The 144179-nt window shown below is 42.6% G+C and overlaps 1 protein-coding gene across 4 annotated transcripts; it reads right to left on the bottom strand.

Annotated features, from left to right (window-relative positions):
• Window positions 1-23828: 23828 nt before the first annotated feature.
• Window positions 23829-85687, bottom strand: LOC147622961 (protein REVEILLE 6-like). 4 transcript variants are annotated; one of them, XM_086822573.1, is made up of 9 exons: window positions 85343-85687; window positions 69302-69359; window positions 69042-69165; window positions 68755-68916; window positions 68476-68616; window positions 30681-30790; window positions 30543-30602; window positions 24832-24945; window positions 23829-24637 (listed from the first exon to the last, which is right to left on the bottom strand). In XM_086822573.1, exons 1-9 carry the CDS (start codon window positions 85510-85512, stop codon window positions 24233-24235), a joined length of 1344 nt encoding a protein of 447 aa, XP_086678699.1. In that variant the 5' UTR covers window positions 85513-85687; the 3' UTR covers window positions 23829-24232. The 4 variants fall into 4 exon arrangements, with proteins under 4 accessions (XP_086678699.1, XP_086678701.1, XP_086678700.1 ...); XM_086822575.1 differs by having other exon boundaries at window positions 23829-24609; XM_086822574.1 differs by having other exon boundaries at window positions 68476-68601.
• Between the last annotated feature and the right edge of the window lie 58492 nt (window positions 85688-144179).

Here is a 144179-nt window from a genome sequence, read left to right as displayed (position 1 = left end):
GATGATTTTTGAATTCTTGTTGAAAGAAGATAAGTTGAATAAAGCCAACCTTACTACATGTCTAAGAAAACATTCAGGATGGTGAAAGCTCTAGAGGCTAGCACACAACTTCAAAGAGTAGATCAGTAAGCTCAGAAGGCATGATACCAAAACCAAGATTGGGCCGTAACTATAGGCCCTATTCAAAGAAACCTCTAGGAAAGAAACATTCACCCATCATCAACTAATGGGCCCCACTGTGCTGGATCCACCATGCCCAAACCAGCCCCAATAGTGCCAGGCCCATCTAGTTTTTTGGAAACCATAGAATTGGACTGGATGTAGGGAGTATTATATTACTTGAATAAATGCATGATAAATGTCCCCAAATAAATGTCCAAACTACAAACAATCATAAGGAAAAAAGATGCGGCATGTTCTTAGAGCACAAAGTCACAGAAGAATTGAGGAGCTAGTAAGAACCACTATAGGAAAAACTGCACAATCTTGAGGAGAGCATAAGCCAATCAAGTGGAAAACCTACAAAGGCAGCTAATAGAGATCCAAGAGGCCAAGAAAGGGCTAGGACAAGAGGCCTCCTCCCCCTCACCATCGCCTCATCTCCATCCTCCACCTATAGTAGCCGAGGGATACTACCAAGGGAAGAGTCAAATATGGGTACCAAGGAAGGGGGGTGACATTCATTTTTAAAGGTATCCTTATAAGCTTAAATAGGGGCCTGTTAGTGAATCCCTCGGGATCTCATCAGATCAGTCTTGAGTGAAATTGTCCAAGAGTAGGATTGTCAAGCTGAGTGGAATCACTGAGTTGAGTGGGATTGTCATGATTTGAGTTCACAGAGTGCTACGATCCTAGAAAATAGAATCTTTATGGAGCTTAGATTTACAATCATTTTATATCCATACATGAACATTGGGATTACATTGGGATTAGTTGTATTGTTGTGAGAATAAGAAAAAAACATAGAGTTTGAAGAATATACACATGCTTGCAAGCTTAGTATCTGAATTGAATTTGACAACTATACACATGATGCCTTAAAACACATATAAAAGACTGCACATCTCCCCCCATTGCCCCCGTTGCTCCGACAGAGCCTGGAGTGGCTGGAGGGATAATTAACTGGATGGACAGAAGGCTTGCAACCCAGCCCACCGTAGCTGCCATTGTCCAGGGGATCTCTATGACCTGGCCAAGGTTCCAACTATCACTGGGAGAAACAAGTGATACTCCTTTAGAAGGCCCAGAAAGCAGACAGTCATTGGAAAGACGACACATAGGCAAGCGAATCAGAGTCGGGCATGAAGCTATGGTGCCATTTGGTGAAGTTTCCATGTGCATTGTGTACTGTGATAAAAACTCAACTGCAAAACTCTGTCCGCAAGGGCGGCTGAGTCAAACTCGATCTGAATGTATCCATTGTCAAGGAATCAGATGTCGCAAAATCAGTCCTTAATTGTCGATTAGTATGGCTTGCAAGAGATACCGGACCTGTCCTTATGCGGGTCAACTACCGACAAATGCAGCCTCCAAGGTGGCAAAACTGAGGATGATAGGAGGATTCTAAAAATAGACAAAAGAGGGCAACCTTGGTCAGAGGAGGAGTGGCTGCCATGGTACTCCGGAGGTGGGGAAACAAAGGGCTACTCTCATAAGCCAAACGAAGATTGACACAAGTAGAAAAGAACCCGAGAAGCAAAGGAGGTGCAAGGAGATGGGTAGAAATAGAGGGTCAGTAGATTGTGGGGTGAAGTTGTTCAAGCGCAGCCACCCCAGGCTCCCGGCAGAGCCTGGGGGGTGGCTGGAGCAACGGGAGCAAGGGAGGCATCATGACCGGTTAAACCGGTCTCCTCCCCCACCTCCACCTCCACCTCCACCTCGCCCTCTCCCTCACCATCGCCGCTGCCACCAACATAGCCGCCACCTCCAACATAGTCGTAATCTTCTCCACCGCCTCCAGCGCCACCACCTCTATCGCGACTGCCTCTGCCTCAGCACCGCCGCGGTCTCTCAATTAGCCTGGACAATGACTCCCTTGCCCCCGTTGCTCCAGCCACCCCAGGCTCCCGGCAGAGCCTGGGGTGGCTGGAGCAACGGGGGCAAGGGAGGCATCATGATCGGTTAAACCGGTCTCCTCCTCCACCTCCACCTCCGCCTCCACCTCAGCCTCTCCCTCACCATCGCCACCGCCACCAACATAGCCGCCACCTCCAACATAGCCGCAATCTTCTCCACCGCCACCTCCAACATAGCCGCCCGTCGGCTCTCAATTCAACAGAAAAAGAACAGCAGAGAGAACAATACCTCTTTTCACAGATGCGTTCGTCCGTTCGCCTCTGCTGAGTTGAGAGTACCCTAAAATATGTGTACCATATATGTGTGTGTGTGGCCTAAAATATATATAGCCTAAAAATAGATACATACATATACACACATATATATGGCTAAAAATGTATTAAGCTATAGACACACACACACACACACACACACACACACACACACACATACACACACACATTTTTTAATGGTTCAATATGTGTGGCCTACTTTTTGAAACTTTTCTATTATTTATGTTATTGAAATTGTGTGTGTGTGTGTGTGTGTGTGTGTGAGAGAGAGAGAGAGAGAGAGAGAGAGAGAGAGAGAGAATATGTGATGCACAACAAAGAGAAAACTCATGCTCTTTTAAAACTTTTTTAAACATTTAGGCTCAAAAGAGAGAGAGAATATAGTTTAGTCTAGGTATTTATATATTGATGTATATACATATATATATATATTAGTCTAGGTATTTATTAGGTTACACACACACACACACACATTAAGCTATATTATGCATTTTAATAAATGTGTGTGTGTGTGTGTTTGTAGCCTAATAGATATATAGTCTAATATATCTATATATCCTAAAATAGATAAAAGGCTAGTCTCTTTGTAAATACACACACACACACACACTAAAATATATATATCCTAATAGATTCTTAGCCTAAAATATATACAATATAATATATAAATATAGACATGTGTGTGTGTGTATTTACAAAGAGACTAGCCTTTTATAAAAATAATACTTACCAATAAATGTATATATTTGTATATTTTTTTATATATTTGTAGATACATATATATTTGTATATTTTTTATGAAAAAAATTATCGTGACCATTCTCAATCGTGATTGCTCCACCTTGTTTTATCATTTCAACCGCCTTCATTCTCAATCGTGATTGCTCCACCTAGATACTTGATCTTTTATTTTTGTTTCATAAAGTCCCACCTGTTCCTTCGTTTTTATATTTTCATTTCACATTTTGTCTCTCCTGTCCTTTCTGCATCTTCGTATTGCCTTCCCTATGGAGCACACTGTCACCTTTGAGCTCCTGATGGCTGCATAGCAAAAATCTCAAACTTTAATACTTCTCCACTAGACCACGCTTGTCAGTCATGGATATCTACAAGGGTTTTTGCCTTCATCACACACCCTTTCTGGAGTGAAAGCTACTAGGACCAATGGAAGCCTACAGGAAATCATCACTCATTATGATATGGAGGGCAATAAAAACTACCTCATAGATATTACTCGAAGTAAAACATATATGCTACAATGTAGTCCTCTCTGTACAGCTGATAGTCTTGATTCTAGTGCTAATTACATTGCCCAAGATGTCCGACATTTGGAGACTTTAGTGGATAAAGAATTAGGGACACAAAACACCCATGTTCATATCTCGAGCTCCTCCTCTGAGAGTGACTTGAATGGCTCAGCAAACAACTGTTTTGCAACCAGGTGAAGGCACGAGCAATCCAAAAGGTTCAAAGCACAATATCTCGGAAGATGAATGTATTGCTTCAGAGAGTATACTTTCAATTCTTCGTAAGAAGGAGGAACCTTCTCTTCTACGTTCATTGTTGGAAAAAGTTACTCGAGTCATCCAAGTCCAGGAGGTGCCAAGACATTATGATGGTGATTCCATCCTAGAGTTTCCACCAACATATGGCAAAATAGGAAATATGGATGGAATGGAGCAAAAATATGATGGTCACCTATGGACACGTCTAGGAACATCAAACATGTCTGTAAGTTGGTATAACAACACCTTCTTTCATGGACATCTGACAAAAAAGATTGTAGTTGGACTTCTGACAAAAAAGATTGTAGTTGGACTTCTGACAGAGGATGAGAAAACTAAAATAGTTTGTCACTTTTGTCGCAAAACTGCACACTGTGTGCAAGTGTGTAGATGTGTTGTGTATTACGTAATGCCTCATGACACAACTATTACCAGAATGATGCTCCACACCGGGCTGCATGAACATCCAGTTCAGCCCCAGGAACTTCAAGGTCAATGTTGGAGCGCGTGAAAATGTTTGTTTCTCAAGTGTTGAAAGCCCAGAGAAGTGCAGGTCCTTGAAAAATACAGATGGATATTGTGAAGGATATGCTATTTTCCTCCATGATGAATCAAAATGATGAGCTACCTACAAGTATTGGGGATCATGAGCTCTGCAATTTTTTGGAGGAGTTGAGTCCTCTTGTGGAAAACCAGAGGTGAGTATTCATTCTGTAACTTTATTATATTTGGATGCATTTTTCTACATTCGGTCCTCTCTTTATTGTGAAATTACGTTTTTTAGGTTTAGACGAATTGTATCCCAAGAGAAAAGAAAATTAATGCCGACAGGAGAGGGCTTTGATAGCATCCTTCTTATACAGAGAAGATCTCGCTATTCATTTATACAAGGTAGCCATTTCCCAGGACAAGGTGGCCCTGATGTGATGACAAATGTTATGTCTTTAAGATGTCTTTGCGAGACGAGGACCAGCATCACTTGGTGAATCGCATGCGGTGTGATAGTGGAGGTGACTTGTCAAAGTCCTGGGTTTTGTTTGATCACACTCATCGAGTTTTTGGTTGGTCAACAATGGCTTGTCATCTTTATGACCCAAGGTGAGACTACGTACTTCAATTTTTTCCTTTCTTTCATTTACCTTGAATGATAGCTGATTGAAAAAAATTCTCTCCAAAATCCTATAGTGTTCAAGAGCTGTTGACAATTGCCACATGCGAAATGAAGGAGGAGGATACAAAAAGCTAAGTACTATTTTGGGAAATGCTGAATAGCACAATGGAGCAATGCGGCTATACACCCGCACACTTCTATGGGTTTATAGTGCTGATGAAGCAGGGTCAAATTGGTGTGCAGTTAAGACTGTTTTCAATGGAGGTCTGCACAACATTATGGAGGACAGGGAGCGAACGTGCTTATTCCATTGGAAACAAAGTTTGATGAAGCATGCTAAACAATGCGTGAAGGCAGAAAGTCGACAACACCATATTGACTTGTGTGAAGAATGGAGATTGGCAACCAATAAGGAGTCTGCTTTCTTAAAAAGTAAAGAGATTTGTGAGTGGTGGAGAAATGGACATGTTCATGAGGGAAAACTATCAATAATGGATACGTGGATGAGTTGGTGGGAAGTACGAATAGCACATTGGGGCAAGCTCATGTCAAGGGTGAGAAATTTTATGGAGAAATGATATGTTGTATGGATGTGTTTGCATTGGAGTCAATTTTGTGAATTCATGTATGAAACCTCTTGTGTGCAGGTGGTCTTAAGCTCGATGGATTTAGCACAAACCCCTCAAACAAACTTATCTAAAAGTGTACATGGAGTTGGCTTGCTGGTGAAGGATACAAGGAAAAGGTTAGCTTGTATGATGCGTGCATTTCAGATATGGCAAACGCTTTACTACAAGCGCAAAGAAATATGCATATCAGATGGGGAAGCACAAAGGTGAGGGACCAAGCTTGAGCAAGTTGCTGGACAGGGTGGCAGCAAGGTCAAGACCGACACCACCACAAGTGGCTCGCATGGTCCATGAAACAGTAGCTAATACTCCTATGTATGAGGAATCAAGGCCTCTACATAGAGATAAGGAGACTATTCAACGGAAGAGGGTGAGGACAACGGAAGTAGACCAATGCTCACATTGTCCAGGTTATGTCATGCAAAGCAGACATCGTCAAAACTGGGGAACAGCAAGAAGAGTAAGTTTTGGAGATAGATCTAGAACAAACAGTGCAGCAAGTCACGCTTCCAGGGGAGGACCAAAAAGTCCAATGACTGGAGGAAACAAAGATGTCAGACATGAAGAGCCTAAACAACATTATGGCACAATGAGCGGAGGACAAATTCATGTAAAGGAAGAGGCCGTTGGACACACAATGTGGGCCATTAGACGAACCCCATTTAACTCAAAAGTCAAATGTTTGGGAGGTATTGATGGAAGACTTAAGTGCAACTCATACATACAGGGAAGCTCTATTGGAGTTAATGCCCCTAGCTTCTAATCAGAGCAACGACATCCTACTCTGGGAGGGCCAAAGGCTCAAATGATGTGGTTTTGTCCTTCAGATGTTTCACACACATGGCATGTAGATACAAACATAATATACAAGCCATCATACCTAGATATGTGGAAAGTGGATGTTGGGACCAACATAACCAGCCAAGAGGTAGAGAAATTAGTAAAGGCAGGGTTCAAGTTAGATGTTACTCATGAAGAACCTTTTGTGTCAGGGGTGGGAGAAATGTCCACACAAGCAGTGGGCAACAAAGAAAGTGACAAGAGGCCACATGATGCTACACAGAATACAAAGAGATCAACCAAGTGGCGGCATTGGATTTCCAAAGAAGCAGAAAAGAGGATTGGTAGTGCTGAGGCCATGATAGCGACATTCCTTAATGAGAGTGCAATGCAGCCGTCCCCCTACTCTATTTTTCATTTGGCATGTGAGAGTGGAGAGGACTATTTTATACACATCAAGGTACAACCTTGGTGTACATGTCCTGATTTCATGCAAAGAGTCTCTAGAGGAAAGTCTTACGTTGCATGTAAGCATATCTATTTTGTCTTCTTGCGAGTTTTGGGATTACATAAGAATGAGGATAGGGTAATGCATCAACCGACACTATCACTAGAGGAAGTGGGCAATATACTATCACATCCTCGAAGCAAGGATGTTTGTGCCTATACTTAAGCTTTAATCAAGCCTCTCATGTTCGTGCCTACTTAAGCTTGTAAGGAAATGTGAAGTCAATCTTTTTGTAAGAAAATTTGAACCCAATATTTTTGTCTTGCTTTGGGATGGAGTATACTGTCACGTACTCTAAAGTCTTATCGTAGGTAGCTTGCGACGCTATGGTAAAGGAGTTGTACCAACCATATATCTTCTTGTAAGGAAATGTGAACTCAATCTTTTTGTAAGAAAATATGAGCCGAGTATACTTGTTTTTACTTGTGTTGAAATAAATATTGGAAGAAAGGTACATAGATAGGTATGTTTGTGCCTATATTAAAGTTTCTTTGACATAAAATGTGTGTTTATATATAGGAAGGTAGGTAGGTAGGTATGTAGGTATGTATGTATGCATGCATGTATATGTTTGGGAGTATGCATGCATGTATGTATGTATGTATTGTACAAATGTGTGTATATATGTAGGAAGGTAGGTAGGTAGGTAGGTGTGTTTGAGAATATGCATGTATATATGTATGTAAATGTAATTATTTCTCTTTCATAAATACTTACTATATAAAAGCTCACCAAAATGTATCATTTTTCTTACAAGCTCGCATAAAACTATCTTATCTCCAAAAAGCTCGCCAAATAAAGCTCGCAAAAAAATCAAACCCCTCCGAGACCGGTCCCGGAAGACTCCCCTTGCCCGGAAGGCACGGGCGATTCCGCCATGGGAAAAATCTTCTAACAGGGGAATTACTCTAACGAGTCAAAGTCTTAACTAGTTAAATTGATCTCACCGAACCTGAAGTCACATAGCCAGATCAAGAAGAGACTTGCACTTGGTCCATGTAATCACCGCTTTTTTTTCTCATTTACGAGGCACAGCCACCACTGATCCCCTCTCACAAAACAAGGTCTTCTCAGGATTTAAACTAATTAACGTAACTAATCGTATCTAGATGTTTCTTGGGAATCCTCCGATCCAGCCGGTTAGCCAACCACCCGACCACTGTATTGGTGGGATTCCTTTATAAAGATTTGGTTGTGTTTTTGCCCGGGTACCGAGGAAAAGAGTTTCCATGCCCCCTAGTCGGCAATTCATGCAAAAATTAAGGTAGGCATACCACCTACACACCCAATATGAAATTACCATTTATAATAGATTTGACTGGCTTTAAAACAATCCTTTAATAGAAATTAAGGTAGGCATACCACGTACACACCCAATATGAAATTACCATTTATAATAGATTTGACTGGCTTTAAAACAATCCTTTAATAGAAATCATAATATTTCTGATCATGATTTTCCAAAATTCTGAGTCCATTGTATTACAATAATATCCTCTGGACTCTCCGTTGAAGACCAGCTGGCCAACCAACGAGATCTTGTATCAAAATTTGGTTCCCAAAAATCTTTCCTTTTTGTCCATCCAAAAATCTTCCTCGATGTATGCATGGGTGTCCTAGCAACCGCCGCGAGCCCGTGCATCGCCTGGTGAGAACCCTCTAGAATCCTCCTTAGGTGTCCTAGCACTTCACTTAGGGACCGCTTTGTGGGTCCTCGCCCATCATACCGGAAGCGCATCATTTGAATCCTATCGAGGCTGGTCAAGACCTCGGCAGGCTTTGCCACAAGCGACGTCCCTCAACGACTCTGCATCGGCTGTTCCAACAAACCTCCTCTCAGAAAAACATAAGCCAAATGCTTCCTCCAGCATTCTGGCATAAAACAGTCCTTTGAATAAAAAAAACAGAGGTTCTAATGCAAGTAAAATTTCAATTTGAGATTAGTTCCAAAAATCCTTTTTCCATAATTCCCAGTTTCATAATGAGGATCCTTGATCTCTCATCAGGGTAATTTACCCATCATTTAGTCTGATTGTCCAACTAGATTCTTGGTGAGTTCGGTCAGGAAAAACTAGTTTAGTTCCGGTAAAGTAGTCTATTCTTTGTGATTAGAACTGGAATTGGTCACGAAGTTTTTACTTGATTCAGATCGAGAGATGGACAAGTAGGTTTACTCTCCGTCTCTCTCGTAGTCTAACCAAATTCACTCGGTTTAGTTCTACAAGGATTCCCTTCACATAAACATCTAGTTTTGTGTAAATATACATTTAGTGATTTTACCAATTAAAATATCCAAAGATATTCTTTATGCCACATAATTTCTCGACCTTAATTCATTAGGTAGAATTATGGTGGAAATTCATCTTTTGACACTAAGATTTAATTCAAATCTCTCTTTTCTTAAATATCATAAAATTTCTTCTTTTAACTAAATACCAATACCTATTTTTTTTTGAATAAACTTAAAATCTCTCTTTTTCGCATTTAATGGAGTGCAATTCAATTATCATGGGAATTCCTCTTTTACCATATATTAAATCTATCTAAAATTCTTCTTAAAATTTACATAAAAATATCCATTAATTCCATTAAGCTAAAAATTCCACTTTTCTCATTTAAATATTTGAATTCCAATATGGTGGAAATTCCTCTTTCATGATTTAAACTTATCTATGCAAAAAGATAAATTTAACTAAATTTTCTCTTACTTCATTGGAATACATGGATTTCCATTATCATGGGGATTACTCTTTTAACATAAAAATGGATTACTAGAAATTCCTCTTTTTCCTAATTCACTATTTATGTATAAACATAGAAATCAAATTTTCCATGATTATAATGAGAATCATTTAATTAATATAGAATAATTAATCCTAGAATATGGTAGGAAGTCCACTTTTCATATTGTGAATGAAAATGATTTATGTGTTAATTTTTCAAAAATTTTGCCATAGCTCCGCTGCTATTACTAATAAATCTCAATAATTTGAAAGCATAAAGTTTAGTAATATCCCTATGATTAGAATAACCATTAATTGGATCAATATCCAATTATGGACTTGATTCTTAATTTTTCCATAAATTAAATAGCATAAAAGCATTAAAAAGCCACTTATTTGGCCTCTAATTTGACAAGCATAGAAATTACTTATAGATTAGAGAATTGCTTCATGAGAAGCTTCATTTGAATATAGAATAGGTCATAGGAATGACCATTCTTTGGGAGAGAGAGAGAAATGCTTAAAAAATATTATGATTTTAAGCATAAATGGAAAATTATGTGTTTTATCACTACAATTCATTAAAGAACTTCAATTGTATTCAAAAGCCATTCATTTGAATTCTTCTCAAGCTCGAGAGAGGTTGAGAAGAGAGAAACATTTGAAGATTAAAGAAAAAAAAGACCATAAACCACATTTTACCTCCTAGATTGCTTGATTCTTTGATCAACCAATCAATTAGTTTGGTATGTTGATGAAGTCTCCACCCCAAGGAAGATTGAAGAGAGAGAGAGAAGCTCCAATCTCTTCAATTTGTAGAGGGTTTTTAGAGGATAATAGAAAATAAGCTTATCTTAGAGTAATACCGGCATAGTTTAGTTCACAGATGAGAATACAAAAGAATGAGGTTCTATTTATAGGTGAGGGAGGCCACTAATTGAGTCCAACTGAGTTCTAAAATTTTCCAGCTTCAGTTTGGCTGAATTTGGACAAGTTTTGGACCAGTTTGGCTCCCTTTTTGATTTGGTTTGATCTAGGAGAGAGGAGAGATAAAAATATCCTATGATTTTTGAGTTTAAAACTCATCCACACATGTGAAATAGGCGCCTCCTTGAACGTCCCCCTTCTCCTTACCAATGTGTCAAAAATGAATGATTACTCCAAAATATCTCATTGTTTTTATTAATACTTCATAGTTTTTAACTAATAATAAATCTAGAACTTAGTCAACTCTTCATCTTATGTGGGTATTTTCTCATTTTTGGGTATTTTCTTTTATTCTTTGGATTTATCTTATCCCAACACTTGGATTAATCTTATTGGTCTCCATAGGAACCTTAATCCAAAATTTTCAGCAGAAAATCTTGACCTTTAGGCTAAGGTCTTCTAAATCATTTTTAATTAATTCCAATTGCACCTTGAAAAATCTATTTTGATTTTCTGTTTCAGGGAAACATTTTTTTTGGTATTTGTAGAATTTATTTATCCAAAAATATCCCAATATTAATTTACCACTCTCTAGAAATTTTTATCTCACTAGGCCAAACAAGGAAAAATAATATTTTTTTGTATTCAGAAACATAGAATGATTACAAGGGATTGAAGTAGAGGCTTATTTGTTATGTTATTCAGGCTAGGGAGGAATCTTACATCCTCTCCCACTTGAAAAACGCGAGATGTACTCATCTCGCAAAGTGGGGATAATCCTTCGCCAACACTTTGGTTAGCCTGTCAACTACCACAAAAATGGAGTTGTAACCTGATTGCACTGAAATCCAGTGACAAAGTCTATACTGATGCATTCCCACTTCATCTGTGGAATGTCTAGAGGCTGCAGTTTCCTTGGCATCTTGACTCTCTCAACCTTCACTCTTTGGCACATCAAGCATTTCCGCACATGATCAAGTACATCCTTTTTGAGTCTTGGCCAGTAGAAGCTTCTCTTCACAGACATATAGGTTTTTATAAACCCTGGATGTCTAGCTATCAGGCTATCATGGGCTTCTCTCAGAATTCTTCCCTTTATTCCCTCATCATTGGGGATACATAGCCGATTATTATAATACATGCATCCTTCATCTAGTTTGTATCCAAGAACTCGACTCATTTCCTGAGGAGTCTTGCTTTCCTGCATTTGCTTTCCTGCATTAGAAGGGTAGCAATAGGGGCAAAGAATTTGTCCTGCAAGATTTTCTCCTTTGCTTCATTAATCAATGGATTTGACACCACTGTTATTGTTGTTGCAAGCAAGGAGACTTTTTTGCTGAGCGCATCTGCAACCACATTTTCTTTCCCCGATCGATAATTTATTTCAAAATCAAATTCCTATAGGGTTTGCATCCATCTTCTTTGACGCATGTTGAGATCCCTTTGGGAGAAGATCCACTTCAAACAAATGGCCCATTGATGTGATTTCTAGGCGCCTCCTTAAAGTGTGATTCCTTCTCCTTGTTGCAAGGTGTCAATTTGCTCATTATGTCAATAGTCACACTCTCCCAAGTCTATGCCACCACTTGCCACTTGTTTCATCCAAAATATCTCTCAACTCAAAATCCTTTTTAAGATACTGTTTTAGGGAATGTGATCATAAAGTCTAGGACAATTTCTCCATCAAAAATATTTCCAAGATGTGGTCTTCTCTCTCTAGAATAATTTTCTTTCTCTAGGTTAGAATAGGGTAAACAAGGTCTTTCATTATTGCACAAAAGAGAGATGATGGTGATCACTGGGGATTGTAGGAATCTTACATTGTGGACATTGATGGCCCACTCGGTGATAGCTTCCGCACTTATGTCACTGGCATGGTTAGTGAGATTATGGTCAATATGCCGCCACTGGGATGACACGTTGTGTGATAGTACTAGAGTTATGGCATAGTTATAGCACCAGCTCATATAGTCGGGTTCACACTATAGACCGACTACTTTGTATGTTGTTGTAGGAGAGTACTTTCCCTTTATGTATGTACTATTATCTTTTAGTTATATAGTTGTAGAGAAGAAAAGAAGATAGAAGAAAATTCAACCATTCATCTCTCTTGTGTCTTGCACTCTCTTGTGTGTGTGTGTGTGTGTGTTTGCTTGCAAGGGAACTCAAGCTCTCTCTCTCTCCCCCAAATTCTCTTAAGAGCCAAAGTTGAAGCTTTGACTTAAGGTTGGTTTTTGTTTGGCATAGTTAGTTTCTTGCAATTGGGTTTCAAAGATGGCCGTTTAGGAATCCAGAGTTCTATATAGCCATCATAGAAGCCCTAAGCTATAAGAAGATTCTTGGGCACCCACCATTGATTGTCATGGTAAAGGTAAGAGCTCGGGGTGCTTGCGGTGTGGGTGGTCGAGGATGTAGAGTGTAGGGGGATTGTCGGCGACGAGATGATTGATTATCCTTGTTGGAGGGTGTCGACAATGCCCGATCGACCGTCTTTGGTGAGGCATGGGGTGTGGGAATAGGGGAGATTGTCGGTGATGAGGTGAGGGCATGAGGGGGACGGGCAGTCGGGGGTGAGGGTGTGTGTATGATTTCCTCTTGGGGACATAAGGATAGTGGCCGTTTTGCTGTTGATTTTCATTTCTTTAATCCAAAGATGTGATTATCTCCAATTAATTTCCCTAATTAGGTCTCTAATTAATCCACTCAAAAGAGAGGAAATTAGACAAAAGAGACCAAATTAGTGCTAATTCTTGCTAATTAAGGTCTAATTGGAGTGGACTAAACATAGATTTGAGTCAAGGCAAGTGTTTAGAACACTAATGCCATTCTAATTAGTCTAATTACAAGAAATTAGGCTCAATTTTTTTGGCTTTTCTCTCTCTTTAAATCCACTAATCATACTAACCATTAGATTAGTGAAAATTAAGAGATAGTTTATGATTTTTTTAGGTTTTTTGTTTGATTAGTGTTTTATGTAGTAATGCTAACCTACCTATGCAAAGGGATTAAGCAAAAGAAAAAACATTAAGCTAAAAATTAAGAAAAATAATTTAGGTTTAAGCAAAACCCTCTTGATTAGGCTCTCTAATCACCTAAATCTCAAGTTTTTTTCACTCAAACAAGTGATAATCCTACGTTAAACACAAAGCTATATATGAATCTCAACAAAAACATAAAAAAGACCAAGAAAAACATCAAAATATAATAAAAAATAAAAAAACCGCATGCCAAAGAGCCTGCTTGGCACCGAGCTATGGGGCTCCATCAGATTCGAATCAAAGATGGCGTAGACAAGTAGCGGATGACGCTCCCCAGCAATGGTGCCAAAGATGTTAAGGAAACCTTACCCTAACGTGTCGTGGAAATTGCCTATTCACCGAGCTCGAGCATGGCTCAAGAGCTCCATTGTAGCCACTCATCACTGCCGTCCTCCTGTGCTCATTGTCACACCGAGAGGCGGTTGCTCTAATCTAAACGGGTGATGCAAGCTCTCTCGCGAAAGATCATGTGGGATCTCCATGTGGGAGGATCGCATTGGTAGACCTAATCGAGAGAGAGAGAGAGAGAGAGAGAGAGAGAGAGAGAGAGAGAGAGAGAGAGAGAGAGAGAGAGAGAGAGAGAGAGAGAGAACAAGTAATTAGCACTAATTACTTCCAAACGCCAACTCTAAGCACACCACACATGAGTTGCAAGAGAGAGGGAGAGAGAGAATACTCCACTTCTATTGCACAAATGGGAGAATGAGTTACAAATAAGAGAAATTGACTTTTATAGTTCCAAACCTTTTCCCACTAGGCTGCTTGGGAGTAAGTGACCCGAGGTGCTTAAAACATAGTTACAAGGCTTTTCTCTATGGATTGGCCAACTGACCAAGATTCTCTTGTCTGTCCTTTGAAGCTCAATACTTGGGAGTGTCTTTAGGTTGTTTCTCTCATCAAATAACAGGATTTACAATATATAGTACACACCCATTAGATAAGTGTGTAGACATAGTTATCATAGGAATATGTTAACCAATATGTGGTTAACATGTGTGGAAGTTTAGAATGACTAGTTTCTTGATGGAAAAAGGATTTTGAGACTATGTTGAAGGAAACGGGTATCTAGAATTTCCTGAAGAGAATGCTGCTCTAGCACAAGGTGTTTAAAGACTGGAAACAGGGTGCAAGAAAAGTCAGTCAATGTGACAGACACTATTATAGGGTATATACAAGATGCCAACACTCTAGCAATTGCATGGCAAAACCTACTGAATATGTTCCAAGCAAACACAAAGGCAAAACCTACTGAATATGTTCCAAGCAAACACAAAGGCAAGGAAGCTACAGCTAAAACAAATAGTGGAGAAGAAGAACGTTTATATCAATTTGTATACATTAAAGATCAAGGGTATTGTTGAATCTCTTGAATCTATTAATGTTTCAGTGGAAGACGATGACTTGGTGAGCATCTATTTAAATGGGCTTGGCAAAGAATACAAGCCATTCAAGACCTCTATTACTTTAAGAGAGAATGTTTCCAACTTTTGAGATTTGGTGTCTATGTTAATTATAGAAAAGAAGTCTTTGGGTGAAGACTCTTCCTCCCAAAGAAAGAATACTTCAGAACATGCTCTCTACTCAAATTCAAGTAGATGTAGAGGTCATGGTTGAAAGCTTTCTGTAGATACATGTGAGATTTTGGAGGACCCCGTTATGTAGAGGCCCACAGCGGGGTAGCTTGATTTATATGACCATTACTAGGCTAGCTTGATTTATAAGACCATTACTACGCCAAATTTGAGCTATATTGTTACTGATAATGTGGTTGATTTTGTCAGTAGATATCTTTGCTTGCCAACAACTAGAAATCTACAAACAGATATTTTTTTATGTAACCCGTAACAAAGTAGTGTCTAATGTAACTCCTATAGTAGTGGTACTTTTGCACAATTTGTATGTCACAGCACGTGACCAGAGTACATGTAAATACACCCACAATCAATAATACATGTGAAATCACTATCTAGACACCCAAATGCATTACTGCACTGCAATAACTAGTCTTTGGACAGAAACAATTCCAAACCAGAACTTCCCTCGAAAACACCTTGCAGTAGCAGAATGGAGGCAGAAACATGACTGAAACACAAATCTAGCTGCTAAATTTCACTATGAAGTACTATAGACAAGCACCTCCATGCTTGCAAAGGTAGCTCCTCAATTAGAGATGTGTAGCTCCCGAAGCTACCCAGGGGGTGTCATACCTAAACGAGAAAGGGAAGAGATTATGATGCTCTTACCCATGTATTGCTTCCTTTGCCTTTGTAGCTTCCTTTACTTGCCACTCAGCTTCCTGAGCCATAAACCAAGCTCTAATACCATGAAAAGATTAGGGAAGGAGAGAGAGCTTTAGCTCTTGTAAGCACACACACACACACAACAATGGATAAGACACACACAAAGATGGAAGGCTGAAGTCTTCTTCTTCTTCTTTCTCTCAAAAGAAGGCTAGAAAAGATAGGTGAAAACCCAACATAAGTATTAGCGTACTATGTACATGTGGTCCATAGTGTGAACAAGTTGTGGAAACATAAGTGTGCCATAACTTGGTTGGATTAGGTAGGTGTAGTCTAGCTATAGAATCAATGGTGGCGAATGTCCATCGTGTTAGCTACCAAATACGCCAGTGGTGGTGTAAAGGTGGAAGCTCACCCAAGCATGTCATGAATGTTAGCTCGTGTTGAGCTTAACATCTCAACATGGAGGACTACTATTATTATAGAAAACCAAGGCATATAGCAAAGGACTATTATAAAAAACAAAATGATATAAAAATGAAAAGTTGTAGCAAGGGAACTATGCATCTTTTAGTAAACAAGCTAAAAATGTAAGTGAGAAGTTATTTGTGATGCATCATATGCTTAGTTCCATGACTACTATAGATGCATCATATGCTTAGTTCCATGACTACTATAGATGCATCATCAAATTCAAGAGATGTATAGGGGATGTTGATTTAGGTGCCTCTAACTACATGACTAACCATAATTAAGGGATTCAAAAAAACCATGTTATGTATAATTGTGCATGTTGGAAAAGTCTCATTGTCTATGCAAGATGGAAAATAAATTATCTTGCTAATGTGCTTCATGTACCAAGCATAACAAAGAACCTAGTTTTTATTTAAACAAGGTGGTATGCAAAAGTGAGGTCTAACCCTCATGAATGTTACGTGGACAATTTTAATAACGAGTGCTTCTTGGTTGCAAAGGAAAATAGAGTTGGTAGGATGTTTACATTGGATATAAGCATGTTAAATTGAAGGCAGTAATGTTTAATCATATAAGGAAATTAGAGTTGATAGAATGTTTACATTGGACGTAAGCATGTTTGAATTGAATGCCACAATGTTTACACCCACATGGTACATGATGTGATTGGACACATGGTAAACATGGTATAGGTGATTGTTGGGGCAAACATAGATATTTTGCATAAATGCATTAGAAATAGATATTTGGCATAAATGGATTGGCCATGTTAATATTTAGCACACGAGAAGAATATACAGGTCCAAAGTATTATTACAGGTTTGCCAAAAGTTCAGTGGTGGAATGCACGAAGTATGTAAATCATGTCAATTTAGGAAAGCAAGTTAAGCATAAATTTTCACATGATGATACACATATATGTCAAAGACCTTTAGATGTGGTATATTTTGATGTTTGGGGACCAATAAAGATGGTATCAACCACAGAATGTCATTATCATGTATCTTTCATTAATGAACACACTAGGAAAGTGCTAGTATACTTCATGAAAGATAAAAGTGAAGTGCTTTCTCATATCAGGCTTCAAAGCTATGGTTTATAAAAACAAAGGCATGCACATAAAATTCCTAAGGTCAAATGGTGGGGGAGATTATTTCTCTAATGAATATTTAGTGAATATTTAGTGACTATTTGAGAGAGCATGGGATAAATAGGTAGTTTAGATGCATAGCAAAATGTGGTTACAAAAAGGAAAAATAGGCATATTATAGAAGCTTGCATGTGCATTGATTAATGGGCTAAAGCAATAGCAACACAATAACTACACTTTATACCATGAATAAGATGCTTACTATGTAACAATAGTCCATGGTATAGGTGCATGAATATAAGTTTACATACAGACCACCAGATTTGGCACACTTGAAAGTGTTTTAGGTGTGATTGAGCAAGATATTGTATAGATGTTATAATCCCACTACATGTGAGATGTAAGTGAGCAAGATGTTGTGTTTGATGAGATGAGCAACTGGTACACCAATGAAGGATTCTATAGAGACTTAAGCACGGGTGTGTTAAATATTGAGCAGTAACCACATGCACTTAGTGGACCAAGAGCATCCTCTAGCAATGGGGTGATTGGCAGGTTAAGGTAGAATGTTAAGAATTCTCATGTGTCATGTGGTGTTGATTGGGAGTCCAGATGCCAGTTATCACTTGTAGATATTCATTATGCACAATCTTGCATGTGCATAGCGAGCATACTATTGTAACAAAATGTGTATTAGTATTCTTGTAATCTTGATCTTTTAACCGTTAAACGTTTTTTGGATAAATGTATGTACACTTAGTATTCTTATAATCTTAATCTGTAAATAGTCAGCAAGATGGGTATAACCAAACATACATCTATCCAAAAATGTTTGGATAGATGTATGTAAAGTGGTAAAGAGACAAGACGAAAAGGGAAAGAGAGTTAGTGCAACAATGAGTAGAGCTTAACGCTTAGAGTATTCTGCATAGTAGAGCGGTGGGTTACACTACAATCACCTTCTTATACATGAGCTTAGAGTATTCAACATAGTAGAGCAATGGGCTACACTACAGTCACCTTCTTGTACATGAGCTTAGAGTATTCTACATAATAGTAGAGTAGTGGGCTGCACTATAGTTACCTTCTTGTACATGAGCTTAGAGTATTTTACATAGTAGAGAAGTGGTGCATGTAGAGCAGTGGTTGGTCTACAGTCACCATCTTGTACATGAGCATGTAGTAATAAAAAATATTCATTGAAAACCAGTCTGACTCTCAGCCTTCCATTCTATATTTGTAATTTCTTACTGTTAATCATCTGGGTCCATTATGTTACTCACTCGACCCCCTCTTGTGTCATTGCTCAAGCGCATTGGCATTGTTGGTGGGTATTGAAGCTCGTGCTATGGACCTGTAGCCTCGACTATCTTGTTATCTTTTGTTGTCAATCTTGTTGGGGAGAGAATTGGGGGTGGCAGTGGAGTCAGTAAAAAATACAAGGTGTTTAGGAATTGACAGCATAGTAGTCCATAAACTAAACGATAAGCAAAATGTTGCTACGATATTTCTTGGGCATAGATATGGTGATATTACCTCATGGTATTTTGTTATTATAGAGGGGACAGAGGCTATATGCCTATTTTAGTGCCATTGGAGAAAAACACAAAGCTTTATGTAGGTACAGGTGAGCTTTTGGAGAATCCCACTATATAAAGACACATAGTGGGTAGCTTGATCTACATGACCATTACTAGAGCAGACTTGAGCTTTTGGAGAACCCCACTATATACATGCATGTAGTGGCTTGCTTGATCTACATGACCATTACTAGACCAGACTTGACCTATGTTGTTGGACTTCTAAATCATTTTATGTAGGTCCCCAGGAAGCCACACTTGGATATGGCCAGATAGATTCTCAGGTACATAAAGTCCACAGTTAATAATGGACTTTCTATGAGACTGGTACAGAGATGCAGCTACATGGGTACACAGATGTTGATTGGGTGGATAGTGTCACAGACAAAAGCGGCTTTATGTTTTCTTTTGGGAGTGCTTCTATTAGTTGGAGGAGCAAGACATGGCTGGCAGTTGCCTTGTCGAGTACATGGGCAAAGTACAAGGGTGCTATTATGGTAGCTTGTGAGAGATAGCTTAGTTTCAAAAGCTACTTGTGGTGATATGGGTAAGCCCATGGATAGAATTATTGTCATTTACTGTGAAAACATGAGTAGCATACAGTTGGCCCCAGTAACCAAGTATACCATGCTAGAACGAAGCACATTAAGGTGCATTATCACTTTATGAGGGCGAAGATTCTAGTAGGTAATGTAGATCTAGTATATTGTAGCAGCACGGAGGATCAGGTGGCTGACATCTTTACAAAGACATTGGGTATAGAGAAGTTCCATAGGTTTAGAAGTAAGTTTGAAGTGTAGTGTGTGGAGTTTAGCTCAAGGGATAGTTTTGAGATATTGAGCTTAACTAGTGTTGCGGGCATTGATGACCCGCCTAGATGATAGCTTCCACACTTATGCCACTGGCAGGGTTGGTGAGATTATGGTTGATATGCCGCAAGTGGGATGACGACAAGCTATGTGATAGCCACTTTGGAGTACTAGAGTTATGGCATAGTTATAGTGCCATCTCATATAGTCAGGTTCACAATATTGGCCAACCATTCTATGTTATAGTAGGAGATTACTCTTATCTCTTTAGTTTATGGTTGTAGAGAAGAGAAGAAGATAGAAGAAAATTTAACCATCCATCTCTCTCTTATGTGTTGCTCTCTCTCTCTCTCTCTCTCTCTCTCTCTCTCTCTCTCTCTCTCTCTCTCTCTGTGTTTGTAGTAGCTTGCAAGGACCTCAATCTCTCCCTCTCCCCCACATTCTCTTTAATAGTCTCACAAGATGGGTTGAAGTTTGACCTAAAGAAAATTGAGAAAATCGTATCTTTGTGGACGTGTCTAATGTTGCTATTAGTAGTATACTGATGCAAAAATTAGAAGAAGACTGGTAGTATAGGCTAATGTATAATGCAAGCAGGATGATCTTAAGAGCTAAAAGAAATTACAACACTGCTAAAAGGAACCACTAGGTCTGAACTATCTAGTAGGACCATGTATATTTTCATGTCTTTATGGATGTGTCTAATGTTGCCATTAGTAGTGTACTGATACAAAAATCAGAAAATAGTAGTATGGGCCACTATATATGCAAGTCGGATGCTCTTAAGGGTCGAAAGAAATTACAATACTATTGAAAGGAAACACTAGGTCTAATCTATCATGCATTATATGTTAGAAAACAAGTTGGTGTTTCATGTGGACCATCAAACATTGCCCATTTGTATAATCTTGTCCTATAAGGACAAGCACAGACTCAAACCACAGGCCTTAATCTTTTGAGTGTCCAAAGAGGGAGGATCATATCAATACCTCTTAATGGAGTCACACTTGTAAGCCATGAAAATATATGTTGCTAAGGGAGTGAATGAAGCTAGCACTTCCAAGGGAGGAGATTATCTAAGCTTAATCTACCCAAAATGGCAAGAAGAGTAGAATAAATATGTTGGGAAGGGTGAAGGCAAGGTCACCATATGGGAGTCCACCTTAGTATCTACGGATTCAACAAACCCAAAAGTTGTCCAAATGCCTTTAGGTATAAAACATGTAACCCATCAACTAAAAGACACAATAAATAGGTAGCCATACCCAAAAGAGGGTAAATAACAAAATCCTGTCAAGAAGAAGTGCCATCTCAAGGATGCACAAAACTTAGTTTGAGAATGTCAAAAAATGTTTGAAAGCAAATTGCGAGCAAGAAAGGGACACTATCCACCCTACTTTATAACTAATTGAGTAAGTAGGACCTCCTTAGGAGATTATTCCAAAGATGTTGGTGGAGAATACTAAAGAGGGATTCTCTAAACAACCACGACTATACCTGCCAAAAAAAAAAAATCAAGATCATCTTATACTAGAAGAAATGTTCCAAATTGGATGCAAAATAGGGTCCTCTCACATGAGACGAAGTACAGAACTAGAGGTAATGTTGGACTCACAACATTCTTATAAGTGGAGGTCCGAGTTTTAATTTCTACTCTACTCCAAGATGACAAACTTATGGAGGGATTTCAAGAATTGTATAGAAGGAAGTCTACGTGTAGTGAAAGCAATTGTGAAGACATTGCCAGTAACAAAAACAAATGAAGAAACCCCTCCTAATCGAAAGTTATTTAAGATGCATGTCAATAAGCTATGAAAGTGATGAGAGTAATGCAGTGCTATGAATGGTACATAAGAACCAAGAAGTCATAGCTATTTTATTTTGGGAGCCTTACGGAAAACCACATAGAGAAAACAAATTTGGTTGTGAAGTAAGCAGATGGAACCAGAGTACTCTTAAGAGTCTTACAAGAGCTTAACATCAAAGCTTTTAGAATGAGCTTTCAATGTACCTATGTGTTAATGAATTTCCACATACAACTAGAATCATATGATGTGATCCTACGATGACCCTATATGTAGAAAGCCAAATTCTTATATGATTGGGATATTGATCATAATTACTTTAGAAAGGAGAACCAAACTTTAAATGTTAACTTGGGTACTTCGAAGGTTCACCCAATTCCTAACAGAGTAATCAAACAACACTACTAGAACCACATCCATTAATGTGTCAAACTTATGAAGTTGAGCATTTGGAGTCGGAGTATGCACTGTTACTCAAACTTGAAGATTAAACCCAGAGTAGTTGTATGAGCACTTACTTTTATAGTCATTATAGGATGTTTTTTTATTGTCGTCTAGTAGCTAAGCCTAGAGTAGAGTGCTCTTAAGAGTGATTGAGCTTTGAGTCTATATAAATACCAAGTGACACAGAGAATATCTACTAATACCTTGAAGATCACACCACTATGTACGCTTAGAGTGATTGAGCTTTGACTCTACATAAATACCAAGTGACACGGAGAATATCCATCTAGTACATCCATTCTCAACAAAGGGAGCTTGGAAATGTGAACGTAAAAAACCCACACCACCAAGTGTAATCTTCAAGAAAGTTGATTTCATTGACAACACTACATGGAAGTCAAAGATGCATATAAGACCTTTTGTTCATTTCAAAGACATCTCTATTCATATTAGATACTATAATTACATTAGTGATGAGAAGAATTCAACGATCTTCTCTTTCCTCCGGGACATGCTTGGCCTCTTTTTCCACTTGAGCCACTACTCGATTGGGGCTTCTTTGCTCAGATTTAGACAAACTTCATTCTTGGGTTTGCAATCAGTTAAGAGTCCTCCTCAATCCGTGATGAATCTATCATGAACTGCAACTACTTCAACATATCATGACCATTTCAATTTCTATGTGCTAGCCACCAACAATATCAGAGGATTCTTTGTCAAAAGTGCTCTATCGTTCATTCTATTTTTTGCACAATGAACCCAAAAAAAAAAACATTGACATATACAATATCCAATAAAATTAAACCTAATCTATGCAATGACCCCCATTGACAAGGTTTTCCCTCTGTTCTCAGTAAACAACATAAAACAACCCTTTCTTCTTTCAAAACACCAACACGAGCCAATGCAATAAGCCGTTTCCTCACGATGACGCTAAAGATGCAACCTCCCACTCCAACCTTTGGCTAGGATTGATGCAATTGTCATCGAGAACGAACTTATTACTTATGCAGCCAAGCTCCAAATCATCACTTCCATTTGGTCCCTCCTCTCCTCTGCTACACTCCTCCAAGTGTGTCACTCACCATGATTGCACCACATCTGGAAGGCTCGCAAGCTCACTCAAGCTCTCTCACACAAAAAGCAGGCAAATGCACAATCTGACCCTTTCTCAAGCTCAGTCTCTAATACGAGTTAGCCAGGAGTTTTAATTATTATGCATAAGTAACCATTTAATAGTCAAAACCTGACTTATAACCATACCTTGTATTCACACCATGACAGGCCAAAACTTAAAGACAAGGTTGAAATGGACTAGGCTAGCTCTTATAGACTACATTGCAAAAAATCTATACAAAGTGTAAGGGTGTTAACAAAATGTCAAAGTTGACCAACAATTACAAGGTTTTGTAGGATCTTGCATCGGACCTTACGGTACAAGCAGCATCCCATCAAAGAGAGAGTCACACATTAGCACGGAGGCCAGTCCCTAACAGTATGGTGTTCAATTTGAACTAAAGGCCAACTCTCACATAAGCTATTGCCGCCTGCTACAAACTGTGCTTCTTCGCTAGGCATCACTCAAACAAGTGAGTACAATTGGTCCTACTTTAGCACACTCCTAAGGTGAAGCAGTTCTCAAGCTTTCAGAATTGTAAACTTCTGAAGGGCAGCAGTTTTCAAAAGCTTTTATGCCAATCTTGGTACTTTTGGAATACAATGAGCAACACTAAAAACCTTAGAGACTGCATAAACATGCAATTAACACACACTGGTTGTATCCTTGGAGGTGTTTTGTAAGATGGATAAGAAAGGGCTGAATATGAATAACCTGATTTTGTAAATAACCTATCATTGATGGAATGTGTACAAGAAAACTCCTCTTGCAAATGAAAGATTCTTGATGTGAATGATACATAACTGCTTTGAGCGTATCACCCTGTCATGGAAAAATTTCAACTGTACAATGCGCAGTTTTACAATACATACCATTAAAAAATCTGGCCTGCTTGAGGAACCAGATTAAAACAACTTCCTGGGATGAGCCGCATGCCATAGAACACTCTCCAAGTGGCCAAATATGCCACGAGCATATCCCCAAAAAAAAAAAAAAACAGGGTGTTATACAGACTAGTTAATATAACACTATGTATGATGAACATCTCTCTCCAAGAAGATTGTGGAGAACTCTCCACCTATACATAGCATAGGAACCTCAGCCTCATGACAACCACATGTCCACAACTTCAACTTCACCTTTACTATCATCCGATTCCTCTGCTCCTCCATATGAATCAACTCGTGGCCCAAACCCATCACCTTCGGATCCCAAAGGAAAATTGACCATTGCAGGTGTTCCAAGTACACACTGTTCCAGCAACATGGGTGTATGTTGTAGCTGCAAGCACTGTTTATTACCATCAGAAGGCATTGGCACACCACCTGCACTGCTTCTTAGTTCCCTTCCATCTGGATGGCACTGCAGTGGAAGCTCGGGTGTCTCATCAGGATAGGATTGTAGGAGCAGATTCCCTTCTTCAGCTTCAGATTCACCCATCACCTCCCTGCTGTCACTCACTGGTGGCAACTCACTATGGCCTGAAACAAGTGTGCCATCTCCACTATCCTGTAGTCAGTAAACGACTCTAGCTATTGGTAGAAGTAAAGCATATACTCCACACACTTGAATACAATTTTTGTGGATTAACGTACTAATAACATTGAAACTGAAACCCTCAATAATTCAATTTATATGCAACACATGCTGAGACCTTGCATAACCAGCATATTCATGATATTGAACGACTTGGACATTCATACCAAAGGTTGTTGAGCAGCGGCAACAACTGGGGCATCTAACTGGTTTTTTAAGTCATTATCTGCTCCAGGCAATGTATCTTCAGGATCCATATCATACACCGACAGAAACAGTTTCTGCAAAAAACTTTACACATTAGATATTTATACATCATATGCATGTAAGTATGGATGCGTACAGGTAACCATCTGTGTGTGTGTGTGTGTAAGGCTAGGAACCATATTATGTTTAGAAAGCCTTCTCTCGATGCTTATGCTTTCTTTCGTGCCAATCTTCGCCTACATGACTGTCAATAGCTGGAGGCTATTGATACCCCAAAGTTTGAGGGTTTTTTCCGCTGTTTCTAGCTTTCTTCATTGGATGACCTCTCTCTGAAGTACATCCTCCCCATGTGCATTGCTCCTTGGTAATAGAACACTACTTTTTTACTAAAAAAAAGTGTGCGTGAGAGAGAGAGTTGGTGTGTGTGTGAGTGTGTGTGCGCGCGCGCGCGCGCGCGACTTGCTTGTCTACGACCTGCGACCTGCAACCTGCGACTCTATGTCTCTGCGAGCCTGCGACCTGCTCGTCCACTTGACGTGCGACCTCCTTGCCTGCTACTCTGTTCACAAGCGACCTGCTCATCCGCTTGACGTGATCGCCTGCTCGTCCACAACTTGCGACCTGCACGTCTGCTTTTTGAGACCTGCAAGACTAGCGACCTGCATGTCTACTTCTTGTAACCCGTCAATTTCTGCCTTTCGTTTCTCTTCTCTGTACATCCCCTTGTGTGTGTGTGTGTGTGTGTGTGTGTGTGTGTGTGTGTGTGTGTGTTAGGGTATGTGTACAATGAGCTCTGCAACCATGGCGGCTGTTTATGAAAGAAAAAGGAATCAAGAAACGACGTTTTGAAGTCAACAATTTAGGGGTGCTCCATAACAATGAAGATGCTTAGTTCATTTATGATGTGTTGCATGATGAGTTCAATCATATTCAGAGAACCTGGAGGCTGGGATAAGCATGTACCTACTCTCAAATACAAACTCAAGCTGCCTTGTGTGGTCTCACCATTCAGAAAATATTCACAAAATGCAATCATAGTGTTCTTTCCGGCCCACGGTATGTGATGTTGCACAATGGCTTCAATCTTTACTGGGTGGCAATTATGTGGAGGGAGTGTATTATGCAGATAAAAGATTTTATGAAGTGCTGCTCACCGAAAATCGGTGTAAGTTGCAGATGCTAGATTGCCATTGTACTTTGGAAATCAAATGGTGCATATTGTACCGTGGATGCCCACGAAAGATTATCAAGGATTCATCAAACATAGATGCCCAATATGGATGAAAGTAGTCAACTTTCCCAATTACATGCGAGAGGATTTGCTGGGGCTTGTTGCTTCTCTTAGTGCAGTCATATGCCCACCTCGTCCTTCGGGTAATAGGAACAGGTTGCTTACTATGAGTTGAAATGGGGTGTATCTGCTGGTGCATATTACACGTGTGGTAAATTTGGTCAAAGCAAAGCGCCCCTCTTCTCAAGGAGCTCTTTTTTTTACCTATGCAAGCTCCTCTCTTTTTGTAGATGCTCTTGCTAAGGTTTTTGTTGCCATTGCCCCAACCATCTAAATATATACTGTGCAGCGTGGTTGTAGCTTTCCTAGGCCTCTTCCATAGTCTACTTCTGTTGACATTCATGTTCCATAGTCTACTTCCGTTGACATTGCACTTTGACCGGCTGCACTTGGTTGCACATTGCATGGTCAATTTTCTTTCCTCCAATTATCCATTTTCCTTGCTGACTGCCTTACTGCGATCTACAAGTTTGCAAAACATTCTCTCCAAACTTCGCCCATGCAACCCGGTGCTTGGCTTGGTCACCTTGGGCTGCTTTGCATCCTTCAAATGCAAAGCCCCAAGCAAACTTGGAAGCCTTGTTGGTCACACATGAGTTACAACCGGTTTTAGCACATAACGACCTGAATGGTCGTTGGTTGGTGGTTCAATGTACGATTAATGCTGACATGTATGAGTTTGCAACTCTTTATGGGCCAACTGCTTAAGCCAAGAGAGCAACATTATGGGCGGAGATTTGTGACTACCCTTGGCTACATAATGCTTTCTTATGTGGGGATTTTAACAATGCCCCTTAGCAAGGGGATAACTCCTTTGGACATTCCCATATGCTAGCTTCTGAGAGGTTCCGTTCGAATGCAATGATAAATACTTTATAGAATGTTGATTTGTGGACTCAATTGTGCTAGCTTTACTTTCCACCACACAGCTTTCTCTCAATATCGAGACTACCTGCATAGATGGAATTTATTACATGCGGATCAGTATGATGATTTTATATGCAAAATTTGGGTGGATCACTCACAAGTCTTATCGGATTATGTACCACTATGGAGGGGGCTATCCTTCGGACCGCAATTAGATGATCGTCCTTTATATTGTTGTCGTTTTCTTCTCATCAATAACCATTACCTCTCGCATGACATTTTCCATAATTTGGTCAAAGGGGTCATTAAACCGCTTAAGTTGCAAATGGAGAAAAGCACGGATGTGGCCTGGTATCATTTTGTTTAGAGGATCCAACTCATCATTAGAGACTATGGTCACTGGTATATGCATGAAGAAAAACAGAGAGTCCATAATGCAAAAGCAACTTGTCAAGCTCTGGCGGAGCTCGCTTAAATGAGGAATCTTTCGGTGTCTGAAGAGGAGGATTTATACAATGCGAAACGTGTTCTTGCTGAAAATGACAGACGTAAACTAGAAAAATGGCAAGTCAAAGCCAGGCAACGGCCATTCAAACATAAGGGATGCTCTTGAAAGGATTTCTTCAAAAGCTTTCATTTTGAACTCCAAAATTACACTAGTAAACGCGTCAAGACCTTGACTTAAACTTGGACATGTTCCAAACAACAATTGGCTGATGAGTGTCTGTCCCATTATGCGCATGTCTTTGCTACTACAGGTCCTGCTAATGCGCAAGTGCAGGCCGCCAGGGATCAATTGCTCTCTCATGTTTCATGCATAGTATCCCAGGAAGAGGCACTCTCTATGGAACAATGCTTCCGGTAGGAAGAATTGCAAGAGGCAATAAAATAATTAGGCACTTGGAAATCTCTAGGTTGGGATGGTTTAACTGTGGAATTCTTCTTGCACTTCTGGGATGATCTCAAACATGCGTTGCTTTTCATGATAAATGATGCTTGGTGTACCTGGAAAATGCCCAAATCATGGGAAGAAGGACTTGTAAAACTTCTCCCAAAAAAAAGATTGTGTGAGACCTTTGTTGATTGGCGGCCATTAACTCTAATGCCCGTAGTATACAAATTGGTCGCCAAAATGTTGGTCAACAAGATAAAAGGGATACTTTCTGCACGCTTACACGAGGCACAATATGGTTTTGTCCCGCGCATACATATAACAGATAACATTGCAAATGCCTACATTGGGGTTGAATATGCAAAATGTACAAAACAAGATGTGCTTATTTTGCAAGTGGACATAGAGAAGACCTTTGACACAGTGCAATGGGATTTTATTGCAACGACCATGTGCAAGATGGGCTTTGGAATTAAAATGTCCAAGCTTGTGTATTGGTCGTATTAAGGCAATGAGGCATCATGTTTTGTTGATGGTGAACTCTCTGACTTGTGGTCTTTGGGTAAGTCTTGTGCGTCCAGGATGCCTTTTAAGTGCCTTATTATATGCCATAGCAACTCATCCTCTGATTCTATATATGGATCATCTTACTCGGCAAGGTGCACTTAGTGGTCTTCAATTGCCATCTGGCAAGTATTTTGTGGCACAGGCTTCTGCAGATGATTCCTTCTTCATGCCACAAGATGATCCTCATGATCTACGCGTTGTAATGGATACTTTGGATCTATATGGTGTGGCTGCATATCTCCGAATTAATTTCCAAAAATCCAGCTTTTGTTCTCTCCAATCAGCTGGTTAGACATTTGGGTTACCCACTTGCATGGCACAAGTCGTTCAAACTCCAGGTTGATTGAGTTTTGCAAAGAATAAATGCTAAATTGCAGTACTAGAAGTTTGCCACATGGCCCTTACATGTTAGACTCTGTATAGTGCAGTCCATTCTCATTGCATATATATAGTTGTTCTTGCCTCTGCTTGCTTGGCCAAAGAAGCACTTGGATGAGTACATGTATGCTATACTATAGATACTTTGGAAAACCAAGCACAATACTAAAGGCCTCAGATTGTTGCGAAAGGACAAGCTATGTACGCCAAGAAATCATGGGAGCATCAACATTCTCGGCCTTCATACTCATGTCATTGCCAGGAAAACCAAGCACAATACTAAAGGCCTCAGATTGTTGCGAAAGGACAAGCTATGTACGCCAAGAAATCATGGGAGCATCAACATTCTCGGCCTTCATACTCATGTCATTGCCAAGAAAGCCACTTTGCTCGCTGCTTTTGCAGCTCAAAAACAGCCTTGGGCACAGATGTTAGCAGCCATGTGCACCACTTTAAAGTCCGTCACATTTGGTGCATGGACCCCCGACTACTAGGAGGTGGTTTTCGGGCACTTAACATGGAAAATTCCAAGCTGCCCCTTCAGCTCTAGGTTAATCATGGACTGGAAATGGCTAACAAAGAAACTAGAATGGCGTGGAAGATCACCAGAGGTTGGAAACACCATGCGCCTGGAAAGCATACATTGGAGTAGGCTGTTTCGTACTCCGTTAGGCCTTCTTGAACCACGGAAAGCTTTCTTCCTGTCACAAAACAGTGTACGTTTCGTGGCAGATGTGGTCAATGATGAAGGCTATGTTATCTCCTTCCCAGAAGCAAACTGGAGGTATGGGTTAGGCATCTCATACGCACCCCTCTTACAGCCTCTTCAGCTAGTGCCTCCGCTGAATCATGAGGAGCGTTTGAAGGACTGGCGGGTTGCTCCACCTCAAGCTACAAGGTTACATGAGCTAACAGCTAAACGGGTCTATATCAAAATGCTTGCTCCTCCTTGGATTGCAAATCATGCTAATGCGCTTCCCAGGAGCTCAATTTGGGAAGACATTTTGGCTTCTCGCTCAGATTCCAGAAAGCAATGTATCAAATTCGGGGTATTCTTCGCATGGACTACTTTTTGGGCACTTTGGACAATATGGTAAAATAGAAATCACATGCATTATGGACACATTCCTCTTGATCAATATGCCTACTTCCGACACTTGTTGAGACAGTCTCTACATGACTGCCGAAACTTGCAACAAATAGACGACCAGCAATACATGGTGTTCTTTGACTGCTTCTTGGTAGTCAAATCCCTGGCCCCTATATAGGGGCCTCAGTTGTATTATAATGTTTTGTTTGTGGGTTTTTACCTCGCAATGAGGTTTCCCACGGGTTATATAAGAATTACAATATAAAAAAAGTGTATACATATGCATGTAATAAGTTTGGATGAGTTAGTGCATGTAAACATACCCTGATCTGATTGGCTCAATTACTTCATAAAGTAATTACGAGGGTACATGTAAACATACTCTGATCTGATTGGGTGAATTACATCATAAAGTAATTACGAGTGCTTGCTATGCTGTCTATATGATTAAAACCGAATGTAACCCTTTACCCTAAATAAATTTGTTCCAAAAAGAAGAATTCTAGCTTCCTACTAGTATGCTTTTCCTAAACCTAAAGCACAAATGATGTTCCTTCCGGAACTAGAGCAGGGTAAGTAGCCATACATGTTCCTCAAAATCAGCACTGGAAAGGTTAATGGACAAGTTCCTCATTAGAAGTAAAACCTGCAAAACAAATAAAAGTTTGTTAACGTGTAGCGTGAGAGTAAGAAACAAATCATGTTTCATTTGTGATGCCCTTACAGTTTCGCGATCAATGGGTGCCATCTCTTGCATCCTTTCCAGGTGGCCATTTGTGGTGGGATCAAACACGCTGCCAAGAAAGCTGTAGACATCTGTGAAGTCCGGCATAGCTGGCACAAAGCATTTGGTTTTCTTGAGTACCCACTCCAAGTACTTATTAGATAAGATCATCACTTGCTGATTTTGACATATAAAATTTGATAAAAGAAATCCACACAAATGCTAAAAAGTAGTAAGGCTGGTCTTATGCCGCCCTCCCCTCTCCCCAGAAAACAGCCAACCAGATAAGACTGTGAGATTCGGTTTTCTTGAGTACCCACTCCAAATATTTATTAGATAAGATCATCACTTGTTAATTTTGATAAAAATTTTGATAAAAGAAATACACACAAATGCTAAAAAGTAGTAAAGCTGGCCTTATGCCGCCCTCCCCTCCCCAGAAAACAGCCAGCCAGATAAGAATGTCAGAACTTATTGCATGAAAAGAAGGAGTTGTCGACCATTAATTCATTGCCTATTTGCTTTGCCTTCTTTCTTGCATCTACAACACTACATACTCCTTCCCTACACAACCTGCATGTCCTTTGAATTACTTTGCTTTACGAAAGAGCTGTATCAGCTGAGTTGAGTTATATTTCCTGACCAGGGCTGTCAATGCTGAGTCCCAAAACATTAATAAATCAGCACAGGTGTTGAGCAGGATCGAATTTCAAATCCAACAGCAGCAAGGATTTGCAAAGATCCTTTTCATCATGTGGAGGAGTTTTTAAGTCAACCCTGCTGAAAACTTCCAGCACGAAATCTTCACTCCTTCAAAGTTCCCAGGTACATATATTAGAGTGAAGAAACTGTTGTATTTTGTGTGAAGAATCAAGACTAAATTAGTCACTCTTAAGCTAGGGGTTTACAAAACTATACAAATGAGACATCATTTTTGGATGATTAGACAAAACTAACTTAATGAATAACCTTATTTGAATTATGAATTCCAATTTCGAGCCGAGCAACTGTTGTACAAAGAGTAAACTTTCAACCAATCCATCTTACTTTATGGAAGTCTATCAAATGCATCAGTTACCAGATGCACGTGCCACAACCATTGAGCCTTGCGGACATGACATGTACAGAGCAGCATTAGAGAATCAGGGTTCGGCAGACCTTAGTGAGCCATCACAAAGGGACAGAATTAATTGAGTGATTGTGAGAGTTACCTTAGAATTTGCACACACTCAGTAATGACAGGTTAATTTTTGTTGGGTTTTATGCTGTGTATGCACCCAGAGGAGTGCTAGTGATCATCAGTAGGTTACTGGGGCACTTTTTACTTCAGTTAGTGGAGGTTTTTTCCCCCAGTTTAGTTCATTTTCACTTATATGCAGTTTATAAGTGTTTTGGTCCACCCGGCACATTTATGGCCGGTCATGTGAACACTTATCCTTTAGGGGTCACTATCATGTGGCTTGTACTTCACTTTTTCTATCATTGAATAGTACAGCAGTCGTGTTCACTCCCTCTGCTTGGTTTTCCACGCCTATTTGCTTTCTGTAAACCCTAACCCTAACCCTGTCCTGTCTTCAATTGGTATCAGAGCATTGAAGCTGCTCTGCCCTGCCCGTACATTGCCAGTGTTGTGCGCCGTACTGAGGTCTCAGCATCTGCTGCCCGTACAGCATCCGTACATCTACGCCGCCTTCAGTCACACGTGCGCACTAGCTGCCCGTACATCCAGTCGCACGTCGCCTTCAATCAGGTACTACAACAGGCGTCGCCTACATTTACGTACGTGTACCAGCCCCGTACTGTATGCGTACGTGTAACAGCCCCGTACTGTATGCGTACGTGTTCAATCAGCCCCATACAGTAAGCGCCGCCAGCAAATCGCCGCCTGCTGGTATTCGCCTGCAAGTCGACACCTGCAGCCTGTCAAGCGCAGCCTTCAGCCCGTACACCTGTGCGCCACCTACTGTGCAAGTCGACACCTGCTTCGAAGACTGCGCCTCTGTACAAACCTGCGCAGGACAGTACTGTGGAACTGGTCACCCTGCTCCGTACCTGCACAGTACAGTTGACCAGAACCTGCAACGTCAACATTCAACTGCAGTTTTAGTCTTCTGCTTTCGTACATGCTTCCGTACAGCACCTCGACTGAGTTGCTGAGTACCTGCACAATACAGAAGTGGTAAGCATTACATATTTTGAGTTTTGGGCATTTTTATTTTTCTCTGTGAAAAATATACAGGCACAACAGGCAGTTTTTCTAGCAAGAAAAATATACAGGTTTTTAGCACAGTTTGGGTGCAGCCAATTTGGGCATTTTTGGGGCATTTTGGCATTGTGTACGCCATTTGCTGCTCTACTCAATCATTGGTGCATTGAGCTGCACATTCAGAGGATTGAGAGTGCAGGCAGATTTGGGTGAATTGTATTCAGTGGAGTACAGTTGTTATCAGGGTTTTTTTGCTATTGGTTTTTTTTGGCAAACAGGTACAACTTTGTGCGTAAAGCATAATGGCAAATCAACAGCAAAGTGATGTATTCACATATTTGTCTAAAGAAGACAAATTGGATGGCACGAACTACTCCTTGTGGAGTTTTATGCTGAAAAATGTGCTTGTGGCAAAAGGTCTTTGGGATTTTGTTAGTGGTGATGAACCACGTCCAGGTCCATTGGCTCCAGAGACTCCTCCTCAAGGGGGTGCTCGTGGACGAGGACAACAGGTACAGGCTCCAGGACAGCCATTGCCTGTTCAGAGAACAAATGCTCAAAAGACATGGGATGCCAGGGATGCACAAGCATTGTCACTCATTGCATTGTCAGTTCAGAGGTCCATTATACCTCATATTCGTTCAGCTGGCTCTTCACAGAATGCATGGGTGACTTTGGAGCAAATGTATGCTGCTCGTAATGAGGCTAGGATCTCATTTTTGAAAAGAGAGCTGGAAAATCAGAAAATGAATGAAGGAGATGATATGTCTAGCCACTTAAACAAGCTGCAGGATTTGAGAGAGCAACTCATCAATGTGGATGAGATTATTCGTGAGACACAGCTTGTGTCCACCATCTTGCACTCTTTGCCAAGATCTTACTTGGCTTTCCATACCTCTTTGAACCTCAGCATGAGGAATGCTGTTGAACCCCTCAAGTATCAGGAACTTGTTGCTCTCTTACTACAAGAGGAGCAAATGAGGAAGAATATGAATATGAACACAAATGCTGAACAAGCATTTACTACAGGTCAAAAGGGGAAAGGGAAATCTCAGCCAAAGAGTGCAAATCAAAATTCAGGTGATGGTGGTTCTTCACAAGATACCAAGAAAGGTGATGGACAGCCCAAGAAGAAGGGCAAATGTCATTACTGTAAGAAGCCAGGTCACTACATCACGGAATGTAGGAAGAGGATTGCCAAAGAGAAGGCAAAGGAAGCTGGGATGTCTGTTAATGATGCTCCTAAAGCTCCTCCAGAGACTGCTTCTTTTGTTGAGGACAGGGATTACTGTTTCTATACATGCAGCTATGATGCCTCTTGGTCTTCACAGGCACTCAGTATGACAGAGCATGCATGTACTTGGCATTTTGATAGTGGTGCCTCAAAGCATATCACATCTCGCAGGGATTTGTTTAGTCATGTTGGCCCTGCCCCTGTTGGCAAAACTGTTCAGTGTGCCAACAATGCTTCATATCCAGTGTGTGGCATTGGGGAGATTCAGCTTACAGCCATTGATGGCTCCATTCTCCGCCTTACAGATGCCTTATATGTACCAGGGATAAAGAAGAATTTGTTGTCCATTTCTTCTTTAGCACATTGTGGAATGCAAGTCCATTTTGATGATGATAAATGCATGGTCAGAGACAAAGCAAATGCCTTGACCTTGATGCTTACTGGTACATTATGTCATGGACTTTATGAGTTGGATGCATTTCAGCCAGTGGATCAGTCTGCTTATCATGCATTCACTCTTACTCCAGCTATGGTTGATGCGGAGTTATGGCATGCTCGCATGGGGCATGTAAATTTTGGTAGTCTTATGCTTATGCAGCGACATAATATGTTTACAGATCTACCTCTTATGGAGAAGCCTCCAGATCACATTTGTGAAGGATGTATTTTGGGAAAAATGCACAGGTTTTCCTTCCCACGTGATCAGGCTCTAAGAGCAACTGCAAAGTTGCAACTTATACACAGTGATCTTTGTGGACCCATGCAGACGAAGTCATTAGGTGGTTGCTTTTATTTTGCAACATTTATTGATGACTTCTCTCGTATATGCTGGGTCTATCCTTTGACACAGAAATCACAGGTATATGATGCATTTTTGGCCTTTGTAGCACTTGCTGAAACAGAGTCAGGATGCAAGGTGAAGACTCTCCGTTCTGACCGAGGGGGGGAATATATGTCACATGTGCTGAATTCCTTTCTTGGGAGTAGAGGTATAAAACATCAGTATACTACTCCTTACACTCCACAGCAGAATGGGGTTGCAGAAAGGAAAAATCGGTCACTCATGGAGATGGCCAGATGTATGCTAAAGGCAAAAAGACTACCACATATCTTTTGGGTGGAAGCAGTAATGTGTGCTTGTCATATTTTAAATCGATGTCCCACAAAGGCATTGGTTTCTATTACTCCTTTTGAGGCTTGGCATGGCCGCAAGCCTTCTGTATCGCATTTTCGTATCTTTGGGTGTCTTGCTTATGCACACATACCCAAAGAGTTGAGGAGGAAGCTTGATGATAAAGCCACAAAATGCATTTTTGTTGGGTATAGCCGTGAGAGCAAGGGCTACAGGTTATATGACCCACTATCCAGGAAGATATTCATCAGTCGGGATGTGATTTTTGATGAAAAATCAGAATTATCCATGGCTGGTTATGAGGCAAATCAGGCTGAAAATGATGTGTTTGAAGGTCTTCTACCCATGGAGTTTCATTCCACAGTTGGTGATCCAACTCATGAGGGTACTGGACAGCCAGCAAATGATGTAGGTGGTGCAGAAATTCAGCAGCCAAATGAGCCAGAAGCTGAACCAAATATGGGACAGCAGGCACCACAGGTCAGACATATACCTAGATGGTATTTGAGGACACTACAGGACAGCCATTTAGAGGGTCCTCTTGCTGGTCGTACTCGTAGGGAGACAAGGACCAATGAGCATGCACACATCATGGATTTGAATCTGGTTATGGCAGCCAGTTTACAGGATGATGATGAGCCTGATTCATTTGTGGATGCACGAGATAATGTGCATTGGAACAAAGCCATGCAGAATGAAATTGATTCTATTAAAAAGAATCAAACATGGGATTTGGTTGATCTGCCCAAAGGCAAGAAAGCCATTGGTACTAAATGGGTCTATAAGTTGAAAAGACATGCAGATGGATCCATTGACAGGTACAAAGCCCGTCTAGTTGCAAAGGGCTATGCACAGAAGAAGGGCATTGATTATGAGAAGACATTTGCTCCTACATCCCGTATGTCGACACTTAGGTGTGTCATTGCATTGGCTGCACATCGTGGTTGGGTTGTTCACCAGTTGGACATAAAGACTGCATTCCTACATGGGGACCTCGAGGAGGAAGTTTATGTATTTCAGCCCATGGGATTTGCAGAACATGGTCATGAGGGGAAAGTATGCAGGCTGAAAAAGGCCTTGTATGGTTTGAAACAAGCTCCACGAGCTTGGTATGCAAAAATAGATGCTTTTCTACTCACTCAGGGATTTGTGAACAGTCCATCAGAGACCACTTTGTATGTGAAGAAAGAAGAGACAGATCTGCTGGTCATCAGTCTTTATGTGGATGATCTCTTGCTCATGGGATCAAATGATGACAAAATTGCAGCATTTAAAGAGATACTGCAACAGACATTTGACATGTCTGACTTGGGCCTTGTACATTACTATTTGGGCATACAGTTTGTGCAGGATAACAGAGGCATTGGGTTGTTGCAATCACGTTATGTTGCTAAACTTCTGGAGAAGTTTAAATTTCAGGATTGCAAGCCTATTAGTACTCCTATGGAGCCTGGGATGAAACTGTCACTACAAGATGACAGTGTTTCTTTTGATGCCACTACATATGCTCAGGCTGTTGGGTGCCTCATATACTTGTGTAATACAAGGCCAGATATTCAGTATGCAGTCTCTCAGTTGAGCAGATTCATGCACAGCCCACGGTTGTCACATTGGCAAGCTGTGAAGCGTGTATTCCGTTATTTGCAGGGTACCTTGTCTCTTGGGTTGCTTTATCCTGAGGGGGGTGACATGCAGTTACATGCTTACAGTGATTCAGATTGGGCTGGTGATTTTGATACCAGACATTCCACTAGTGGGAATTGTTTCTTCCTTGGCGCTTCATGCATTTCTTGGCTAAGCAAGAAACAGACCACAGTGGCCACTTCATCTTGTGAGGCAGAGTACAGAGCAGCCTACACTACTACTGTTGAGTGTGTTTGGCTGCGTCGTCTTATGACTGATATGGATATTTCAGTGGAGGAGCCTACACCTATCTATACTGATAGTCAGAGTGCCATTGCTGTGGCCAGGAATCCTGTGTTTCATGCTTGCACGAAACACATTGAGATTCACTATCATTTTGTTCGGGAGAGACTCCAGGCAGGAGATATCAGTCTGATCTACTGTCCTACAGATCAGAATGTGGCAGACATCTTCACCAAGGCATTACCACGTCCGAAATTTGAAGCATTCCGCAATGCTTTGAATTTGTTTCCTTTTGGTGGATGATGTACAGTGATCACATATCACTCCAGGGGGGTTTGTTGGGTTTTATGCTGTGTATGCACCCAGAGGAGTGCTAGTGATCATCAGTAGGTTACTGGGGCACTTTTTACTTCAGTTAGTGGAGGTTTTTTCCCCCAGTTTAGTTCATTTTCACTTATATGCAGTTTATAAGTGTTTTGGTCCACCCGGCACATTTATGGCCGGTCATGTGAACACTTATCCTTTAGGGGTCACTATCATGTGGCTTGTACTTCACTTTTTCTATCATTGAATAGTACAGCAGTCGTGTTCACTCCCTCTGCTTGGTTTTCCACGCCTATTTGCTTTCTGTAAACCCTAACCCTAACCCTGTCCTGTCTTCAAAAACCACCCAGAGGCAATTGGCCTATGAAAATAAGCAAGCTGGGAGCCAGAGAGCAGGAATGAAACCTGTGGAAGGGATGTTGTGATTGCCAAACAATGCATGTATGCAAGGACATGCAAAAGAATGCCTACGAGAGTGCATTTTGGCCAAAGGTGGCTGAACAGCAGTAATAATAAGTTTGGGATAGGTTTAGAGCAGTTTTGGGCACAGGTTTTAAAACAATAATGAAAAATGTGTAAACATGATTTTTTTTAAAGGCCCAACCAGATAATAACCGACTAGCCAAGACTCAAGAGCCCAAAAGGAACGCCCAGCTCTAATCTATGTGAAAACAATCAAACACACTCCTTTTAGCCCTCACTTGAACAAAACTGAGCCCACAAGTGAATTTGTGAGCAGCCAGCACCACGGAAAACAATAGACAGTAGCGCCCCTCCTTAAACAAACGGAACAGGATGAAACATGATGGGCAGAAGGCAACGGAAATTTACAGGGGTTCCAAGTTTGGTACAGCACTTAACACATTAAGATAGACAGCCATCGTGCTTTCGTTCTTATGTCACTTGAGTAGATATTCCATGAGAAACGACCCCCGCCTAGGACTTCGTATCCTAGCAAAAGTTAAACTGTAAGATTGAGGCCTAATCTTTTTTCTTGCAAGTTAATTGCAGACATGCATGATTGAGTTGCATTCCGAGAAGAGTACCACCATAGATAGTAAGGACACTATCCATGACCAAACACCTTTGCATGAAGAGGAACCTACCTCCCCTCGAGTTTGAGGGTGAGGGCTCACCACACACCCCATATCGCCCATACAAATTTCACCTCCAGCCTTCTCCCCGTCCCCTCTTTTGGAGCACAAGACTCGGGCCTTCTGCCCCATCCCTAGTTTGGAAGCACTTCTCCTCAAAATGATGAATTGATTGTTGGAGGATGGCCAGAGTCGGCAGTAAGCCCAATAAGCCCAATACTGGATAGCTCGGGAATCCAAAGACCGTCAACCTTACGAGGATTGGGAAGCCACCCAAGAAGCACAAAACCCCCAAGTAGAACAAGAAGCGAAGTGTCGGCAAGACTAGACAGACCATATAACCGGACGAAGCATGTTACTTCGAATCAATTCTGTAAATAAGATTAAGATCAATGATGACAACACCGCACACGCGCTTAGACAAAAAAAAATATCTGCACACCACACCACACTATGGGTCGAAGATGGGCCGACCCTCTCCCTTTAGGTTATATTAACAAAAAGAGCCTACTCTAAATACACGAACTCCTATTAAGCTTTTAGCTTAATGAAATATTCTTAATTATAATTAAAGAGATTAATACTTAAATACTTGAGTAAACAGAGGCAAAGAGCGCAAAGTTGTGTTGTTGCATTGAGACATAAGACCTTGTTAAATAGGGCTTGAAGAGGTACAAATGAAGAGACACATCCCTAACGAAAGGGTGTTAATCTTGAATGAATAGTTATGTTCTTTGGAAGTAGAGATGTGTCCTTTGATCGATAGATGTGTCTCTTTGAAGAGATGTGTCCTACAAGATGTGACCCTTCATTGGTGTCCTTTCAATGATTGAAGGCTAATCAAGAGTCGTTAGAGAGATAAAGTCACAATCATGACATTCCCTCCCACTTAAAATAAGACTCCCGCTAAATAAGAGACTTCTGGTATTGTTGAAGATCTTCGTCATTAAGCCATTTATGCTTGTAGTGAAGCTCACACTGAGAAATATTGAAAAATTTTCCTCCGTTGTGTTGCTATCGTGCTTTAAATGCTAAATCCCAAGTTGTAGCATCATTCTTTAATGTCTTCTACTTTATCTGCTTCCAAATGTTGGACTTAAAGTTGACTTGACTATGTTGGGGTGTAGAATCTAAAGGCTCAACCATGAATTCTCTCGATGTGATACCTGAATAGTATCTAGTGAAGTGTTCCACTTCATAGTAGTGAAGTACTCATCCAAGTTATTAGAAGAATGCTTGAAATTCTCTACAGTGTTGAAAAAATTATCCTCTTGCTTGATGTCAACTGTGGCATCCCATATGGGTAAGGTTGAAACAAGTGTTATATCCGCTTTGGTAGTCTCTCTGTCTTCAAAGAAGTCCATCATTGGTAACTCATCATGTTGAGATAAATATCATCTTGATGTTCTTCTTAAGTCATGCTGGAAGAATCCTCGATGTTGTCATCATGTGACTCAATAAAGTTTCCCATAGATGTGTCAAAGTTAGGTCTAACATGAAGTGCATGCATGAGCTACTCCATGTTTTCCTTTATCGGAGCACTCTTCTGAAGTTGAAGATTCCACATTACGGTTTTGAGGAGTATTGGGTCGTTTAGGGCATTCAAACCATCTATGGTTGCCGTTACAAATTGTGGACAATCTGTCTTTTGCTATTCATGAGAAGGCAAAGCAATTGCCTTCTCATGAGGAGTGCGAGATTGCCGTTACAAATTGTGGACAATCCTGTCTTTTGCTATTCATGAGAAGGCAAAGCAATTGCAAGACGAGGAGTGCGAGATTGGTCACATCCAAAGCATAGTAACATAAAAATGTGTTTCGTCCTGACGAAATGCCACGAAACGTTTCGAGCTCGAAATATTGTGAAACGCCATGAAACCCCTCGGTCAAATGACCGTCCAAATCTTCAATGTTAAAAAACATTTCACGAAAATTGCAACATAAAAACGAGGTCTATAGTCAACGCGCATAGTGAAAAAAACTTTCCAACCCACAAAAGAAGTATGGCCGAGCATCCATGAAGGCCTCTGGAGTCCCTTCCCTCCTCTTTCGTCCACTGCTTTTTCTCTTTTATGTTCAAGTAAAATTTGATGTGTTTTGAGTCTCTTGTTTACCTTTTTGTTGATAAGGTATAGATTTGACATGTGTATATAGGAAGTGTCATTTCAAAACCGTTGCGTTTCATCCAAAACAGACAAAACGAAACCTTTGAAACCCCGAAACGACAAAAAGTTTCATGTTACTATGGTCCAAAGTCCTATCCATGATCAAATGCACACGGTCAACGGACTGTTGACACTCAAAATGATTAGAAGATGACCTTTACTGTTGGCGAGGTTGCTGCAAATGTTGAAGAGAAATTGGGCCGAGTTGCCTGATGAGGATTATTGATAACCTTCACGAGCCATATGTGAACCATTGTAATAATGACCTTGAGAGGTCGATGTTTGAGAATTCAGAGTCAGATCCACAACACACTCGGTGTAATGAATGACGGTAGCAAGGTCCACAGGGTTGTACTTTTGCACATCGGTACGAAGTGTGGGGTTTAAACCTTCAATGAAGGCATGAAGCTCGTCCGTTGGGGACAAAGATTCAATCTCCAATATCAGATTAGTGAACTATGAGATATAAGAAGCCAGAGAACCAATTTGGTCCAAGTGGTGTAAACGAGTTCGGACTTGAAAATCCACATTGGCACGGATAAAATGCTTACGAATGACTCGCTCAAATTTTTCCCACGACAACATGTTGCCGTCGTTGCCAACAAAGTATGGCACTATCCTTAAGTAAGGACCATCGAGTCAAAATATAGACGAAGTTTGTAAAGCCATTGTTCAAGTGTACGCTTGTTGCGTTGTCCTCCATAGGACTCGGGGGGTTTAATTTCCAATTTCTTTGTTTTACTAGGTTGCAAAAGACGATAAAAAGTCTTAAGATTGTCACCCTCCACCTCAGGAGGAATTTTGTTTTCATTGTTTGTAATGTCGACTGTTGGTACATAACTAGTATGAGAATGACGATTCGTCTGCAACTCAATGTGGCCATGGACTCTTGAAGTTGTTGTTGGAACTCTTGCTGCATTTGTTGCAAAGCCTGCTACCAATCTGCTCAAGATACATTGTCAAGCTCGTGGGTTTGATCCTCCATAGTAGTAGGCTAAGAAGAAGACTTTGCAAATTTCATGCCGGCACAACATTAGTGCATGTTGTTGATGCCTCAGTCCCTGGTTTGCGTATCACGGGTGAGTGGATATATGGGAACATTCAGCAAGCTATTGAGAAGGTTGGCTCACAACGTGTGGTCCAAGTCATCACCAACAATGGATCAAATTGTGCAAAGATGGGGCGTGATTATCCCACCATTGTATGGACTCCTTGTGCTTCCCACTCTTTTGATTTGATGATGGAGGATGTTGCAAAGCTTCCATGGGTGGAGCCAGTGTTAGAGAAAGCCTTGCGCATCATCAAGTTTATCACCCACAAGCCTCACGCTTTGGCACTCTTCAGAGGCATTTGTCACTATGATCTCGTGAAGCCGACACAGACTCGCTTTGGTTATCTTTCTCTTGTGCTTCAAAAGTATGTAGCACATCGTTTGGAACTTCCAAGCATCCTATCTTCTCTCAATGATTTAAACTTTAAAGATGGTTTTCAACCTTCTCCACTAAGTACTCTTGATGCTCAAGGCTCATTTAATGCATTTCGGGATGGTGCAAATCAAAGACTCTCTTCGTCATCTAGTTTGTAGCCAAGAGTGGAGTATGTGGGCCGGAAGCCATAAGCCTCAAACTCAAATGATCACTACTCATATTTTAAGTAATGACTTTTGGGAGGAGGCGGATGGCAACAAGCAAGCTGTTGCACCACTTTATTTCATCTTGCGACTCTTTGACCACGAGGAATGCACCATGAGCTTGATATACCACTACATGCAACGGCTTGGGCAATGCATGACCACATGTTAAGTTCTATCACTTGAGAGGTATGCAATCATGACTCTTAAAAGTTTTAAATCCCATAAGTAATGGCCAATTAGGTCTCGTGACCATGAGTATACTTCGCATGTGCAAGGTTTCCGACCTCTCTCAAATTCAGAACGAAAGATGGATTTGGTTTCATAAACCAATCCACATTATTTCATACATGCTTCATCCTGTATACAAGGATCCAAGCCATTGGCATGATCGCAAGTTGGTTTGTGGCTGGACTTCCTACTTGGATAGAGTATTTGCTCTCGAGAAACCAGCCACTTAATAAACCTTTGCTCTTAGTACTTACTACTTACATTCATGAATGCCAATTTGCTATTAACACGGTCCATGGATCATGGACCACGGTTTTAAGTATGCTATTAACTTATGCATTTAATTTTTACACTCTTCATAGCATTGAGGAAGAGTCCACTCTTTGCTCAAGGTCGTGACCAGTTTGCATGAGAGATTGCCATGAGAGAGGAGCAAAGACGGCAAGCCGTCTCATGGTGGGAAATCAATGGGCAGTTGACTCCCACTTTGCAGACCTTGGCTCTTCGCACACTCTCCCAGGAATGCACTGGTGGTGCAACCGAGCACATTTGGAGCATATGCACAGATATTCACACACAGAAAAGAAATAGGTCTTTTGTTCTATGCTTTAAAGCTGAACTAGTAACTAGTAAGAGTTACGAGCCAAGGGCCAAGACAAAGACTCAAGAGTCACTATAGAGTTCACTTTCTAATCTTGAGTTCACTTTCTGATCTTCCTTCTGTGTACTTGATGTTAAAGGTTGGGTACAAGCCAACTAGATAAGTTGGTCTATGTGAATGCAAATCTTTGGCTACTTGAGAAGCTCAAAGAACGTGATGGGAGCAAAGGTTCTCAAGTGGAAGGTGAAAGAGATTGACAGCATAGTGATCATAAAGCTAGAGCGAGGCATCGAGCGTGGCGAGCAGGTCGACCTAAACTTCATTCAGAAGCGCAACGATGAGGATCTCCCATATGATTTCCTTCGCGAGGACGAGGAACGCTTCAGACGGGTCACATGAGCCTAGGCTCGAGCTCTTCTTACTGCCCTGAGCTAGAGGATGATGATCTTGACTTACCTTCTCCTCCAGATGTGGATACTTCTTGCAGTGCACAGTCAAGACGTGGAGGCGGCACCCGCCACCGTGGCAGAGGTCACTCTCTTGTTATACGAGAGATGATGCCATCAGATGAGGAGGAGCTAGGGACTTCTACTTCCACTAGTAGTACTAGTGTCTCAAACATTCGTGGATCGAGAGAGGGAGATGATAGTGCCATGAGCACTAGCTAGTTCCTAGTTTTTGAGCTTTGACATGTGACCACCTATGACATGTCACACATATGATGTCACATCATGATGATACATTATACTCAAATTTTTTTGGGGGTTTTTTGCTACTATGTATGATGTATGATGTATGATCTATGATCTATCTCATCTCATCCATGATCTTTGATGATTAGTCTTGGGCCTTCTTGGCATTTTGGTCTTGAGTCCTCACTCTTTGAAAATCGGGACTGAGCTCTGGACTATGGAGTTTAAACTTTGAAGGACTCAATGATGAATTCATTTTGATATTTGAATTTTGGAGTCTCAACTCTCAACTTATGATGCTTTGTGACTCGTGAGTCGTGAGTTCATGACTCATTAGTATAGAGTCTAGACTCATCACTCTATATATTAAGGATTCTATGGAAAGATAATGTTTTGTGAAATATTATGCAGTCTGCACAAATTAGAATGCACTTTTTTGTTGTAAAGTATTATGCACTTTGCACAATGCCCTATATGTTTTAAGTTTCAACTTTCAACTTTCAACTTTCAAAGTTTCAACTTTCAACTTTCTAGTGGTTTTTCGAAGACATATATATATATAATATATTATAATTTATAAAATAAATTATTTTCGAAACCTGCTATTTTTTTAGTGATGGATGAAGCCTTTCGAAAAAAAACCTTCAAAACCTATAAACTTTCAAAACCTTGAAATGTTTCTTGTGACTATGTGTCCATGAAATACATCATCATGGGTACTAAAAATAAAAATCAAAGAAAGTAACAAGAACTGAAATGTCAAATCTGATCCCAAAACAAAAAGCGTCCAGCTCTCGTATCACCCTAAAATATCCCGCATAGGACGCTGCAACATGGCACCCAATGTAGTAAAGTTGGGCGGGTGGGAGAAAGTTCGTGAGAGCTCTCCGTACTCGTCCTCTAATGGGTACCGCTAGTCTGCGACTCCCTATGTCTGCGAAGTTCCAGGAGGAAAAGCCCCAATGGTCTCGTTATCTATAATGGGATGTCCCAATGGCCCTCCTCCGATGCCCTCACATCCTTTCGTCACTAAGGAGGTACTAGCATTGTGGACTACCTTATGGGATCTCTGGCCTTGGCACGCCTTCTCCCCGACTTCTCCATCCCGCCACTCCCCTTTGAAGCTGACCATGCCTACCTCTCTTTCAGTCTTACTTGCACACCATCCGTCCCTCGCCCACTTACACCCAGGTCCATTTTGATCAAACAAATCTGGCCAAATGAGTAAACCTAGCCAAATGAGTAAACTTGGCCAAACATTGAATGCCAACTCTAGAATACACAAAGCTATGCGACGGCGGTGACCCTATCAGCAAAAGCAAGCAAGTCGACAGCTGTCAATATAGGTCGATAGCTTATCAGTAGTAGTAAGTTGACAGCTTGTCAGTATTAGTAAGTTGACGGCTTGTTAGTAGCAAGTCGACTCATATGGCTAACTTTGACAGTTAATGTAGATGCTTGATTTCTTCAGCCAATTTAGGAAATTGATTTTATCACCTGATTCAGGCAACTGGCTCTCCGGTAGCTTGTTTAGATAGCTAACCAATTGTTGGCAGATTACAAGTGGTATTAGAGCTCTCGTCGGCACTGGGCTCATCACTATTGTGACCTCGCATGCCATGTTGCTTTCTTGTTTGGGTGTGTCACCCCTCCGTCGCTAGCTCCGCCTGTTTGCGCCACCTGCTTGGTGGACCCCATGATAGGGTGCTGGCTAGGCCGGGCTAAGCGCCATCGCAACCGGACCCGGGGGGGCAAGGACCCCGGCTGAGCTGCCCGCCCGACTAGGCGGCGTTGGGTGCCCAGTTACCTTACCGACTGTTCCCTATTTTTCGTCCTCAGCTCCCAGCTTTATGTTGGGTTTTATGTTGTGTATGCACCCAGGGGAGTGCTAGTGATCATCAGTAGGTTACTGGGGCACTTTTTACTTCAGTTAGTGGAGGTTTTTTCCCCCCGTTTAGCTTAGTTTCACTTATAGTGGTTTATAAGTGGTTTGGTCCACCTGGCACAGTTTATGGCCGGACCATGTGAACACACTTTAGGTCACATCTTTTATATGTGGCTATTGTACTCCTTTTTATCATTATCATCATATGAGCAAACGTGTTCCTCTCTCTCTCTCTCACGCCTCCTGTTGATGTGCCTTCCAAAACCCTAACCCTAACAACCATATCCTACATTTTGGTATCAGAGCATCTTCGCCTGCCCTGTCCGTATAGGCCCTCGCCATCAGCTACTCGTACAGCTCGCCATCATCTGCCCAATCCACAGACAGCCGTACAGTCCGTACAGGCCTGCTGTTTGCCCACACAGGCGCCGGCTGTTCCGTACAGCAGTCTGCTCCGTACACTGGCCGACCAGTTTGCTCCGTACAGCAGACGAGTACCTGCAAGCTGTTCCGTACAGCTACTCCGACCAGTGTTCCGTACACTAGCTGACCAGTTTGCTCCGTACAGCAGACGAGTACCTGCAAGCTGTTCCGTACAGCTACTCCGACCAGTGTACGGACTACAGCAGTCTGCTCCGTACACTGGCCGACCAGTTTGCTCCGTACAACAGACGAGTACCTGCAAGCTGTTCCGTACAGCTACTCTGACCAGTGTTCCGTATAGCAGACAACAGACGAGTACCTGCAAGCTGTTCTGTACAGCTACTCCAACCAGTGTTCCGTACAGCAGACAGCAGACGAGTACCTGCAAGGTGTTCCGTACAGCTACTCCGACCAGTATGTTCCGTACAGCAGACAGCAGACGAGTACCTCCGTACACTGCTCCGGACAGCTGTTCCGTACAGCCTACAGCCGACTAGTACCTGCAAAATCACATGGGTAAAGTTTAAAGCTTTACATGTTTTGAAATTTGGGCGTTTTTCTGTGAAAGCTTTTCTCGCAGATACAGGGAGGTTTTCTTGCAAAGAAACCTCTACAGGCTTTTGCAAGGCTTTGGGTGCAGAAATTTTGGGCATTTTTTGGGCATTTTGGCACTGTGTGAGCCACTTTTGTTGCTCCACTCAGTCAGTGGTGCATTGTTTTGCACATTCAGAGGATTGAGAGTGCAAGCATATTTGGGTCAGTTATATTCAGTGGAGTACAGTTGCTTTCAAGGTTGTTGTTTTTGGGTTTTTTGATACACAGGTACAACATTGTGCACTGGCATAATGGCAAATCAACAGCAGAGTGATGTGTTCACGTACTTGTCTAAGGAAGACAAGCTGGATGGCATGAATTACTCCTTGTGGAGTTTCATGCTGAGAAATGTGCTCGTGGCAAAAGGTCTTTGGGATTTTGTTAGTGGTGATGAACCACGTCCAAGTCCATTGGCTCTAGAGACTCCTCCTCAAGGGGGTGCTCATGGAAGAGGACAACAGGCACAGGCACCGGTTCAGCCACAGCCTGTTCAAAGAACAAATGCCCAGAAGACATGGGATGCCAAAGATGCACAAGCCTTATCACTTATTGCATTGTCAGTACAGAGGTCTATTATACCTCATATTCGTTCAGCTGGCTCTTCACGGAATGCATGGGTGACTTTGGAGCAAATGTATGCTGCTCATAATGAGGCACGGATCTCATTTTTGAAAAGAGAGCTGGAAAACCAGAAGATGCATGAAGGAGATGATATGTCTAGCCACTTGAACAAGCTGCAGGATTTGAGAGAGCAACTCATCAATGTGGATGAGATTATTCCTGAGACACAGCTTGTATCCACCATCTTAAACTCTTTGCCAAGATCCTATTTGGCTTTTCATACCTCTTTGAACCTTAGCATGAGGAATGCTATTGAGCCCCTAAAGTATTAGGAACTTGTTGCTCTCTTGTTACACGAAGAGCAAATCAGGAAGAACATGAACATGAACACAAGTGCTGAACAAGCATTTGTGACAGGTCAAAAAGGGAAAGGCAGGTTTCAGCCAAAGAGTTCAAATCAGAATTCAGGTGATGGTGATTCATCTCAGGATACCAAGAAAGGTGATGGACAGCCCAAGAAGAAGGGCAAATGCCATTACTGTAAGAAGCCAGGTCACTACATCACAGAGTGTAGGAAGAGGATTGCCAAAGAGAAGGAGAAGGGAGTCTGGGTTGTCTATAAAAGATACCTCTAAAGCTCCTCCAGAGACTGCTTCCTTTGTTGAAGACACGGATTACTGTTTCTACACATGCAGTTATGATGCCTCTTGGTCTTCACAGGCACTCAGTGTGACTGAGCATGCATGTACTTGGTATTTTGATAGTGGTGCTTCAAAGCATATTACATCTCGCAGGGATTTGTTTTGTAATGTATGCCCTGCCCCTGTTGGCAAAACCGTTCAGTGTGCCAATAATGCTTCATATCCAATTCGTGGCATTGGGGAGATTCAGCTCACAGCCATTGATGGCTCTATTCTTCGCCTTACAGATGCCTTATATGTACCAGGGATAAGGAAGAATCTGTTGTCCATTTCTTCTTTAGCACAGTGTGGTATGCAAGTCAACTTTGATGATGACAAATGCATGGTCAGAGACAAAGCTAATGCTTTGACCTTGATGCTTACTGGTACATTATGTCATGGACTCTATCAGTTCGATGCATTTCAGCCAGTGGATCAGTCTGCTTATCATGCATTCACTCTTACTCCAACTATGGTTGATGCGGAGTTATGGCATGCTCGCATGGGGCATGTAAATTTTGGTAGTCTTATGCTTATGCAGCGACATAACATGTTGACAGACCTACCTCTTATGGAGAAGCCTCCAGATCACATATGTGAAGGATGTATTTTGGGAAAAATGCATCGGTTTTCCTTTCCACGTGATCAGGCTCTACGAGCGACTGCAAAGTTGCAGCTTATACACAGTGATCTTTGTGGTCCCATGCAGACGAAGTCATTAGGAGGTTGCTTCTATTTTGCTACATTTATTGATGACTTCTCTCGTATATGCCGGGTCTATCCGTTGACACGAAAATCACAGGTATATGATGCATTTTTGGCCTTTGTAGCACTTGCTGAAACAGAGTCAGGATGCCAGGTTAAGACCCTCCGTTCTGACCGAGGGGGGGAATATGTGTCACACATGTTGAATTCCTTCCTTGAGAGTAGAGGTATCAAGCATCAGTATACTACTCCTTATACTCCACAGCAAAATGGGGTTGCAGAAAGGAAGAATCGGTCACTCATGGAGATGGCCAGATGTATGTTAAAGGCAAAGAAGCTACCACATGTCTTTTGGGTGGAAGCTGTTATGTGTGCTTGTCATATTTTGAATCGATGTCCCACAAAGGCATTGGTTTCCATTACTCCTTTTGAGGCTTGGCATGGCCGCAAGCCTTCGGTATCACACTTTCGTACTTTTGGGTGTCTTGCATATGCACACATACCCAAAGAGTTGAGGAGGAAGTTGGATGATAAAGCCACAAAATGTATTTTTGTTGGGTACAGCCGTGAGAGCAAGGGCTACCGGTTATATGACCCACTGTCCAAGAAGATATTCACTAGTCGGGATGTGATTTTTGATGAAAAATCAGAATTATCCATGGCTAGTTATGATGCAAATCAGGCTGAAAATGATGTGTTTGAAGGCCTATTACCTATGGAGTTTCATTCCACCGTTGGTGATCCAACCCATGAGGGTGCAGGGCAGCCAACTAATCATGAAGGTGGTGCAGAAATTCAGCAGGAGATTGAGCCAGAAGTTGAGCCAAATATGGGGCAACAGGCTCCATAGGTCAGACATATACCTAGATGGTATTTGAGGACATTACAGGACAGCCATCTAGATGCTCCTCTTGCTGGCCGTACTCGTAGGGAGACATGGACCAATGAGCATGCACACATCATGGATTTAAATATGGTTATGGCAGCTAGTTTACAGGATGATGATGAGCCTGATTCATTTGTGGATGCACGAGAAGCCATGCAGGATGAACTTGATTCTATTAAAAAGAATCAAACATGGGATTTGGTTGATCTACCGAAAGGCAAGAAAGCCATTGGTACTAAGTGGGTCTATAAGTTGAAAAGACATGCAGATGGATCCATTGACAGGTACAAAGCCCGTCTAGTTGCAAAGGGCTATGCACAGAAGAAGGGCATTGATTATGAGGAGACATTTGCTCCTATATCCCGTATGTCGACACTTAGGAGTGTCATTGCATTGGCTGCACATCGTGGTTGGGTTGTTCATCAGTTGGACATCAAGATTGCTTTCCTACATGGGGACCTCGAGGAGGAAGTTTATGTACATCAGCCCATAGGTTTTGCAGAACATGGTCATGAAGGGAAAGTATGCAGGCTGCAAAAGGCCTTGTATGGTTTGAAACAAGCTCCACGAGCTTGGTATGCAAAGATAGATGCTTTCCTGCTCACTCGAGGCTTTGTGAACAGTCCATCAGAAGCCACTTTGTATGTAAAGAAAGAAGAGAAGGATCTGCTGGCCATCGGTCTCTATGTAGATGATCTTTTGCTCATGGGATCAAATGATGACAAAATTGCAGCTTTTAAAGAGATACTGCAACAGACATTTGCCATGTCTAATTTGGGGCTCGTACACTACTATTTGGGCATACAGTTTGTGCAGGATAACAGAGGCATTGGGTTGTTGCAGTCTCGGTATGTTGCTAAACTTCTGGAGAAGTTCAAATTTCAAGATTGCAAGCCTATCAGCACTCTCCTGGAGCCTGGGATGAAACTGTCACTACAAGATGACAGTATTTTATTTGATGCCACTATATATGCTCAGGCTGTTGGGTGCCTTATTTACTTGTGTACTACACGGCCAGATATTCAGTATGCCGTATCTCAATTGAGCAGATTCATGCACAGCCCGCGATTGTCACATTGGCAAGCTGTGAAGCGTGTATTTCGGTATTTGCAGGGTACCTTGTCTCTTGGATTGCTTTATCCTGAGGGGGGTGACATGCAGCTATATGCTTACAGCGATTCAGATTGGGCTCGTGATTTTGATACCAGACATTCCACTAGTGGAAATTGTTTCTTTCTTGGCTCTTCATGTATTTCTTGGCTAAGCAAGAAACAGACCACAGTGGCCACTTCATCTTGTGAGGCAGAGTGCAGAGCAGCCTACACTACTAATCGTCTAATGACTGATATGGATATCTCAATGGAGGAGCCTACACCTATCTATACTGATAGTCAGAGTGCCATTGCCGTGGCCAGGAATCCTGTGTTTCATGCTCGCACGAAACACATTGAGATTCACTATCACTTTGTTCGGGAGAGACTCCAGGCAGGTGATATCAGTCTGATTTACTGCCCTACAGATTAGAATGTGGCAGATATCTTCACCAAGGCACTACCACGTCCGAAATTCGAAGCATTCCGCACTGCTTTGAATTTGTTCCCTTTTGGTGGATGATGTACAGTGATCACATATCACTCCAGGGGGGTTTGTTGGGTTTTATGCTGTGTATGCACCCATGGTCGCCAAGAAAGGGAAAGGTAAAGAATCGCCACCCATCCCCACTCCCACCATCATCAACATGACCCTTGAAGAGGATCAAAGGAGGAAGACCCGGGCCTTACATGTACGAGTGTCCGGTCTAAAAGACCGTGATGATGCGGAAAGGGAAACCAAGGAGCTCTTCTCTATGATGGGCGTTGAAGCCACGCACACAAAGGCATGGAGAGTGGGAAAGAAGAGAGAAGGTAGTGGCGAATCTTCTAAGGAGAGAGCACTTATCATTCGTTTCCCCTCCATGGAAGCGAAGAAGGACTTCTTGAAGAGACGTCCTACACTCAAGAAGACGGAAATGTTTCTTGGAGATGACCTCACTCTCTCGCAACTTGCCCACATGAAAGAAGTTATGCCCGAGATAAGGGCAACCGAGAGAAAGGGAAAGTGGCCTTCTATAAAGATGGTAGAGTGGTGATTATGGAGAGGTGCTCTTCATGACGGCGCGAGACCTATGGGACTACACTCAAAGTTGCTACTTGGAATTGTAATGGATCTCTACGCCTTGATGTAGGGGCTTCTGAGGATAGTTTCACTGGGAGGGACATCATCTTCTACTCTGAGCGCATCAGGTTCCTGGATAGTCCATGCCACACGTTAGTGGATACCGATGGGAGACAGCTTGTAGACAGGAGACTCGTTCAGAGCATAGAGGACGAGGCTCAAGAGGAGTGGCAGTATTGTTTAGAGAGGAGCTGCAACCACTGATACATATAGTCCACAGAGATGAGCAGGTTAGGTACATGTGGGTTAGACTGAGGGCAGAGACGGGCAAATATCTCTACATTGCTATATGCTTCTTTTTTTTTTCCGAGAAAAGATCCTTTCATTAGTTATATAAAAACGCCCGTAGGGCTACAAAAGATCTCTCCTGCTCCTAAGAGAGAGAAGAGCAACGAATACATAATGGCAGCCCGGGAGACTCTCCCTAGGTGCTGCAAAATACAAGCATCAGTATAAAGAACTGAGCGGCTAAATCATACAATAGGGGGGGGAAAGAGCCAAACAGGTGGCCTGTAGTGCCAACGGGGGGATCCCGTGTGTAAGGTGTAGAACGGGCCACAGCGCCAAGTGGTGTGAAAGGCCTGGCGCCGTAAGATCGCCTCATCCGAGTCTCCCCGGATGCGGTCGTACTGTCCTCGCAGGGTGTGGATCAACTCCTGCCAAATCCGCCGCACAGTCTCTGCTGGTGGCTCCAATCTCCCCTCAAAGGCCGTAAAGCACCGGGCCCTCCAGGTGAACCAGATGGTGAGGCTGCTGAGGAGCTCCCATCGTAAATCCCTCTCCTGTGTCCAGTTGGCGGACAAGAAATCCGGTGCCGGAACCAGGCGAGGCTGGCTCCTAATAAATCTGATGGCCTGACTGCCCTGCTCCATCTCATAGCCCATAGCAGGCCCTGACGATGTCGACCAAGCAGCGGCACCCTGAAGGAGCAAGGAGGACCTGCGGCTTTAGGGTTTCATGGGAGAGACATACACAGAGAGGGAGAGTAAGAGAGAGAGAGAGGGAGAGAGAGCACACCAATGTTTGGTGGGTGTGAATAGTTGGCTTGTTGTAGTTAGGGGCACACCACAACCCCTTTATAAGAAGAGTGACCTTTACAATGACTTGGAGTGCACTCCACACATATGACTTGGAGTGCACTCCACACTTATTAATAAGTGAATGTGAAACGGACCAAATAATGGGCATACACTTATACACATGTACACACTTGTACATACTTGGGGCCTTTACCCCAACAACCTCCCACTTAAAGGCCAGTGTGTGCCTAAAAGAGGAGAGAGATCAGCAGATGTCTGATCATCCAATGCCCATCAAGTGCCTGCACTGAGTAAACCTCTCTGGAGGTAAACTCTTGGTCAACAGATCCGCTGGGTTGTCATCCGTATGAATCTTGACAAGCTGAATCAGCTTGTCCTCTATCACCTCTCTGATGAAGTGATACTTCACATCCACATGCTTCGTCTTTGCATGAAAGACAGGGTTCTTTGCCAACTGGATGGCACTCTGACTGTCACAATGCAACAATGGAATATCCCCTGTATAGCCCAAATCTGCCACTAACCGAGATAGCCATAATGCTTCCTTGCAAGCCTCTGTGGCTGCAATATACTCGGCCTCTGTAGTAGATAAGGCAATGCACTTCTGCATCCTGGATATCCATGATACTGCACCTCCTGTGAATGTAAACACATAACCGGTAGTAGACTTCCGGTTATCTGGATGACCGGCATAATCCGAATCCGTGTAACCATGCACTAATGCATCCTGTTTGCCAAAGCAAATGCACATATCCTGTGTGCCTTTTAGGTATCTCATGATACCCTTCACTGCTTCCCAATGCTTCTTGCCAGGGTTGGCCATATATCTGCTAACCACACCAACTGCAAATGCAATGTCTGGTCTGGTAGCAACCATGGCATACATGAGACTGCCACAAGCTGAGGCATACGGAATCTTGGCCATATCAGCCCTGTCTCTATCTGACTGTGGGCTGTCCATAGCACTGAGTTTCACATATGGAGGCAACGGAGTACTAGTCTTCTTCCCCCCATCCATATTGAACCTCTGCAAGACTTTGCCAATGTATTCCTTCTGAGACAAATACAACACATGCTGATTTCTGTCCCGAAGAATCCGCATACCCAAGATGTGATTTGCATCACCCAAATCCTTCATATCAAAGGTCTGATGCAGCCTCTGCTTCAAGGCATCCATCTCCTTACGAGATTTCCCGGCAATCAACATATCATCAACATACAAGATGAGGATCAATAGACTGCCATCCAAAGCTTTCTTGGTGTACAAGCAGTGATCTATGTCACTTCTCCTGAAATCTTGGGATTTCATGAATGTATCAAATTTATGATACCATTCCCTTGGTGCCTGTTTGAGCCCATAAAGACTCTTTTTCAGCTTGCATACAAGCTTCTCTTTCCCTTTCACTGCATAACCCTCTGGCTGCTTCATATATATCTCCTCATGGAGATCTCCGTGAAGAAAGGCTGTCTTCACATCCATCTGAACCAATTCCAGATCCTCATGTGCAACCAAAGCTAACACAGCTCTAAGTGTAGTCATTTTGACCACTGGAGAGAAGATCTCATCAAAGTCCACACCATATTCCTGCTTAAAGCCCTTTGCCACTAATCTGGCTTTGTACCTTGGCTTAGTCCCAGGTGTAACTTTGAGCCTGTAAACCCACTTGCATGGCAATGTCTTTTTGCCAGTAGGTAGCTGCACCAAATCCCATGTGCTATTCTTATGCAAAGAATCCATCTCTGACTGCATAGCACGCTCCCATAGAGCCTTATCTGCCCTCTGTAAAGCCTCTTTGTAACATGAGGGCTCCCCACAGTCAGTGAGCATCAAGTAGTCAACCCCTGGAACAAACCTGTCAGGGACTCTGGAGGGTCTAGTGGACCTCCGTACCCAATGACCATCATTTGCAGGTTGCTGTCCAGCCTGCATATCACCCATCGGTGGCTCCTGTTCCATGCCATAAGGCTGAAAAATCATGCCCGGTATCTCCTCTAACTGTGGTATATCCATAGGGATATCTTCTGCCATATCTGGCTGTCCATTTGGACCATTTTCAGCACCATTTAAGGGCTGGTTTTCCTGCTGTAATGGCTGATTTACAGCCCTTTGTTGTTGTCCATGATGTCCATCATCATCAAAGATGACTCTGCCAGGCTCCTGTTGCCTTGCAGGCTCCTTATACATGCATGTTTCATCAAAAATGACATCATTGCTGCGTATGATCTTTCTATTCATGGGATCCCAAAGTCTATACCCCATTTCACCTTTGTCACCATATCCTAGGAATATGCATTTATGAGACTTAGGATCAAGTTTGGTGCGCATTTCCCTGCGTATGTGCACGTACGCAACGCAACCAAACACTCTCAAGTGCTTGTATGACGGAGGCTTCCCTGTCCATACTTCTTCTGGCACTTTCCCACCAAGCCTCGTGTTAGGTGACCTGTTTATAAGGTGAACGGCTGTCATAACAGCTTCAGCCCAAAAACCATGAGGTAATGCAGCATGTGACAACATAGAACGGACCTTCTCCTGAATGGTCCTGTTCATCCTCTCTGCTGTCCCGTTTTGTGGAGGATCATAAGGAGTAGAGAGCTCCCTCTTGATGCCTTTAGCATCACAAAAGTCCTGAAACTGTTTGGACATATACTCTCCACCATTATCGGAACGCAAAGCCTTCAGTGTTTTGCCAGTTTGATTCTCAACATGAGCAACAAACTTCTCAAACACTGAAAATGTATCACTCTTCAGACGAAGAGGATATGCCCACACCTTACGTGTGGCATCATCAATAAATGACACAAAATACTTTGCCCCACCCAATGAAAGCTGAGGCATCTCACATACATCTGTATGCACAAGCTCTAACTGAGCATCTTTCTGTCCAAGAGCTTTCTTGTGAGGGCACTGTAGTTGCCTACCATAGATGCAATGCTCACAAAACTGAAAACCTGAGAACTTAAGAGAAGGCAAATAACCATAACGAGATAAGAGCTCCATTCCTTTGACACTCATGTGTCCCAACCGGTTATGCCACAAAGAAATTTGCGGCAACTCGGTTGCATTCACATCGGCATGGTGACAAACACCAGCATACATGAAGTATAGAGTATCAACCTTAGAGCCTCTGGCAACAACCAGTGAGCCCTTACTAATCTTCCACTTTCCACTACCAAATGTGGTAACATAATCAGCATCATCAAGCTGTCCAGTAGAAAGCAGATTCTTCTTGATCTCAGGCACATGCCTGACATCATGGAGCATAAGCTGTGAGCCATCTGAAAATACAAGCCTCACATCACCTCTGCCAAGTATCTTGCATGCATGGTTATCACCCAAATAAACAACTCCTTCATTGCCAGCAGTGTACCTGACAAACAAGTCTCTGCAACCTGTGACATGAAAGGAGGCACCTGAATCAATGATCCATGAGTGCATACCATGACCACCTGTAAGAAGTGAATGGGCATCAAGTGAAGACGTAAATAGGACTTCATCCACACTGTCACCTGCATGTGACACATTGACTTCTTCAATCTTGACTCCACTTTTACCCTTTGGCTTTGCATCTTTGGCTTCACTTGCTTCATCCTTGTCTTTGCCTTTTCCCTTTTCCTTTTGATCATTTTTCCACTTGTAGCATTGCTTTTTGAAGTGTCCCTTCTTGCCACAATAATGGCATTCCAAGTCCTTTTTGGAGCGAGACTTGCTCCTTCCCCTTTCTTGGCTTTTCCCCCTTTGCTGGGATCTCCCACGTGCATTCATTGCATTGGACTTTCCAACAGAGTTGTTTTTCCTGTTCATCTCTTCTTGAAGAAGAGCACCCTCAACATCTGCATATGACAGCATAGCATGCGAATTGCTAGTGGCTGTCCTGAATGTGTCCCAACTCTCTGGCAAAGTGCATAACAAAAAGGTGGCTTTGAACTCATCGTCCATTGCCAACTTTTGATTTATAACCTGGCTGACAATACCATTAAACTCATTGAGATGGGCTGTCATAGAAGCCCCTTCCTTCATCTGAAGGCCTATGAGTTTCTTCAACCAATACACTTTGCTTGAGGCACTTTGTTGGGCATACAAGTCCTGCAATCTCTGCCACATTCCCCAAGCAGTCTTCTCTTCACGAATGCTGAAAAGTAATGAGTCTGACACAGACAACATGATAGTGGATCTCGCAAGCTCATCCACATCTTCCCACTCTTCAGCAGTAAGAGAAGCAGGCATTACACCCTTTTCTTTGATAGGCTTGTGCTGCTTCTTCTGGAGCAACACATTGTAGCACTGAGTTTGCCAAATGTCATAATTATGAGAGCCTTCAAGCTTCTTGATGTGAAGCAAAGAAGAACTTTCACCTGTGGTTGCCATAGCAAAGTACAACCAAAGTCAATACTTGACTCTCTACAAACCTGTGCAAACACTACACCCAAATGCACACAAAGTGCTCAACCCTGTGCAAACACTGCACCCAAATGTTCTCCCAAGGTATATCTCCCACTGCGGAATCTGTGCAAAACACTGCACCCAAATGTTCTCCCAAGGTATATCTCCCACTGCGGAATCTGTGCAAAACACTGCACCCAAATGTTCTCCCAAGGTATATCTCCCACTGCGGAATCTGTGCAAAACACTGCACCCAAATGTTCTCCCAAGGTATATCTCCCACTGCGGAATACTCCCACTGTCAATGATCAAACTGACACAATGACATAAAATACATCTCCCAAAACTGTCATAAACAGTGCAGCCACATACATTTGCAAAAAGCCCCAAATTTTGACAGTCAAACTTGGTCAAAATTGACCCAAAATTGTCAAATATGCATGGACAGTGTTACCACAAGACATATGCATCACCAATTGTCCAATTACATGAGAAGCCCCAAATTGCCACTGCAATGAGCTTCGATTGACGGTCAATTACCCAAAATTGGACTCAATTGATGCAATAATGCTTCAATTAACACCTTAATGCCTGCAATTGTGACTGTCCGGTGCCAATACATGAAAAGCCCCAAAATTTCGGCTTCAATGTCTGCAAATTGGCTTTAATTGACAAAAGCCCCAATTGTTTTCCACCATTACCTGCGTAATCTGCACAATTGCATGGAAAACAAGAAAAAGCCCCAGAAAATGAAGCAAAATACCTCTTGAAATTTGCTGGCTGTGTGTCTGCAGATCTGATAAAGGGAGGCACTCCAGGAGCCCGTGGGCCTGCTGGGCAGCCACGTGGGCTGGGTGGCTGGCTGGCTGGGCAGCCCCGTTGGCTGGCTGCGTGGGCTGGCTGGGCAGCCCTGTGGGCTGCGTGGGCAGCCTGGGCAGCCCCCTTGAGCTGCCTGGGCAGCCTTCTTGGCTGCAACAGCAGGGCGACCAGCAAAAGGAAGGCGGCCAGCTGCAAAAGTGAGGCGACCAGCAGAAAGGGGGGCGACCAGCAGAGGAGAAGAGGGAGGGGAGCACCGGCGACCAAGCTCTTGCAGTTCTTCGCGACAGAGTTGAAGTTCTTCGCGACAGAAGTCGTCCCCAAGCTTTCTTCGCTACAGAATTGGAGTTCTTCGCGACAAAAGTAGTCCCCAAGGTCGAGGGAGATGAGAGGAGAACAGAAGAGCACCGCAGCCAAAACCCTAAGCAAGAGAACCAGGCTCTGATACCAGTTGAAGGAGCAAGGAGGACCTGCGGCTTTAGGGTTTCATGGGAGAGACATACACAGAGAGGGAGAGTAAGAGAGAGAGAGAGGGAGAGAGAGCACACCAATGTTTGGTGGGTGTGAATAGTTGGCTTGTTGTAGTTAGGGGCACACCACAACCCCTTTATAAGAAGAGTGACCTTTACAATGACTTGGAGTGCACTCCACACATATGACTTGGAGTGCACTCCACACTTATTAATAAGTGAATGTGAAACGGACCAAATAATGGGCATACACTTATACACATGTACACACTTGTACATACTTGGGGCCTTTACCCCAACACACCCCACGTGAACACACCCTCTGGAGAGAGGGGGGCCAGAATACGCAGCATCCGCAGCCAAATCTGTTGTGCCTGAGGGCAGTCCCAAAGGCAATGTCTCTGTGTCTCCATAGGGTGGCCGCATCGGACGCAGGCCACCGGAAGACCGCTGTAAACAAGCCAAGTGCCAACTGCTGAGCCCCTGTGGGCGACCAGCCACTGAAAAGCCGAGATCCTGCGGGCCTGCCGACTAGCCCAGAGCCGAGCCCAGAAATCCTCGAGGAACTCCTGTGAGAGTCCCTTCAATCGCCAATGCCCCGCTGCCGCTAGAGAAACCGTCCTCCTCGCCGTCAAAATATGCCGTCCCAGCCGAACAGTATACTGGAAAAAGGTGATCTCTGTGGCCTCAAGGGATGCATAAGGATCATGCCACTCGTACTCCCCGGGGTCCCACTGTAGCCGGGCCAAGGGGCGCGCTGCATATGCCCATATGCGCCAATCCGGGAGCACATCAGCAGGGTCGGGGTCAATATGCCACTTCCGAGAAGCGGCAGCCACTACCCGAATCCTCTGAAAGGTGCACTCTGCAACCAAAGGCGACTCCTCCTCCACTCTCTGGAGTCTGCCCTCATCCTGAATCTCATAGTAGAGGCATCTGCCATCCTCAGTGCTAGCTCTGACAACAATCAGGATCTCCAACTGTGTAAAGGCTCCCATCCACCGTGGGGCCACTGGCTCGAGAGGTGTGAACCACTCCTCTGTGAGTGCCTCCTGTATATCATCCCTCATAATCAACCCCCCTCTGAAGTGACTCAGCCTCTCCACCTGGATCTCCTCTGGTAGACTGCAGAAAGCCTGCCAGTCTCCAAAACTACGAGCTGGGCCTGCCGCTAAAGGTCCCCAGGCTAGACGAGGCCGAGAACCCAGCATATGACCCTGCTCCGTACGAACCGCTGGGCTCCAGATGAGCGGCTGCCTGGCCCGCTCCTCAACACAAGAAGGAGGCCGCTGAGAGAGCCCCGGTCTCAGCGGCTCCCAAGCTCTCAGGATACTCAAAGCAAATCTGTCCTCCCATCCTCTACTGAGGCCTGTCCTCCTCATCTCTATGAAGATCCAGCGAATCTCTGGTGCCCAAGTACCCCCTGCAGGGGGCGCCCGAGCCTGCAGTCGCTGCAAGAGGAGCTCTTTCCAAGGCTCAGCGCCTGGAAGCAACCCCCGAACAATAAGCTTCCCCAATAAGGCTCTACTCTGATCGACTGGATCTATAATGCCCAAACCGCCCTGAGCCATGGGAAGTGTAATAACTGCCCATGCAACCTTTGCCCGAGCTGGCTGACCGTCCCGCCCAGACCACAGAAAGTTCCTGATCAGCCTCTGTACCTGGCTGATGCAAGAGCTCGAGAAAATCCAGCAAGACGTAATGTACCACATGGTCGCTAACAGCACCTGATTTGCCACCACCACCCTCCCAGCCAAGGATAGTCGAGCTGTACTCCAATACAATAGCTTCTTCCGAATGCTCAGAAGAAGCGGGGCAATCTGCTGCTCAGGTGACAAATCGAGGCCAATCTGGCATCCCAAATACCGCACTGCTGTGCCTGGAGGAATCCATCTAAAACCGGGGTCCGGGCTCCATGCCGGAGTGGGAGCACTACTGATCCAAAAGGCCACTGTCTTGCGCCAATTGATCAATGCTCCCGAAGCTGCACTAAAAACCTGGAGCGACTGCTCAGCCCGAATAAGATTGGCCTCTTGGCCATGCAAAAATAAGCCCGTGTCGTCTGCAAACTCAGCATCCAGCAAATCCTCCCCCCGGACTGGGAGCTGAAGTCCTCTCAAACCAACCTCCTCTGCCGTCAAATACATACTCATAGCCTCCGCAAAGAAGAGAAAAAGGAAAGGGGCGAGAGGACACCCCTGACGGACTGATCTGGTCAGCTCAAAACTCGTCCCCCGTCCTCCTGCAATCAGCACCTGGCTGCGAGCTGTGGAATACAGAGCTGCCACCCCTCTGATCCATCCTGGCTCAAAGCCCAGGCGAAGCATAGTGCCCTCTAAGAATCCCCAATCAACTCTATCGTATGCCTTCTCAAAATCGAGAAGCATCACGACCAAGTCCTCTCCAAGAAATCTAGCTCGGGCCGTCGCCTCCCAGAAAGTAAAGATGTTGTCAAGGATACTGCGCTCCTTGACAAATCCTGTCTGAGTAGCATGAATCAACTCCCCCAGGAAGGGCTGGATCCTCAAACTCAAGGCCTTTGCTAAGACCTTGTAGACAGTATTGAGGATCGTAATAGGCCTCCAATGCCGAATGTCATCTGATACTCCCTCCCCCTTGGGGATAAGATAGATCAAGCCCTCTGAAAAGCTCTGCGGCATCACCCCAGTGTCCAAAACATGCTGAAAGCCCCTGCGGAGGCCTGGCCCCAAAAGGTCCCAATAGCGCATAAAAAAGGCCGGCGTCAGTCCGTCCTCCCCTGGGCAACTATGTCGCGGCAGGACCCTCAAGGCCTCAGCAAGCTCAATCTCTGACAGAGGCGCACCTAGAACTGTACGCATATGGTCTGTGACCCTCCTCTGCACATGGGCCCACACAGTCGGTCTGCAAACATCTCGATCCTCAGTGGCAGGCTCCGCTGAAAGCAGGTCACTATAAAATGCAATGGCAATGGCTCTGATCTCCCCGAGCTCAGTAGCTACCGATCCATCCGGTCTACCAAGCTGGCGGACTCCTGCTCGCGCATGACGGGGTCCAGTGATCTCAAAAAACTCCCCAGTCACTCTATCACCAAGCTGCGTCCACTGAGAGGCCTGACGACGATAGTAAAACTCATGTCTCTGCTCCTCTACCTCTCTAACCTCCTGGCGTGCTTGGCTCAGCTGGGACGCCACCCACTCACATGCAGGCTGCTGCTCCTGAAGGCGCTGTAGCGAAGCAAGGCTGCGTCTCAGCCGTTGCTCCCGCTCGCGAATCTCTCCCAGTCGTGTCAAAGCTGCAGCGTGTAGAAAAGAGCTAAGATCAATGAGTCCCTGGGCACACTGGCCCGCTGCATCCTGGTCAGAGCACTGACTATCATGCCAGATCCTCTCAATGTCCTCAGCGAGACTGGGATCTGCAAGTACCCTCTCTGGGATCCTCAACTGCAAGCTGGGCTCCCGTGTCCCCTCCTCCAATGTCAATATAACTGGCGCATGATCTGAAAATGAGGTGCCAGCGAGAATGCCGACGGAGCCCCCTCGCTCCCCTAACCAGTCACCCACATAAAAGCGATCAATGCGTGATAGATTAGTCCCTCCCTGCCGGCGATCCGACCGAGAGAAACTAAGACTGTCCTGAGACCGGGAGAAAGCCCCATGCTGCCATGCATCAGTGATCCTCAGTGACATGCAAAACCGGTCCCAAGCTGCAAGCTCCGTGCCGTGCACTGTAACATGACTGCCTCCCACCCTATCTGCCGGGTGCTCAAGCATGTTGAAGTCTCCCCCAACACACCAATGTGCGGCCTCTGGCAATGCATCTGTAACCTGAGTCCAAAACTCTGCTCTGGCACTAGCATAATTGGGCGCATAGATGTTGAGCACACCCAATAGCTCACCATGCATCCTCAGAATGACATACTGTGCTCTACCAGGCACAATGATCCCTCGATCCACAATGGCCTGCCGCCATGCATCTGCAATAACCATGCATACTCCTCCCTGTCCACCCAAAGGACCAAACCCTGCAGACCAAAAAGTGTCCCATCTACCAGGCATCACCGAACCATATCTCTGGATCCTACTCTCACCCAAGTGGTGCTCCTGCATCATCAAAATGTCAATGCTGCCACCAACCAGGCATCTCTGAAGCTCCTGCCTCAAGCAACCTCGATAGCGTATAAAGTGTGCTCCGCCGAGGCCCTGTACATTCCATGAGATGATCCTCATGGGTGCCCTGCTGAGGTGGATGCTGTCTCAGCCGTACGGCGGGCCTTCGCAAGCGGCTTGGATGGAGAGTAGTCCCCATCCGAACAGCTGCGAATCTGCCCACCCGGTGTACTGCAAGAATCCCGGATCAGGCGCCAGTGGCTGTGGCCCATGGCGACTGCCTCCTGCTCTGACAGAGAAACCTCGTGTATACTCACATATCCAGGGTCGCGTGCCAAGTCTGCCACTATGCACACGACCAAATGCCGAATCCCTGAGGTATCCACACTCCCGGGATCCAAGAAAAAATGAGCCAACTCCCAAAGTCGGCCTATCACATCTGTCACCTCCAGATCGCTCATGTGGTGAGAAAACTCAACTGCCTGAGTCTTCAAAGTGCTGAGAGCGAGCTCAAGAGTCCACTCCCGATCACAAGGTCCACATAGAGGGAACGAGAAGGCCACCGCTGAGTCTAGTGCCTCCTCCCCGCAGGCCGGAGGTATCACTACATGAACTCGAATGGGTGCTGGCTCATGGGGGCCCTCTGCTCCAAAAAGCCGTGTGAAGGTATAATCAAAGGCCTCCGAGCGCTGTCTAATGCCAAGGCGACTCAGCCGACTGCGGATAGATGAAATCCGTGAGGCCCTAATCGGCATAGGTCTCCTCTGTGATGCTCGAGCGAGGTCAGTGCTCAGCGCTCTCCGGACTGCAGGTGAACGCCAGGGAACTGCTAGGGTCTCCCGGGAAGGTGAGGCGGGCGGAGGGGGAGGAGGGGGAGGCGAGGGAGGTGGAGAGGGAGCCGCTGCCGAAACCGGAGCGGGGGCGGGAGGAGGCGATGGTGGAAGCGAGGCGGTGGGAGGGGACGGGGGTGGGGGGGGTGAGGGAGGGGGAGCTGGCATCTCTTGGTCCTCGGTCGCTGCAGGGGTCTCCTCCTGAAGGGGAGCAAAGCTGTTCCTCACGGGAACCCAGTGAGGCTGAGACTGTGGCTGCTGCTGCAGCGGTCTCTGGGCGTGCTGCTGTGGCTGTCTCCCTCGGCGGCGCCCCTGTCCAGGCTGCCACTCCGAGGTCTCTGTGGCCTCAGCAGGTGTCCCTGAGGCAGCCTGCCGAGCCGAATCTGTGGGCGAGCCATCAGTAGCCTGCTGCTGTGGTGAGGGTCGAGGTCTCCTGCGAGGGCAGGCCTTGGCCAGATGACCGACCTGCCTGCAAATGAAGCACTGGTTCGGGAGCCCCGAGAACTCCACTCTCTGATCTATCCACCCCCCCCCCCTATCCTAGGTAGCTGAATGACCTTAGGAAGGGAGGAGATGTCAGACACCAACACTCTGACCGAAGGTAGCCCAGCTGCTCTGGCCACCACTGAAGCTGCTGAGGGGCCCGTCTCTAGTACCGAGCCCACCAGTGCTCCGAGCCTGGAGAGGAGCGGAAGATACTCCCGGCGGAGACCAGGGAAACAAACTGTAATATGGAAGAGGCGCTCTCCCTGCTCCGCCCGCTGCTGGGTCAAATCCATGCTGCCAAGGTCTGAAGAAAGCCCGAGCACCCCTGATGTCCAGAGGACTCATGGCAAGGACCTTGGCAACGCTCTGGGCGGCCTCGAACTCGATCTGATAATGGCCCCGGCCCAGAAGCTGTACATCCAGGATCTTGCCCACATCTGCAAGAAGGCGAGCCTGAAGAAGATCCCTGATCTCCCCTCTGCTGGGGCGAGTGCTGACTATACGGCAGATGGTGGAGTGAGCCTGGAGGCGTTCCACCTCTGCGGTTAGGCTCGCTTCCTCTTCCGGCGAAAGAGAAAGCCTGATGGGGATGTCCTCGGGGGCGGGCGAGGGGGCTGCGGATGAGTCCCTCTGAGGCGAGGCGGGAGGAGTCTCCATCAGAGTCTGAAGCTCAGGCGAAGGCGAGGCGAAGGCGGAAAACCTGCAAGAAACGGGCTGCACACAAAGAGGCGGAAGACCGGATGAAAATGAAGAAAAAACAAAACCCCCTAGAGGTGAAAATCAGCACGAAAGAGGAGGGAGGGGGCGAAAAACGAAGGAGAAGCCCTGGGGGGGGGGGGGGGGCGACAACAACGCGAAAGGGAGGGGGGGCGGGGCGCTGTTGAAGGGAGGCGAGCGCGAACAGGCGAAGAGGTGGGGGGGCGAACAGGCGACAAAGGGAGAGGGGGCGAACAAGCGAAGAGGGGGGGGGGGGCCGAACAGACGAAGAGGCTAGGCGGGGGTGACCAGATGGCGAGGAGGGGGGAGGCGCAGCAGCGAGGAAGGAGGGGGCGCAACGGCGAGAAGAAGGGAGCGATGGCAGGCGGGGGGTGGAAGGAAGGGACGCGAGGGAGGGAATGCGAAGGGCGCGCAGTGCAGGGTGGAGGCGGGAGCTTCAGCGAGCTACTGACATAGAGCTGCTCAGAGTCTGGTTTCCTTGCTCATACCTTTATGGAATATTAGTCTACTTTCAAGGGATAGCTCCACATTAAGGTTGCTTGCTATATGCTATTTTGCTCCTAAGCAGGCAGTCTCCCTTTTCTATTTTGGATGATGACATTTGGGAGTTCTCCAGGGATGGTGACATCATTCTCTTGGGGGACTTCAATGCCAGGACCGCCCATAACCAGACAATATTTTATGATACCTCAGAGGAGATGTTGAGGGAGCTTGATGTTAGGGATATGGGCCTATCTAGACTCTCACAGGATGAGGAACATACAGTGTATGGGCGGTATTTGATAGACATGGGGACTGCACATGGATTGGCCATCTTGCATGGCCTACAGAGATTCCCGACATCGGCCTACTCGGAGCTGATGTTGCTCTCATGTTCCTATGTTCTTAGTATTCCATGATAAGTTTCCATGGACAGTTTTGTATCACCCCAATAAGATAGCTATGTTTATGTTTTCTTTCTGTTTTATTTTCCATTCCATGATGAGATATGCCATGGATATTATTGTATCATTTTGGTCTCATAGGCCCATTGGGTCTTTAGTAGACGCTTAATATATCTTTCTTTCTTTCTTTCTCTCTCTCATCACTTGGGCACCATCTCTCTCTCAAGCTCCCTAGGGCCTACTACCTAGGCTCTGCCTCCCTCTCTCTCTTTGGCAATGAGGTCCGAACTCCACAGGAAAGGAAAAGCATGACGCTTTTGCCTTATATACCACCACGGGTGAGAAACCTTCAAGTAATTCCGGGTCATGGAATGGACGAGCGCAATGTCCCTATGTTCACCATGTCGGAATGCTGTGAGAAAGAAAATGCTAAAGTGTAGAGAGAGAGAGAGAAGTTGTATAAACTCTGCTATATACACAAGATCCGGTACAAGAGGAAGTTGTCACATGCACTGTACACTGCACTATAATGCAAGGTGACAAGATGGCTCATCGTCAGTGCAACATTATACAGCAGTTGAACCCTTCAGGATTTGATATTTGTCGTACACCATGACCCCATTGTAATCCTCAGTCTAGGATATGTCACGCACAAGCTACGTAGGTCATTCCTCAGCCTTAGAGAGTCAGTCGGTCAATCAAAGTCCCTTCACCCACTTGGAGAGACTCATTCATGCATATAGAAGTCAATAGAAGCCTTAGGGTTTGCATCAGATCATGTTTGCATTTTGCATATCATTCATCCCATATGCATATAGACCATTTAGATCATTACAGAAGACTCGGAATATCATCGAGCATTTTCCCATATTTTATTATTTATAACATTTTCCCATATTTTATAACATTTATCCGGCATTTTTACCATATTATTATCAACATTATCCATTTATGCAAGACATGTTGCAGTTGGCCAGCTTTCAGCCAACCGACCTGCATATAAATAGCTCAGCCTTGCATTCATTCATATCATCTCATAAGCATTGGAGTCAAGCGTTTCCCTTCAGCACAAGGAGCATCTACGCATGAAGCATTCCGCCTTACATCAATAAAACGCAGCATCCACAACTTTCAGCCAGTAGAAGCAGATCAGTACCTTGCGTTTTCAGCATACATACAGTTTTCAGCATTCAGTCACATCATCGTTTTGCTACAGCCCTACCGGTGAAGGGAAAACGCATTCATTCATTCATTTTCAGCATATATTCACAGCCTAGAACAATCCCAATCATCCCCTTCTCTCAGCCTCAGATTTGCAGCCTTCCTACATTCCATTGGAAGAGTGCATAGGCTTGAGATCGGTCATCATTGGTGCTTCTACAACCTTGTACAGTTCAGCCCGACTCTTGGTCTTTCAAAGGTCTTGCGTTTGGCTTATCTACAGTCCAAAGTCAGTCCCTCATTCATTCTCTTCAAAGATAATAAAGCAAATACTCCTAGCAATAGGACGGGGACCTTCACTGGGTAATTTGGGACCCAATAAGGTGTACAGATCTATATCCCTCTCTCTCATATCTTAAAGTTTGAAGTGATAAAAGTGGATTGTTAAAGACTCGCGAAACTCAGGATAAAGAAGGCGGTGTGAGACTTTGTGTGACAAGATCCTTCATTACGCATAATTCCACTGCATGTTACAGAAGTGGGGGAGCAAGGGTGGTATTTATACCACCCTATGCTGCTGGTCGGCCAACTGAAAAACAGCCAACAGCAACAAATATGTCCACGACTGAATAAATGACTAGTCGGCCAGCATAAATGCATGTCAAATGCTATGCATATCGCGATTGGTCAGCTCAGAGTATCCTCCCACTCGCCTCCGAGTAGAGACTGAGAGAGCCGAGACCATCCCTCGAGAGGAGCGGATATGCAGAGTATGCTCCATAGGGGAGGTAGACGACAAGGCCCAGTATATAATAAGATACAGGGGAGATTTCACTGCCTCTTCTGGGAGGGGACTGAGGTTCAGGCCACTAGCATGGGCGATGCACTATGGGGACCAGTGATCTCTCGGGATGTAACTGATAGAGCTCAGACCACATAGGGATGAGAGGACGTGCTGAGAGACAAGGCCAGCCGACACAAGACGTTGCCCAGAGATAAATCACTGATTTCTTCACGGCTTGAGCATCCACATCGGCCACCCACGTCAACACTGCCACATCGACATCAGCTCATACCAGCCATGCATAGGGGCCATATTCACATCCCGGAGGAGTCCCAAGTGGGCAGGCCTACTCCATCCTACATGCCACGTGCCCTCGACCCAGAGCACCAAGGATCTCACCACATAGAGACAGATCCATGAGATTCTCTAACAACATGATATGCCCTTACCATAGCCACATCTGCCATCAGGAGGCTTATAGAGTCCTGTTTTGGTTTTCAGTTTTCACGTACATTTTTTAGCTTTTCCATGGCACTATACACCCGTGGTATCATTGTACTATTCATGGTGTCATAGGCCCTTCGGGTCTTTTGTAGAGACCTTTCTTTCTCTCATAATTCAGTTTTGAAGATCTCTGCTTATCAAGTAAAAGTTCCCTTAAGCTTCCACATTGAGCACCAGAGAGCTAATAAGAACTAAAATCGGTGGCAACGTCATATTGCCCAAAGTCATGCAGACCCAGAGTTCATTCCCAATAAGGATGGCACTTTCATGATGTGCCATGACTAGTATCCTAGAGGAAGCAGGTGTCACAAATGCTGCGGGGGGAGAGAGAGAGAGAGAGAGAGAGAGAGAGAGAGAGAGCATGTACGCATGCTTCCATCAAATTTCAATTTAAATTATCCTACCTGAAATCAAAACAAACCTGCCTATCCTCAAATAATTAACTTATCTTCCAAACAAAGTCTTGCCCATATATTCCATAAAACAAAGGAAAACTATTGCAAGCACACCTCGAAGAACAACATCCCCATTCCCTTGACTCATCGGTACCATTTGATGTGGAAGAATCGAAGAAGAGCTTTCCCCATTGCTACCAATTTGATCCTTAGGAGGAGCAATACCCATGGGCCCAATCCCTGTAGCCACAACACCTGCTTAGAGATTTTAAAAAAAGAAGTCAAGGGATGGCCTACATACACCGAAGTGCTCTCCTACAAGAAGATCAAGTCTGCAGAAGAAAATATTTTCAGGAGGCTGCAAAAGCTACATACTTGCAGAAACTCGCTTACCTTTCTTCACAAAGCCAACAGTTCCTGGAGGGGCCATGTGGTGAACCCAAGCAGGCATAGCTGACGCAGAGGAGACCGGAGTGGCCACACATGGTCGTAGTGCAACAGTGTATGCAGGCTCTGCTTGGCTAACAGAGATAGTCACTTGCTGTGTAGCAAGTGCTGCAAAAAGCAAAATTCAAAATTGTATGTATGTGATGAAAAGTACAAAATACATTCCAAAAGAAAGGAAAAAAAACAACGAAAGAAAATCAAACAAGATCGGATATTAAGGATCAAACTCTAACCAGATTTAGAAGCCTTTTGTGGATAAGGTTGTGCTGATTTACGTTTAGGTCGTGGAGGAGGTACATGCTCCCCTGTACCATTCTTCTGTACTTTCAAGAAGTACTTTTGTGCATGGCTTCGAATCTACAAAGAATCCAAACACCAACCCTTGTCAAAGGAGCTCCATTTCCACATAGACTTGAGGGCATTCAGCATCAGACCTACACATCGAGCCTAAAACAGCCATATATTTAGTTCCTCTTTAATCATTGGAACTCACTTGGATAACAGTTTTTGAACCAACAAAAGCTTCAATCTTTTTCCAATCCCGATCAAACCTGCAGGTACAAAAAAGGGATCAAAAAATCAACAATATTCCAACAAGCAACACACAAAATTATGAAAGAGGATACAGCGTGGTTGGTGGATGCAGCCAACACTCCCAAGTAGGATGTTTCAAAGCACAAAACTTAAACTCAAATTGCACAATTTGAGAGATGAAGAACAATAATCTTTCATTGATGTGATACAATAAATTGCTATAAGCCCCCACACCAATGTGCTCCCATGACAGGAGCTTCAATGGGTAATCAAGAGCTGAGATTGTAATTCCACCAATCGGAGTAGAATGTTTGTTGAACACAATGCTAATCGATACACTTAAATACACTAAGATTTAATGGACAACAAACACAATACAAGATGTAATTTGTTGAATTGACAAGAGACACACAATGAGCCGAACAGCCGGCCCCTCCCTCAAACATAGTTGTTGGCATACGGTTATACCATACAGGACGGTACGATATCGTACCGAAATTTACCGTACCATATGAAATTTTGGAATACAATGCTGTAAAGTATGGTTTTTTTTTACACTTATAAATTTATAGATTATCAATTTGAAAGGATAGAGAGCTTAAAGGTTGTTATAAACCAAAATTCCATTACAAACAAATGTACAAAGCATAGTGCTAAGGGCGGTTAGACCATAAGATCGGTGCAATGCGCACTAGGCACAAGTACAAAAAAAAAAAGGATAAGAGGGCGCACGCTAGAATCTAAGTCCTAGGACCTAGCTGAAAAAGGCATCACTATAGGAGCTCTCGCTGAGATCATCTGTAGGAAGAGAATAGGGCACCTTCGAGCCCTTCCCAAAGTTGCCATTGCTAAGGAGGTTGCCTTGCAAGTGCCAAGGCCTAAGACAAGAGAGCTTGAGACCAATGAGAGCATGAGCTTGAGAGATTGAAACTTGTGATGGAGAGAAGGTTGGAGGAGAGCTTTTTAACAGGAGGCCAAAGAGTCCCAGGCACCCACCCAAGGCCAAGGGCCAAGGCTCAACTATTGAAAGACGGTCTGCGAAGACACAGAGAGAGGGAGGTAGTTGAGGAGAAGCCTTTGCTTCTTGTTGCCCTAACTAAGGAAGATGCCTCACCTCAACCTCCAAATACGGAGCAGTGATGATCACAAGGATAGAGCAAACAGATATTTTGCATCCACACCAAAAGTCAACATCCACAAATCCTTCATTGCTGAGCCTAAAACGACACCAAAAGCAAGCAAGCCCCATAACAATCAAAAACAGCCATAAACAGCCATAAATGGCCAATTTTTTCAAAAAGAGAAGACTCAAAATAGTAATGGTCAAAAACAAAAGGGAGAAAAAAAAATCGGTCCGTACAATACCACATGATATCGTACCGTACCGTACTATACGAGTGTGTCGTACGACATATGAGAGCAACTGTACCCTCAAATAATGTATATTGATCTTAGGAGAATCAAGTGCACACTGTCATCGGCATTTCTGACCAGATTTCCATACCAATGCATATGAATGCAGTACACTTTACCACAAACAATATGGTTGTCGGTGATGATCTTCTACTCACACTACCCTCTGAAGTGCCCATGTTCCCTAGCATCTTCTCTCTATTGTTCCACCCACACATGGTAGAAACAATCTTCAAAAGAGCACGTAGGACAAGAGAACATTGCATAGGGTATGTGTACACGGAGTCTTGCTTTCATAATTGATCATTAAAACTTATCAATTGCAAGTAGAGTCGATGTCAATGTAAGTCTTCGCGGTGGAAACATCTAAAGTGTTGAAATCTTCAACTTGTCGCGATCCTTCGTGCAACAAAAGTCTTCAAGTGGTTCCAAGGAACCTTGGGAAAGCTTCTCCCATGGTTCAACTTGAGAAAGGAAGGCTGAAATTGTTGGGTACTTCGGAGTCTCTTGTGTATCATTAGCCATGTGTAGCCGTCCTTATGTCTTCACGTGTGTACCTGCGTGTCCAAGTGTGTACTACCCCCAAAGGGTTCGTATGTATGTGTGTCCACCTTATATGTGTGTGTGTCCATCCTCTGAGTGAGTTCACCTTATACGTGTGTGTGTCCACCCTATGTCTGTGCGTGACCTTATTCATATGTATGTGTGTGTGAACACCAGTCTAGGTGTGAATACCTCTTATACTTGGATAAGATAAGTGTGACCATGTGTCAAGCATCTATTTGTGTGTTGTATCTATTTGAGTCAAAAGATAAGGTTTGCTACCTATAAAAGAATGTACTTAGTGTACTTCATCAATGAAAGTACTTTGAGTCATGCAACAATCTCTCTATCATTTTGAGTATGTACTTAGTGTACTTCATCAATGAAAGTACTTTGAGTCATGCAACAATCTCTCTCTATCATTTCCGCAGCAAACCATCACTCCCACACCAGATTATCCAGGCAGAGTTTGCTACCCAATGGTAGTGGAGGCACTCTTCCAGACAGTCACATACCTCCATCGCATCAGTCACATGGATCCCCACAAGTCCCGAGGCTTGCCCTGGAGTCCTCCAGACAGCTAGCACTTGAGGGGCACTCTGGAGTATGGTATGCACTAGTTTCCACTCGGTTCTCAGTAAATGGGCTCTGCATGGACCGCCTACCCCCCCTTCAGTACAATTTGGACTCCCCTTTTTTCCGGTTGTCTCACGAGAATACCAACCGGGTTATCCAGTCAGCTCTTCTTAGCCTTTACACACATTGCACATGGATCACACCCCCGGAGCTCCCCACAAAGATGCACTTGCGATTGGCCAGATACGGGTTTCTTCCCACCACCTAAAAGTGGAGACAAGTAGAGCTGAGCGCATCTTCAGAGCCGGGAAGCTCGTACGGACACAGAGAGGAGAGGATCTGCCGACTATGCCACACAGAGGTTGAGACGGAGGAGCATTACATATGCCGCTGCCCAATATACTATGAGATCCGCGGGAGGTTTCACTGTCTATTTGGTGAGGGATTCGGTCCACTCTCCAAGATCATTGACTTCCAGGACCAACGTTGCCTGGGCCTCTTCCTGCTTGAGCTCCGCAAACACAGGAACACCTTCTTGAGACACAGGCCCCAGCCACCCCGCCCCCTCCCTCGGCAGCCAACCATCACCAGTTTCTTCCGGACCCAAGAGGTGGACACCGACATAGTGAATCTTGTGGACCCTCCACAAGCTTCTCTGGACCTACCTCGCCCGAGAAGAGTTACCTCAGACCGAGCCTCTGCACTCCAGCGTGCCCGACGCCCTCAACCCCCCCGTCAGCCACGATCAGCTCCAGATCCAGGACATTCTCCACCGCCATCGAGCTACCTTTCCACGCGACATAGCTGAGGGAGACCTCACGGCCATACTCGGCGTCAGCCCCATGCTTGACATTTTGGAGAGTGGTATACCATCTACTCGGAGCTAATGTTGCTCCCATGTTTTTATGTTCTTAGTATTCCATGACGAGTTTCCATGGACAGTTTTGTATCACCCCAATGAGATAGCTATATTTATGTTTTCTTTCTGTTTTATTTTCCATTCCATCATGAGATATGCCATGGACATTATTGTATCACTTTGGTCTCACAGGCCCATTGGGTCTTTAGTAGACGCTTAATATATCTTTCTTTCTTTAGAAGACCAAGGTTATGGTGTTTAACACTAAAGCTCAGTGGGTCTGGAGATCAGCGCCTATTTTCACATATGGGCAGGAGACAATGGAGTATGTTGACTCATACACATATCTTGGAGTGGTGTTTATTGGGCCCACATTTTCCATGAGGGGGGCAGCAGAGGCCAGATTGACTAGAGGATATGCAGCACTAGGAGGTCTAGAGAGGATGTGCTCACAGGTACAGTTTCAGGAGCCACACACTAAGATGTGGCTTTTTGACACGTTGGTCACATCGGCTATGCTATATGGAGTACAGATCTGGGGGCCTAGCCTAGATCGTCACAGTCGATCAGGACGCACATACGATGGATGGAGATTGATGGAGAGACCACTTGTGTCCATGATCTCCACGATGATTCGGGCTAAGGCCTCGGTACCCCATGAGATTATCAGAGCCGAGATGGGAGCACCATCAATCGTAGTCAGATCAGTGTACTTCATTCATAGCACCTGGGAGCTTCCCCGACACCGGTATGCATGACTTGCTTTAGAGTCCTCTCATCAGCTAGCCATGGAGGGAGACACTTCATGTTGGTATGCGCAGATAGCATCCTGGTTTGAGCTCCATGGGTTCAGTTTAGACAGACTTCCACCCTTCCAGTACTCTCTGGAGGCACCCTCTCTCACCTTGACACATTCTGAGATTAGTAGTCATCAGACAGGACCTCATTCAGTTGGACACTAGGAGGACATGGCTAGAGCCCTCACAAGAGTTGGGGACGAAGATGGCTTTTCTATAGAGACCATCTTCTCCGCACCACTGAGGATGGCTTTATACTTAGAACAAGCTACATGGATACCGCCATTGGGCAGATCCGCACCTCTTCACATCAGTTAGAGATAGAGACAAGCAGATTTAGAGCCATACCTCCAGGGGACAGGATTTGCCAGATTTGTTGGATAGAGCCAGAGATGGAGGAGCACTGCATCTGTCGCTGCACAGCATATTATGAGATTCAAGGGCGCTACCATTGCCTTTTCAGAGAGAGATTTGGACCACTGGCTAGAGTCATGGACTGTTGTGATCAACGATGCTTGGGTTTTTATCTCCTGGAGATCCGCAGGCTCAGAGAGTCCATTATCAGGAGCAGATGCCCGACTGGCAGGGACCACACAGAGATAGATTACTGACTTCTTTAGAGGGACTACCCGGGAGGACACACAACCGACAGCCCAACAGTGGGCACCCCGTGGGACTCTAGTTGAGAGAGCTATCCAGTTGGGCAGATCCAGACGCCCAAGGGCTCGCGGATCCTCACATCGGAGACGGTGCCTACACCGAAGGATTCAGAGCATCATTGCGAGGCATCGAGCTCGTCCTACCAAGCATCTCACTATGGCAGATACCCATGCCATCCGACAGAGACCCATGCTAGAGCTCCTAGGATGATTACCACTTCAGCCATATACTGTTGTACTCACTGTCACTTTTGTACTCCCCCATATTCATGTATTCATGTATCCATGTACTCATGTACCCCATTTTGACTAGTAGCATTAGCTTCCCACTCTCCCTAGTTGCTGCTTCCGGATGCTCCCTACTGATGTATTGTAGGGCTAGATACTTACCTTCAGTTCTTTCTTTTCTTTTCCAAACAGTGTATCAGATGTCACATGGTTGTAACTTTGGTCTCATAGGTCACTTTGGCCTTTTGAAGACGTTAATATAACATTTCATTTCATTTCTCTCTCTCTCTCTCTCTCTCTCTCTCTCTCTCTCTCTCTCTCTCTTATGGCACTGGATGGAGTTAGACATAGATCTGCATAGCATGCTTGTACTACCCCTTCAACATATAGAGATGCATCTTGCCTTAGCACTCCATCCACATCCCCACCCCCCTTTATATTGTTTGTATATGGGCTCCACCAATCCATGATGATTCACAGTTGTATCCAGACACATGCACACTTTTTCTTTTCTTTCTTTTCCTTTTCTTCCGATGACCGAAAGAACACAGTTGTATTATTTTTTGTCTCATAGGCCGACTTTGGCCTCTCGTAGTCGTTAATATATCTTTCTTTCTTTCTTTCTTTCTCTTACTTATTGCCTACACACAATAGCCATGGCCTTCTTTGAACCTCCATAGCTCTCACTTGTGCTAACTCTGATTACCAACATGGTATCAGAGCCTACCTCTCCTGCCAACAACTGCGTGCACCTTCTGCTCATCAGACACACCCAAGCGCTCTGCTCCCTTTTCTTTCACTATTTTTTTCTCTCTTTTCCCTTTCTACACGATCGTCACCCTGCTGTGAGCTTCTCCCATGACATTTGTCCGTGCTGTGCGTGAGCTTCTCCCATGAACTTCGCCTAGAACCATCTCGACGTGCGGTAATCCCTGCAATACAGCTCATTAAAATCTTATAAGGCTTACCTAAGCCTTAATTAAAAGGTTTATTTGCCATCAACTTTGTTGCCGCTCTGCATGTACACGTGTACACTGCAGACATGCCGTCCCGTTTGAATGTGTAGTTCTTTGCCACCACTACTCCTTCAACCTTCCCAGCTAACACCTCTCCACCAGGCGGGTCTTCTCCACAGCTGACTACGCCAGGCCTCACGTCGGTTTACAGAGAGCATCATGACCATTGCATTACCATAGCAAAAGGGAGCAGAGAATCATTACCCACATCAGCAAACAACAAATCAACATCATCATCACGACCTACATCATCAAAGCATTATCATCGTCCTTATCAAGTCAAAAATTGATTTGGGGCTTTCAAATTTTTCTCCCAAAATTGTCTAATTCAAGGTGCCAATGAGTTTAATAATTAGGGCTTTCTGCAAAATTGAGCCTCTACAACATTTAAAATTCGGGGTTTTCCAATTTTTGCCTAAAAATTGACACATTAAGCTCTAAAAATTGGGCTTTTCCAATCTAAGGCCTCCTTCATCAAATTGAAGCCTCCACCGACACATTGTGGGACTACCAAGTTCTCAATCCTTGCCCTCGAGCCTAACATGACAGGCCAAGCGTCCATTCCTTGGTGCCGATGCCGGCACTAGAAAAGAATCTGCACCAACATCTTCTCAACATAGGAAGTCCCTGCAACTTTCAAAATATTTTTATTTATGTTTTATGTGTAAGAGTAAAGGGTCCTCTACCCAGGATGTCTCCCGAAAAAGATTTGTAATGAATGTTCATTTGTGTTAGTGTTTTCCCATCTATGCTTGTGCTATAAAAGGCTTCGTAATTTTCTTCATTACCTTGTTTTGAGTCAAGGGGGTAGTCTAGAAGGGTTGAGGAATCTTCTGTGTGGTCAAGCTCCATTTGCAGGCTTGACTGTGATCCTTTGTATCACGTCAAGTGTAACTCGCCCGGGGGACACACTTGTTGATACCATCAATGCATATTAAAACACTTAAACATGGCCACAGCCTTAACACATATCCATCATCACTTTGCATAAAACATAAAACTGGACAAAACATCCACAAATGCTGAAAATGGAGCTTGCACGTGTGACACCGCATAGAGGCGGCGAGATAAATCACTCCCATAAGTCCAGATATCATTATCCATGTCCCAAGTAAATGGGCGAGACAAATCAGTCCCATAAGTCCAGATATCATAATCCATGTCCCAAGTAAATGGGCGAGACAAAACAGTCCCATAAGTCCAGATATCATAATCCATGTCCCAAGTAAATGGGCGAGACAAAATAAGTCTCCTGTCAACAAGACATCGGTCCACATGACCCTTGGCATAGACATAAGTCCTGTCATGTCCACTTTACCACTTGCACTCCGTGTTGGTACTCTGACCACACACCTTGGATGAGAGGTGGGCTCATGTAACAAGATAAAACAATCACTCGTCGCAGGCATAGATAACCTGGTGTTCCATAAGCATTTCTGCTACACATAGTTTATAGGCATTTCGGCCACCAACTCACACTACCCTCTCAAGTGCCCATGTTCCCTTCCATCTGCTCTCTATTGTTCCACCCACACATGGTAGAAACAATCTTCAAGAGAGCAAGTAGGACAAGAGAACACTACACACGGTATGTGAACCATGAGTTCCATAAGTCCAATGTATCCCAAATAAAGAGAGCCATAAAGAATAATCCATAAACTTGAAAATATTCCGCCTGCCATCATAACACACCATGTGTGCATGGCCGGAATCCACACGGACACCGCCCGAAAGTCCACAAATGTCCTGCCATGTCCTTGGACTCATATGCATCCACTCATATGATCCATACACATGCCCAGGTATAATACATACATGCATCCGCATGTTTCTAGGCCTGACACGCATCCGCATGTCCCTAGAATATAGGGGTCCATCATAACACACCATGTGTGCATGGCCGGAATCCACACGGACACCGCCCGAAAGTCCACAAATGTCCTGCCATGTCCTTGGACTCATATGCATCCACTCATATGATCCATACACATGCCCAGGTATAATACATACATGCATCCGCATGTTTCTAGGCCTGACACGCATCCGCATGTCCCTAGAATATAGGGGTTTGTGACATCAAGTATGGCCACTATGATCTTTTGCATCACGTGGTGTCAGAGAGCCCAAATCACCACAGGTATGAATCTTCACTCCAAAGGGGGGTTTGTTGGGTATTTCCGAGTCCCCTGTGTATCATTCACTGTGTGTACCCGTCGTTATGTCTTCATGCGTGTCCATGTGTGTATTTCCCCCAAAGGGTTCATATGTATGTGCGTCCACCTCATATGTGTCTATGTCCATCCTCTGAGTGTGTTCACCTTATATGTGTGTGTGTCCATCCTCTGTGTTCACCTTATATGTGTGTGTGTCTACCATGTGTGTGTGCGTGACCTTATTCATATGTATATGTGAACACCAGTCTAGGTGTGAACACCTCTTATACTTGGATAAGATAAGTGTGTCCAGGAAGCTGTTAGCGTGCGCAAGCCCCTGAGACCCCCCCCCCTAGCATCCCCTCCGTTGTGCGACTCCACCTTCCCCACGCTCCCCTCGCCATGATTGTTGCCTCACTTAGAGGCCTCCACCCTGGTCTACAAAATTGTTGGTAGTCGCCCTGCGCGTGGACACCTCAGGGATCTTTTACAAGCCAACCTCATTGGCGAACCAGCAAAGATCACTGATATTCACCCTCTGGGGCGCGAATACTACCAGGTGGAATTCGAGCATGGCTTCAATCTAGCATCTGACCCATTGACTGGCGTTTCGGGCTTCCCAGTGACAGTTTGCTTCCCAAGCCTTCCTCTTCTCCCCGTGACTGTGGTGCCATCGGGAGAGTGATGAGAGTCTCCCTCCCTCCCTCCCTCCCTCCCTCCCTCCCATCACCTTGAAGGGAAGAATGACACCACTGCCATTCTCCCTTACATTCAAGGAATAATGGCAGTGGTGCAATTCTCAAGGCCTCCCATCACCTTTATGGGGAGAATGGTACCACTACCATTCTCCCTTATATTTATGGAAGAATGGTAGTGGTGCCATTCTCAAGGCCTCCGATCACCTTCATGGTAGTGGTGCCATTCTCAAGGCCTCCGATCACCTTCATGGTGGGGAGAAAGACACTACTACCATTCTCCCTAGCATTCAAGGAAGAATAGCAGTGGTGCCATTCTCAAGGACTTCCATCACCACCTTGAAGGGGAGAATGGCGCCACTATCATTCTCCTTTAGATTCAAGGAAAAATAGCAGTGGTGCGATTCTCAAGGCCTCCCATCGCCTTCAAGAAAGAATGGAAGTGGTGCCATTCTCAAGGCATCCCATCCAGCCTGCATATCACCCATTGGTGGCTCCTGTTCCATGCCATAAGGCTGAAAAATCATGCCCGGTATCTCCTCTAACTGTGGTATATCCATAGGGATATCTTCTGCCATCTCTGGCTGTCCATTTGGACCATTTTCAGCACCATTTAAGGGCTGGTTTTCCTGCTGTAATGGCTGATTTACAGCCCTTTGTTGTTGTCCATGATGTCCATCATCATCAAAGATGACTCTGCCAGGCTCCTGTTGCCTTGCAGGCTCCTTATACATGCATGTTTCATCAAAAATGACATCATTGCTGCGTATGATCTTTCTATTCATGGGATCCCAAAGTCTATACCCCATTTCACCTATGTCACCATATCCTAGGAATATGCATTTGTGAGACTTAGGATCAAGTTTGGTGCGCATTTCCCTGCGTATGTGCACGTACGCAACGCAACCAAACACTCTCAAGTGCTTGTATGACGGAGGCTTCCCTGTCCATACTTCCTCTGGCACTTTCCCACCAAGCCTCGTGTTAGGTGACCTATTTATAAGGTGAACGGCTGTCATAACAGCTTCAGCCCAAAAACCATGAGGTAATGCAGCATGTGACAACATAGAACGGACCTTCTCCTGAATGGTCCTGTTCATTCTCTCTGCTGTCCCGTTTTGTGGAGGATCATAAGGAGTAGAGAGCTCCCTCTTGATGCCTTTAGCATCACAAAAGTCCTGAAACTGTTTGGACATGTACTCTCCACCATTGTCGGAACGCAAAGCCTTCAGTGTTTTGCCAGTTTGATTCTCAACAAGAGCAACAAACTTCTGAAACACTGAGAATGTATCACTCTTCAAACGAAGAGGATAGACCCACACCTTGCGTGTGGCATCATCTATAAAAGACACAAAATATTTTGCCCCTCCCAAAGAAAGCTGAGGCATCTCACATACATCTGTATGCACAAGCTCTAACTGAGCATCTTTCTGTCCAAGAGCTTTCTTGTGGGGGCACTGCAGTTGCCTGCCATATATACAATGCTCACAAAACTGAAAACTTGAAAACTTTAGAGAAGGCAAGTAACCCAAACGAGACAATTGCTCCATTCCTTTGACACTCATGTGTCCCAACCGGCTATGCCACATAGAAATTTCCGGCAGCTCGGTTGCATTTACATTAGCATGGTGACAAACACCTACATGCATGAAATAAAGAGTGTCCACCTTAGAGCCTCTGGCAACAACCAGTGAGCCCTTACTAATCTTCCACTTTCCACTACCAAATGTGGTAATATAATCAGCATCATCAAGCTGTCCAGTAGAAAGCAGATTCTTCTTGATCTCAAGCACATGCCTGACATCATGGAGCATAAGCTGTGAGCCATCTGAAAATACAAGCCTCACATCACCTCTGCCAAGAATCTTGCATGCATGGTTATCACCCAAATAAACCACTCCTTCATTGCCAGCAGTATACCTGACAAACAAGTCTCTGCAACCTGTGACATGAAAGGAGGCACCTGAATCAATGATCCATGAGTGCATACCATGACCACTTGTAAGAAGTGAATGGGCATCAAGTGAAGACGTAAATAGGATTTCATCCTCACTGCCACCTGCATGTGACACATTGATTTCTTCAATCTTGACTCCACTTTTGCCCTTTGGCTTTACATCTTTGGCTTCATCTTTCTCTTTGTCTTTGCCTTTTCCCTTTTCTTTTTGATCATTTTTCCATTTGTAGCATTGCTTTTTAATGTGTCCCTTCTTGCCACAATAATGGCATTCCAAATTGTCTGCCAGGTCATGGGTGAAGTAGAAAGTTGTATGCCATGCCTATGTGAGCTGTGTGGGTGCTAGTGTGGAGCTCGCCAGTGACAGTAAGAGGTATGTGTGATCCGCACCAATAGGACAGGGGGGGATGGTGAAAGATGTCACTGCCTATGTGGTCTCCATGGACCCCATGATGTAGTCCACTGTGCTACCCCTCCTGATCGTGGAAAGCATGTCCATAGAGCCTCTTGAAAGGGGCACCAACTTCTAGAGAGAGGGGAGAAGAGAGAGCTGACAAGATGTCCACCCTAGGTATTGGGCAAAACGGGAAAGTGAGTTGGAGTCCAAGTTGGGATTGACACATGGCTGGTTGCTCTCTTTGAACAAAGGGGATAGTCTAGGCGGTGGACATTGAGCTTTGTCCACCTCAAGACATCAGCGTGCGAACACAGCGCTGGTCATAATTTATAGGTAAGTTTTGGCTGCTCAAAACTTAATAAAGTGTGTACACAGCCAGATCCTAAGGCTCAGTTATGACCAATACTTAACACCTGTCACATGCCACATAACCATGTCAACAAACAGTTTCACACGCAAGGTTCACAAGCGGGCATCCCCTTACCCAGAACAACACATTCGTCAAGCAAGCATAAAAACAATATGCAAATTCAATTTGAGGGTAAGCACATAAAGATGCTATGCAATGCGAAATTAGTATGGACAATCCCCGTTCATGAGAATATACCAAAATAGATGTGTTCCAAGCAAGTACACAAGGTGTCAGACCCAGTGGAACACCAATCCTCCAAGTATTTCACTCAGGCACGAGTCCCAACGGAAAGCCAAATCTACAATATCATATGAGTGGCATCAATCCCCTGTACAACAGCCATGGACGCCAGTCCAATGTATACATATAATGAGAAAGTAAGGGTGGCCCAGTTGGTTGGCCAAATGGTGATAGAGATGGACGATTGCATACTAAAAGATACTAGGGTGCAATAGTCAATCACGCAAATAGGATCTTTAGCACAAAACTTAAACTCAAATTACACAATTTGAGACATGACAAATAATAATCTTTTATTGATGTGATACAATAAATGGCTATAAGCCCCCACACCCATGTGCTCTTGTGAAGGGAGCTTCAATGGGTGATCAAGAGTTGAGATGGACGATTGCATGCTAAAGATGCTAGGGTGCAATAGACAATGAGGCAAATAGGATCTTTCAGAGCACAAAACTTAAACTCAAATTGTCACCAGCCTGGACATTTCCCAGTCTGAAAGGGGTCTGGTGGACTCCAGGATGTTTAAATATTTGGAAAGTACAAGCTTTGAGAATGGGGGATTATCCTAGAATACAAAGGACCACATTCCTAAAATTTAGGAGAGTTGCTATTTTTGGCCCGACTCCGATGGAAATTCTGTTCGCGTCATTACATCTGGAATTGAGCAGATACCAAGAGTTGGCAAAGTGCCTATGACAGAATGTCTACCATTTGGGATATTTTTAGAGATAAAGTTTATGGAAGGACCCATCTCTTAGATTGGGACATGTGGCAAGGAGGTGGACCAAAGTGAGACAAGTGGCCTGACATTTGTTAGAAAGTGGATCAAAGTGAGACAAGTGGCCTCACACTTGTCACTTCAGCTATTGTGTGGCTCTCCACTTGTCATCGTAGCCTTCTCTTGCCATTTTAGCTCATGGGAGGCCCAAATCTATAAATTGGAGCCCTCTCTCTTCATTAATGGAGGCTCTCTTGCTCCACACTAGCCTCTACCACCATTGAAGGCTGCCCTAATGATGGCTACTCTCTTTCTCTCTCTCTTGAAGGCTGCCCATGAAGAATACCGGCTGTTGGGGACTGTTTTGGAGGCTTCCATCGCGAAGAAATACTGAAGGCAAGGGAATTTAATCATTTATCATGATTTCTAGCCATTGTACTTGTTGCACCAACATTTGTACTTGTTGTACCTGCTATACCAACCACCCGACCGGCTGTACCAGCCTTTGTACCTGCTGTACCAGCCACCGCACCGGACCGGCTGTACCAACCTCTGTACCTACTGTACCAGCCACCGTACCGACTGTACCAACCACTGTACTTGATGTACTAGTCATTGTACCTACTGTACCGGCATTTGTACTTACTGTACATGCTGTACCAACCACCGTACCGGTTGTACCAGCCACTGTACCTGCTATACCAACCACTGTACTTGCTGTACCAGCCATTATACATACTGTACCGGCTGAATGGAGAGTTGTACTTGCTGTACCAACTCTATTGCATGAAGACCCGTGGTTTTTGGGGAAGAATCAGTACCCACATGGAGGTATATGGATTATATTGTTGGCTCGGCATTTCTACAGCCTATGTTCCGGCTTGGTAGCCTTGTGTTGGGTTGTGTTATGGTATTTGTATAGGGATAATCCGGCATCTCCCGTGGGGAGAGTAAGGCCCTCAAAGCTTGTACATGATATTATTCTCCTTGGGTAATAAAATACTCCAAGGGGGGAGGGGGGGTCGGCCCATTCCGGCCTCTATGCGGTGTCACACGTGCAAGCTCCATTTTCAGCATTTGTGGATGTTTTGTCCAGTTTTATGTTTTATGCAAAGTGATGATGGATATGTATTAAGGTTGTGGCCATGTTTAAATGTTTTAATATGCATTGATGGTATCAACAAGTGTGTCAAAGGCCCTAGTCCCCTGGGCACCACCCACCGCCTGCGAGTTACACAAATTGCATAATTTGAGAGATGAAGAATAATAATCTTTTATCATGTGATACAATAAATGGCTATAATTCCCCACACCCATGTGCTCTTGTGAAGGGAGCTCAATGGGTGATCAAGAGCTGAGATGGACGATTGCATGCTAAAAGATGCTAGGATGCGGTAGATAGTGAGGCAAATAACTATGGAGTGGCTAGGCTGGAGTTGGACTATATAAATGGACCACATGTGTCCTCTCTGCCCCCCACCAAGTCGTAGATGGAGGCTGGGTCGATATGACCCTTCCCCATCCACCAACCAATAATTGTTGGAAGAGTCATCATCACCAGCTGCCACGTGGAAATGGTTTATGCCATATGCCTAAGCTAAGGGTCCTTGACCATAGAATAAAGGGGCAATTAGCCCTTGGCCCCTTCCAATCCTCCACAAAGTTACAAACCTTTATGGTTCACATGGGATTGGAGGAAGGGGGGGCCTAGCCGGCAATGGCCATCCGTGTCTGTTCTACGCCTGGGATCTCCTTTACAACATGGTATCAGAGTTGGTGCTCTGCTTTGCCTTGCTCCCGCTTGTGTGTACACGCTGCTGGGCTGAGCCAAGCCAAGCTCGTAGTAAAGCCTCTGCGCCCAAGCTCGCCATGGCCTTTGAGCCAAGCATCTGCAGCCCTGACCAAGCCTCGTCGCCTCTAAGCCTAAGCTGATGTCGTGCCTCTGAGCCAAGCCATCAATTTGTTGTAACCTTTGTTCGTGATCATTGTGGAGCCGGGTTTTGACGCCAGGGGGAGTGTTGGAAGAGTCGTCATCACCAGCTGCCAGGTGGAAATGGTTTATCCCATATGCCTAAGCTAAGGGTCCTTGACCATAGAATAAAGGGGCAATTAGACCTTGGCCCCTTCCGTCCCTCCACAAACCTTTGTGGTTCACATGGGATTGGAGGGGGGGGGGGGGGGGCAGTGGCCATCCGTGTCTGTTCTACGCTTGGGATCTCCTTTACAACAATAATGTGAGTCACAAGTGACCTTCACGCTTGCCACAAGTTTGCACCCATCCGAGTGCTCCTCTAGGCCCCACAATCTCAAGACAAGATCCACATGCGAAGTCTACCAACCCCATTGAAAAAACAGAGGTAATGGTGCTCCAATTTGATACTTGAGCCCTAATGTGCTTGCTAAACAAGTCAAGCCTCAACTCAAATGTGTGCTGTGTTGCAGTGGCATGGCCATCCCATCCCATGGTCCATGAATCTCAAGCCCAAGTCAGCATGCCCAAATGACATTGGATTTGACAAAATTTTGGCCTCCATTTCTAGACATCCACACATAAAAGAAGCTCTTACGTTGATTGAAGGATAAAGATTTTGCCTTAATAAATAAATGTTATTTATCCCCTCCCTTGGCTAATTTGGGGGGAAAGGAAGGGTGTCACAAGTCCAAGTCAATCTTAAGTTCCAAACCTATGTGCTCCTATGAAGGGAGCTTGGATGGCTGATCTAGAGCTACAAAGATGGAGGCTAGAAGGAAGCTAGGTTGCTGAACAGCCCAATCAGCCTCTGATTTCACCATTTTGCCTAACTTTTCAAATCTTCACAGCCCTCTTTCGTCCCTGTGTACTACTTTAATTGACAGACAGATAAGATTTTTGCTTTGCATTCATAGCACTCACTGCACTTTATCCTCAAAGATTGCCCTTTCTCTGCCAGAAGAAGGTCTATCAATGAGCTCACCAGAAAAAATGAACCAAGGACTTCATGAGCCAATCAGCCGCAGCCTTGCCATGTGGCCGGCTCTTATTTTTTGCATTTGAGAGAGAGTGGCTAAAAAAGTGACTTTTAACTAACTGCTAGATGATGCAAGAGTTTTTTCGTCACCGACAATCTGCGTCTATGAGACATCTGCATCCATGCCCTTCAGTGCCGGCAAACCTTCTCATTTAAGCTTCTCCGTTTGGGGCACACCAACAGATGTTCAGGCTATCATTTAAGGACGAAAGAGAGGCTATTCTGCTTAACGAAATCGATGAATGGTGCCGGCATATTGTCCGCAAATCCTAAAATTTGCGCAAACCGTAAGACTTGAAACAGTAGACAGGTAAGAGGAGGGCACTTACAGCTGAAGGGCTTCGAGAAATTTGTCATGCTCCTGCTCGGTCCAGCTCTCCCTCGATTTAGTGATGGTGTAGGGCTTTCTCACCTTCTTCGACATATCCTCTGCGGCAGAGGCCGCGGTCGCGTCCGCCACAGTGCCCAGCATCTCGGCCGTCCCAGGATGCACCGCCATATGTGAGGCTCAAAACAAGAAACCCTTCTCTGCTACCTTACTGAGCTACGAAAGTAGTTGTAGTACTAACACGATAGAGCCCCTGATACGATACAGGAAAAGATTGACCCAAAGAGCTTTGCAGAAGCTTTTGTCGTGTGCGGAGACGGAGGGTTGTGCGTGGGTGAATTGATGTGAAAAAAGGGAGAGAGAGAGAGAGAGAGGAAAAGGATTGACAGAGCTTGGGTGGCCTCAAGTATGGCAGCTGTGGAAAATGAGAAAAGCTCATTGGTCACATGCCGGCAGGACGGTCCCAGCATCTACGAATGTGGACCTACCCTACATACATGAGGACCAAAATGGTCACACTTGTCCCACTGGCCTCCTGCGCCCGTGTGACTTCCAATTCTCCAACCTCGTGCCTCAACATATGAAATTTCCTCCAATACCCTCCTCTCTCAATTGCATTTACATAATAAGAAACAATTTTTTGTAGCTTTTTCCATGGGAGAGAGTACACATCAATTTGGTTATTCTTTTTTATGAACCTCAATTCCTAGTTAATGAATACATGTGTTCTTTTAAGGAAAACTTGTTTTTCTTTTGCTAGTCTCTCTCTTTCCTATCCAAGCTTCTTTTTTTTGGTGAGAAATCAATATACTGTCAAAAGAATAGGTAACTTTACAAAAGTATAGACCCAAGTTCAAAACCTAGTTACAACCATAGAGGTAAACCCAAAAAGAGTTGATACAAGACACAACCAATCACAAAGCAACAGAACCCCACCCATTACATATGTTTGAGGAGGTTAACCAAAATGACTACATAGCTTGTTAATATACAATATGATGTAAATTAACACCATAATAGATGAGACCCATAACCTCGTGTAATTATATAATTTATACCTTGCACTATAATTGATCCACTTAGAGCAAGTGTACATTATGTTGGGATACGTAGTGGCATTCTATCTGTTCATTGTTTTTCACTAAACCACATAAAATAATTGATTCCATCAAAGAATGAGTATAGATTTTATAAAGTATCCTTGCACACATGCTCGCAAACAAGTTGCCTTTATTTTATCTCCACCAAAATTATACAATGTCTCCCACCAAATAAGGTGAGATATAGCTACACTACACCATAGGATGGCTCTAAGCTTGAGTTTCTCATTTTGGAATCCTCATCTCCACATTAGCATATGTCCCTCCACAAGGTAAATTTTTGAATGATGATTTGGCTGTGGTTTTAATTCACTAAATTATGTATCGTGGTTTCCAATGGCACTTGTCCTCCATCAACCTGACTTTGAGACTGCTGGCTCGCTAATGGTTGAGAACACACTCCATGGATGCACACGTGGATCCCTTTATGATGAGGTAGTCCCAAACATTGACTCTTTACCCTTCCTCAGGTTCTGTGTTCCTCGTCTTACGTGGAGATACTTAGTTTTAGTAATGTAGTCCCCCATGGTTTCTTCCTCCTCCTGCTTGAGGTTATGGATCTGTGCAATTGGGCTCCATTTGACTCCACTGGTCAAGAATCCCACTATGAATGTATGTCTTAAGACCTTGTAAATTAGCATTTTTCAAGTGAGTTTAGAGACCTAAACCACTAGTATGCTTTGCATTCAAGGTAAAGGCCGAATGAGTAAATCTTGGTCGGATCATCAAGCCCATCTCATGGCCTTGCAAATTTGATCAAACTTCTCTAGGTATTGAATGGAATCTCCAATTCCATCAAATTTGGTCATCATCATTGAGATGTGGATTGGCTTTGCCCAACTCTGGGCCTTTGGTGTGCTATGTTGTTTGCAACCCCCTTCCCATTTTGAGCGCCATCATCAACATATCTTCTGGATATGCATGGGGTGGTAAAACGTAAGGAGGTGGTTGCGCAAAACCCTTTTGTTTCAAGGTGTGAGATCTCTTTCCCACCAATGGGGTTGGGTTATGCGGTTTCCAATGGCACTTGTCCTCCATCGACCTGGCTTTGAGACTGTTGGCTCGCTAATGGCTGAGGACACACTCTATGAATTCTCACATGGGTCCCTTTATAATGAGGTAGTCCCATACATTAACTCTTTACCCTTTCCTAGGTTTCATGTTCCTCATCTAAACGAAGAAGAACTGGAACTTGGTTTTGTGGATAAAGGTGCTTCTATAATGGGCTTATGTGGAGAGCATGACTCCTACTTATGTTGTGTGTGCTTGTTGTTGTGTGTATTGTGGAACATTTATCCCTGGTGGTACAACAAAAGGGACATGTCCCATTTCCATTAATTGCAGCTGTTGTCTCGCGATCATGGTTTACTTATGATAATCCCAGCTTAGGATTGACACCATATGTTTGAAACAGTATGGCATCAACGACATGGTTTGACCACTTTGTATATGGGAGCAAACCTTGAGGTTTGAGATCCCACTGAGGATTGACACTATCATGTATGCTTGAAATATTATGGCATTAGACATGGTTTAACTTCTTCCTGTGAGAGCGAACCTTGAGGTTCAAGATCCTGCTCCCACTCCTTGAGTGGAGGTATGCCCAAAAATACGCACGATTGAATGCCTTCTTTATAAAATTTAAGGTGATGTTAAGAAAGCCAATTAGTGAATCGAGAGCTCGGAGGCCCGTAGTAGCGGCTCTTGTTTCCAAGGGTTTCGTTATTCCTCCACTCACGTGTGTGTTTTGTTAGCTCATTTCTGCCCTATCGAGCTCAATTAGTGCTTCGGACATTGGATGACCCACTCGCGTTTATGTTGAGATATCAAGCTCAACTAGTGTTTTGGACATTGGATGACCCACTTGGGCTTCGCACTTATGCCATTGGCCAACGATTACTTTAGTCTTAAGTAAGTATGTCTTTAGACTTCCCTATTTCACAAAACTCATGGTAAGGCCGCTTTATATGTAGCATCTTCTTATAAAAGATAAGTGTCTATTTGCTTTATATATTCTAGCACTGTCTTATAAAAGATAAGTGTCTATATGATTGATATATTCCAGTATCCTCTTATAAAAGATAAGTGTCTATTCGTTTTATATTTTAGTACCGTCTTTTAAAAGATAAGTGTCTATACACTCTATGTATTCTAGCATCCTCTTGTAAAAGATAAGTGCCCATTCACGAGCAAGTAAGATGGCAATCGCCTTATGGCAGGTCAAGCACGTGAAACCATGTTAACATACAAAGTGCTTAACATAGCCCCCCCTTTCTAATGTGGTGAGCATGTACTTGCATCCTAAGGGTGGTGATGAAGCTATTGTGATATTAGAGAGGTGTGATAGCCTAGGATATGCCATGAAGTGAGATTAAGTGATAGATATATGACCAATCTGCAGTGGTATATTAGGCATTGGGCATATTGGTGATAAGCTTTGGTTAGCCCTAGAGTGGTAGATAGCTTATTGAGGTGACATGGAAGGTGGGTACAAAGTAGAAGTTCTTCATGTGAGGCCTTCTATTATGGAAGTGTTTCAAGTTTATGCATTTGGTAGAAACATCCCATGCTCTTTTATTGGTGGAATGAGCACCATGACCACCGATGAATGATTTACATGGGTAGATGATGGTGTGGTCTATACCTTCTTGGTATGATAAGATATTATGCCTAGGCCCCATAGCATGATACATATAAAGTGGCCATTAATCACATTGGCTAACATTACTCTGAATGAGCGGCAACACCTTCGATCAATATTTTTATATTGCGCAATGCCCTCATGTACAATGATTAAGGGAAATCTTTCAGCTTATGACTTGTGTAATGCCAAACAATAGTCAAAACTGAGTTTATGACGTGTAATGCTGGACGAAAGTCAAAAGTGAGCCTATGACTTGTGTAATTCAAATACATTGACTAAGGAATCAGCATAGGCTAGCTTATTGGGCCCCTGGATCCCCGGACATTGATTGGGCAGTCAGGTAATATACAAGTCTTGTATATAAGACAATTTGACTAATGAGAAAAAACATAATCCCATTCTCACAATTGAGTTTGAGTTTCTTGCTCTTGTGATGAGGTTGCTTGTATACTTTCTCTTCTTCTTTCTTGCATGCTTTCTTAGGGATTGTGTGGGTGAGTAATGACGTTGATGCATGTTCTCTTCTCCCTCTACCCTTCTCTCCCCTTTTCCTTTATGCTTAGGAATTGTAAGGGTGAGTAATGATGATGCATATTCTCCTCTCCCTTTCCCTTTCCCCTTCTCCTATATGCTCTCACTCACTAAGGCATTAAAGTAGAGCTTGAGCTTTCCATAGCTCTCTCTCTCTCTCTCTCTCTCTCTCTCTCTCTCTCTGCTCCCAACCCATTTGCAAAGCTCCTTCGTCTCAACAACAATGAAGGCAAGTTTCAGGACCCTACTAAGAGTGGATAGAGATGTAAGCTGGTAAGATTATTGCATTCTTCTTCTTATTCTCTCTATCTTGAAAGACTTAAGTGGTCTTAAATTGGTGAACATATTTGGTGCCACTGGGGAAGAACCTTTTCTTAGTGTTAAAATGGTGGGGAAGAGGAAATGCAGCACAACAACCAGCAATCAGATAGAATGATCAAGTTGAAATTGAATCGGCATTGTTATCATATGAAGTACAAGAAACTCAGACTCTTACTATGGATGGGCTAATCCCCAAAATCCTAGCCTAGTACTAAGGAGCTCAATTAGCTTAGATCTGACAATTCATATAGTGCAATGAGTGTTAGGCTTAGACTACACACTCAGTAGGGGTGGCTTTTGTTCGCTATCTTGTTCACTATTAGTAGTTGCATACAAGATGGGCTTTTATAATAGTCCCGGTAGTAGGTGAATAGCTCGTTGTCTCCAAGTCATGATTGAGGCTTCATCTCCGCTGATGTAATTAGGTAGGTGCGACTAGAACTCTGCAGTTCCCAAACAGCTAAATTGCATCGGTTAGGTCAACTCTGCAGAACAGCTTCCAGAGAAGACGATGACCTGAGATTCCTCCTTTGATGTAGGAATCACTTTCCACCAAACATGCGCACATTTTCCAAGGCTTTGTATACCTTAGAGATGGTGTGAACTTACATCTTTGAACACTTATGACTCCCTTAATATACTTTGCATTTGGAGTATTGACATAGCTTGGTTGAAGTGCAAATCCACCAATTGGTGGTGGTGTTTAGCTCTTGTTTTTTATTTGTTTTTTGGTTTATTTGGATACCTTGGTGCAATGGAGTATGAAGCAACTCTTCAAGCACAAGTTGCATAATTACAAGTAAGTGTTCAATTATATTTCCATTTCAATTCTTGCTCTTCTCGTCTTGAATTTGTAAAATTCTAATTTTTTGTTCATTTTAGGAGTTAATCTCACCGTTAATACCATTAGGTTGCATTGATCATACTACTAGATAGGTTAGGAAAAGTGAAAGCATCCTATCAAATTAAAAATCCAAAAACATGCACCATTAAGTAAGGAATTAGAGGAAAAACTTGGATTTTTTGACCAAAACACAGAAAATTGTTCTCTAGTTTGCTTGCATACGTGCTCGAAGAGTGCTAGCATGGAAGATCTTAGACACGTGCTAGTACTTCAAAACGTATAGGTGTACATTTTGAGAAGGCAAAGAGAACCCCTATTGGGAAGCTTGGAACATCTTACGATGGATCGACTCAAGTTAACAAGGTCCTAGTAGGACTTGATAAAGATCCGAAACCAGTATACATTGGGAAAGACCTATCTCCACCAAAAGAAGAAAAAGACCTCATTGACCTACTCATAGAATTCCAAGGCTGCTTCACTTGTAAATGCATTGATATAAAGGGAGTACCTCCAAATGTGGTCAAACACACTATTCCCATTATTAAAGGGGCAAAGCCATTAAAGCACGGGGCCTATTAGTCATCCAGTAGATAAATTCAAAATACTATAGAATGGTCAAAGATAAAATTCGCAAACTTATTGAAGCTAGATTCATTTGTGAGATAAAGCATACTGAATGGCTATCCCTAATAGTCATAGTGCTTAACGAAAAATGGAAAGATTCGGGTTTGTCTTTATATCTCAAAAAGGTTAATGCAACCATGGTGAAGGACTATTTACCAATTACCATTTAATGAGCATATGCTGGAACGAGTAGCAGGCAAGGAGGCTGATAACTTTCTTGATGGGTTTTTGAGAAATAATCAAGTGGAGATAGACCCAAGTGATTAATATATGATTGTATTGTGTAAAGAGTTATGCCATTTGGTCTATCCAATGCCCCAGGCACTTTTTAAAGCTTATGTGCATGGCATATAAGGAATACCTTAGGGAGTTACTTGAGGTTTTCATGGATGACCTTTGCATCAATTCCAAATGGAAAGCACACCTTTGGTGCCTGAGGAAGGTATTTTAAAAATGCAGACTGTACAAATATATTCCCCAACCCACTTAAATACAAGTTTTGGGTAAGACATGGGGTGATACTTGGCCACATTATTTCAAAACATGGCATTTCTACAAATGATAGCAAGGTAAAGTAAAGCAGATTCTTGAGCTCCCGCCATCCATAAACTGGACATGTCAGATATTACAGAAGATTCATAATCTTGTATGCTGACATAGCTAGATCCTTGTATAGACTACTCATCATTTTTAAGTGGACAAATGATTTTCAAAAAGCCTATAACACTCTCAAGAAAGCCTTTGCAACAAGTGCACAAATCCTAAGATCTATTATCTTTTCCAGTCACCCAATTGAATGATGCTGAAGAGAACTATACCCATTAAATGATTCCACCAATTGAATGATGCCAAATAGAACTACACCACCACAGAAAAGAAATGACTCTCAATGGTCTATGCTATAAATAAATACTACCATTATCTTTTGGCGAACAAATTTGTGGTCATAGACCATTAAGCACTTCTTTACTTGGTCAAGAAGCCTTGCCCTATGGGAAGGATAACTAGAGGGATTTTGATCTTACTAGATTTTGATTTCACGGTGGACCATGTGTGAAAGGGCTCATAACATCACGTGCATGCCAACCACTTGTCACATATCCCTAATGGAGAACTGAAAGTCATAGTGGAGGATAAATTACCGGATGCCCCACTATTCAAAATGGGATGAAGAGATCATCCAGTATTTGGGCTAACAGTCTTCCCCAGAGTGACCCCTTGAGCACGGTCCCAAAAAGACAGCCCCTTACTAGTTGATTTGCAAGGCAATTGTACAAGCTAGGCTAAGATAGGATCATAAGGTGCTATTCTTAAGAATTCAAGTACGTCAATGTCCTTGAGCAAGTGCACTCCGATGTGGCTAGTTGACGTTTCTCAGTAGGCTCTAATGCAAAGAGGCACTGTTCTCAAGAAGTTGAATATGTCGATGTCCTTGAGCAGGCTTATGGCCGACTTTGTTTGGAGATCTAATTGAATTATTGAATTTATAAAAAGCTTTAATGATGAATATAAGTAATTCATTAGGATTCACAACCATGATAAAATGCCCTTGCACCCTATAGTACCTTTACAACCATTTGAGAAATAGGCATTGACTTTGGTGGACCGATTAGTCCAGCAGCTCTTGAAGAAATCAGAATTATTACCATTACACACTATTGTATATCAAATGGGTTGAGTCCTAGGTTACCACAGGCTAATGCTAGAGTAATAACCAAATTTCTTTACGAGAATATAATTACTAGATTTGGGTGTCCACTTAAACTAGGAAAGTGATAGTGGGTGTTAATCCTAGTTAGGAGTAACAGTTATGCTCCTCCATTTGAGGACATTAATAAGTGTCATGTAAAGGCACTATAAAGATTGTAACATTATGAGATATCGGCCACCCAAGGCCTTAGTTAGTAAGTTTTGGGCCCAAGTGTGAATAAGGGCCAATTGTATATAAGGTATTTTCTCATAATGAAGAGACACAATCCCCCTTTGTTCTATGAGAGTTCTTACTTTGTCTTGAGAGAGAGAGAGAGAGTGTGTGTGAGAGAGTATTCTAGCACATGTGCCTTCTCTATACTTGCATGCTTGTGTGGTGAAGTGAGAGAGAGAGATTGCCTTGTGTGGTGAAGTGAGAGAGAGAGATTGCCTTGTGTGGTGGTGTGAGCAACTCTACGGTGATGACAATGTGGAGGTGAAGTTTGGAGGATTGGAGCTTCTCAAGTGAGCTTGGAGACCTCAAGGGACATGAGCTCAAAGCATTGGTAAGTTCCACGATAGTTGTGTTCTATTGCTTCTTCTAAAAGTGAATGCATAGAGTTCCTTCTTGGAGGTCTGGTAGACCATAACATTTTTGGTGCCGCTGTCGGGGAAACACCTTTGTTTCTTCCATTCTCTTTGAGTTTTAGCTCCCATTACACAAGTTTCATCATTGCCTTTGCATTCTGGTAGTGGATTGTGTATGGAGTGAATGGATAAGGTTCGAGTGGAAGTGAAGGTTTGTGAGAAATTGGTTGCTTTTGTTGTGTAAGTGAGTACTGGGGTGACCTTAGAGGAAAGCTCCACTATTTTTTACTTTGAATTTTGCTATTTGTATCACCAAATTTGTGAACGTGAACGAGCAGGGTGATACTCTATTTTTGTTTCTTTGAAAAAATCCACAAAAATCACAAAAATAAGGAGCCATTGGTTGAACTTGCATTACATTTCTTATGTTTAGCACAATCATTTTGGAGTATCTGGATATGTAATTTGCACCCAAACTCCTCTCTGTTTGATGCGAGAACTTTACACGTGAAAGTGTAGGAAAATAATTCACGATGTGAACTACTTCCTACTATCTCACGGCATGAATCATAATCAGTGTCACAAATCACAGGATTACCTTGCTAAAAATAGGTCGTCTTATCCTGACATCTTTGACACAATGGTTCTGATAAAATTGTAATCCATGAACTAGCAGAGAATGCTTCACGACGTGAAACACTATATAGTTTACGACGTGAACGATTTAGATCTTACGACGTGAACGATTCTTAGACATCTCATGGCGTGAACGAATTAGATCTCATGACGTGAACGGCGTAGCTTTTAGCGTGAGCTGTTTACCATTTCACAATGTGAATTGTTATCTACAGTTTCATAACGTAACCAGACTTAGTTCACAAACCTAGTTTTGTTAGATTAAGGTTAGGGAAGTGCCTTAATTGAGCACATTGAGACCAGTAAAATTAGATCAAGGTAATGTTGACTTGTGAATCCAAAGTAATAATTGAAGCACGTGAGAGTACAGAAATTAATTCACAACGTGAACTACTTACCATTTCACGACATGAACGATTTGGATCTCACGATGTAAATTGTTATCTGCAGTCTCACGACCACAAAAAACAAAGAAAAATCAGATTGACAGTACCTTACCAAAATTCAATTGGGGTAGCAAATTAGCTTATCAAATCACATTCACATGCACTTGAGGTCTAGAAAGCTCATCGGAGACGACCTCACTCTCGACGACAGAGTGCATCAAATAACCCAGGATCTCCCTATCAAAAGAGTGTTGGTTCAGGCCACTCAGTGAGCACTTAATTGAGTGTCTTAAGGAATCTAGCCACTGTCGAGACAAGTAGTGAAGAATCCATGGAAGAAGGGCTAGGATTTGCTGGGTTTGGGGACGAGGAGAAACCCTCCCCTGTAAGATCTAGTGGTATCATTGATATAGCCCAAGGATTTTTCGGTCTCCAAACCAGCAACGATGAGGAAGCACAATCTACAGGCAGCACGGGTCCATCAACCAATGTGTTAAACTAGGTCCAAGGCAAGAATTACCAACCCAACCTTCAAGTTCTAGGCTGTCTAACACTGGCATTCTTAGAATGAGAAGAGACTTGGAAAGTGCAGCCAAGATAGGTCAAGTATTCTTCCCAACCTCAGAGGAAGTGAAACTAGATGTGAAAAGGGTTGAAGTAGAATGACAACTGCGAGAATTGAGCTTAAGGAAACAAGAGCTCAATACTCGAAGGGCTAGGGTTGAACAAAAGAAAATGGAAAATGTGAATGTATTTCAATCATGTGGTAAAGAACAAGAAATAGTTATGGGTAGGACTGAGGGAGACATTCCAAATTTAGAGCCCATTAATGAAGAGCCAAGAGCGGAGGAAGGGTTTGTGACCCGCACTGCTTCGGCCATGGAAACTGGCTTGGCATTCTTCACTAGGATATTCAAAGGTTCGTTCAGTCCCCGAATGAACCTGCCCAACTGTTCTTCATCCACCAGTGGTGGCGAGTACTTGAGGAGGAGAGCGAACGCTTGGTGACTTAATGTGGCCACAAGGATAGATTTGTTGAATATGGCTACGAAAATGGGCTGAGGAATGGTCAACGAACTAGGCACTGGTCTAGAATCCAGACCAACCCAAATGAAGCCACACATCATTTCAAAGCTCATACGAAAGTTCTCAGGGGATGGGAACCCAATCTAACATGTGGAGATCTTTGAGTCCACATGCAAAACTTGCGGGCCAGTAACTAATGTAACCTGGATTCATGCCTTCTCACTGACCCTAGAAATAAAAGCTAATCAGTGGTTTCAAACCCTCAAGCCAGAAGATAAGATCAATTTCACTCGGCTCAAGAATGTGTTTGTGCCAAGCTTTGCCTGAAATGGTGATAGATGGAGTCCTGTGGGACAACTGCATAATATTAAACAGAAAGAAAATGAGTCTATACGAGACTATGTATCTCAGCTAACCACTTGAATTCAAGATGTAAACTACGGGAGAGGTTACCTGATGATCAATTATTACCCTACTTCTGGAGAGGAGTCCGAGATGACAAAATGCATGATTATCTAGTATTAGCCCGACTAGCTACTCTGGATGCATGTTGTAAGTTGGCAATCGAATATGAAGATAATATGCTAGAATTGCCACAACCTGAAGATGTCAAAATATCTTTGGCAGCAATGACTTCACCAAGAAACAGGAACTCGGAGCAAGCAAGTTGGGAACATGACTGTGGACAACAAACTCAGTAATGCCATACTAGACAAATTGAAGGTGAAGGATGGAAGAGAAGCATCAGGGCATGGGCATACCCATCTTTACCCTTATAGGGATTTGGTATGGTGTTCTATGTGTAGATTGAATCACACTACCACTAATGCCCATAGTTAAGAGTAAGGCCATTACTCTATTGTGCTCATTGTGTAAAATTAGGGAATCATGATATCTTCATGTGCAGGTATTCGAGGTTCCAAACTGTAGCACAACTGCCAGCATCCAGAGCACCACTGGCTTTACCAACACCACTTGTGCAAATCATTGTAGGATAGCCAAACCCTTCCTATTCACCTCTGTCGCTACTTGCTCTACCACCACAGGCTAAAATCAACCAAGTACTAATTGAGGAGTCATCAAAGGATGTTGAAATGGTGCGTGAGGTAGAAATCAATGGTGATTACTATGAGGAAGCTACGGATATTGCACTAGAATTTTATTTCTTACAGAATAACACGCCATTACTAGTGTTTCAAACCACGGTACAATGGAAAGGTAAGGACATAAACGCAAATATGAAAAGAGGGCCACTATAATGTTTTGGTTGCGGTGGACCTCATCGAATAGCAGAATGTACGAACAAGAATGTGGTTCATACGCATCAAACTCAGATTGACTACACCACCTAATGATATGCCATACTTACTTGTACTAAATGTGGGATTGATCATTTGATCAAAGATTGCCCATACCGCGCAAGTGGTTTTGCTTCCACTTCTAACCAGGCCATTATCTGGACCATAACTGTGCAACTTGGAAACACCACACCACTAAATGTCCTGACATGATCCCAAGCCCAACTAGGGGACAAAGGGAAGAACCTAGCAGATGCCACCACTTCTAGAACTAGTAGGAGAGACAGAGGGTGAAAAAAGTGGGTAAAGGTGACACCAGGGTCACAATTTAGGATGTATCTAAAGAAGATACTATTGACATCGGATCCACTCAATCAAGAGAAGAGAGTGATCAAGCACTAAAACCAGATGAACTTGACCAAGAGGCGTAAGGAGAAAAACCAGCAACCCCTAAGGGAATTGATGAATACCCAAATGTTGAAGAAGAGATAAGAAAGCTTAAAGAAGCTAGTGCCCTAGTAGAAGAGTGTCAATGACTTCACGAAGTCAAAATACGAGCTAACTGGGCTAGGGATACAATGTATCCAAGAAACAAACTGACAAGGGAAAGATAATTGGATGTACTTACTCCAATTCCAGAAGAGTCAAAAGAGGGATCTCAAGGAAACCTTATGTCCTAGTAGAAGAGTGTCAACGACTTTATGAAGCCAAAATACGAGCTAATTGGGCTAGGGATACAATGTATCTAAGAAACAAACTGACAAGGGAAAGATAATTGGATGTACTTACTCCAATTCCAGAAGAGTCGAAAGAGGGATCTCAAGGAAACCTTGTGTCAAGAATTTTTGAGGAGGTTGCACAGGATGAGTCCATTTATTCATTTCCTAGGGATGGTGTTAACCTATGAGACGGACATTGAGACGTACTATGTTTTACGTCATGTAATTAATTTAAGTATTCTGAGTCATGGGCCAGGCTTGTCGGCACCACAGGTAAAGGATAAAGGGATTGGGTGATCACCGATGAGAGGCACACCTTGAATATCAGCAGGATAAGGGTTAGGATCAGCCGGCCATGTATGGGCGCCCATGTGTGAACGGCTAAGTCACCTATAAGAGTCAAATGTAGCCCTAAAACTCTCATTCTCAATGTGTTGAATGCAAAGTGTGCTCTTGCCTTATCTTCTTCTTGGTCCCCTTCTCTTGCGTATGTGTGAGAGAGAGAGAGCGATCGAGCACTGTGTGACAGCACGGCGATGGCGAGGCGGTAGAGCGGCGACGGCGGCTCCTTCTTCACTGCAACGCGAGAATCCTTCACGACGGCGGTTTGAGCGGTGAGTGACACACCTTTGCTTTCTGTTTGAGCTTGCTGGTTTCTGGTTGTATGCTTTGCAGCCATTCGTGGCTTGCATACGGTGTTTGGCAAGCTCCCAGCTCAGACTCGTGCGGTAAAAGCGCACATTTTTGGCGTCGGCCGGGGAAATGCCCTGCACCAAGCTCCAGTTTGTAGCTCGGTCTGCTGCGTGAAGTGAAATTTATACTGTAGGAAAGGCGATTGTGTGTATCTTGTTGACATTGTTTCGTGTTCTGTAATTTGTTTCTGCAATCCTGGTCTCCCTGGTTTTCTTGTTCTGCGCTCTGTTTTCTGGTTTTCTGCGTTGTGAGGGGGATTTCTGAATCCCTTATAGGCCTGCACTGTGTGTGAACTGTGCCGCGGCCAAGTCCAAACCCTAGAAAACAAACCCTAGAAACTTTATTCAAAAAGAAAAAAAAGAAGAAAAAAAGAAAAAGAAAAAAGAAAAGGTAAAATTAAATTTGAATTTAAAAAAAAAACGTGAAGAGGAAAGAAATTTTGTAATTGAGAAAAAAATTTTGAAAAGAAAAAACACCCAATTGACCTCGACCGGCCTCGATCTTTTGATATATAGATACAGGAGAGTGAGCCTCCATAGCTTTCTTTCAAGTGAAAGCTAAAGGGAAGTGGAGCTCTATATGTAGCCCACCCCCCAAGGAGCTCTATATGTAGCCCACCCCCCAAGGAGTGGAGTGAGCAAGTGGGATAAAGCCTTCACCCTTCCCCCACAAGCAAATAGACTGTTCTGAGGACCACGGGAGCTCCGGATAGGCAAACACTGTGCTGTTAAGCACGATAGGATCCTTTAAACGATACGTTCGTCTCGAGCTATCACACGCCCTAGTCCAAGTTCGACCATAAGTAAGGGGGTTAAAAACAGTATAAAAACAAGTAAAATCGGGGTGCGAAACACCTAAGAAACCACTTGTGTGGGTTTCAAGGGTAGTTACCAATGCCCGTAAGGTACCCATGTCACATGCATCTATGCTCTGGTCGGGTGCTAGAGTCTGAGCCACTAGAAGGCGTTTCAGTTTACGCAGGCTCACACTATCCCTCCACGTTAGCATCTTGGCCTTCAGCGGGAACCCAAGGAAGTGCAACCCAAGATCCACGAATAGCTGATAGTGACTCGTCCTCTGACTCAGAAGCCATGGAAGGGCACCCTACCAAGAACCCTGAGGAGACAAGCCAAAACATGCGAGTTTGGGTCCCACAACCCGGATCTAGCATGTTTAGTCGTCTAATAGAGACCTTTAGTAGAGCTACACGCCCTGAACATGCGACAAGTGAAGTAAACGAAGAAGGAGGGGTAGTAGATTCGCCACACATCTTATGTAGACCCTACCCTCCCAAAGAGTGTCCATGTGGATATTCTACCCACTTCGTTTAATGAAGGCCCTACTGAGCTACCACCTTCCGATGCTCTTCCTAAAGTAGAGGTCCCTAGAAGTCGATCCATAAGAAGTGACATTGCGTCCACTTCAAGAGAACCGTTTGGCACACCAAGTATGGATGGGATATTTCTCAATGAAAATTGGGAATATGATCTACACACAGAGACTCTAACTGACCTATACACGGGTTACACATACCATCATGTAGGTTGGTTAGAAGTCATATGATCTACATCTAGCGCCACTAATCTAGAGGAGCAACAACAAATGATATGTGAGGTTATTCATAGAATTATCCAATTTGAGAGGCAAAATAGGGGAGTGAACCTAGTTTCCACTGGCCCTATGAGATTTTTGGATACGGGCAAGGCCAAACAACCAACCCTATCACAATTGGAGACTCCCTCGGTGAGTCCCATAGACCCTTCGTATGTTGTTTCGCGCGCCTGGAGTCTCAATGCAGGTTGAGCCCACAAGCAGTAACTTTAGCTTTCCAACCTTGGCTCAACTTTCCATTAAGGAATCCACAATGCCTACCCCAATGATGAGCATGACGGAAAGTGCACTTGTTACCGCTGTAGTTAGTACGACGCCACTACCTAGTGGAATAGTACCTACAACAGTGCGTGCCAGTGCCACGTGTGTGATTCCTTGGAAGAGCATAATGAGCTGCATAAGTGTAAAGCCTTAGGCTTAACCTTGAGTGGGAAGGCCGAAGATTGGTATTGAACCTTAAGGGTTGAAGAGGGTACCCACTACCCCACTCTCAAGAGATTGTTCTTGAAAGAATACATACGTGAGGGTGTGCTTTGGGGAGTAGCATCTCAACTCCAAAAAGCTGAATGCGAGGAAGGGGAGTCAGTGAGAGACTTTATTAGTCGATTGAAGCATCTAAATTCTCGCTGCACTCCCGATGAGCGCTTCAATAACAACCAACTGCTCGATAGATTCATTCGAGGATTGCACCACGAGGACATATACAATGGCCTAGTCATTAGAGGTCTTACAACGTGGGAAGCAGTCACTGCCAATGCAATCCAGTTAGAAGACAACTTGATGATTGCAGGTAAAAAGGTGTCTTCGGAGACAAAATCCGTTAGTTCGCAAGTATCTGGGCACGAGCCAATGATGGTAAAACCTATTGCCAAGGAGCCCAAGATATCCGAAATGTCTGTGATGACTGACCTTACTAAGGCTCTCCAAGAATACTTCAGGGGTAATCGAGCTCCTCAAAATAGCCATATGTACCCAAGAAGAGAGCAACAATGGTGTTCGGTTTGCTTAGGACCACATAGCACGAGTGAATGTCCCACATTCAGAGTCAAATTCAATGGGAATTGCAATGCATGTGGTAAGTATGGCCATCAATCTAAGGATTGCCTAGTACTTAAGCATATGTTGGCAAATCAGGCACCACTAGCCTGGTCAAACACACCTCAAGTACCCGCGCTGATGCCTGCACCACCTGTCGAGCAACCATCACAGCACATAGTTCCAAGGAACCCGAATGTAGTCCAGTCTGTGCCGTTACCACTGCCAGTGCTAGGACCACAACCTCCACATCCACCAAGGATTACCCCTATAAACCAGATGGGTTGTGAGTCACATAGTGTGTGTGGGGATTATGAAGAGGAGATAGACCCCACTGCTCCATATGGGATTGATACGTTTGAAATGACTCCCCAGTACTACATGGAGGATCATTTCGGGCAAGTCAAGCCTGTATATCAAGCGGCTGCTCTCGCCCACAAGAGGACAAAACCTTAATATCTTTGCAAGGAGACCACCTCTTCAATGCTACGATTGTGGTGGACCGCATTGTGTAGCGGAGTGCCCTAATAGGCTCAGAAGATCGCTACTCAAATGTAACCAAATCAAGGGAGCACATCGGGAATGCCGGTACTTATATGTAATGGTTGTGGAATAGATCATTTGATTGCTCAATGTCCACATAATCCTAGTGCACCCAAGATTACGCCATTGAATTTGGTTGAGGTCACCAACCAGGCACGAGGAACCACACCTGTTGTACCCGCGAATGTAGTTACACAGTCAATGCTTCAAAATCAAAACTACATTCTTGAAGAGAGGGATACTGCATCAATTGCTCGAGCAAAGAAAAAGAAAACACGGCGGAAGAGATCGCTTAATGCCACGAGCTCCAAGCCTAGTTCAAAGACTAACATAGGGATAGGAGATGACCCCGTGTATATGAATGATCCTGAAGATGATTCCGATTCAATAGAAACCATGGGGACCAAAGCCACTACCTTAAGGGAGGAACCCACTCGCGAGCTCAACGAAGGAGAATCAAGCGAATACATAAATAAGGGAAAATAGAAGGAAACTTCCTCGGCCCCACAACCAAGTCAGTTAATGCCCTCTCGACCACCCAAACTGACTGAGACTCCCCAAGACAAGCCACATGGGTCAAAAACCCTCAAGAAAAAGATTGGAACCTACCCAAACCCAGTTGAGAAAATTGAACAAGTGCAACACTTAAGGGGTTTGGTGGAAGAAACACAAAGAGAACTGGAGTCAGCAGACCCTAGAAGAATCAAAATTCCAGACACAGTGTTTCCTACACAAGTTCAGCCTCACAGGAGCCATAAACCGTTAGCTATACCTAGTATCATTCGGGAAGAAAGTGAGGATAGGACATCAGGAAGTGGGCAAACACCCTTCTTGCTGGAAAGAATGTTTAGTGAGGAAATGCCCGACCCCATTGAAGAGGAAGTGATTCCATCTTCACCAGTCCCTAGTCAAGGGGCGATATCTCGAAAAGTACCGTTGAATGTGTCCAAGCTAATGGATTTCATGTCCTTTGAAATCAGAACCACGATCATATCCAAGTTATACGGAGATCCTGAGCTATTCTTAGCTCTCCGGGCATTTCTCAATGGAGAACTGAAGGTGGGGTTACCACAATTTGCAAATATGGATAGACCCGACACGCTTCAAGATGAAGGGGGACATTGGGATCTACAACCCAACCTAGATGAAGACTCGATCATTGAAATACCTGTTAACAAGTTGGGACAGTACTTTGAAGGTGACGAATCTAATGCCACCGTCCCGATTACTACCAAGGGATTGACTCTAAAGGGAATCCTTGATGGTGGTGCTGGAGTGAGCATTGTGACTAAAAACTGTTGGGAATCTATGGGAAGACCTCACCTTGAAGTCACAAACATAGTGGTTAAGATGGCAAATGGAACTATTGCTAAACCTATTGGAATGTTAAGGGACCTTAAAATCAAGGTTCTGGGGTACAAGGTAAGACATACCTTCATTGTAATGGATTTCTCCAAGCATCCTATGTCATATCAAATGATCTTAGGACGTTCTTTCATAAGGGAAGCACAAATGGTGCATGTGACTGGTCGAAAAACCATGTCTACCTACAATTCCAGGACTCTGTCATTCGAGTTGATCTTGAGAATGGTCGCGCGCATCCTTGAGGAAGCAAGGTTATCATCGATAATCGATCGGATACCACTATTCACTCCACCCCATTAAGGTATTGCTATACATGCAAAAAAGAGACTGATGTTGGGAAAGATTCTCCTTATATGGATGTCCTACCGGGTATGACTGAGTCAGATAACATGGATTAGGTACACCTAGCGGCAACCATAGACACATGGGGAAATAGAGACGCAAGTTGGGTAACACCTGAGGGGCAAGATATGCCACCGTTAGTGCCAATAAACATGATAGGTGTTATGCACTTGACTCCTGATGGCAAGAAAGTGGCAAACTCCCTTGACACTGACAATAGCGAAGACTCTGACTAATGCAACTCTGAGACGTCTGAATCTCAAGAAGAAACTGACTCTGAGCATGATGGGGGGGATGAATCAAATATTCACCCAAGTGTGGAAGCAATGTGCTCAAGGCCTAGGATGGTGACCTCCTGTAGTTCAACTGAAAGTGAGGGGGACACAAGTGAAGATCGACCAAGTGAGTCCGAATCTAATAGAAACAAAAATCAAAAACTTGGTAAGAAGAAAACGAGACATAAGTGACAACGCTATCGAGCTAATGTATGAACTGCAATAAACAAAGAGAGATCCACTGCAGAATGGCTTAGTTATGTAAGAGCTATTGACGCTCATCTCAGAAGTTAGCGGATAATTGGGGACAATACCTCCAAAGTGTCATGTGGTGTATTCCGCAACCTCATGATGTCGCCCAATCAGAAATGGAAGAGAAACCGAAACTAAGTCGTACTGCGAGAAGGGGGCAAAACCAAGAGTTAGCTCAGCAACAAAAGGAGGCGGAATTAAAAGAAAAAAGCTTGGCACAACAAGAACCAGTAGACTTACACCCCACACCCGAGCATTTCAAATCCTTTATCACAGGGAAACGTAAAGTGGTCTACACAAAAGCCCAACGAACGCCTACCAATGGGAGTAGCGGTGTCTACGATGGCCCTACGGTAGTTAAGGAGATAGACTTAGCAGATCCGGGTGAGGACTCTAAACCAGTTTTTATTGCTCAAGACCTCACCAAGACGGAAGAAGCTGCACTGAAGAAGCTTCTTAAAGAATTCAAAGACATATTTGCTTGGACATATCATGATATGAAGGGTGTTCCACCCTCTATGGTGCAACACACGATTCCAATGATTAGCACTGCTAAACCAGTCCAGCAACGTCCCTACCCAATGAATCCTAAGTATGCAAAGATTGTACAAGAGGAAATTGAAAAGCTTATAAAATGTGGATTCATATACCCAATTGAGCACTCAGAATGGGTTTACGTTGTGAAGATTTTCCAAGGGTTTCATGCCGTGAAGATTTTCTAAAAAAGTTTACGGCGTGAACATTTTTCTGAACTTTCACGTGATCAACAATTTGTCAGACTTCACAATGTCAAAGGTGTCAGGATAAGGTTGCCTATTTTTTGCAAAGCAATCCTATGATTTGCGGCATTAATTGTGGCACTGATTTTGGGAGCGATTCGCAACGTGAAGTTGCAGAAAAAGTTCACAACGTGAACTTTTTTCTGTAGTTATACGTGGAACTTCCCGCATTGAAAGTTATGTTTTGTGGATGCAAAATACTTATCCATTTGATCCCAAATTGATTGTGCCACGCCTAAGGAATGGAATGCAAGTTCTTGGCATAGTCAATGGCTCCTTATGTTTTTTATTTTTATGAATTTTTAAAAAAGAAGAAAAACAGAGCACCAAACTATTTGTTCATGTTGGTGTTTCTAATGATGTAAATATCAAATTAACAAGAAAAAATAGTGAAGCTCTATTTTAAGACCACTCCACCACACACATACACAACATCACAACCAAATTCTCATGATTTCTTCCTACCACACAAATCTTATCCATTCATTTTCTACACAATGCACAACCAGAATGCAAGGACAATCATGAATCTTATGTAATGGGAGCTGAAACTCCAAGAGAACGGAAGAAACAAAGGTGTTTTCCCAATAGCGATGCCAAAAATGTTATGGGCTACCACACCTCCAAGAGGGAACTCAACACATTCACCTAAAGGATGAGCAATAGATCACAACTGTTGTAGGGCACTTACCAATGCTTCGAACTTGAGTCCCTTGAGGCCTCCAAGCTCGCTTGTTAAGCTCCAAGCTCCACCTCCACGCTATCGTCGTAGAGTCGCTCGCACCATCGCATAAGGCAATCACTCTCTCTCTCTCACTCTTCCACATAAGCATAGAAGAGGAACAATGCTAGAATGCTCTTTCTCCCTCTCAATCTCTCTCAAGACACAAGGGAGAGCTCTCTATAGCATAAAGGGAATTGTGTATTTTCATTATGAGAAAATGCCTTATATACATTTGGCCCTTATTCACACTTGGGCACACAAAACTTACTTACTAGGCCTTGGGTGGCCAATATCTCATAACTTTTATAGTGCCATTTCATGACCCTTATTAATGTCCTCAATCAGAGGATCATGTTTGTTAATCCAAAATGGGATTAACACCATAGATTCAACTTTTATCTAGCATAGCTTTGACAACAATGAGACAATTTAGTTGTCCCACAATTTGAACCTGGATGGTTTCTTTAATCTACCACCATGGGGAGCTGACATCAAATATGGGGATGGCCTCTTACACCACCATGACATATAAATGATAACTCAAAAAATTTCTAAGGTCTAAAAGGAGATTTGTTCTATGTGGACAAGCCAACATTCAATGATCTACTTCAAAGTTCACCCACAAATAAAAAGGTCTCTAGAAGCATATACATAACATTTCAACTTTACCTACCCTCACTGGTACACCATGCTAGATCTCAAAATAGCAGTGATGTTTGGCTTATCTAGATGTGGATCATGTGTCAAGGGACTATGCTCCATACATATGGAAGGGGATAGTCAATGCTTCATATCTAGGGAAGGAGATCGTCAATGCCACTCACTCTAAGGCCAAAATGGGCAACTTTTTGGATGGGACATTACTTTTGACAAGAATAGCCTGCGAAGGAATTTAGGCTTCAGATAAATTACTACCAACACTGGTAACAAACTCTATTTCCAAGAGTATGACTCCTAGTGTAGGAGGAAAACCAAAGCATTAAAGAAGGGCATGGACAAGAAGAAGCAATGGGACTCAAAGGATGAATCAACTAATGAAGACCTTCTGGAAGGCCAATAGCCTTTAGATTTTGGTGAAGAAGAAGATGAAGGGAAAGATTCCTCGATTTTGAAGGGTGGCCATGTTTTTTCTTTTGAAGAGCTAAAATATACTTTACGTGAAAGAAGGGCTGAAATAAACCTTACCTTTTTTTGAAGGTCATTTTTTTACATACCCTTCCAACATTTCATAATTATTTTTCTATCAATATGCATGTCTTATATAATAATTTTAAATTTTTTACAATTGATAAAAACAATCAAAATTGAAAAAAAGAAGGTTCAACACTATTCAAGTGATAAATACACATAAAGGTGTAGAGAGAGAATGTCTTGAATCATTTGAAGAAAATTAGTATCAAGTCTACATTGAGATCAAAGCTCTTCATAAAATCTGCAGGTGACTTTGGTAAAACAGAGATTAAGCTTTCATTATTTGGTCAAATCTTGTGTTTCTTGGCTTAATCCTCTACTAGACTCATTGCTATTGATGCCTTTGAAAGCATTTGAGCTCATTTGAAGTGGAAGGCACCAGATCTGGGCTCCCCGCATACTCTGTTTTCTGCACACAAACTAGAGCATTAATTTGCTGATCAATGATTAATCAGTGCTAATCACTATATTTTGGTGCAATTGAGGGTTCAAATTAACCATTAGGTATCTGATACAGATCCCTAAAGCTTCAGATTGCAAATCGGAGTTGGTTTGATACTCCAACCATCCCGTACAAATTGGTTACCCTTAATTTAATGTAATTTCTGGTGATTTTATGCTGATAAAATTGTTGTAATCATCTATTAAACACCAGATTGAGTTGAAAAAGGGTAGACACTACCCTTGAATCTTGAAATTGGATCAAGAGGTAAGACCCCCTTCACATCACCATGAGTTCAGCACAGGAAATAGCCAAATTTAATAGGAAACAGTTTTATACATGGCAGACAAAAACCATGTATTTGCTGATGAGGAAAAATCTGTGGGGATTAGTTGAAGGGAGAGATGAATGCCCAGAGAGAGGAGAAAATGAGTGGAAGAGTAGGAATGAAAAAGCATTGGGACTGATTGCACTCAGTTTAAATGATGAAATCATTCATCATATCACAGGGATACAGTGGGCAAAAGATGCATGGGATGAACTCAATAAATTATTTGGTACACAAGCAAAAAATTCCAAGATAAATCTGTTAATGCAATTCTACAAATTGGACATGAAGGAAAGTGAACCTTTAATCACACACTTGAACAAATATAAAAGCATTAAGCAGGGTGTAGACTTTATCAAATTTCTCTCAATCCTAAAAAGTGTCAGTTTATGGTCAAATATGGTGTAATCCTTAGACATATTGTGTCCAAGGGAAGGATCTCCACTAACCTTAGCAAGATCAAAGTAATTCTAGAATTACCTTCTCCTACAAATGCCAAAGGAGTACAAAGGTTTATGGGTCATGTTGGCTATTATCGATGATTTATCTTCATGTATGTTGATATAGCCTGACCATTGTACAAACTCTTGATAGTTTTTGTCTAGACTAATGAATGCCACGATTCCTATGAAAATTTGAAAAAGGCACTTGCATTAGTCCCTATCATTTGGCCTCCTCATTGGGATGTGATTTTTTATGTCCACATTGATGCCTCAGCCTACGCTGTCAGATGTATACTTGCCCAACCTAGTGAACACAGAATGGATTTTCCTATAAGCTTTGCAAGTAGATAGTTGAATGAGGCGCTGAGTAAAACTATACGTCCATAGAAAGTGAAGGTTTAGCTATGGTTTATGCAGTTAAGATATTTAGACACTATTTCAATTTTATGTTCTTTGTAGACCATCAAGCCCTTGTCTATTTGGTTAACAAAACTTGTACCAATGGAAGGATCTCTAGGTGGCTATTGATCCTTATGGAATTTGTCTTCTCTATCACTGTAAGGAAAGGATCATCACACGTAGTTCCACATCATCTATCTAGAGTAACCAATGGTGAACCTCCTATAGGTGTTAACGAGACGATGACTTTCTTGATGCATGTCTATTTCAAATAGACATAGTTCTTGAATGGAACTTTGACATTGTGAACTTTTTAATAATGAATGGACTACCAATGAACCCTAAACTACCTAAAGAACAAGCAATACAATTGGTAAAGTTGGCAGTGCCATATCAATTAATTGCAGGACAATTATATCGGTTAGGCAAGGATGGAGTTCTTCGTAAATGCGTATTGGAGTCTGACTATGTAGCTATCCTTGAGGAAGCTCACAATGGACTAGGCAGTGGACATTTTGTCCGTAGAAACTATTGCATAAAAAGTGCTTCAATCAGACCTATGATGTAAGATTCCTCCCTCCAGCTTTTGAGGTGTAAAGGTGTAATAACCTCCCCTTCTGTTCTTGAAATTATTCCCCTCTCTGAAATAGAAAAAAGATCTTGTTTGACCCTATTTTGGCCTAGAGAGAGAAAATATCTGGAGAGAGATACCCCAAAACTTAGATATCTTTGGATATAAAAATCCTCCTAGTGTCTAAAATGGATTCCCTTGAAACAGAAGTTTAAAATGAACTTTCCAATGTGCATTAGAAATTAATTTAAAAATGGTATAGGAGACCTTAGCCTAAGGGTCTACATTTTCAGAAATTTTTAAATTATGGTCCAATTAAGATTCCAATGGGCCAATTGGATTAATCCAAGTGCTGGGATGAGATAAATCCAAAAGAATAAAAGAAAATACCCAAAAATGAGTAAATGCTCACATAAGATGAAGAGTTGACTGACAATACAAGGTTTATTAGTTAAAAATTATGAGATATTACTAAAAAAATGAGATATTTTGGAATAATGATGCATTTTTGACACCTTGGTAAGGAGAAGGGGACTCTTGAGGTAGGTGCCTTTTTCACATGTGTGGAAGGGTTTTTAATTCAAAAAATTTGTGATATTTTTGTCTCTCCTCTCTCCTGGATCAAACCAAATAAAAAAGGAAGCCAAACTGGTCCAAATCTTGTCCAAATTGAGTCAAACTAAACTTGGAAAATTCTAGAACCCAATGGCCTCCCTCGCCTATAAATAGACCCTCAGTCATTTGTAAAAAAATATTGGAGCTTACTATGCTAGTATTATATTAAAATAATAATATTTTCTATTATCCCTTAAATTTTCCTCTCTCTTGGGAGCTTGGAGCTCTCTCTCTCTCTACAACAACTCTTGGAGTTGCTCTTCTCCTCTTGGTGGACCAATTGATTGGTCGAGGGCTTTACTACAATTAGAGAATCAAGCCAAACTTAGAGGTAAAATCAATTTTTATGATTTTTTCAATTCATCTCAATGACTTTCTTCTTCTCAACCCCTCTCAAGCTTGAGAAGCTTTCTAAATAATTGTTTTAATTCAAATAAAGTTTTCCCTTAAAGTCTTAATGCTTAATTAAGAGAAAGTTAATCTTTATGCTTATTTGTAATGCTTTCTTTAAGTAAATCTATTTCTCTAAAAGAATAGCCATCTTTATGGCTAAATCCCTTGAAAAAGGATGCTTCTCAATGATAGTCTTTTAATTCAAAGCTAAACTCTAGGCTTGATAAGCTAGAGATTAAGAAAATGGTATTTTTATGATTTTATGTTAACAAAATAATGGTTAATTCTTTTAGATTATTTATAAGTAGTTAAAAACTACTTTGATTGATTCTAAATAAGAAATAGATTATCTTATCAATTTGGGAAAAGAGAAATAATGAAATTAGCTTAATCTAGTGGGATAATCATAATTAAGTTTATGATTATAGTAAAATTATGATTTAAATTCATAGTTTGATTTTAAGCATAAAAGAGAAACTACTATCATATTTCCATTACAAGCTTTTATTCTTTAGAAAAAAATTGATAGTTATCAATAATAGAAGTGAAGCTATGGAAAAATTTTCAGAAAATAATACATATCTTATTTTTATGCATAATGCTAAAAGAAGACTTCCTACCATATTCTAGGATTGGACATCCTATGCAAAAAGAATGATTTTCATCATATTCATGAGAAATATTTTTTTGTAATTATGCATAATTAATTGATTATGAGAAAAGAGTAAATTTTAGAAAATTTATTTTTATACAAAAAGAGGAATTCCCATGATATTTGAGATCCAAGTAATTAAATTGTGAAAGAGGAATTTTTGGTAAATTTATTTTTATGCAAAAAGAGAAAATTTTGGTAAATTTATTTTATGTAAAAAGAGAAATTTCCATGATAATTGAGATCCAAGAAATTAAATGGTAAAAGAGGAGTTTTTGGCATAATTCAAATTATGAGTATTTATCAAAAGTGAAATTTTGAGTATTATTATTTTTATTGGGAAATATGGGTAGAATTGATTTTTGTAAATCCCATGAATTGTTTACTCGAAAATAAGAATATTGAATATATTTTAATTGAGAAATTTGAGAAAGAATATGAAAATATCCATTGATAAAACTTGGATAATTCTTATTCACAAAAGGGAATCTAGAATCCCTGGAAAGATCGGGGACCCAATGAGTAAACAAAAGTTTAAAATTAGTTCTCACATTAATGAAGCTTAAGGAATGTAAATGAATGTGATGTGATAAGATGTGAATGTGATGTGAGGAGATGTGAGTGGATGTGATGAGATGTGATATGATGTAAATGGATGTGGATGTGAATGTGATAAGATGTGAATGTGATGTGATAAGATGTGAATGTAATGTGAGGAGATGTGAGTGGATGTGGATGAGATGTGATGCGATGTAAATGGATGTGGATGTGAATGTGATGAGATGTGAATGAGATGTGAATGGGTGTGATGTGATGTAAATGGATGAGGATGAGATGTGAAGTGATAGATGTGCATGTGAATGAATGGATGAGGATGAGATGTGAAGTGATAGATGTGCATGTGAAGTGATAGATGTGCATGTGAATGAATGGATGGATGTGGATAGATGTGAATGTGAACGAATGGATGGATGTGGATAGATGTGCATGTGAATGAATGGATGGATGTGGATAGATGTGAATGTGAATGAATGGATGAATGTGGATAGATGTGAATGTGAATGAATGGATGGATGTGGATGAATGTGATGAGATGTGAATGGATGTGATGAGATATAGATAGATGTGGATGTGATGTAATGTGGATGGAATGAATGAGATGTGATGTGGATAGATGTGGACGTGATGTAATGTGGATGGAATGAATGAGATGTGATGTGGATAGATGTGGACGTGATGTAATGTGGATGGAATGAATGTGATGTGATATGGATGGAATTAATGTGATGTAATAAGGATAGATGTGGATGGAATGTATCTGATGTGATGTGGATGCAATGAATGTGATGGACGTGAATGGGTGTGATGAATGTGAATGGGTGTGATGAGATGTGAATGGGTGTGATGAGATGTGAATGGATGTGATGAGATGTGAATGTGATGCGATGAGATGTGAATGTGATGTGATGAGATGTGAATGGATGTGAATGTGATGTGATGATATCTGAATGGATGTGATGTGATGTGATGTGAATAGGATAAGATGAGATGTGAATGGATGTGAATATGATGTGTTGAGACGTGAATGGATAAAATGTGATGTGGATAGATGTGATGTGGATCTAGGTAGATGTGAATGGATGAGATGTGATGTGATGTGGATCAGGGTACATGTGAATGGATGAGATGTGATATGATGTGATGTGATGTGATGTGATGTGATGTGGATCGGGGTAGATGTGAATGGATGAGATGTGATGTGAATGGATGTGATGTGGATATGGGTAGATGTGAATGGATGAGATGTGATGAGGATGGATGTGACGTGATGTGATGAGGATCTGAATAGATGTAAATGGATGTGATGAGGATCTGAATAGATGTAAATGGATGTGATGAGATGTGATGAGGATCTGAATAGATGTAAATGGATGTGATGAGGATCTGAATAGATGTAAATGGATGTGATGAGATGTGATATGGATGAATGTGATGTGATGTGGATAGATGTGATGAGATGTAATATGATGTGATTGAATGAGAATGGATGAAGGATGATGGGAATAGATATGACTGGATGTGGAATAAGCAAAGTGAATTGATTTAGAAGAATGTGGAATAAGCAAAGATGTGGAATAACGAGAAATGATGTGGAACAATGTGGAAAGATGAGAGTTCGTTAGAAACTGTATTTATGACCTGTTTTTAAATGACTATTTTATGTCAAGAATGCTAGGGAAGCATTTTGACCGTCTTGTGAATGAGGTCGTGGTGGAGACCTAAGTAATAAAGTTGTAACAGCTGATAGAGAGTCAATGGAGGACGTCTCGTGTAGCAAGGTCGGCCGAGGTGGATGAGGGACCGAGGAAGCGGCCTATGAGTGAAGCGCTAGGTGACCTGCGAAGAAGGAGCCTAGAGGGTGCTGACCATACAGTGCTCGGGCTCTGGGTCGCCGAAGATACCCACGCATGTGTCGGGGAAGAAAATGGAATAAGAAGTTAGAGTTGTTTTCTGAACTCAGGCATGGATCTGGTTGATTGGCCTTGCTGGTCCTCAATGGATGAGTCTATGGCTCTTTTATATGGATCTGTTGGTTGATGTTGCTAATCTTCAATGGAGAGTCCATTTGGATTTTCTTAAGTGAATATATTTTCGGGTACTATGAGCTAGGAACTATTGGAAAGGCCTCTGAGTGAACAGGTGGTGAGCGTTCTGGTGGTTACCAATGATGCCATAGGTACACGGATGAAGGAATGATTGCAAATTGGAACTCAAGCTAAATATTTTGGAGGATTATGATCAATGATACTATGGTTTCATTAAAAGATTGTTTTAAAGACAGCTGAATCTGTGAAACAGGCAATTTCATATTGGGTGTGTAAGTGGTGTGACTATCTTGAAGTTTGCTTGAAGCGCCGGCTAGGGGGCCTGGGAACTCTTTTCCTTGGTACCTGGGGCAAAACATAACCAAATTTCTAAATGGATCCTATCACTACAGTGGTTGGGCGGCTGTCTAACCCATCGGATTGGATGGGGTTAGGCTGGACTGATGGATCCCTAAAATGAGACTCAATTCTGTTATGTTACGATGAAGTAAATGCCGGATAGTCTTTGTTCTATGGAAAAGAATCAATGGCTGTGCCTCTTGAGTGATGAGGAAAAAAGCGTTGGTCTCTATGATCCAAGTTAAGTCTCTTCCTTGATCTGACCATGAGACTTACGGGTTCGATCGGATCAGTTTGGTTAGTTAAGGCTCTTAATTACTTAAGAATAATAATATCCTGGAGGAATCGCCTATGTCTGTCGGGTGAGGGAAGTTTTTTTGGGTTCGGTTTTGGAAGAATTGAGGGATTAGTCTCTTATCCGGATATCCATGGGGGCGAGGCCCCGAGTGAGAGGTTCTGCCCTGCGCAAGAAGTGCTACTTCCGCTAGCACCCCGGAATTCATTGCACGGAGGGGGCATGGATCTTTCATATGGTGGTCAAGCCTATTTGGTGATGCCTCAAAATTTGTCAACAGATGTGAAGAATGCCTCAGAATTTGTCAACAGGTATGAAGAATGCCAATATTTTCCATTACTCATGGCAAGGATCGTATGCCATTGAGACTGTAATCTACTCCCAAAAGTGGGGAATGGAATTTGTTGGACCTATCAGTCTTACAACTAAGTCAACTCAAGTAAGGTACATTACAGTGGCTACATGCTATTGTTCAAAATGGACCAAAGGCCTAATCCACAGTAAATCTACTCTCTACAAGTCTTCCTACAAGTCTTCCAAAAGTGGGGAATGGAATTTGTTGGACCTATCAGTCTTACAGCTAAGTCAATTCAAGCAAGGTACATTATAGTGGCTACATGCTATTGTTCAAAATGGGGTAGAGGCCCAATCCATAGTAAAATCTGATGCTTGAAGTACTACCAAGTTCTTTTACGAGAATATCATAACAAGATATGGTTGTCCACTAGAACTTATAAATGATAGTGGAACTCATTTCATCAATAAGGTGATCACCTTTCTCGTGGCTTTCATGTTGTTCATAGGAAATATTCACCATACTATCCTCAAGCCAATGGACAAGTAGAATCTGGATCCCTCAACTTCCATATGCATCACCTCCAACTCTCTCTAGGTAGTTGATCCTATGGAGTTGACTTCAAGATCCTACACTTGTAGCCTGTTCATTTAGTATAATCGTAGCATTCTTCTTGGTTATCAGCTGGGAATTTTGGCATGTGCCAAGACTGCTACTTACTCCTTTTGTCTAGCAATGAATAATGTCATCTGCCTAGCAAGTTTGTGGAACATAGAGGTAAAGGCTAAGGGAAAGTCTAGAAGTTAGTCTTGAGAGATGAAGATGGCCCTAGAGAATCTCTCGAGACGACAATGATTGAGGGGAGATGGCCTTCTTGGATCCACCAATGTGTTTTAATAATGTTTTCTGCAGCTTCTTATGGAGTGGAGTCTTTGTTGCCCTGAAAATGGAATGTGAACTTTGCACTTCCTATAGGATGGCCCACCAGACTAGATGTGCTCTTTGGGGGCTAGCTCCACTTGCCCCAGTGCCACCTACCGTGTTGGTGTATCGATCAAGTTGATCCCCAGAAATTCGACAAAGGCATCAGTTAACAGGCGCTTCTTAATCCATCCTTGGTTCTTGGGTTGTGGGGAGTCTACAGAGAGGGAGCCTCTATGGGGCATGCTGTAGAAGATGCTTTCTTGGTGTGGCCAAACCTCGAGTTACTGTATGGTTCGAGAAGCTCTTTCCACCTAACAACATAGTAAAGGACCTTAGTGAGGACCATGGCCGCTCTAAACTTGCCGACTAGGTTCATGCAAATGTTGTGGAGCTTGATGAAAGTGTCAAATGAGATTGAGATAGGTGAGGAGGGACAAGTTGTACCTACTATACCTATCAGTCCACTTGAGGTTGGTTAGAATGGTGAGGACTATGGCTGGAGAAATGTCTTCCCACACCATCCTTGTTAATTGGTCCTTTTATGAATGTCTCAGACCATCCCTTATACTCCCCTCAGTTTCTGATAGAGTTTTTGATAGAGCTATGTGGAGGTAGATAGGTGTGAGGCTTCACAGATAACATCTAAAGTCAAGGCCAATGTCAAGTTAGTTCCTATAGAATCTTAGAATGTGCCAGTGTTGAGATGTGTGTCATATAAGGAAATAAATTTGAGCATGTGGTGAGGTCCAGCCCCCCCAAGTTGAAAGAGCTACTATAGCGTACCAAGTCTAAACCTATCCGTGTGCTCCTCCATGACTTCTGACCCTTTGGCAACCTAGTATCACTCCTATGTGTGATAGGTGAGCTTGTGCTCCACCTTCTTTTTGGATTGGATCCTGCTATATATCATGTGGGGAGAAGTCAGTGTGGCTACCACTAACTACTCCAAGAGTTTGGGGACCTTTTTGGCCTTCCTCTTCTTGATGGGTGTGAGCAGCACTATGTTTGAGGAGGTCTTTATGCCTCTGTAGCTATCATGATGATGGTGGGGGCAGACAGAGATCTCAAAGATTGGGAGTATTCTAGGTAAAATTTATAAGAATTTGGCTAGCTAGAGGGTGAATATTGGAAAAGGAGGGGGGGCCTTTGTTTATATAGCCTTTGCCAGTCAATGAACGTATGCACGCAATGGGCTATGTACATTCGTGGACCATTCTTGGGAACATGCATACATAGAGTGGTGCAGAACGTACGTGCACAAATGCAAGCATGCGTGCACAAAAAAACATGTGGAAGTGTGCACACGTAGACGTGAACATGTATGCACAGATGTGAACGTGCATATATATGTGTATCTCTTGTATATGCGACTTTTCTAGAGATTTTAGTATATATAGTTAGACCCTTAGTGAATATGCAAGTGCAATGTTGGAACATGTCTAATGGAGTGCCTGCCTTTATAAATGGTGGTCTAATCACTAGCAATAAGGGTGATGGGATATACCATGGACTAGGTTTTCACCCAGCCCCCCATCTTGAGATGTACATGAAAGGCTAGTAATTAGAGAACTTTTTTACATAAATACTATTGGCTTCCTTCTAGACTCTCCTTCCCAAATCTCCATCCCTATGCTTTCTTGTATTGTTGTTTTCTTCTTCACTCCATCTCAACTACTTTCCTCTACTCTTTTTTTTTTTTGCTTTCTTTGACATTTCTTATTCATTTTTCATATTGGTATCCCTTTCATTTATCAAGGGTGAGGTAGCTATTTTTGGCCCATTTAGCATATCGGTTGCACAATAGGGAAAAAAGGGTTGTTATTGGCTTCTAAGTTCGATGTGGAATAAATATCCTATTCATGGTGTAGTTACCCTTTGCTCCATGGGGTTCTTTAATTTTTTCTTTATCCTTTGCTAGGGTTGCACATGGGGTTTCAGTGATTGCCATCTCTCCTAGGTGCTTTTTGTTATGACTAAAGAGGTTGGTAGTAGCGTTGGTGTGACATCAAGGACCCAAATGCTTTTGTTGCCTTCATAATACCCTTGGGCCACTAGAAGAGTGTTAGGTACCCACCATCTTTGGGTAATGCTTCTTCATTGGGGTTGCCCTCTTTGATTGGTTAGTTTTAATTGAGCTGCCTTAGGTAGCTAAAGTTATGTGTGACCTGTATAGTACCCTTGGGCTTCGAATAACTTCTTTTTTTTACGAACCATGTTTTTGGTTTAAGCTTGGGAATCGGTGTTTTGTAACATAGTACAGTTAGTGGCGTGGCTATTTTACTAACGTATGCTAGACCTTTCTCCTAGGTATCCAGAATTTCTTTTTCCCTTCATAGTAACCTTTTGGTATATCCATCATTTTCCACCCCCATCATGGAAACATTGGTATTATTGACCATAGCATTTCTTTTGGTATATCCACCATTTTCCACCCCATCATGGAAACATTGGTATTATTGGGGATTCATGGGTGGTACCTACGGTTCTTTAGAGAGGCCACTTATGTTGGGGGGATACTCGACATCAAAGGTTGACCCTACTGCTTGGGCGAGGCTTTGGATGTGGATCTTGGTTGCTTACTCCTGCGGTCAAGCAAAGGAAATATCTCTTTTTGATGTGGATCTTGGTTGCTTACTCTTGCAGTCAGGTAAACTATAGGTCTCTTTTTGATGTGGATCTTGGTTGCTTACTCCTGCGGTCAAGTAAAGGATATGTCTCTTTTTGAGTGGCATGGTCAGAGTGTGTGTTGACTAGAGTTGGAAGCTCAATCAGTTTTGGTAGTTCTTTGATTCGAGAAGACATGGGTTCCTCTTTTATCATCAAAATAGTTATCTATCTTGAGGCTAGTTGTTGTTGCAAGGTAGTGATTCGCAAGTCCCAATTTATTTGGCATCGAGACGATTATGCCCCATCCATCCTCATCCAAGAAACACTTCTTCATGCATGCTACCTAAGGCCATGATATAGAACTTCCATTCTAATGTGAAACATATGGCAATAAATGAACCCATGCATGTAGTGGGAGCCCCAATGATGGTTTCTATTATGTGCACCAAGTTTCATGGGACATTGGGTTATGGCTAGAGATGAGCACCCATTTTTTTTGTAGACCAATTTCCATGGCGATGCTCAACTAGAGTTTGGTAGGCTTCACCTCCTAGTCTTCCTCTTCTAGGTCAATGACTTGGGCTATGACAGTGGAGATTTATCGGTTATGCAACCTATCTTGCCTATAGCTTCAGCTTCATGCTGGGCCTCTCATTTTATTACACCCTCTTTTATTTTTTCTTCTTTCTTTTGGTGAATGGCCTTTAAAGTGTCTGTAGTTACTAGTGTTAAAGGGCCATAGTAGTGTCTAACTTTGTTACCATTAATAAAGAATCCTTTCTAAAAGTTAGTTGTGTTAAAGAGCCATAGTAGTGTCTAAGTTTATTACCGTCATTGAAGAATCCTTTCTAAAAGTTAGTTGTGTTAAAGAGCCATAGTAGTGTCTAAGTTTATTACCGTCGTTGAAGAATCCTTTCATCTTCACATTGTCAAGTGTTTCAATGTGAGCGGATCCTTGAGGTGTGAGTTAACACACCTACGAATGGTCTCATTCATTTGTACTTTGGTTTGTTCTTTTGGTTCTTTGTGCTGTACATGAGAACCATGTACCTGACTTTTATATCTTTGTCTTTGAGCTTTTCATCAAACCATTGTTTACACCTTAGCTTTTCAACTATCATTATGTAGACGGCACACAGTCTAGCTTCTCCTAAATATTCAAGCTCAAATAGTCAATTAGTCAAGACATTTCCTATCAACATTTCCTTGATGATAATTGTTAATCTTGGTAGTACTAAGAATTCCATGGGCATGAAGGCATTTATTCCGTATGATGTCCAGTTGAAAGGTGTAGTGTGGATGGCCACTTTGTAGGTGGTTTTGTAAGCCCAAAGAATCCCAAAGAGCAGCAACTAGTGACTTCTATTTCTAGTCATTGCACAAGGCTGATAATCTTATTGGTGTGATTTCGGCCTAGCCATTATCTTTGGGGGTAGTGCGGTAAGATTTTGTGTTGCACTACCATGAATTCACTCAGTAGAGTAGGAAATTGATTACATCATTTGATGAAATGGAGTCCCACTGCTATGGACTACCACACCTCCAAGAAGGAACTCTATGCATTCACCTTTAGAAGAAGCAATAGAACACAACTGTCGTAAGGGAACTTAGCAATGCTTCGAGCTCGTGTTCCTTGAGGTCTCCAAACTCACTTGAGAAGCTTCAATCCTCCAAGCTTCACCTCCACACTGTCACTGTAGAGTCGCTCACACCACCACACAAGGCAATCTCTCTCTCTCTCTCTCTCTCTCTCTCACTCACTTCACCATACAAGCATGCAAGCATACAAGTATAGAGAAGGCACATGTGCTAGAATACTCTCTCACACACACTCTCTCTCAAGACAAGCAAGAACTCTCATAGTACAAAGTGGGATTGTGACTCTTCATTATGAGAAAATACCTTCTATACAATTGGCCCTTATTCACACTTGGGTGCCCAAAACTTCCTAACTAAGTCCTTGGGTGGCCAATCTCTCATAATGTTACAACCTTTATAGTGCCTTTACATGACACTTATTAATGTCCTCAAATGGAGGAACATAATTGTTAATCCTAACTGGGATTAACATCCTAACTGGGATTAACATCCCCCCTACTACCTGATGTAGGTTCTTTCACTAAGGTCTAAAGACCTGGTCACCAAACTTGTTAATTATTAATCCTAACTAGGATTAACATCCCCCCTACTACCTGATATAGGTTCTGTCACTAAGGTCTAAAGTTTAGACCTGGTCACCAAACTTGTGAGATGATAGAAGTTACGGCGTGATTGAAGCTTTTTCAGGGTTCTTCTGAATGCAAAGTGTGATCTCTGAAACCCGGTGTCTACCATATCTTCAAATGTGACATACATATATGCTAGTAAACACCTTAGGCAATGATAATATAACATCATGCCTCTATCAATAGGGCCTTGATTCACATCGAATTGTAGTTGATCAGCATCAAATCCATCATATCTCTCTTTATTTAGGTTGATCAATCAGGACCACAATCAACTTGAGAAATCGGACACCAGCTACAATAGCAAGGTCCGGGATTCGACGCTATGCATGTATCCAAGTCAGCAATTGCTTCCTTTGTTGTCCTATATTTGAAAATGTTGCTGGCAAGAATAAAGAAAAGTTGTAGTAGTAGACATGTGAATCTCTTTGCTTGCCCTCATGGAATTCCAATGGTGTCCATATTCTTTTCATTGGCATATACAAGAGGTCCACTCTCTGTGTGGGCAGGGCACACATATACTGATGTTTATATTTTGGAATAGTGAAGTACTGCTGCCATGCTAGCTGTATACCAAAATCTTCAAGTTTGGGGTTAGCATTGTCTATGACAATGGTTATATTTCCCCTTGTGTGTGGATTGGATTCACCTTTCTCCACCTACAGAAGTAGTTCGCTGATCATGAATGTAACAATTCTGATGTCAAGTAAATCTGCCAAGTGCGGGTTAGCTAGCTTTGTATGTAGCACCACATTTGACCATAAGGTGCCCTCTCCAGCCAAGGGCAATAATTCTTCTAATTCTGGCTTTGGTGCTCGGAGAGGGTATGGTACATATGGCTGCTTTATGAAAGTAACATTAGAATTATGCCTTTGGCAGGGAAGGATCCGCCGGGGGTAGGTTCAAAAGGTGTTATTTGCATTAACACTTTGAATATTAACTTTGGCTTTATGAGAGGATTCCCTACTCTGATGAAGCCTTCATACTCTGCAGAGCAGATAATTACTCAAGAATAGTATCATCAGTAAACGGCTCAAGAGTATCTTGGGGTAGAGTGTGACTAACCTCTTGAGTTGGCCGTGGTGGAAACAGGTTGGTTGGGTGCCGGCAACTCCTCGGGGGCAAGAGTGTTAGTGGGAAATTCTAATGGAAGAGAAGGAAGACCTGAGAAAATACAATTTTCCTGAGATTCGTCAGTAGGAGGAATAGTAGGGTATCAATTTAGTAATTTACTTGCATGGATGAAAACACAGAATAAGTAGGAAGATTAGATGAGCTTGGTGTCTCCTCTTTACCCTCTCCAAAATTAGGGGGTGGATGGGTGGGTTTGTTGAGATTTATAAATTCTTATAGCTCCAGGATATCCTCAGGAGATATTGTAGGATATTCAATGTGTATTTTATCAAACTTATAGAGTATTGTAGTCAACATGGCTTCTAAATGTTTGTGTATATTGCGATAACGTTTAAGAATGCCAAAAGGATGATAGAGTGTAGACTCACAGAGATTTAAATGTTGATGGGTATTATACACTTCTAACCACCCATGACTGATGATCCATTAACTACGAGATTTAAATGTTGATGGGTATTATACACTTCTAACCACCCATGACTGATGATCCATTAACTATGAGCTACAACCTCATAATTGATCGGTGTATTAAGAATATCATCTGGTATAAACAGGTCTAATTTGTTGACATTGTTGTCCAGGATGATGTCTGAGTTTTGTAACACCCAACACCAAGTATGAAGGTTGAGCACAATAGGGTGTAATGGATAGAAGAAAACATCCTTTGGATCAGTTAGTACTAGGTCCCCCAGGAAATCCCCATGATAATAGTAGGGTCAGTATCACACTCAGTATTTTGTTTAATTAGTGTTAAAAGGCTCAAGTCATTAGACAGATGGATTTATTATTGTAGTAAAGAGAGTGTTAGTGTAGACAAAAAGAGAGTCAAAGTTTGAGGAGGGTCTCGAGGAGTTACTATCTTCGAGGCTTGCTCAAGAAGTAGACGCAACTCATCGATCGCTAGGCTCTTGTCTTTCGCTGTATTCCCGGATTGCTAGTTGTTGCTTCCGATTCCTGTGTGTTTGAGAATCCTTGGTTGTTAGAAGGTCTAAGGGGGCTGTTTCTTGTACTATTCTTGCTACATCTATTTCTTCAAAGTGTCTTGTGGAGCTTCTTGTGCTCGTCTGGCCACAATTTCCATTTCTTGAGTCTCAACAATCTTTTGAAGCCTTTCAGTGGGGCCAAAGCTTGACTAGCTTAGAGCTGTTGGGTAATTTGCAACATTTCATGTTTGTGGGTGTCCATCAGCTTTCTACATCTCCAAGGATTTGGCGTTGATGGTCTCATTCAGGGCCTGTACTTTTTTTGCATCAGCTTTGTTGATTTGTTCCCTTTCTGTTTGAAGTTGGAGCACTTTCTGATTAGCATCCATAGAGCTGAGGATATTGACATCAAGTTGTTTTGTAATTCCTCTTCCTTAGCCCGGAATGCATTGTGGACCTCCTAAAGCTATTGAGCCTCGATGTTGGCTTGTTCCTTATTGTGTGCCACTTCTCTTTGAATCTGTTCCTTGGCCTACTCCAGTTGTGCCTTTAAGTCTATATTTTCCTTAATTCTTTGCACCAATGTCTAGTTGAGAATGAGATTATTACTTTTGAGTGTTTGATACCTTACTTCTTTCTCTTCAGTAGCCTTTAAGATTTTTAAGATTATATCTCGGTGGGTTGCTTCTGCTGCTGTTAAATGCTCCTGGAGTGTTTGAACTTGGTTGGCGGCGACGTCTTGGGCCTGTTTCTATCTTGAACCATAGTGTTGTATTTCTATCTTGAAGCATGTGAGTGGTCAAAAGATGGCATCACCACACCCTGATATTGTTTCCATAGTGTTGTATTTTTGTCTTGAAGCATGTGAGTGGTCAAAAGATGGCATCGTCACACCCTCTGATCTTGTTTCCATAGTGTTGTATTTCTGTCTTGAAGCAAGAGAGTGGTCAAAAGATGGCATCGCCACACCCTCTGATCTTGTTACAAATAGTTGTTGCAGCCGTTCCTTCCAATTCAACCTGCTGTAAGAGACTATCCAAGCCCTCTATAGTCTCGTTATCCAAGCCCTCTACAGTCTCATTAAGGAACTTCTCGTAATCTAGGTTATGTAGAAAATACTTTTCTAGAATTCTCTCTGCATCATCTAGTCATTGACGTTTGCTGGGGCTAGTCACCTCCTCACTGCTCTTTCTCTTCCTTGTATCCAGTCGTTCTTCAGAGATTTCTACATGTAATGAGGTTGCCTCTTCTTAGCTTTGGTGCCCTTCTTCTTACAACTTCTCTTGTTTTGTTGCTCTCTTTGTACCCAACTCAGCAGATGCACGTGTATCTAATATGATGGAATTCCAAAGAGGGGAAAGGTTTCTGAAAATAATTTGTGCTGGGCTAGGAGGTGGGGTTTGTTGATGGGTTTCTGTTACTGTGCCAATTGGAGTTTCCAGTAAACTTAAGCTTTTTTCTTCTCGTTGCTCCAGTAATTCTTGATAAGATGATATCTCTGGGCTAGCTCTGCTTCTAGTTGTTGTGATTCCTCCCGTGACACCAAGCATTATTCCCTGCATCTTCCTGTCGATTTTCTTCCTTCTACTTTTCTTGATTTCCTTGGTGTCCTTCAATAATGCTTGTCCTTCTAATAGCAATCCAGAGGTAAGCGATGGTGGTTCTAGTTGTGCTGCTAGCTGCATCTATTCTTCTTGTTTTGGACCTATAAGAGGCATCTGTGCTACATGATTCAACACCTTTGTCATTAAGTATGGATTGGAGACCTTTGACTGGTGTGCCTTTAGATAGTTTTCCATTTCCATATGAATGTACCATGCCCAATCATCCTCTTTTTCTTCATGTACTTTGGCGATTCTATTAAGGGAAACCCTGTTGTACTGGTTTCACATGCATTATGAGGGACATGGCTCTGCAAGATTTCTCTGTCACCTCATCTCTGATATTGTCATATTCAGCCCCGTTGGAGTTGTAAGATCTTTTCTTCAGCATGGCATCCAGGGGCATCTTCTCGAAGTTGTGAGAGTGGATTTTGATACGTGGTGGTAACTGTAGAGCTTCCCATATCAAGTCCTTTGAGAGTAGTACCTATTCTATTGTTCCATCTGCCTTGTTCACATTTCCTCTCTTAGTGGCCTTGTTGAGGTACTCCGCACACAATTCTATATTGATGGTCCGGGGGAGGTATTTTGCCATTTGTCCTAGGCCAACTTTCTCTAGTTTGTCTTTGAATAGTCCTTTGAAGTCAGAACCACGATCATATCCAAATTATACGGAGATCATGAGCTATTCCTAGCTCTTCGGGCATTTCTCAATGGAGAACTAAAGGCGGGGCTACCACAATTTGCAAATATGGATAGACCTGACACGCTTCAAGATGAAGGGGAGCATTGGGATCTACAACCCAACTTAGATGAAGATTCGGTCGTTGAAATACCTGTTAACAAGTTGGGACAGTACTTTGAAGGTGACGAATCTAATGCAACCCTCCCCATTACTACCAAGGGATTAACTCTAAAGGGAATCCTTGATGGTGGTGCTGGCGTGAGCATTGTGACTAAAAACTGTTGGGAATCTATGGGGAGACCTCACCTCGAAGTCACAAACATAGTGGTCAAGATGGCAAACGAAACTATTGCTAAACCTATTGGAATGTTAAGGGACCTTAAGATCAAGGTTCTGGGATACAAGGTACGACATACCTTCATTGTAATGGATTTCTCCAAGCATCCTATGTCATATCAAATGATCTTAGGACATCCTTTCATGAGGGAAGCACAAATGGTGCATGAGTGGTCGAAAAACCATGTCTACCTACAATTCCAAGACTCTGTCATTCGAGTTGATCTTGAGAATGGTCGTGCACATCCTTTAGGAAGCAAGGTTATCATTGATAATCGATCGGATACCACTATTCACTCTGCCCCATTAAGATATTGCTATACATGCAAAAAAGAGACTGATGATGGGAAAGATTCTCCTTATATGGATGTCCTACCGGGTATGACTGAGTCGAATAACGTGGATTGGGTACACCTAGCGGCAACCATAGACACATGGGAAAATAGAGGCACAAGTTGGGTAACACCTAAGGGGCAAGATATGCCACCGTTAGTGCCAATAAACATGATAGGTGTTATGCACTTGACTCCTGATGGCGAGAACGTGGCAAACTCCACCGACATTGAAAGTAGCAAAGACTCTGACCCATGTAACTCTGAGTATGAATCTCAAGAAGAAACTAACTCTGAGCCTGATGGGGGGAATGAATCAAATATTCACCCAAATGTGGAAGCAAGGTGCTCAAGGCCTAGGACAGTGACCTCCTGCAGTTCATCCGAAAGTGAGGGGGACACAAGTGAAAATCGACCAACTGAGTTCGAATCTGATAGAAACAAAAATCAAAAACTTGGTAAGAAGAAAACGAGACATAAGCGTCAACGCTATCGAGCCAATGTACGCACTGCAATAAACAAGGAAAGATCCACTGCAGAATGGCTTAGTTATGTAGGAGCCATTGATGCTCATCGGAAGATAGCAGATAATTGGGGACAATACCTCCAAAGTGTCATGTGGAGTATTCCGCAACCTCATGATGTCGCCCAATTAGAAATTGATGAGAAGCCAAAACTAAGTCGTACTGCAAGGAGGCGGCAAAACCAAGAGTTGGCTCAGTAGCAAAAGGAAGCGGAATTGAAAGAAAAAAGCCTGGCACAACAAGAACCAGTAGACTTACACCCCGCACCCGAGCATTTCAAATCATTCACCACAGGGGAACGTAAAGTGGTCTACACAAAAGCCCAACGAATGCCTACCAATGGGAGTAGCGGTGTCTACGATGGCCCTGGGGTAGTTAAGGAGATAGACTTAGCAGATCCGGGTGAGGAGTCTAAACTAGTTTTTATTGCTCAAGACCTCACCAAGGCGGAAGAAGCTACACTTACGAAGCTTCTTAAAGAATTCAAGGACATATTTGCTTGGACATATCATGATATGAAGGGTGTTCCACCCTCGGTGGTGCAACACACGATTCCAATGATTAGCACTGCTAAACTCTATTCTTTGCCGAGATAGCTCGACCATTGTATAAGCTTCTCATCGAGTTTATTTGGACCGAAGAATGTGACCGTGCCTATGAGCTATTAAAGAAGGCCTTGGCGAGTGCTCCAATCTTGAGAATGCCTAACTAGGATTTACTCTTCCATGTGCATATTGATGCATCAAACTTTGCTATTGGGTGTGTGTTAACTCAACCTGGAGAACACAAGCTAGACTACCCCATTAGCTTTGCCAGTCGGTGCTGAGATGAACTACACCACTACGGAGCGAGAAGGGTTGGCAATGATATATGCAGTAAGGAAATTTCGTTATTACCTCCTTGCCACCAAGTTTGTTTTCTATGTGGATCATCAAGCATTGTTGTATCTGGTAAACAAACCATGCTCCACAGGAAGAATCACACGATGGCTATTGATTCTTCTTGAGTTTGATTTCACGGTTGTTGTGAGACCTGGCAAGAAACATGTTATGGCTGATCATTTGTCTCGCATACCTAATGGTGAGGCTCCTACAGGGGTTGATGATGACTTACCTGACACTTCCCTGTTCATGGTGGAGACAATGCCTGAATGGAGTGAGAAGATTATTAACTTTTTGGTTAATGGCTTTCCACCCAAGGAGCTTCGTAAAGATCTAGCTCGAAAGCTGATCAAAGAATACGAAACCTATTGCCTGATAGCAGGGACTCTTTATAAAGAAGGAAAGGATAACGTTCTTAGGCATTGTGCCCGAGAGGATGAGTATCTATACATTTTGCAAGAGGCACATATGGGCGTAGCCGGTGGTCACTTCTCAGGAGACTTAACTACGCGAAAGATCTTACAATCAGGGTATTGGTGGCCCACTATGTTCCAAGATACATCACTCTTTGTGAAGGGTTGTGATGAATGCCAACGATACAAGAAATCCCAACAGAAAGATCAGATGCCCCTACATCCAATCAAAGTAAACCAACCATTTGAAAAGTGGGGTTTAGACTTTGTAGGTCCGATTAGCCCAGCGGCCCGAAACACACAATCTCGCTATATTATTGTGGCCACTGACTATATGACCAAATGGGCTGAAGCGAAAGCGACACGTAAGGCAGATGCGAGGACAACAGCCAAGTTCCTCTTTGAAAATATAATCACACGCTTCGGTTGTCCTTTTGAACTTGTGAGCGACAATGGGACGCATTTTATAAATGACGTGATTAAGGAGCTCACAACAAATTTCATGATATCCCATCATAAATCTACTCCTCATTATCCGTAAGCGAATGGCCAAGCCGAGAGTACAAACAAGACATTAATCTCTGTTTTGACAAAGACAGTTGAAGCTCATCGCACGGATTGGGATCTAAAGCTTACGACAGCTTTATGGGCCTATCGTACTGCGTACAAAGTGGCTATTAATTGCACACCATTCAAAATGGTATATGGCCAAGAAGCAGTCATGCCGTGGGAATTTGTCATTCCTAGTCTTCGTGTTGCTACTCAAGAGGGTTGGGATGGTAATCCCTTAGTAGAGCGTCTATATATCCTTGAGCGGCTAAACGAAGAAAGACAATTGGCTGTATACAATGCCCTTGTGGAGAAGGATAGAAGCAAAAAATGGTTTGATCGCCACCTCAAGGACAAGGACATCAAGGTTGGGGATAAAGTCCTGATGTATGGAGTGCGTAACGAAAAGAAGAAGCTCAATTATGCTGGTAAGGGACCGTATAGAGTATGTGAAATTACTCCGCAAGGTACCATCAGAGTGGAGACTCTCGACGGAGTTGAAACCATTGGATTCCTTAATGGGAGTAAATTCAAAAGATACTATGATATCCAAGAGTGCTATCCAAGTTCAAGGAATCAACAAGAAGAAAACCCCTGTCTCAGGAATTCTGCACACTCCGGTTGCCTATGACAAGGGGACCGTAATTCAAAGTTTTTTGGTTATGCCTGCGGGTACCATAGAAGGGACTATAAACTTAGGGCGCAAATGGATGATGGCCACCAAGTGCAATATCGATTGGGCAACCAGACGAGTCACAACGCAAGAACCAACACTCGGTATGACCGCTCAAAATCCCGCACCAAGTCATCCACTCAAATATTAGATAATGAAAAATCACAAAGTCCAGTGGCAAGACCATCTTTGATTGTTTGCCATCCCTCTAACGCTTCTTCAACGCTGAGAGTGGAAACATGCAGGGTGGTCTCTAAAGCTCTGCTTACTATGCCAAAAAATACATACAAATGGGTCCCAAAAGCTTCTTTAACAGCTACTTCCCCTGCTCAATCTCGTTCAGCCACCAAGAAGCCTCGTAAAAGGAAAGCAGCTACCCACCCGAGAAAGGGCAATGTAACATCGCGATGGATCCCTAAAAAATTATTAGTAGCCCAAGGGTACTACGAGGGGAATGACCAGATTTGGGTCCCTAAACATAAGCTGAATCCCTCTACATCACCTGTAAAACCTTGCAAACCAATTGTTGCCACCCCAATGACAATTCAAGACCGTGGTAAGGGAAAGGTAACAGAGTGCTCCGCACCACTTCTTCCAGAGTTAGTTTGGATTCCCAAACGATATAGATCATTACCACCTAGCTCAGGAAGGGGGGAGCCACATGAAGCTTCTAGCTCCTCATGCCAGGCACACACTCATATAGAAGTTTCTACATGCTCTACACCTACTCTTGTCAACACCCAACAAAAGACCGATGAGTCTACGTCTCCCCTTGTAATAGTATCATCGAAAACCATTTCCTCCATTCGTCAATGGGAGCGTACACTACCATCTCTGTAATTGGATGTGGCCACAAGGGTCATAAAAAGCTATCTGCCCACATCACAACCTATGACCCGCTGGGCAAATTGGTTCCAAGAGGCTGCAACATCATTGCAAATAATATGATCTACCCAAGGAAAGGGGGAGCATGTACTCACGCTCGCCATTCTAATGCTTCCTCCTTAACCTTCTCCCCTGACCATGTAATTGCCAAATTCAAGGGGATGTATATATATAGCTTCATACATTTAAAAAAAAACAAAGGAAAAAAAACAAAAAATAGTAAAAAGAGCAAGAGCACAGAAACAAGAGAAATATCCGTATACAATCAAGAACTAGATTGACCTGTCATAAACCTACTGATGCTATATTTGTGTTTGCAGATATGGCAGATGCCCGATCATCATACACTTCATCCACTCCTACCTTTGGTGAGAGGTATCATCTGTACCTTTCTCAGATATTCCACATGTGCTATCCTGTAATTGAAACTGAATGGGATCATATAGATGTACTAGCCAGAGAGGAAAATGTTGAGGAATTAGAATGGTTAATTTGCCTATTGACCATGACTGACCCCTAGCCCAATGCTTCCCTTTTCCACAAGATGACTATCCTCGCATGGTTACATTTTTGATGAGTTTATGTGGATGGGACAATGAAAAGGGAATATCTGACAATGATGAATGGACGGATGAAACTCATGGCACTACTGAGGTTGACTTTATTTATTTGGATGATGCGGATAGAGGCTTAGCCTTAGGGCTAGAGCCAGGACTCTACAACATCCTCTTACCGTATCCTTAGTAGTAGTGTGGTGACTGGTAGGTAGGTTAGTGTTTTCAAGTTTTTTCTAGTTTAGATTCCTTAAACGAGTCTTGAAATTTTCACACTGATGTGCCTCTCGAGGTATAGTGCCTGTTAGTTGATTGTACAGGTTAAAAAGTTTGAGGTGGGTTCGCTTCCAAGTCCTGAGACTGCCGCAATGTTCATCAAAATATATCTACATCACATTGCAAGCTGTCTCGTCAAATCAAGGAGATCTCCAATTTCAGGTGTAATTCTTCCATGCCCACTCTCTTTAATTTTTTACTGTTCAATTAATTGCATGAACTATACTGCATGACCACATGGAAATTGTCAATGTACTACTTAGTTTTTGAAGTTGCCTGACGTGCTAGTGTAAATCATTAATGAGCTTAACCTTATTGGATATATTCCTGAGAATGCATGACGTCTTTAGTTAACCTTGGAATACGATTGTCTTAGGTCTAGGGTCAAACCATCTTAATGTTTGACACCTGGCCATGTGTGTGTTGACCTCTAGGACATAGCTTTTACCCCTTTGTCGAAAGGATGCAAGACAAATTATAGTTCAGGAGCGAAGATCAAAAGAATTATTAAAAAAAAAGAGCCTACAATAAATGGCAATACAAGTCTATGATGTGCTTTAATGTTGGCCTATCGCCTTATTGATACTTGGTAGGCGAGGAGTATTCTACTCCACACCGATGCCTTGGTTGATAGGGAGTAGCCTTGCCTAAAGTGAGCTAATAGATTCCTGGATAATGCCTTGTGTTAAACATGGTACCAGGATCGATGTTAGTTTTGCCTTAGGAAGGTCGCCATTGTGTATAAAAATTGTCACCTGTATAAAGAAATAAAGGCAAAAATCTCCTTTAACTCTGATGTTTCTTGTGTCCCTAGGCTTGTGGTATTAACTTGTTCTTAGAGTAGGCACAGTGTGGTCATTTGTTTATTTAATAAGCTTGGTTATTTTCCTTGACTTAAGCCAGTTATAAACCTTGATTAATCTTTGATACCTTGCTAGCTCTTGATTTACTTTCAATAATTTTAAACTCCTGTTAATTTGCTACACTAGCTCATTCATGTGACCCTTAAACTAAGTTCTCTTAGCAACATCCATTGTGGTCTAACATGCTTGAATTTATACACTTTATATCTTTTGAATTCCAGCATACTTTCACTCTACTTCCCTGTTTTGCAGATGGTCCACCACAACAACCCTATCGAGCTTACCATACCATAGTTTCCGAGGACGGAATCTACATCAGGAAGGGGGGCATGTTAACCTATGACGGACATTCAGACGTACTATGTTTTACGTCATTAATTTAAATATTCTGAGTCATGGGCCGGGCTTGTCGGCACCATATGTTAAGGATAAAGGGATTGGGTGATCGCCGATGAGAGGCGCACCTTGAATATCAGCAGGGTAAGGGTTAGGATCGGCCGGCCATGTATGGGCGCCCAAGTGTGAACGGCCAAGTCACCTATAAGAGTCAAATGTAACCCTAAAATCCTTATTCTCATGTGTTGTGAATACAAGAGTGCTCTTGCCTTATCTCTTTGGTTTCCTTCTCCTGCGTGTGTGAGAGAGAGAGAGAGAGAGAGTGAGAGAGCGATCGAGCACTGTATAGCGGCACGTCGGCGGAGAGGCGGTAGAGCGGACGACGGCTCCTTCTTCACTGCGACGCGGGAATCCTTCAAGGCGACGGTTGAGCGGTGAGTGACACACCCTTTGCATTCTGTTTGAGCTTCCTTCCCTGGTTGTATGCTTGCAGCCATTCGTGGCTCGCATACGGTGTCCGACAAGTCCCCAGCTATGACCTGTGTGGCAAAAGCGCACACAAACGCATAATGCACAAAAACTGAAAGAATTTGATTTTATGCTGCGACTGTTAGACTGGGCAACTGCCTTAATGAAGTATGCCATGTGGCATTCCTTGATTGGTCGAAGAAAAATTGTCTTACAACAATAACAAGGGAAGTGGCATCTTGTCTCTTTGTTGCAGAATAGCAAATCATTGACACTCTTCACATCTTTTACAAACTCCATGGCATCCCTGAATAACGTAGGCCACCATAGTCCTGCTTGAAGCACTTTGCGAGCTGTGATTTCCCCAGTGAAGTGTCCTCCAGGCTCCAGCTATTCCTGAGTGTGCTTTATCTAATATTGTGACAAATTTGTCTCCATGGAAACATCTCCTTAGGACATTGTCCTTGCCTAGCTTGTATAGTTCTCTAGCAATTAATTGATATGGTGTAGCTAACTAAACAAGCTAATGCATTTTATCTTTATTTAAGGGTCGTTCTTTGGAAAACCATAAGCTAGATAATATGATATTTCTTCGCTCCATTCGAGCACCATGTCTAGTTTGAACAAACTAGCATGTGGGAGGTCATCATCAACACCAATTGCCAGTTCCTCATTTAGAATTCTTGACATATGATCAGCCAACACATGTTGTGTTCCCTTTCTTACTGGACAGTGAAGTCGAATTGCAATAGTAATAACAACCAGCGTGTGATTCTTCCCGTGGTGCAAGGCTTGTTCAACAAGTATAATAAGGCCTAATGGTCCATAAAGAATACAAACTTGTTGGCTAATAGGTAATGCTGATACTTCTTGACAACATAGACCATGGACAAACCTTCTCATTATGTGGTGGTATAATTCACCTCTGCATCATTCAATTGGTGATGACTAGTGAAGCAGACTGGGTAGTCCAGTTTAAACTCACTAGGCTGTGCCAATGCACATCCTATAGCATTTCAATTTATCATATGCTTCTTGACATTCTTCAGTCCATTCAAAGATAATGAGTAGCCTATATAATGGTCTGGAAATTTTAGCATAAAATACTATGAAGTGGCGATAGTATACCCAACGTGGCCCATAAACCTATGTACCCATTTGTAATTAGTGGGTGGGGGCAGTTCCAAAATAAATTTGACTTTGTCTTCGTCCGTGGAGATACCGTTCTTAGAGACAATGTGTCCCAGGATCACATCATTTTTGACCCAAAATTGGCATTTTAAAGGGACGATACAATCGACATCACCCAAACACCTTTCTCTCAAGCAAGCCAAATGGCCATCGGGAGTGTGCACATAGATCATCAATGAATACCTCCAACCACTTTTGCAAGTAGTCTTTGAAGGCTGTGCACATTACCACCATTTGGCATCCGTGGGTTTTTTTCGTAGCAGGCCATTTCGCCGAGCGATATAGCGTTTCTACTTCTGCCATCTTCTAAGGCGTTGGGCATTGATACGGCCTTGTGAACCAGTCCCTTCCATGCTTAAAACTTCCTCCTCCGATTTCTCTTCAATGGGTTGCCAATTGACCATACAGACAGAGGTAGTGGAAATAGTCCGAGATTCAACGTATTGGGTTCCTCAGGGTTACATCACATCTATGGTGGGTAGCGCATGCATCCAGTTTTCATTGAGATCCGGAGGAGGAAGTGATGCATACATTTTCGCTTCCTCTTCCTCTTTTGAAACTTCCACCCTGTGTTGGCATATTTATACACAGATGTGGTTTGCTTGATTGTGACCAAATCATTACCAAACAATTGCCCTTCCATAGGGTGTGCTTTCCATGTTCGCAAATCTATCTTTAGAATTTGTGAGTCCCTTCGAACATACACATGGTCTAATGCCCAATTGTGCACCAATTTGGATTCCCTCATGAAGGGTCTCCCCAAGATTATGTCATATGAGTCTAGTTGGCACAGAAAATCCATTACCACAAATGTATGACAATAGCGGAATGTAAAGAGTTTAAGTCGCACATTCTCTAAAAGCCCCATGGGTCTTGAAGATGTTCCGTTTGCCATTTTAAAACGATAAGATCTGTCCTTTTCAGATCGAGTTTCCCCCAATTTTCCCAACATCATTTTGTGATGATGCTGACTCCCACCCCACATCCAAGATAGCCAATGCTTGGTATCCATTTTATGATGAATTGGGATAGTAGCATTAGTGTCATCACTTTTATAATAATATCCCAATTGATTAACCGGTATTTTGACGAATCTAGGTGTTCTTTTCCTTGTATGTTTTAAGTTTCTTTCTGCTAGGTGACTGAATCTCCTCTGCAGTGACTGCTGGCTTTAGTCTACCCTCTACCCATGCTTTTATGTATGCCCACAATGTTGGTGAACTGTGTGTAGCAGTTGTCCCAATGGCATTTGCATGGAAGTGGAATGTACAGCTGACTACCTATGTCTCTGGGCTCTCTAGCAAGTGAGGTTTCCTTCCATGTGTGCATCTCATATCCATTTGTGTGCTTTTACCGCACGAGTCGGAGCTGTGGACTTGCCGAACACCGTATGCGAGCCATGAATGGCTGCAAGCATACAACCAGAAACTAGCAAGCTCAAACAGAAAGCAAAGGTGTGTCACTCACCGCTCAAACCGCCGCCGTGAAGGATTCTCGCGTTGCAGTGAAGAAGGAGCCGCCGTCGCCGCTCTACCGCCTCACCACCGCCGTGCCGCCACACAGTGCTCGATCGCTCTCTCTCTCTCTCTCTCTCTCACATACGCAGGAGAAGGGGACCAAGAAGAAGATAAGGCAAGAGCACACTTTGCATTCAACACATTGAGAATGAGAGTTTTAGGGTTACATTTGACTCTTATAGGTGACTTAGCCGTTCACACATGGGTGCCCATACATGGCCGGCCGATCCTAACCCTTATTCTGCTGATATTCAAGGTGCGTCTCTCACATCGACGATCACCCAATCCCTTTATCCTTTACCTATGGTGCCGACAAGCGCGGCCCATGACTCAGAATACTTAAATTAATTACATGACATAAAACATAGTACGTCTCAATGTCCGTCTCATAGGTTGACATGCCCCCTTTCCTGATGTAGATTCCGTCCTCGAAAGCTATGGTTTGGTAAGCTCGATAGGGTTTGTTGTGGTAGACCGTCTGCAAAATAGGGAAGTAGAGTGAAAGTATGCTGGAATTCAAAAGATATAAAGTGTAATAATAATTCAAGCATGTTAGACCACAATGGATGTTGCCATGAGAACTTAGTTTAAGGATCATATGAATGAGCTAGCGTAGCAAATTAACAGGAGTTTAAAAATATTAAAAGTAAATCAAGAGTTAGCAAGGTGTCGAAGGTTAATTAAGGTCTATAACTAGCCTAAGTCAAGGAAAATTACCAAGCTTAATAAATAAACAGATGACCACAATGTGTTTGCTCTAAGAACAAGTCAATACCACGAGTCTAGGGACATAAGAAACATCAGAGTTACAGGAGCCTTTTGCCTTTATTTCTTTATGCATGTGACATTTTTACACACAATGGCGACCTTCCTAAGGCAAAACTAACATCGATCCTGGTACCATGTTTAACACAAGGCATTCTCCAGGAATCTATTAGTTCACCTTAGGCAAGGCTACCCCCTACCAACCCAGGGCCTCGGTCTAGAGTAGAATACTCCTCGCCTACCAAGTGTCAATAAGGCGATAGGCCAACATTAGAGCACATAATAGACTTGCATTGCCATTCATTGTAGGCTTTTTTTTAAATTTATTTATTTTGATCTTCGCTCCTGAACTATAATGTGTTCTTACATCCTTTCGACAAAGGGGTAAAAGCTATGTTCTAGAGGTCAACACACACATAGCCAGGTTGTTTAAACATTAAGATGGTTATAACCCTAGACTTAAGACAACCATATTCCCAGGTTAACTAAAGACTTCATGCATTCTCAAGAATATATCCAATAAAGTTAAGCTCATTAATGATTTACACTAGCACGTCAGGCAACTTCAAAAACTAAGTAGTACTTTGACAAGTTCCATGTGGTCATGCCTTCAGTTCATGCAGTTAATTGAACAGTAAAAACGTAAGAGAGTGGTCATGGAAGAATTACACCTGTATTTTGGAGATCTCCTTGATTCGATGAGAAAAATCCCCGTAATTTGATGAGATATTGATGTAGGCTATCTCAGGACTTGAAAGCGAACCCACGTCAAACGTCTCAACCTGTACAACCAACTAACAAGCACTATACCTCGAGAGGCACATTAGTGTGAAAAATTAAAGACTCGTTTAAAGAATCCAAACTAGAAACAACTTGAAAATACTAACCTACCTACCAGTCACCACACTACTACTGAGGATATGGTAAGAGGATGTTGTAGAGTCCTGGCTCTAGCCCTAAGGCTAAGCCTCTATCCGCATCATCCAAATAAATAAAGTCAGCCTCAGTAGTGCCATGAGTTTCATAAGTCCATTCATCGTCGTCAGATATATCTTTTTCGTTTTCCCATCCACATAAACTCATAAAAAATGTAACCATGCGAGGATAGTCATCTTGTGGACAGATCTGGTGCCTTAGACTTCAAATGAGCTCAAATGTTTTCAAAGGCATCAATAGCAATGAGTCTAGTAGAGGATTAAGCCAATAAATACAAGATTTGACCAAATATTGAAAGCTTAATCTCTGTTTTACCAAAGTCACCTGCAGATTTGATGAAGAGCTTGGATCTCACTGTAGACTTGATGAAACTGAATTCTGTCTTCACCAGCTTGTAGAGCATGCTTGAAAACACCTTGGGCTAAGAGGAATTAGATTGATTCACCCTGAGTGAGTGTAGATCTGAGATCTTCTGCTGAAAAATGGAGCCTGCTAAAACAACGATTTCTCCTTCATCCAGTGTGGCGGTTTGCTACTTGTTTGGATGAGCTTGAAGCGCTATGAGATACCTATCATGTGCTAGAAGGGTTTGGCCTAATTTTATGTGTGCAAGGAGAGAGAGCTCCTCCACTGGCTGGGGGTACAGAGGTGAGTTGAAAAAAGAGGAAAAATTATAATTTTTTACTAATCCTAATTAGCAAAATAATTAGCAAGATAATGGGCTCACAAATTAGCATGGCTCTGATACCATGTTGAAATTTGAGCATTGTGATGAGCTATGGTGGATCAAACACTAGAATCAACATCATTAACAAAGTGATTAGTAAATAATTAAGACATAATTAGTGGGTAATTAGCAAATAGATTAATGTAGGCATGGATACTCAAAAACCAGCACATTCTCATTAGGGCAATGCCTCAATTTATAGAGTTTACATCAAGCATCTAATCCCACTGATTTCTCCATGATTCACTCCACCTCTTTTCCCTGATTCTCTCCACCTCTTCACTTTTCCCAGAATATCTCCCAGAATATCTCCACACTTCCTAAATCTTCTCATGCTACCCTTTATTCTCTCTCGATAGATTCTTCTCACCTTTTCACAGGTTCTTTGACATTTACACATCCTCTTTTACAGCCTAACCAAGGGCTTGTTCCCGCACACACCCTATTCACTTGTATTTTCAACACTCATCACATCATTTTTCATCTCATCACATCTTTCTTCATTTATCCTCATCAGATCTCATCCACTCACATCTACCCATATCCACAACTCATCACATCATATTTATTCACATCACATATCATCCATTCATATCTATCCCAATTTACATCACATCTCATCACATCCATTTCACATCACACTCAATCATTCACATCCCGATTCACATCACATCACATCGCATCCATTCACATCCCATATTATTCATTCACATCCGGATTCACATGTCATCACATCTCATTGATTCACATCCTGATTCACATGACATCACATCTTATTCATTCACAGCATCCTGATTCACATCACATCACATCTATTCACGTTTATCACATTCATTCTCATCACCATCCCATCCCATACATTCTATCCACATTACATCACATCACATCTATCCACATCATGTCTCATTCATACACATCTCATCTCATTCATCCACATCCATCCAATCATTCACATGTACGAATACACACATCTATCCATACACATCCACATCCACATCCATTCTTTCACATACACATCCACATCCCTTTATATCACATCACATCCTTTCACATACACATCCACATCCATTATTTCACATACACATCCACATCCATTCTTTCACATACACATCCATATCCATTCTTCACATACACATCCACATCCCTTTTATTTCACATATACATACACATCCATTCTTTCACATCCACATCCACATCCATTCTTTCATATACACGTCCACATCCCTTCTTTCACATACACATCTACATCCCTTCTTTCGCATACATATCTACATCCATTCTTTTACATACACATCCACATCCATTCTTTCACATACACATCCACATCCCTTCTTTCGCATACATATCCATATCCATTCTTTCATATACACGTCCACATCCATTCTTTCATATACACGTCCACATCCCTTCTTTCACATACACATCTACATCCCTTCTTTCGCATACATATCTACATCCATTCTTTTACATACACATCCACATCCATTCTTTCACATACACATCCACATCCCTTCTTTCGCATACATATCCATATCCATTCTTTTCCATACACATCCACATCCATTCTTTCACATACACATCCACATCCCTTCTTTCGCATACATATCCACATCCATTCTTTTACAGACACATCCCCATCCATTCTTTCACATACACATCTATATCTATTCTTTCACATACACATGCACATCCATTCTTTCACATGCACATCTACATCCATTCTTCACATACACATCCACATCCATTCTTTACATACACATCCTCATCCATTCTCACATACACATCCACATCCATTTTCATCACATTCTTTCACATCCACATCCACATCCATTTTTTCACATACACATCCACATCCATTCTTTTATATACCCATTCTTTCACATACACATACACATCCATTCTTTCACATACACATCCACATCCATTTACATCACATTCTTTCACATACACATCCACATCCTCTTACATCACATTATTTCACATACACATCCATATCCACATCCACATCCATGTACTTCTCATCTCACCCTTTCACATATCCTCTCATCTCATCCACATCCACATCCATGTACTTCTCATCTCACCCTTTCACATATCCTCTCATCTCATTCACATCTCACCCTTTCACATATCATCTCATCTCATCATTCACATCCACATCCATTTTCATTACATCACATCTTATCACATCCTATTTACATCTTATCACATCTTATCATATCCTATTTACATCTTATCACATCCATTTTCATTACATCACATCTTATCACATCCATTCACATCCTATCGCATCCCATTTTCATCTTATCACATCCATTCACATCCTATCACATCCCATTTACATCTTATCACATCCATTCACTCCTATCACATCCCATTTACATCTTATCACATCCCATTTACATCTTATCACATCCGTTCCACATCCTATTCTAATTTAGTAGTTTTTACTACTTTAATACCGATAATGGGACTTTTTCTAAATTTCTGCCAATTGCTTGGCCTAGATAAAGGTTCTTTTTCTTGACGACTATTTTCATATTCTTTCTCAATTTCTCAAATAAATTATAATTAAAACTTCTCTTTTGGAATAGAAGAATTCATGGGATTTACAAAAATTAATTCTACCCATATTTTCACTTTTGATAAATAATCATAAATTAAATTATACTAAAATTCCTCTTCTTCCCATTTAATTTCTTAGATCTCAATTACCATGGGAATTCCTCTTTCTGCATTTAATTATTTGCATTCCAATGTCATGGGATGTCCTCTTTTATCATCAAATATTTCTCATAAAATAAATTCATCTAAAATAAAATACCCATTAGTTCAATATGCTAGGAATTTCTCTTTTCCCATTTAAATGATTGAATTCCAAATGTCATAGGAATTCCTCTTTTATCATTTAAATATTTCTCATAGATAAAATAAATTTATCTAAAATTCATCTTTGAATTTAAATAAAATATCCATTAATTCCAATATGCTAGGAATTTCTCTTTTCCCATCTAAATGATTGAATTCCAAATGTCATAGGAATTCCTCTTTTATCATTTAAATATTTCTCATAGATAAAATAAATTTATTTAAAATTAATCTTCAAATTTAAATAAAATATCCATTAATTTCAATATGCTAGGAATTTCTCTTTTCCCATCTAAATGATTGAATTCCAAATGTCATAGGAATTCCTCTTTTATCAATTAAATATTTCTCATAGATAAAATAAATTTATCTAAAATTCATCTTTAAATTTAAATAAAATATCCATTAATTCAATATGCTAGGAATTTCTCTTTTTCCATTTAAATGATTGAATTCCAAATGTCATAGGAATTCCTCCTCTTGCCCTCTGCAAACTCTTTGCATATGTACGGGCACTTCTAGCTGAAAAATGATACTCTTGTATAGAGCCTCTCACTAAGGCTCTCTGCAATTCCTCACAAACTATGTGACAATGTGGGCTGCCCAATCCGTAGATGTTCTAAGTGACTATTTGCATCACAGAGGTCTAGAGGGGTGAGATCTATCTGCATCACAGAGGTTTAGAGGGGTGAGATCTGGCACTCTATCCTTATGTGTTTCCCAAAAAGTGAAGATGTTATCCAGGATACTTCTATCCTAGATGAATGTTGTCTGGGTGTGCCATGGATCAAATCTGGGAGAGGTGCGGCTACAATTAATGGCTAATGGTTTTGGCGAGGTTTTTATAGATGTCCCCAAGAGGGTGATGATCAACTATCATTTGTATCAATATCCAACTATGGACTTGATTCCTAAGTTTTTCAATAGCATAAAAGCATTAAAAAGCCACTTCTTTGGCCTCTAATTCGACAAGCATAGAATTTACTTTTTGATTTGAGAATTGCTTCATGAGAAGCATCATTTGAATATAGAATAGGTCATAGGAATGACCATTCTTTGGGGGAGAGAGAGATATGCTTAAAAAACATTTTAAATTAAGCATAAATGTAAACTTTATGTGTTTAATTACCAAAATTCATTAAAGAGCTTCAATTGCATTTAAGAGCCATTCAATTGAGTACTTCTCAAGCTTGAGAGGGGTTGACAAGTGAGAAACATTTAGAGATTAAGAAAAAGACCATAAAATCACACTTTACCTCTTGTTTTGCTTGATTCTTTAGTCATTGGAGAGGCCCCCAACCAATTAATTGGTTTAGTATGTTGATGAAGACTCCAAAGAAGGTTGAAGAGAGAGAGAGAGAAGCTCCAATCTCTCCAAATTGTAGAGGATTTTTAGAGGATAATAGAAAATATCATTATTTCAGTATAATACTGGCATGGTATAGTTCACATATTTTTTTACAAAGGGCTAAGTATATATTTATAGGTGAGGGAGGCCTCCAACCAAGTCCAACTAGTTTCTAGAATTTTCTCGGTTCATTTTGGTTGACTTTGGACAAGATTTGGACCAGTTTGGCTCCCTTTTTGATTTGGTTTGATCCAGGAGAGAGGAGAGATAAAAATATCTTATTATTTTTGAGTTTAAAACTCCTCCACACATGTGAAATAGGTGCCTCCTTGAAAAGCCCCCTTCTCCTTACCAAAGTGTCAAAAATGTATCATTATACCCAAAATATCTCATTTTTAAGTAATATTTATAGTTTTTTACTAATAAACCTTGTACTCAGTCAACTCTTCATCTTATGTGGGCATTTACTCATTTTTGGATATTTTTCTTTTATAAATTGGATTTATCTCCTCCCCACACTTGGATTGATCCTATTGGCCCATAGGAACCTTAATTGGATCATAATCCAAAAATTTCTGAAAATCTAGACCCTTGGCTAAGGTCCTTTATACCTATTGGCCCATAGGAACCTTAATTGGATCATAATCCAAAAATTTCTGAAAATCTAGAACCTTGGCTAAGGTCCTTTATACCTATTTTCAATTAATTTCAATTGCACATTGGAAAGTTCTTTTTGAATTTCTATTTCAGGGGACACCATTTTAGACATTAGGAGGATTTTTATATCCAAAAATATCTCAATTTTCGATTACCTCTCTCTAGATATTTTCTCTCTCCAGGCCAAAACAGGGTAAAACAGGATCTTTTTTTAATTTCAGAGAGGGGAATAATTATAAGATCAGAAGGGGAGGTTCTTACACCTGTACACCTCAAAAGCTAGAGGGAGGAATCTTACAAAGTCGCCCTTCAAGAGTTAGAAACACCCAAGCTTACAAAAACTAGGCATCGAAAACACAATAAAGCCTTGGCAGAAGCAGAATGTGAGGCTAGAAAGATCATGGTTAAAACCAAAAGTGAAAATGAGGACAAACCAGACTTTCTCTCAGTCCTCGACCACTTCAAAACCTATACTGTTGGTGGCGAACAGAAAGTGGTACGATTGACGACAACAAGGGTCAAGGGAGGATGGGCTGTCCACATCATACGATGGCCCGACAGAAGTCAAGGAAGTGGATATTGTGGAACCAGGGGAGGAAGCCCGACCCATATACATTGCTAAGAACTTGACTTCGGCTGAAGAAGATGAGCTCTTTGCTCTCCTTAAGGAATTTAAGGACTATTTTGCCTGGAATTACAAAGAGATGAAGAAGGTACCACCTGAGGTAGTACAACATACGATTCCAATCATGGAAGGGTTGAGACTAACTAGGTAGAAACCATACCAAATGAATCATAAGTATGCGGCAATTATAAAGGAGGAAATAGACAAGCTCATTCCTGCAAATTTCATCTATGAAATTGAACATATGGATTGGTTTTCACCAATCGTGATAGTGCCAAAAAATAATGGAAAACTTAGGGTATGTATTGATTTTAAAAAGGTTAACGTAGCCACTAGGAAAGACCATTATCCACTGCCCTATATGGAACATGTTTTGGAAAGAGTGGCTGGGGGAAGAAGCTTACAGCTTCTTGGATGGATTCTCCGGTTACAATTAGGTTTCCATAACACCCAAAGACTAGCACAAGACAGCTTTCAATACAATGTGGGGGACATTTGCATACAAAGTTATGCCCTTCGGCCTCACCAATGCCCCAACAAAATTTCCAACGGTTGATGTGCACAGCCTTCAAGGATTACTTACAAAAGTGGTTGGAGGTATTCATTGACCATCTGTGTGCACACTCTCGATGAGCATACCATCTAGCCTGCTTGAGGAAAGTGTTCGAGCGATGTCGATTATATCGCATATCCATGAACCCCTTAAAGTGTCAGTTTTGGGTCAAGCATGGTGTGATATTGGGACAAATTGTCTCAAAGAATGGTATATCCATGGATGATAGCAAGGTCAAGCTGATATTGGAACTGCCACCGCCCACCAATTACAAGGGCGTGCAAAGATTTGTGGGCCATGTTAGGTATTATCGCCACTTCATAATTTTCTATGCTGAAATAGCCAGACCATTGTACAAGCTCCTCATTGTCTTTGAATGGATTGAGGAATGCCAGGAAGCATATGATCGATTGAAGAAAGCATTGGCTAGCGCGCCAATTCTGCAACCCCCCACTTGGGATCTCATATTTCACGTGCATATTGATGCATCAAATTTTGTTATTGGGTTGCATACTAGCCCAGCCTGGTGAGTTCAAATTGGACTTTCCAATCTGCTTCGCTAGTCGTTAACTAAATGATGCGGAAGTGAACTACACCACCACACAAAGAGGGAAGGATTGGCCATGGTTTATGCCGTCAAGAAATATCGACATTATCTTTTGGCCAACAAATTCGTATTCTTCGTGGACCATCAAGCCTTATTATACGTGGTGAATAAGCCTTGCACACGGGGAGAATCACACGCTGGTTGCTATTATTGTTGGAATTCGACTTTACAGTCATCACGGCGGTAAGAAAAGGAACACAGCATATGTTAGCTGATCACATGTCAAGAATTCTAAATGGGGAACTAGCAACTGGTGTTGATGATGATCTCCCTGATGCTTGTTTGTTCAAGTTAGATATGGTACTCGATTAGAGTGAGGAAATCTTAAATTATCTAGCTTATGGTTTTTTATCGGAAATACCTTTGAACAAAGATAAAATACGGCAGCTTATCAAGCTTGTTGTACCTTATCAATTGATGTGGGAGAGCTATATAAGCTAGGAAAAGATAATGTGCTCAGAAGATGCGTTAGAGACGATGAGTTGGTCACCATATTGGAAGAAGCTCATTCAGGGATAGTAGGCGGGCATTTTGCCGGAGAAATCACAGCTCGAAAAGTGCTCCAAGCAAGACTATGGTGGCCTACGTTATTCAGAGACGCCATAGAATTTGTCAAAAGATGCGAAGACTGTCAACATTTCGCTATACCACACCAAAAGGACAAGATACTGCTCACCTCTATAATTGTAAGACAACCATTCGAGAAATGGGGAATAGATTTTGTGGGATCTATTAGTCTAGCGGCACATCCATCCCAAGCCCGATACGCGATCATGGCCATGGACTATTTCACGAAAAGGGCATAAGCCAGATCCTCAAAGAGAGTTGATGCACGAACACAACAAGCAAAATTTTTATACGAGCAAATTATCTCAAGGTTTGGCTGCTCATTAGAATTAGTTAGTGATCGCGGCTCACATTTTATTAATGAGGTGATTGATTATTTACTTACAGGATTCTTAGTGGTCCATCGAAAGTCATCACCTTATTATCCACAGGTCAATGGTCAAGTAGAGAGTACAAACAAAATTTTGTGTACTATCTTGACAAAAACCTTGGAAGCAAGTCGAACAGATTGGGAGCATAAGCTGATAGCAGCCCTATGGGCGTATCGAACATCATATAAGGTAGCGACGGGAAATACTTCCTTCCCTCTAGCTTATGGTGTTGAAGCAATTATGCCTATGGAATACCTAGTCCCAAGCTTAAGGATTGCCATACAAGAGCGTCTGATGGATAATGCATTAGTTGAAAGGCTAAT

The sequence above is a fragment of the Cibotium barometz genome, chromosome 28, assembly GCF_041138505.1.
Source record: "Cibotium barometz isolate CiBa-2024 chromosome 28, ASM4113850v1, whole genome shotgun sequence".
NCBI classification, from domain to species: Eukaryota; Viridiplantae; Streptophyta; class Polypodiopsida; order Cyatheales; family Cibotiaceae; genus Cibotium; species Cibotium barometz.
The sequence above is the reverse complement of the archived record's forward strand: the minus strand, read 5'-3'. Positions and strand labels throughout refer to the sequence as shown.

Bases quoted from the DNA above. Each gene is read 5' to 3' on its own strand.
- LOC147622961 (XM_086822573.1), bottom strand. From the start codon at position 85,512: ATGGCGGTGCATCCTGGGACGGCCGAGATGCTGGGCACTGTGGCGGAC. The intron at 69,166-69,301 runs GTGAGTTCCAAT...GATTCTTTGTAG, and splicing joins GTTCAAAAACTGTTATCCAA to ATTCGAAGCCATGCACAAAA. The intron at 68,917-69,041 runs GTTAGAGTTTGA...TGCTTTTTGCAG, and splicing joins ACAAAAGGCTTCTAAATCTG to CACTTGCTACACAGCAAGTG.